The sequence below is a fragment of the Schistocerca serialis genome, chromosome 2 (genome assembly GCF_023864345.2).
Source record: "Schistocerca serialis cubense isolate TAMUIC-IGC-003099 chromosome 2, iqSchSeri2.2, whole genome shotgun sequence".
Classification (NCBI taxonomy): domain Eukaryota; kingdom Metazoa; phylum Arthropoda; class Insecta; order Orthoptera; family Acrididae; genus Schistocerca; species Schistocerca serialis.
In genome coordinates this window covers 444,418,445-444,562,623 of record NC_064639.1, presented here as the reverse complement: position 1 = coordinate 444,562,623, position 144,179 = coordinate 444,418,445, and the positions used below count along the sequence as shown (strand labels likewise).

At 42.2% G+C, this 144,179-nt stretch overlaps 1 protein-coding gene across 1 annotated transcript; it reads left to right on the top strand.

Moving 5' to 3' along the window:
- Nucleotides 1–31,862: 31,862 nt before the first annotated feature.
- Nucleotides 31,863–99,758, top strand: LOC126455594 (esterase FE4-like). Its single transcript, XM_050091349.1, has 9 exons — nucleotides 31,863–32,206; nucleotides 32,384–32,534; nucleotides 34,239–34,424; nucleotides 49,523–49,722; nucleotides 70,788–70,953; nucleotides 74,924–75,102; nucleotides 76,439–76,571; nucleotides 92,372–92,492; nucleotides 99,582–99,758. Exons 2-9 carry the CDS (start codon nucleotides 32,417–32,419, stop codon nucleotides 99,733–99,735), a joined length of 1,257 nt encoding a protein of 418 aa, XP_049947306.1. The 5' UTR covers nucleotides 31,863–32,206; nucleotides 32,384–32,416; the 3' UTR covers nucleotides 99,736–99,758.
- The last annotated feature ends 44,421 nt before the right edge of the window (nucleotides 99,759–144,179 follow it).

Below are 144,179 nucleotides of genomic sequence, written 5' to 3'. Positions count from 1 at the left end.
GTTCTGTTACATCAATATCTATCACACTCAGATTTTCAGTTAATGCAGTAAGTTCCCCAAAAACAAAAAAAACACATTACCTTTTCTGTTCATGATGATTTTCTGAAATGGCGAGGCGGACATCAAAATACGTGTACTAAGATGTATCAGCCTTTTCCAGAAACCTTCAGAAACGCTGATGGTACAGAAATTTCTCTGTCTCTGTCTCTATCTATCTCTCTCTCTCTCTCTCTCTCTCTCTCTCTCTCTCTCTCACACACACACACACACACACACACACACACACTCACTGGCTCTCTCTTTGTGACTGTGTGTTTGTGTGTGTATGTGTTTGTGTATGTTTGTATGTATATGATATGTGCCCGTGCTGTAGCGTGTGTGTGTGTGTGTGTGTGTGTGTGTGTGTGTGTCTTTCCTCCTTTTTATAAACTGGTACTACAACGAAATATTTTAATATCTGGAAACTGAATGATCTGAAAGAAACGGTCCAAAGATAGTTTTGAAAAGCACAACTGCATGCTCTTCTGATACTCATAAAGATATTTGGTATTTCATGATGCCCATGTGAGTCCATACTGTTCACTTATTTAACAATTGCTTCAAATTTCTCCTTAATGCTTCTTGTAGCTGTATGATACATAACTACATTGAAACACTACCATATGACTGTTCAGTACCATCCTTATACCAACGAATCTTTCATTTAGCTTAGTCATATTACCAGGCAATAGTTATCAAATACTTTGTCCACCTCTGTGAAATTAATATCACTTTCACTCTCCTACAGAAAACGCATAATAGGATAGCACCCAACTTATAACCTGATGTATCTTTCATATTTGACCATGTCCTTTTAATTTTGTGCTCATAGTTTCAAGTTCTCTGCAAGCCTATTTATTTGGGGTAACGCGTCGTTTTAGCATGTCTAATGATAATGTTCAGTACTTTACAGTCTGACAGTAAGAAGAGTCGAGAAATGAAAGATGTGCCATTTTACTCATTTTCGTTGACTTTTTCGAATTTTGTTGGGAGAATTATTTGAGAACAGCCGTTCTCCGTGTTAGGATGAGTGGTGCTAAGACAATGTCCCGCACTAGGAGATTTATTCGGTTGTTGCAAACTTGTGTGACAGTTATGTTCAACACATCGGTCCTTCACACTCTAACGAATATATGATACGTCACAACTTCACATTGAGCCAGATGGTAACAGCTATCAGCCTATAGATACAAATCAGAGTGATTTGGCTTCCTATAAATGGCATGTCCCAAAGTACTATCAAGCGTTCTCCTGATCAACACATCACGGAAGGAAAGGCAAACATCCTCTTCCACTTCCATCGTGAAGCGAATATTAGGGTGCACCGAATCCAGATGTTCTAAAAAGCCGTTTAAATTCTCACTTCCACGAGGCCAAATAGCAAAACTACCGTCTACATGTCTGAAAAAACATACAATTTGAATGCCCCCTACTCCTACGCATATTCCTCAGACTCTTCCATAAACAACTCCATCTGTTTTTTCGTGGTACTGGGTACTGAATAAAAAGTAAGTGAAAGTAACAGATCTTGAATAAGTTCGTTAATTCAACATCAGATCTAACCTCAAGCAACCATAACACATAAAACAGAGGAATGTGAGCGCTGAAGAGAAAGACCACATCAAAACTTTCTAAAATATCAGTCTTTCAAACGCAGTCTCTCTGGTCGATTGAAGAAATCCGCCATATTCTTAATAGAATGCACAGACCGACCTGCTAGTGAGCTCAACAGACTGGCAAGATGTCTTGCTACACGGTATGTCGAAGGACGGATGTTACTGACAATAAGCATAATGGGAACACTTTCCATGTGAATCTTTGGTAGATCACACACTCTAGGTGGGACAGCACAATAATAATTACGATTCTTGATAGTCTCCTACGACTAGGAATCTTTCTTCAGGAGATTGTTAGCCTTTCTCTTTTTGTCGAGTCAGCATTGAATAAGATGGTAAAAACTGATCTTTTAAATGTAATCCTGCTTGTCCAACACAACTGTAGCGTTGCCCTTATCCGTGGGTAAGATAGCAATATCAGTATACACTGTGAGTGAAAGCAAAGCAGCCCTCTCAGCTGCTGTTATATTACTCTGTGGCGAAAGTGCCCATGTGTGTTATCTTTGCTCATATACTCGTCATAATGAGTTTTAAAGTTTCTTGCGAAACGATCTCTAGTCGCACTTGCACCTTGGAAATGACCTGGTGTGCACCTGCTGAAATATCAGCGTTATCGTAGACGTCGCATGGCTGCATTCACGTAAGTTACTTGAACATTAACTTATCCGGCATACCTTCTGTTGCTACGCATATGTGTAACTCAATTCATGTGACAGGTAGCTCGGCACATTAGTAATAGCAAAATTACAAGTAATGTAAGAAACGCCTGTTTCCGCAATCGGTTTCAGCTTTATTAAAAGTACTTTTGAGTACAATGCTGTGTAACAGTGTAAAGAATGAAACAAAAAACGTTCGGGTAGCATTACATGGGCTTTATTGAAGGTTACAAACTGGTTTCTGCTGAAGATGTGATTTTTCAGTATATTGTTGATTTCTCAGTATATTGCTCAGTATTTTTCTTCCCAGGGAAGATGGACATAATAATTAACGGCTCCAGACACAACGTAACCAAACTAAACATCCACGTTATTTGTTGCATGTCAATCTGAATTTTGCATCATCCAAACATATTTTCCATTCTAACATAAATTCTTTACCTGAAACGCATCTGTTGATGTTTTCAACGCTAGAGAGATATACTCACTTTAATTTAATTTCACTTTGTTTCGTAGAAACTGCCGTAATTTCTGTGATTTAAATCGACTTATACAATACGTTACAGAGTGTGATTTATCTACTAATTGTCTTGTTGAAATAATGATAGACATCTCGGCAGTATAGCATAGAAGATACTGGAAGTTGCATCATAACGTGTCATTGGCGGCTCAGTTGATTCAAAACGATAAATATCTTATCTGCCTTACTTCTACCTGTATAACGTATGATATTGGCTGAAATATGTTCCTCAGAGTCGTCGGATAAGTGATTTTTGATAACAATGCTTATCTGTGAGGAAATACGAACACACCCTACGTTCAGTGAACAACCAGTAGCAATCTTAAGGAACCACGCAAGATCGACATGAGCTCCACTCGAACAATTCATTTGGTGGCAACGTTGTACTTTTGTCTGGCATCAGCTACGATATTGGTGAGTTTAATCATTTTGCTGAAACGTGCTTTATTTGCTTAACCTTGCATAAATCACCCACATGCACGTAGATTCATAACCGTGTTAGACATGTTGCAAGATAGCGTAACAGTGTCTATACAAAATTTTCTAAAGGACTAGAAGTAGCGTAAAAAGTAATCGTAGCAATGCAAAATACTTGAAAATTCCCTGTGTTCTTAAATAAACAGGTAGATTAAACGCTACTTAAAAAATGCAGATGGACACTCTTTCTGGATACAAGTATTACTTTACTTTGTTAGATCTGAATCTGTTACACACATTTAGTCAGTGAATTAGTGATCGTGTAAAGGAATTGGGTCAAAACGGTGTACGTAAATGAGGTGTTGATCCTTGTAAATGAGAGATGATATGAATCTAATTGTCACTGGTTATGGTTTTGCAGGAAGATCACGCCATCACCCAGAATCGAAATATAATCAATCAATATCTGTAAAATATAAGAGCAGTTTCATCCGATCACAGACGCAGAACATATGTTAACTTTCGTAGGCGATGACCAATAAAAAATTTTCTGAATTTCTTCCGAAACACTTTCTTAAACCTTTATTTTATAACCAGTAACGGTCGCACAATTAGGCTATCGTCAGGCAAATATGTAAAAAAATCGTGTATAATGTGTGCATGTGACTAATATAATGCCGTAATATACAGTAAGAACACACAAAGATTGACATTACCTGTACTCCATATGAAGTCATGAACACAAATCTTAACGACTTTTAAATACTTCTTGTTTTCCATTGTCAGCTTTCTCTCGTTACACTACCACTCATTTCGTGCACTAGCAAAAAGTATTTACTCTCTTTAATAGCCAATAACCTCGTAGTTTTTGAAGATTATGATCGGACAACGTTCATGAGATAATGGAATGGCATAAAATAAGACTCTATGAAAACCCATTTTGTCCGGAAACATACCAGTCAACAGTTAAGGTGCAACTTACTAGTGCCTAAAACTTGAAGGAGAAAAAATGCTAGCATATAGAACCAAATATTGCGCGGCAGGTGAAGATGAGCAACCATAGCATACTTTGATGAGAATCTCATACAATTCTTGACAGACATAGAGAAGCATCCGGAGGTGTTCGATAGAGGAAAAACTATCAGTCTGATTGTATATATATGTTACATCACATGTAAATCATTTGAAACTTCTGCAGTCTTCACGAGCGGCGGTTTATTATCGATGTCTGGAGTAACGCTGTCTCACAAGTGATTTTAATAGACGAAGTCGTCCCGTTTATTAAGGTTCGTTTTATATCGATAGAGATTTGTTAAACAGTAGCAATAATATCAGTGTGTTATAAAGTTATGGCATACGTTTCGGCCTCGAAAATTGTTTGGTACACATACCATGCAGGCTCAGTACGTAAGACGTGCATCTGAAGATTAAAAAGAAATGTGTATGATATTCGGAGCAAATAGTAACTGATGGTATGTCGCAACACATACAACTACATCAATTTGTTAAGAACCAAATGTAGCAAAAATAATCAAAGCTGTTCTGAAATGATGTTGCATCATGATCTTGTGTTTACGGACGACTTCCACTTGGTAAATATTAAGTAAGATGTAGGTTGCAGCTGTAACGCGTGGCATTCCGTGCAGTGAGACAGAAATTCTCCGAGGAAATACGCTCGATTATGTCTGTAGGCTAAATCTCTTTCTTTTTTTTAAAAAAGTCCATAATGATACTATAAGTTGTTGTACATTGTGATACAAGAACTACGGTGATACTGCTGAGAGACTGGTGGATCCGCTCTCTTAGCCTCTTACACAAAGTCGTAGAGGCAGACAGTGGAAGTCTTCGTGGTGCAATGTCTAACGATGTAAACTACCTATCAGTATATTCGTCCACGAGGTACAGAAGACTACAGATAGTGAATTATAACATGATATGGCGTCACTTGGGTCCTGTGAAGTCCTTAGTAGGTTAGCGCACCGCCGAGGGATTAGGTATTCGTGCATTATCAAGCCATCTGTTGGGTTGGATTGTTCTTAGCAAACCGAATCAGTATATCATTCTCACCGGTGATAAGTGTCACAAGTAAAAGCAGTGCAGAACGTCCCTCAAGCGAACAAAACAACCTTCGGTGAAATTAAAAGCAAGAGTGTCCACATTAAGAGTACAAGAGAAATTTCACTGCTGAACATGGATAACAGACCGAATAGACGGAAATGGTACACTGAAGACGTCGGCGATGGAGAGAAACTGTCTGATGACGCGACAGAAAAAAAAAACTGGACATCGATATGGAAGACATGGAGGATGCAGCAGAGTCAGAGTTTAAAAGAGCCTTGGAAGCTTCGTGAGCAAATAAGGCGGAAGGGACAGATAACAATCCTTCAGAATTCCAAGGATCACTGGGGTATCAGTCTATGAAATTGGTCACATACCCTCATACGTTCGAGAAATATCACCCGTACAATTCGAAAGAAAGCAAGGATAGGTAAGTGCGAAATTTATTGCATAATCACCTTTACAACTCATGCAGCAAAGTTGCCGAAAGGAATAATGTACGGAATAATGGAAAAAAAAGTTGAGCCTCTGTTACACGAGAATCACTTTATCCTTAAGAAAGGTAAAGACACTAAGAGGCAGTATCGGTATTGTGCTTCATTATGTAAACAAAGACTTAAGAAAACTCAAAACACGGTTATAGGATTTCTAGATCTGGAAAAGTGTTCTAGAACGTAAGAAGGTGTAAGATGTTCGAAATTCTCAGGTTAATAGGTGTAATCTATACGGAAAGACGGGTAATATACAATATGTACAACAACTACGAGAGAGAACCAAGAATGGAAGACCAAGAACACAATCGCGTAAGACAGGGATGTAGTCTTTCTCCACTACTGCTCAGTCGACACATCGAAGAAGCAAATGATGCAAACAAAATAATCGTTCAGGAGCGGAATCAAGATTCTAAATGAAAGGATATTAATGATACGAATCCTCAGTGAAAATGAGGAAGGATTAAAGGACCTGTTGAATGGAATGAAAAGTCCAATGAGCACACAGTATAGATTGAGAGTAATCCTAAGAAATTTATGAGGAGTGGCAGAAATACACACGCCGGATGAAGGAAGAAAGACAAAAAATGCAGACAAGAATAGGCAAAGAGCATATTCCTAGCCAAAGACGTTTATTGATATCAAACATCGTCCTTAATTTGAGGAAGAAATTTCAGAGAATAAACGTTTTAACCATAGCATTATATGGAAGTGAATCGTGGATAGTGGATCTACTGGGAAAGAAGCTAACCGAGGCGATTGAGATGTTCTTCTACGCAAGGATATTGAAAATTAGGCTTTCATAAGACAAGAAACGAGAATGTTTAACGCAGAATCTGCAAGGAGAACATTTGGAACACACTGAAAAAGGAAGGGGCAAGATGATAGGACAAGATATAAAGGAATAACTGCGAAGGTATTTGAGCAAGCTGTGGAGGAAAAAAAGACAAAACTCTAGGGAAAGTCACAGACTGGAATACAGTCGCTGAAAAATAAGATGTGGACGTTGGTTTCGAGTCCTATTGTGAGATGAAGAGGTAGGACAGGGGAGGAACTTCCAGTTAGGTGAAAGGTATGGCAAGAAAGAAAGAGCTTTTTATGGGTGCATACACTATGCACAAAAGAATAAAATGCTTTAAGTTCCTGGGGCCCTGCGGGAAGAATAGATGTGTTCAAGGAAATTGGTGGTCAGATTGTTACGAAATCAGAAAGACCGGTTGATAATAGAAACTTAGTAGAAATCCTGCAACAGACATTAAACACAACCAAATTTAAAGGACGCAAGTATAAGAAAAGACAAGTTTATCTACAGATAGCTGCTCATATTTGAAATTGATGTTAGTGTAAAATGTGGACTGAGTCAGTTTTGTGTTTCTTACAGCGATAATCCTCCTTTTTTTAAAGGTATTGTGACTGCTTGACAAAGTTCAAACTTCACGGATTGTTAGCAAGATTCAGCACTTCACAGAACTTTGAAGATGTAGGCAGTGTAGAGCACCACACACACACACACACACACACACACACACATTCAATTATTTAAGCCAAATGGATGTTTATATACAAAAACGGTGAATTATGAAGGCAAAAAAGGGACAAAAAATCTGTCTGCCAGAGAAGATACGATATGCAAGTAGAAGTTACAACAGAAAGCTTACACAATTATAATGTTTCAGTACGTCATTTTTCTAAGTCGTATAAAAAAAATTAGTTAATCCTAAGAGTGTCATGGAAATACATATTCTATCAAATATTGCGAAGGATAGAAGCAAAACAAGAATAATTTTTGTAGTTAATAGACGTAAGTATTATGGCAGCATTGGGCCAGATTTCCAGCAATTTGTATTATGGTAGTTATTGTATAGTAATTTACAATCGACAGCTGATGAGATACAGTTTTTCAGCCATGAATATCATATATGTGAATACTAAACTGACTTTGTAATGGCTAGATGAAAGGTTGAATTAACTATTCTACTGATGTACGGAAAGTAATTTGCATGAATTACTAGCCTCTTACATTGTAGTACACTACCTAATGTTTGATTAGCATTTTTAATGATGTCGTGGTAGAACGCGTTGACGGGGTTTTCTATTGGGACAGCATTTAATGAAATTAATAAAAAAATAAATATATAAAATAAAATGAAATGTGAATTGAACTGAAAATGTTGGGGGGATTGAAAATGTTACTTCAAATTGTTTTTTATTATTTGCTCTTTCAGTACGAACTTTGTTGTAGAACCCCTTATTTACGTGTGGTAATAAAAATTCATTTAGACAGAATTAAGCACATTTAAAATTACATGAACTTAGTCAACCCTCTCATGCTGATAAATTCATATTAACTGATTAAGAACATTTAGTTGAAAATTGTATAAATTAAATTTTTTTAAGTATTTCGGCCTTGGCACACATTTTCTAAATGCAGTGGGTTTTTTTAAATATTTACTGAATTCTTTCCCGGCATTAGCTATGGAACACAAGACTGTCTCTGTTAGCGGAAAATGGTTAAATATTGCCAAGCCGACCTGAACGTTTAATTATCATTGATAAAACACACTTCACTATACGTTTAAGTTATTTGCTTTAGAAATTGAAAGAACCAACAGATTGTTAAACATCAACGTTAACTATCCGCCTATGAATGCACAAATGTGAAACCAGTAATAAATTCTGTCAGTCTCAGGATTGCTGTAAAAGAAAAATATTTTCGTAATCCACTGCTAATTTTATCTGCTCCCGATTTACGGGTTTGGTTAATTTTTCTTAGCGGAACAATTTTTCAAATGTGCCGCCGCTGCAAATCGTTCGGTCGCGGCACAGCCCAGCAACACCAACGATAATCGCTAAAAATGCTGAAAATTCAATAAAGAAATATTATAGATGACATGGGCAAGCTAATTTACATTAGTAATACACAATTTTGATAAATTATAATGTATTTAGACCACAACAATAATTCAACTGACATTAGTTAGTAATTTCTCCTCTAATGGCGGTTAAATCTAGATACAGACAAATGAAGTCTACTCATTCATAAAATGCTACGTCATGGGTTCCTCTCTCTCTCAGCTCTCGAGGAAGACGACCAAGAATGCACACTATGTATTCCTATTTATACCACTGAACCGTTAATGTCTCTTTGCAATCTTACAACATTACTCCCCTCTGTGGCTGTATTTTACATTTTTGCTATCGCAGATATTGACATATTTCGTAATTACATTATGAGTATAGAAATATTACAATCATAAATACATCGAGAATATTATTATAGAAAATATTACAATAATAACAAATGTCCTTTATACAAAATTAAATAATATTTTTTGTTAAATAATTACAGTATGTACAAATTCTTCATAGTGGCGTATATAGTACAATTAAATTTTAGTTTATTAATAGTGTGTGTGCTGCCAGGGAACGTTACATTGCCCCCTGGCAGCATTTGGCAAAGAGTTTCTATACTTTGACACAATGGTGCCAGTAACGTTCTTTACAATTCTGTATTTTTTTTATGGAATGGCTCTTTTAATTAGTCCCAGGTTATATACGTTCATGGCTCCCCCATTTGGGCGAAGGCAGACAGGAAACCTGGGCAAAACTGTGCCGGAGCCCAGCCATCCCAGTTGGTTCATGATTAATCTTGTCTCTTTAACAGTCATTCTTTCGGATTGATTTAGCAGTTTGTCATCAACGTTTACAAAATATCACAGTCACATACAGTTCAGCGAAAGTTTGTTGTGTGTGCTTAACAACTCATAATTATCATTTTTGCGATATACTGCAAGGTCACTTGTCCTACGATATATCACTTAGTTTTTTGAAATCATTTAGCACAACGTCACTTTTCATAATGTTCACACTACCTACGTGTTACAAATCCATTTCTACACTTGTTAGTGTTCATTTTCTCTCGTCAATTTACGGGTATACATAATAAGTGTTCAATGTTTGTCAAAAATCGAGTTCATTGACATGTTATGCAGTTTGTGTAAATATTTTGGAATATGTCAATAATGCTGTAGTTGGTGAGCGGTGCGGAGTGATTGTTGAGCGGCGCTTGGCGCGGCGCGTCGGCTCCGTATAGGTCACCACCCCCGGTGTTGACAGCTACGGCACGGAGAGGCGTGTGGCTGTCTGGTCTGCTACGGGCTGCTGCGGCCGCTGCATGGCTGAAGTAGCCGGATGCGCGTTGTATATCAGCTCGCCCGTGTGACATCTTCTTGCAGTGCTCCAGCAAACATGCAACAAGTTCACAACCAATGTACTATCCTTATGGGCATTTTTCCTGCTGTGGGAAAGAACGCACACAGTTATTTGCAGTTATTATTCAGTAGGCCTTCACTAGTCTGGTTTGCACAATGTTTCGTTGTCACAGTAACACGTTTTATGGGCACACAATATTTTTTCACCATGTCATGACTTGTCATTAGTCACACACAAGTTTTCACCTTAGGACAAAATGTATCTCTGTAGTCAATGCGCTTTCCTGGCGTCCCTCGACACACAAAGAGTTATAGTTTGTCACTAGCTTGGTCCACCGTCTGTTATCGGATCACTGTTCGTGTCGTGCTAGTTCCTTGTCAACTGCACACACAGCGATGATACAGTTTCTTATTGCTTGTTCAAAACAACCTCGTGACGTATTGCTGCAGGTTTAACAGTCACTGTCTGTCTCTGCCACACAGTACTGCACTTTTGTTTAAGTTTTTTTTCAGTTACAATGTCCGTTGTGCAATTTTTTTTTGTAACAGCACATTCGTAACTTCTTTGTTCGCTCTTTACCAAGGTGTGTGATAATTGCGTACATGGTAACAAATATTAAAATTTCGTATTAGTTTGCCCAAAAATCATCTATATTTATGTTCGAGTAGATTTTATTTGTGCATTCCAGCCGGATTCAGGCATATTGTTCAATAACTCCTTTGAAATTATGTCTCACTTTACTTGCAAGGTCCTACGTAACTACAGTGTAGTCTGTGTAGGCTAAAATTGACTTGGACTTTTTACTAATTGGATCTGCACATGCTTCAATTGAAGCTTCTTTGTGCGTAACTTTGCGTTACTTAAATTTGCAATAAGTTTGCTTCCCATGGTGCCCTCGGGTCACTACTGTGTGCATTACTCTCTTTGATAATACTGGTTGAAAATAAATTTCTCAGGGTCTCATATTATTGATATTATTCTGGGTTCGAATCTGTCAATCTGACAGCTACACATATATACATATATATGTATATAATAGAAAAGATTTTACCAAGAAATATTTCAAGTTTGACACACATATAGAATATTATGCAGTACACAAACTAAGCACTACTAAAATGTTCCTCCTGACTGATCTCTGTCACAATTTAACACTACAAATAATTGCACTAATCAGGTTATCTGTGCAGACATTTAGAGCATGTTTAAGCTAACACTAATTAAAAGGAAGACATAGCACAGATAATGATAAACAAAAGAGAAAGTCAATCATATTCTTATAACTAAATACTTCTACACTAGTACATTATCTCTACAGATCACACATCATTAATGTTCATTCATTTTCAAAAGAATGGTGTACCTTTTTTACACATAACACATAGGACTATTAGTCATTTACTGTAGGAATATTTTCACATCTTTACGCGGATACAGTCCCCGTACTCTCCCTGAGTGGGGATCTGCTAAGAGATAGCTACTATTTCCTTCTTGGACCAAGGAATGGAGTATGAGGCTCGACAGTAGGTTTTGTGAGGCTTCACCTCGATATTGTATAGATATTCCTTAACAATTCCTGGTCGTTCTGAAAATACATCTGCATAGTTAGATAATAACTGTACCAAATCCTGCTGTTGCATTGAGTTCAAATTCTCGGACTGTGATACTTTGTTCACAAGTGCGTCCACATTTGCTTTTAATTGTACGTCTGGATAATAGAGATTTTGTCCTAGAGAATGATTGTCTAAATGTAGTATCCACTGATTCCTACATTTTATGTTAATAGCATTACAACTAGGCACAGGTACCTCTTCAGATCTGAGCATGGACAATTCTATCCTCCTACCCGTGTTCATCAAACTTAATTTTCCCCGAGAAAGGTCGATTACTGCGTCTCTTTCTCTCAAAAAATCTACCCCCAAAATGCAGGTTACCTTTAAACCCTTTACTACCAGGAACGAGCACGCTATGGCTTCTCCCCCTATATACATCTCTACCCGCCCTTGGAGTTTAATTATTTGTCGCTGTGCACTGATGACTCCAGAGATTTTGCAATTGTTCACAGGAAAAGGCAGCATACGCTTTTCCTTCCCCAGTACTCTGAATAAGTCCATACTCATGACACTGGCAGTAGCACCTGTATCTACGATTGCTTGCACATCAATATTGTTAATTTTGATCTCTATTATCACTTGTACTTCGTCTTTGTGCTCCTTTATGCACGTGGGTGGTTCAGTTATTAATTCATGTCCCATCTGTAACCCGTCATTATACCTGAGGATACAGATTTCCGATGTTTTGTTCTGTGTCGGGCTGCTCTCACTCCAAACCTCAGCCGACGATGGAGAGCGTATCTCGGCTGAATCTAGTTTGTTGGATTATTACTGGTGGATGGGTGTGGCTGCTCTGTGTCGCTGACCTCCACTATGTGTAAGTTGTGTTGTGTCGGCCGCCACGGTTGCGCAATTGGCGCATTTTGTGGTGGCGGTCGGTTATTGTCATATCCTTCACTGTTTTGCCGGTCCGGACTGGGCCTCTGGTTCTGTGGCCAAGTTCGATTTGCATCGTTATAGGTATTAGTGTTCCACGGCCCCCTGGCATTTTTCCATCTACTATTGCTTGGTGGGCCTGTTTCATATCGGTCATCGGACCTCCTTTTCCGGTCATTATTCACCGGCTGACTATTGCCGTTCCGGTCTCTACCTCTATTCCCGTTTTGTACATAATTTTGTCTCCTATTGTTACCTCCGCCGTTTCCATTATTTGGTGGAGGCGTGTTATTTCGACCATTTCTGTAACCGTTCCCGTTACTTCTAGCCTGTTCAGAGGCTGCCTTAACATCCTCCTGAATCAGGTCAATTGAGTCCAGAACAGACAAGAAATGTTCCATGTCGTTCTCCGGTACGTGTATAAGTTTTTCCTTTACGTGTATCGGCAAGTGTGATTTCAAAAGTCTGATCAAATCCCGGGAGGAAATCTGCCCGTCCCAGTAACGGGTCTTATTAATGTATTTCTCAAAATATTTTCGCAAATTGCCTAATCGTGGAGAATACGGCTCTGGATTATATACCTCCTTGCGTAATCTCTCCTGAATGCATGTTGACCAATATTTGGCCAAGAATGCCTTTTCAAATTGCTCATATGTATCGCAAGTGTCAGCTGCTTTGGTTGCCCATAATGCAGCATCTCCTTGTATGTAAGACATAACGAACTGTATTTTCTGTGTATGACTCCAAACGCTAGGCAAAATGTTTCTAAATCCCTTGATAAATACTACAGGGTGAACAGATTTCTTCTCCGTTGTAAAGATCTGAAACTGTCGGTTTTTAATCAGGCTTTCTTCAATCACTATTTTGGAGTGACATTTGTTTGTTTAGCTAACATTAGTTGCCTGTTCTGTCTCGCAGTCGCAATTTTTCACTGCTGTATTTATATGCCTATCATTGTTGGACCTGGCTGACGTGACACACGCCTGTGCGTCGCCGTGCATCAAGCTGTTTTCCAGCTCCGCAAGACGACGTTTGGTATTCCGCTGCCACAGCGGAATGTCGGTGTGCACCGCCTTTTTTAGGTCCTGCACTTCCGCACTGGAGCCCAAGTCTTTGACCTCAATCGCGGCGTGCACCTTCTCCTCTATTGTACTTGTAAATTCGTTTTCAATTTTGTGCACTTGTTCGGACATTTTCTGCTCAATTGCTTGACTTGTGTCAATTTCTAATTGTTCCATCCTGTTAGCCATTACACTGATTTCATCTACGATACTGGCGTTAGCCACCTGGATATTATCTAATCTTTCGCTCAGTTCTTGCACCGCTTTGGGTATGGTTTCATAGTTTTGTCTCAAACTAACAATCTCACTTTGCATAGCTTCCAAAGATTGCATTAACTACAAGTCTCTCTCATGCTGGTATCGATCACGCTCTGCTTGATTAGCATCACGTTCAGTTTCTCGTTCTGCATGCATAGCATCGCGTTCTCTATCGCGTTCTGCTTGCACGCGTGCAAATTCAGCTACCAATCTCTGGTCACGCTCTGCTTGTTCACGCACAAACGTAGCTTGGAAATTGAGCATGCGCTCGAACATAACTCTTAATGATTTCACTTCTGACACCTCACCACTCTCTGGTCCGTGCCTAGTGCTTGTAGGTGGCACAGTATTTCTACTTTCAACTGAATCACTGGCTGGCAGTGGCAACATTTCTTGCCCTTCTGCCCCCAGATTCTCACATTGTACTTCCTGAACTACGCCACTAACATTACTTTGTGCCTCACTTTCTAACTCGATATCACTGCTTGCTAACTGTTGTTCATTATCCATGTTTATATTTTTCTGACTACGCAATCTAACCATAGTCAACAAAAGAAACAAAATCTGAACTAAATATCCTAACACACTCAGGTTTCACTGACATAATCACACAAGAAATGGTGATTTGCTGAAACACACTTATTATATACTACGATGACTAACTACTCAAATGTCCTGTTATTAAAAAAAAGAACATTAACAACAAGCACACCACTAATGATCCGAGAACACCGCACTGAGGCTACTTTACTACTCACAGGACAACTACACTGTAGCTTTACCTTTTGGTGATCTATCTTGGGTGTAGCTGCCCCCTGGTATTGTGGTAGGTAATTAATTTTTTGATATAATGAGCTCTGTTCTTCAGCTTGCCTCTGGGTATATAGTGTTCTCATGCAAGAAATCATATACAGGTATTACCACACAATATTGGTTAGGCAATACATGCAATACATGAAAAAATTATTAATTGTTCTCCAACAAAGTTCGACTACAATAATTCCCTAGTTATCTCGTGGGTATTTTGTGGCCACTGCTTATTCGAGCCCCACGTTGGGAGCCAATTTAATGAAATTAATAAAAAAAATAAATATATAAAATAAAATGAAATGTGAATTGAACTGAAAATGTTGGGGGGATTGAAAATGTTACTTCAAATTGTTTTTTATTATTTGCTCTTTCAGTACGAACTTTGTTGTAGAACCCCTTATTTACGTGTGGTAATAAAAATTCATTTAGACAGAATTAAGCACATTTAAAATTACATGAACTTAGTCAACCCTCTCATGCTGATAAATTCATATTAACTGATTAAGAACATTTAGTTGAAAATTGTATAAATTAAATTTTTTTAAGTATTTCGGCCTTGGCACACATTTTCTAAATGCAGTGGTTTTTTTTAAATATTTACTGAATTCTTTCCCGGCGTTAGCTATGGAACACAAGACTGTCTCTGTTAGCAGAAAATGGTTAAATATTGCCAAGCCGACTTGAACGTTTAATTATCGTTGATAAAACACACTTCACTGTACGTTTAAGTTATTTGCTTTAGAAATTGAAAGAACCAACAGATTGTTAAACATCAACGTTAACTATCCGCCTATGAATGCACAAATGTGAAACCAGTAATAAATTCTGTCAGTCTCAGGATTGCTGTAAAAGAAAAATATTTTCGTAATCCACTGCTAATTTTATCTGCTCCCGATTTACGGGTTTGGTTAATTTTACTTAGCGGAACAATTTTTCAAATGTGCCGCCGCTGCAAATCGTTCGGTCGTGGCACAGCCCAGCAACACCAACGATAATCGCTAAAAATGCTGAAAATTCAATAAAGAAATATTATAGATGACATGGGCAAGCTAATTTACATTAGTAATACACAATTTTGATAAATTATAATGTATTTAGACCACAACAATAATTCAACTGACATTAGTTAGTAATTTCTCCTCTAATGGCGGTTAAATCTAGATACAGACAAATGAAGTCTACTCATTCATAAAATGCTACGTCACGGGTTCCTCTCTCTCTCAGCTCTCGAGGAAGACGACCAAGAATGCACACTATGTATTCCTATTTATACCACTGAACCGTTAATGTCTCTTTGCAATCTTACAACATTACTCCCCTCTGTGGCTGTATTTTACATTTTTGCTATCGCAGATATTGACATATTTCGTAATTACATTATGAGTATAGAAATATTACAATCATAAATACATCGAGAATATTATTATAGAAAATATTACAATAATAACAAATGTCCTTTATACAAAATTAAATAATATTTTTTGTTAAATAATTACAGTATGTACAAATTGCTTCATAGCAGCGTATATAGTACAATTAAATTTTAGTTTATTAATAGTGTGTGTGCTGCCAGGGAACGTTACAAGCTTCAATACAGACTATTCAGGAAAATCAAGAAACAACGTCGGAAGACGGACGAAGGAATAATATTAACTTGCTGGTGAAGATTCGCATCAGACAAGAGAAGGTTACCAATAGATCAAAAATTATTTTATGGCGGACGGCAACTAAATCGAGTTTGAAGAATTCTGAGTTGCTATTTGTACTCTTATTTACAACGAATGAGCGATGGAAGCAAGAGTATAACGGCAAGTGCAGTCAAAAGTGAAATTTTTTTCTCAGCAAAGTAGTAGGTGTATTTGGGTTGCGTTACATAAATGGCTGTGGTGAATTAACGAACCTGAATTAATGGCTACTGTGTGGACTGTAGTATGAAAAGGAGTAGTTATAAGTGTTTAATTATTTGTGGAGGCCTTAAAATATAAAGGTGCACTTCCCACCAGCAAATATAATAATATTGGTGGTGGTCGTTGTGAGAAGATATTGTAAACATATGTATTTTTCACAAAATACCTCATGAAGTTTCTCTGACTTATAAAAAACGTTTAAATTACATCGAACTATTGTTTGAAGTGAAATCTTTGTTGTTTAAATTTTTAAGTAAGTTTTATTAAATAGGAACTGGATTATGCCACTCTTTTTGCAGCCATCTCAGATCAGTTAAGCCAGTACAGTCCAACGAGTCTTGCTACGGCCAACTGTCTTCCGCCAGAAGTAGAAGAACCTCAGATTCACAAGAGTAACGTCAGCCGCACAAAAATAACGCCGCTTGCTTACTACAAACGTCTGTGGTTTTTATGTCGAGCAAGTACAACAAAAAATTATTAAAACACTGTGAAGCACTAGGATTAACTCAATAAGAAAAAGCAATTTCTGGAAGTAAGCCTGTGAACTACTGCATTCTTTTACAGTATTAAGTTTTTTCGAGTGTTTCCTTAAGGACAGTATGTAATTTAGGTTGCAGATAGATTTATATCATTTCAGAATACACGCATCCAGTCAAAATCCTTGTCATTGATCATTATTACCCGATGAACTTCACTTAATACTCGTACACAATGTATTTTTCAGACAGTAATCATTAATGTTTGTTTCTTTTGTGATCACGATACGAATGCGACAGATTCGTTTAAAATGATCTACAGAACAAACTGTAATCTAGCATTACCAACACTCATCACCTGAAGAAAAGAAGCAGGAGAAAATTATATACTATGTATAGCTGGCTGATTAGCTGGACAGGAGTAAAGCAGTAACGGCACTGGACGACAGCAATTTCACTTAGCAGAATAACCGCTGAAATACTAAACCAGTTTGAGTGCAGAGATAAAAGCCTGGTTATGATGACAGTAAAAACCGACCAGAGCAGCAGCTTGGTACCGAATGGGGCTTTATGTTTATTTGATAAGACGGCAGAAATGAGTCTTTTCACATTTTATCACCGTTTTATCCGGCGACCGTGGTGCAGCATGTTGTTATGATCATAACAAACAGCTTTCTTTGAATACGACGTTGCGTTTAAGCGGAAGTTTATGCCTACTGTAGTAGTGGGGTTGTGCAGACACCATTAATGTCAGAATGGTCGTCTCAGGATGGTGTTTGCATGAAGATGGGTTGTGTACTACCAGCTACCTAGTGGTCGTGGAACCAGAAGAGCTCAATTAGCAAAACATTCTTTATTCAACAAGACGATTGTACAGAGGTTGACGACAGCGACTCGGTGGCGTGAGTAGACCTCCAAGCAGTGGTTGGTAACTCAGAACAGTACACAGCGGCGAGCCTGGCAGCGACATTGCGAGGACGCCGGGTTGTAGAGTTGCCTCAGCTGTTCAGCAGCAGCTGTTGGGATCATGCGGACGCGAGGCTGACATCAGGTGGCCAGCAGGCGGCAGGTTTGTGTTGGACAGCTGACTGCTCCGGCCGTCACTCAGGTTCATGCCGCACTAGAGAGCAGACACCAAACCCAGAACCCCTTGAAGATGTCCAGAGATTGAATGAAGACTCCCCAAAGATGCTCCTTGCTTGGTGGCAAGGGCTCAAACTCCCGAATCATCAGGTCTAGCAGCGTCTTGTAGACAAGCATGATGAGGTTAGAAGCAAAACAAGTCTATTGGTCCACATGGGACTGAAGGTGGCATGTAGCATGTCTCGGCGTCAGCGGTAGAAGAAGACATGGTACTGCTATGATCCTAGCAGCGTGTATTTATAGCGGCTCTGTCCAGCTTTGCTGTGGATGCGAAGCAGTGTTGAACTACAGCATGAAGAAACTCAGCTTGACAGTACGGAGACTGGGGTCTTGTACTATGCTGTTTTAGCAATATTATAGACCTGGTGCAAGATTTCATATGCAGTTTTCTTGTCCATGTCTGCATAGAATGTGAAGTCTGGACTGAGGGGTATTGCCACAGGATTCCTCCCTACTGCGGAAAATTTGGTCCACTGCAGCTAAATCAGTGAATCGCTTAAAATAACATAGTATTGCTTATATTTTTTACACCCTTATTTACAGTTTATGCTCTGACCGTCTTTCTCTTCTTTGTTCACTCCGTTACACAGTGTACAGAAATTGGTGCTCATACCTTAGGAAAGACCCATTTGGTCGGCATATAGTGGACTGGAAGTTCAGGAGAATGAATTGTTCTCTGCAGTTGATTTGCATATGCTATGCAAGCATGGACCAGGATGAAGATGGTGTCCAAAAACGAGATTCCTGTTACCATGGCCCTTTGATGATATCATGGCAGTTTGAACTATCACAGCAGGTCATATCAAAATCTGCTCTCTTTGGCATCGCTGGTGACATCAGCAGGTGGGTTTTCCTATCTGGTGTAGCTAGGTAGATATTCTTCATTCTAACATGTAAAAATTTCCCTAAAATGCACCATTTTAGAGGATACAAGTGATTCACGTAACATTTGTAACTGGCATCAGTACCTACTGCTGGTAAACATACTATCATGTGGAGGAGGGTGTGATCAGTGTTGACCTCTACTGATGTGATGTGGTACTGTAACGACAACGTTTTTTTTTTCTCCTTGGGTATAATAAATTGCAGCGTAGCTAGCATTTTATCTCGTGCCTCACTCAGACCAGTCCAAAATTGATTTGGCTGTAGCAGGGTAGAGGTTAGCTGTACATCTGTCAATGGTGTATAGCTTCCTGTACCTCAGCATGATTAACATCTACACGATCGGCAAGAGCGCGTAAGAGCCCTAACATGGCCAACAAGATATCCAATAGGTCCAGCTAGGCACGCAATCTCATAAAATTTCGATTCAGTTAACACGATTTTGTCCTTACATAGGGATTCAAATATATTCTTAACTCCAGAAGAGCCTGATATTATTTAATACCCCATATTAGAGCTTTATCAACTGGGTAGGATGCTGTGGTGCCTTCAGTTTCCCTCTGTACCTGAACAACGTACGACTACAGGTTGCGACCCAGGAACGACAAAATATGGAATTTAGGGTCTGGCCGTGAGTCGTGCATGGATAGCCAAAGCAGACAAGGTGACTGCTCGCGTAAAGCGGGAAATCCGGGCTTGAGTCTCGATCTGGCACAGAATTTCACTGTCGTTATTTCCTTATACAGGTGAAGGTTATTCGTATTTGCAACTGTGAATACATTTCATGTACCCTTCTGCAGCTATAGAGATGCAGCAGCACCAGTAACGCGATGCTCTTCGTGGCCATTTCTGCTGCTGATGTTACCTGAAGCAGTGAAGCATCAATCACTCTACCTTCTTGGATTTTAATGTATAATGCAATGTGCACTATCTGCTCTACCTGCTGTGTTGTCTTTCTCTTCCTACCGCCTACTATCTTTTTTGGGAAGAGCACCAGTAATGACAGATGAGAGTTCAGCACAACCCAAACGTGACAAATACGACGGATGTGGTGGGCTATAGTACGAGTAGGAAGTTTTAGCTTCACATTCATTGGTGAGATCATTTCAGATGCATGATATGGGCCTTGATAATGAGTGAACAATTTCTTTGTCTCTCTGTTTCGCGTCTTGGCTTGTTAACATCATCCATTGACATATGCAATATTCAATTAATTTTACTTTGCATTGGCCATTCGACTCTGACGCTTGAGGGCCCTTGCCTTAACTTTTTGAACTTCCTTTCATTCCTCCTGCAATATTCTTGCAGAATTCTGTGCCTACTCCCCATTGACTCCTACTCTACACTTCACTATCTTGAATAGTGACAGCATTTCCCAGCCACATACTACCTTGCACGATGATAGACCCGTACTTTATCGAAGCATAGTATTACATCCTGTGACTAGGAATGGTAATGGTGTATATAATGAGTATTACATAATGACTTAAAATTTTCCTTATTCTGTGACGTTTTCTTCTCAGTTTCACCTGTGAATGTAAAGCGTTTGTAGTTAACTCATTAATAGGAACAAATGACAAAGTTGTTTCATTAACTTTGAAATGAAATTGGTGCCCAGATCCTTAATTAATGTCTCTGGAACATCAGATTTCGACAACCAATTATTTACCATGGCCTGATGAATTAGGATAGCCACTATTTACACATACTGTAAAAAGTGATCAGTTGTTGTCTGTAGACAGCGATTCCCTGCTGGTGTTTTTGCAAAAGGACCTAGGATGTATTTAACAGTCCTTTTAAATGGTTTACTAGCCTCCAGTGATATTTGTAGTGGAATACGCTTATGGCACAATTCAACTCACCGTGCAAACTGTACACAGTTCTTCACCTATTATGCCATACCCTGCTTATAAGTTTGCCTGCCACTGGTACCGTTCAGCTACATACCATTCTGCGGTTTTACGAACCTCATAGTCCACTAACACATGATCAAGCGACTAACTCAATCCATCCTTCCAGAAAATGGTCGGAACGATAGCATGAGTGCCGAATTCTGCTTTCTATAATAATTCTCTGTCATGCACAATTAACCGTGGCCTCATTGCAAATAGCTTACAGTCCTCATTATCTGATTGCACTTTCTGCCACTCTGTGGCGCTATAACCTACTCTTCATTGCACACCTGCCTTTCTGCTGAGGCCAACTGTATTCCCAGAGCCCTTGCTGAATGGATGGACCGCCTCAGAATCTAACTCGCCAAGCTTCAGTGCCCAAAACTTCAATCTTAATAGCCATTTTAATGCTATGCAATCGATTATTACTTTAAATTTCATACCATATCAATAACATCAGAAGTACTCGTATGTTATTCATTTCTTTCTCTGTCGTAGAAAAATCTGCTTCTGCCTTATTTACATGATGTGAGACATACACCACTGGAATCGATATCCTGTCTACTTCTCGACTCAGTGTATAGCTAAAGTACCAGATTACTTATATTGCCTGCAATGTAAGTTGTTGTACACTGTGATGCAAGAACAGCAGTGGTACTTCTGGAAGACTGATGCTTCCATTCTCTTAGTCTCTTGCATAAAGTTTCCTTATTATTGTGATACCCATCAGAGGAGACAGTGAAAGCTTTCGTGGTGCAAGTGCATTCTTATTAATGTTAGTGAGTATGGTCTATCAACTGTCTAACCGTATAAACTACCTCTCGGTACATTCATTCACGAGGTACAGAAGTTTATTGACGGACAGTAATAGTAAAAAAAAAGAAGTGAGGAAGGAAGATTAGGGTTTAACATCCGGTCGATATTGAGATCATTAAAGATGGAGCAAAGATCTGATTGTTTAAAGGATGAGGGAGGAAACCGGCCAAGCCCTTCCAGTGGAACCATCCCGATATTTACGTTTAGAAAATTATGAAAATCATTGATAACTTAAATGTTGATGACTGGACATGGATCCGAACTGTCGCCCTCCTGAATGCGAGTCCAGTGTGCTAACGATTGCGACATTCACTCGGTGATAATACCAGATTCGTGGTAAAATGCGTTGAATGACCTTTTACCTTTTTTTGTGAGAACACGCACGACATAAATTATTGAAAGACTATCGAAGGGTATGAAAAGAAGCATGCTGGAAGATAGAAGAAGGAGCTATATAAGCTTTCTGGTGAGTATTCGCAAGAGAGAAGAAAGGAACACAAGAGATCAAGAATTGGTTAGTCGTGGACAGCAGCTAAATCGAGTCTGAAGAATTTTTAGTATCGATTTGGACTAGGGTTCAGCCCGGATGACCAAAAGAAGTGAAGGAAGATTATAATGGCGAGAGGAGATACAAGTATTGTTTTATTTGTCAGCAAAGTAAAAGGTGTAGATTGTAGACAGACACTAGCAAATGAGAGAACAATTTATCATCAGAAGTAATTATTGCACTGACTTCAGTATGCAAATTAATATTTAACACTGTTCAGTTATTTGTGAGGGCATGGTAGGTGTTTTGTGAAAGTTGTATAAAAATCTGCACTTTAAATGTGCAAATGTAGTAATAGTGCGATTGCTCATAGTTAGAAAACAAACATTTCTGTTTCTCATAAGATACTTCTTCTGAATCAATTCTGAAGATTTCTCTGACTATTTTAAAACTTTTAAAGCACAGAGAACTATTGTTGGGGAGAATCTTCACCGTGTAAGTTGAGAACTGCATATTATTAAACTGCAACTAGATTAGGCTGCCATTTGACAGCCATCTCAGAACAGCTATAGCAGTGCACTCCAACGAGTTTTGCACAGCACCCTACTACTATCAACTGTCTTTTGTCAGAAGTAGACGAATCTCAGATACCAACGGAAAAATGCTCCCTTAGAAGCACAAAAATTATGCTCGTATTTATTAAAAGGCTCTGACTGAAAACTGGGGTACCAGCTGCCTCATTCTACCCGCCTCAGCCCCTTTAAAAAAATATTCGCGCTTTTTTTAACATGCAGCTCATCTCGTAATCTCACAAGCTGCCCTATCTGTTACTCACTCACACCCGTTAGTCCATCGCTGTAAATCTTTCATGCACATCCACTCGTAATGGCCCATTTTCAATCACTCATTCGGCTGAACTCATTGTCATTATCTCTTTGTGGCTCTCCAACTGTCAGTGCCTCTTGTCTCACAGCCAGAATCTCCTTAGTTCTGTCCTCTACTACTGCGGCTGGGGTTCGGTCCACTAGTGACAACGAAAATATAGTAAAAAACACTTTCTTGGTGTTCTGAATAATAAACTACATTTTCACCCCACGTCGGATTTTACGTGCGTGATTTACATGCAGAAGTAGGGTAAATTTGAACCTCTGTATCTAGGGAACGGATAAAGATATTTGGAAAATTTTCAAGGTTGTTCGAGACCGGAATCTTAGGAGTACACCGAAAAAATTAAAACCATTTTCTGCGTGCAGTCGTCTTGGAATCCGGTACTGCGGATTGGTCCACTGCTGACCGCGAAAAAATGGTGAGGAATGCTTTTTTGGGGGTTTCCTTAGGAACCGTCCATGAATTTATGCAAATGGATCTTCATTCATTCATTCATGCCCGACAGTTAAATTAAATCATGGGTCTGTCGCAGGTGTACTCGTCATCAGTCAATTTATTTAATTTTTACGTCCACATTTTACGTGCACATGAAGGGTAACTTTACACCTCTGTATCTGGGAAAGTGATAAAGATAAGAAGAAAATTTTAAAGGTTGTTTGAGAACTGGATCTTAGAAATATATCACAAAAAGTTCAGCCGTTTGCTGTGCATAGCCGCCTTGGAATCCGCGACTGGCGTCTGGTGCCAATAGATCACGTTTCCAATTTTTGAAAACTACAGGTGATATAATTTTGACGAATTGTACTCGAAAAATTTACGCAAATGCATCATTTATTCGTTCATCACTGGTATACTCATCAGTTAACATCAGGGGATATCACTGATGCAGCCTTCAGGACTAATCATCAGTCAATTTATTTAAAGGTTTTATACACTAAGTTTTCGCTTTACATCGCATTTTACTTGCTTATTTTACGTGCATAAGCAGCGTAACTTTGAACCTCTGTATCTTGGAAACTGGTAAATATATCAAGAAAATTTCCAAGGCACTTCGGGATCGGGATCTTACGTGTATATAGTAAAAATTTCAGCCATATACCGTGCATAGCCGTCTTGGAATCTACAGCTGGGTTTCGGTCCACTAGTGACAACGAAAATATAGTAAAAAACACCTTTTTGGTGTTCGCAAAGGAACCTCACATAAACTGATGGTGCCTCCTCAAGTACCGTCAAGCCCACTGTAGACCATATCAAATGTGAAAGGAACCAACCAATTTGCGCCATTTTCCTAAGCAGGAGGAAGTGTGTAACATTAATACTTTGACCCTGTACTGTAGGATAGTGAGACTAAGACGATCCTTCTGCTAGATAGACAAACCGTCCCTGGCTCAAGGGCTGTATGAAACACTTTTAAACCTACCTTTTTATCACCAATAGAACCTGAGGCATGATCACCGAAAATCCGGTTTTCTGGGGGGGGGGGGGGGGGGTTTGCAACATATGCTGCCGCATGTATACCGATATATGTCTGACGGTAGGCACGAAACAATAACACCGCTTACTAACTACCAACTTATGTCGCCTTCATGTTGAGAAAGTATATCAAATTATTAAAACATTTTGGAGCAATGCGAGCAATTCAATAAAGAACAGCAGTTTACTGAAGTGAGACTGTGAACTATGGATCACTTTCACATTAATAACTATAATGGAGTGTTGCAGCGCGGACAATACGTAATGTATCACAGATTTATATCACTTCTGCGTACAAGTGTCCAGTCAATCTCCATGTAATTGATCACTCTTATTACACTGGTGTCCAAATTTAAAGCAAAAAATCGCTATTTTCCCGACCTGTGTCTAACTAACGAAATTTCAACCAGATGTCCCTACAATCGTCCTCTGCACGGAAGATGACATTTCGGTCAACAGGCAGGGTGCCTATGAAACGAGGAAGTGTTTTCCGGGTATCGGCAATCGCTGTGTTCACAGTCACAGATGGTGCGGTGTGGAACAGAGAAAATGACTACATCTACATCTACATTTATACTCCGCAAGCCACCCAAAGGTGTGTGGCGGAGAGCATTTTACGTGCCACTGTCATTACCTCCCTTTCCTGTTCCAGTCGCGTATGGTTCGCGGGAAGAACGACTGTCTGAAAGCCTCCGTGCGCGCTCTAATTTCTCTAATTTTACATTCGTGATCTCCTCGGGAGGTATAAGTAGGGGGAAGCAATATATTCGATACCTCATCCAGAAACGCACCCTCTCGAAACCTGGCGAGCAATCTACACCGCGATGCAGAGCGCCTCTCTTGCAGAGTCTGCCACTTGAGTTTATTTAACATCTCCGTAACGCTATCACGGTTACCAAATAACCTCCGTCAAACCGATCTGGTACGGATCCCACACTGATGAGCAATACTGAAGTATAGGTCGAACGAGAGTTTTGTAAGCCACCTCCTTTGTTGATGGACTACATTTTCTAAGCACTCTCCCAATGAATCTCAACCTGGTACCCGCCTTACCAACAATTAATTTTATATGATCATTCCACTTCAAATCGTTCCGCACGCATACTCCCAGATATTTTACAGAAGTAACTGCTACCAGTGTTTGTTCCGCTATCATATAATCATACAATAAAGGATCCTTCTTTCTATGTATTCGCAATAAATTACATTTGTCTATGTTAAGGGACAGTTGCCACTCCCTGCAACAAGTGCCTATCCGCTGCAGATCTTCCTGCATTTCGCTACAATTTTCTAATGCTCCAACTTCTCTGTATACTACAGCATCATCCGCGAAAAGCCGCATGGAACTTCCGACACTATCTACTAGGTCATTTATATATATTGTGAAAAGCAATGGTCCCATAACACTCCCCTGCGGCACGCCAGAGGTTACTTTAACGTCTGTAGACGTCTCTCCATTGATAACAACATGCTGTGTTCTGTTTGCTAAAAGCTCTTCAATCCAGCCACACAGCTGGTCTGATAACTGCCAGACTCTCTGCGGTGGCGCAAATTAATGTAGCCCAATGGCTTAATGCGAATCGTTCTGTTGTTTCTTGGACGTGGCGACAGTTTATAGAGGCCGAAACTGTATCCCGAAGACCAGGGCAGGGCCGACCACGTGTGACTTCAGAAGAGAGGATCTTTATTTGGCTGTAAGGGCATAACGGTACCGCCTTAGTACTACACCGCAACTGGCATGTGAGTTCGCAGCATCCAATGGACGTGTTTTATTGAGGCACACGGTGTGCAGAAAGCTTCCTCAGAGTGGCCTTTATTGTCGGAGACCACTGTATATCGCCCTCTGACGCGTCTTCATAGAAGGGAACGTCTACAGTGGAGTCATCAACACGCCACCTGGACGGTCGAACAGTGGGCCATTGTCGTTTTCACAGATGAGTCTCGGTTTAATCTGGAGAGTGATTCTCGATGGATTAGCATCGGGAAGGAACGTGGAGCGCGATTTCCGAAGCCAAACACCGTGGAAAGAGTCGATTATCGAGGAGGATTCCTAATGGTGTGGGCGTGGGCAGAGATTATGTTTACCACTCGAACTCCTCTTCATGAAACTGTGCTGATGAATTGGCAAGGTCTAAATGCTGTCAGGTATCGTGACGAGATCTTCGACCTCACAGAGAACGAGTGGTTAATATTTTCTTGGAAACGGAACATATTGCACGCCTGGCGTGGCCTGCTCTCTCTCCCGGTTTGCATCCCATAGAGCGCGTCTGCGCTGCACCAGGGAGACGACGTCCATCACGTCACCATCCACCAACCACTCTCCAAGACTGCGAGCGGCTCTGCAGGAAGAATGGGTGTGAATGGGCGTTATTGCCTCAATATGAGACTGATGACATCATTCACAGTAGGCCCCGTCGTTGTCAGGCCTGTAGTGCTCCCAGAGGTGATCACACCCCATCACATTAACCAGTTGTCAGAATGTGTGTGCAAATCCGTTAAGTTGTAAAGAACGAAGAACGTTTTTTTAAGCATTATGCGTGTTACAGTTGTTTAGGTTCCGAATTTTTTTACATTGTTTCTACCTTACTATCATTTGTTTGTAATATTTTTTGGCAAAATAAAAGCAACTTTGCAAAATTTGCGTTTGTTGTTTTAATTTTGGACACTAGTTTAGATAAAATTCACTTCCTATAGACAGTAGTCATTAAAGGTTGTTGCTTTTATGATAATAATAGGAATACGTTACATTCATTTAAAATCAGAGGCAGAAGAAACGGTAATCTGACGTTATAAACACTCATGTAATTATTACTAAACTTGTGTACCGATATAATTTAACACATACACCATGAATTATTCAGTTAATTATTATTGTTTTAATCGTTATTGTTTAGTTAAAGTCCCATTTGTTTTGACTGTGTGTGTGAATGTGTGTGTGTGTGTGGGGGGGGGGGGGGCTTCAATATGTGAATGTGTTGTCTATGTCGAATGGGTGATATGGTGCAGCAAACACAGAAATTTGTTTACTACGTACCTGTACATACTGGTCGATTGGCCAGACGGGAGTAAAGAAGTGAGTATGTTGGATAACAGAATTTCCTCCGAGCAAAATAAACATCGAAATGCTAAAACAATTTGGGTATAGAAGTAACAGCCTAGTTAAACTGACACTAAAAATTCTGTAAAGCGGTGGCGTGGTAGTGAGAAAATAAAGATCTGTAATTTTATTTGGTAAGACGGCAGAAACGAGTCGTTCCACGTTTCACACTACCATAAATAAATGAGTACGATCATTATATCAAAGCTTCAGCATCAATTCCATTTCGTCCCTACCCAGCAGGCAGCTCATGGCTGTACAAGGATAACTAGCTATGTTTATGTGGTATACTAGCTGTACGCGGCCAGGCTTTTATAACGTTTCCACTTTATTACATATATATTATATACACATCAGATGACGTTCCAGCAGGAATATAAGGTAAGTGAGTATTCGAATGCAGTGTTGTCTCCAAATTTCAAATCAATCTATGAAGAATTTTCTGAGATGGGATATTCTGAAGGTACGAACATCTACTTTTGTAGTTGTATAGAAATTGAAAACGTTCCTAATCGCAATGCTCCGAAAGGTTTTGACCGAAGGCTTTGAAATTTTGACACAAAGTGCACTGGACTACTATTTGTTAATGTATGTAATATATAAATTTTCTTACTAATTTAATAATAGGGAAACGTTGTTGGAAGAATGTTAAAAAAGTTATAGAAATAGGTGCCTAAAAACACGTCTCATTAAAATGTAACGTTGTATCCAAATTTCAAAGCAATCGGTCAAGAATTTTCGAAGATAAACGATTTTAAACAAAACAACATTTACATTTTTATTTATATAGATGTAGCGTATTGTTTGTCCACAAATGTTAGTTTCCAAGCGGTTTTCAGTTTAGACTTTTTTTCAGCTATTTACACCTTGTTACTTCTTTTACTTAATATGTTTTATTTGGTCACAGGCCCAGGAATATGTAACAGTGGATATAGATGCAGGAACCTTGAGAGGTTCTATCAGAGCAACGTATACGAACAAACCCATGTACAGCTTCGAAGGTATCCCATATGCAGAACCTCCTGTAGATGATCTCCGATTTCAGGCAAGTATTTCGAATGATTTACTCTGCTTACCATTTGACTTCAAGCTATCTTATGTGTGGACAGTATATTTGACAGCTAAATTTTGTGTGTTGAGTAGATAATTTGAGTACAATTATTTATATGTTCCTTTTTCTCAGTGGACTGTTCGCGATGTGATTGATCATTGTATGTTGCGTTAATTAAACAGTATTTTCACGCGTCATGTGCATTGGTCAGATTGCAGTCATGTCTGCTGCACTAATTGCGTAGTCCAGCGTAATCATAATGCCGTGAGAATTTATACTGATGTTGAGAGTGATGGTTTCAAGCGCGCTCATTCGCGCTTCATAGTGTGCACACTGTAGAAAAAATGGTAAAGCTTTTATATGAATCTACTTATTTAGACAGCTAAACATATCAAAACTGTTATGCGAATCCCAGAGTGCCATATCAACGAAAGCTTTAGAAATGAATGTCAGTTTTATGAGACAAAGCATAAAACGCAGGCAGATGGCATGCTTAATCTATCTAACGATTCTGAAAAGGATCAAATTATTTTCGAGTAAACGTCTACCAGAGTTCGACGTAACATGGAGCTGCAGTGATGATATTAATAAGATTAAATGTATGTAGAATTTCCTCGTTCCGAAGTTCTGAATATTGATTCAATACCACGACCCACATGTTGCAATAAAAATGACATGAATATTTCATTTTCGAAGCCTCGATAAAATTACCCAAGCATTGCCCTCCCCATCATCAACACAACGAATTTATTTTGCTTATACCAGACAAGTTAAAACCGAGATCTCGCCTTTCGCTGGAAGTGCGCTATCATGTGCTCCATAACGAGCAACTTCCAGACACATTAAAAGATTCAGTTTGTTACGTGCCCTACACATTTCCTTCCAAACTGTGCAGAGGCCGATGACGGCGGCTTCCAGCTTGCCTACCTGCAATAATGATTTAAGATTTAGAATACAATAATGATTTACTCTTTAGAATGGGGCTGCGACCACGGAACAACTTGCTGAGAAAATAGTATAAATAAATGAAATTGAAAACAGCGAACTGTAGATATGGAAATGCTGAATCCTCTAAAATATTTAATGAACTGCGCACCCTCAGATAAATTTCTCTTTCTAAAACAACGGAGAAGATCGGTATCTACTTTTCGATTCTGTATTTAGCATTATGACCAACCATTACAAGTTTTTTCTGTACCAGGTTTTGATAGAACAAGAAATTCAGATTAGGATAATAGTTGTGTCAAGTAATGAATGCCGTGACAGTTTTCCTAGTAGTATAATTTCATTCTCTAACAATGTGTCGTTTTAGTGAATTTTTTAGAAAAAAATCAGTACTTAAAAGTAACTGAGTCCCAAGAAATCAGTCAATAGTAAAATACATAAACAAACAATAATATCACAATTCATTTTGTGCACAGAGCTCGCGACGCCCTAAATCACTGTTCTCGGTTCTCCCAGCCACTTCTCGCAAACAAGAACGACATACGGGCTTGGTTTCCTAATTGTGACATATATAAATACATTACTGTACACACACACATGCGCACAACGCACCATCATACACATACATGCACTCACGCACGCACACACACACACACACACACACACACACACACACACACACACACACACACACACACACACACATTTCTTGCAGAAATGAATTCCAATTTCCCCTTCTGACCACGGTTTTTGAAAAGTTTGTCGTGGTTATCAGGAAAATATCGGAACTGGAAATCCCATCAAAATTATTAGAGCTTCAGTCTGGAACTGAGTTACCGCTACGGTCGCAGGTTCGAATCCTGCCTGGGGCATGGATGTGTGTGATGTCCTAAGGTTAGTTAGGTTTAATTAGTTATAAGTTATAAGTTCTAGGCGACTGATGACCTCAGCAGTTAAGTCACATAGTGCTCAGAGCCATTTGAACCAAATCATTAGCCATTGGAATCTTTATGCAAGAGTCCGAGATTTCTGGGATATTAGTGTGAAAAGAACAACAACCCGTCTTGGTCTCATGAGGTCCATTTTCTCTTTCTACAACCACACCAGGTTCAGATGAACGATCAAGAAAAGGAATTCACCATTCATTCACACGTCAGGTTATAGTTTCATGTTCTGGAAATATTGTAAGCTCCAGTCATGTCCTGGGACAGGAAACAGACACGAGTTTTCGAAGAATAATATCACTCGTATTTAAGTACAAACTATTTACAAATGCGAACAGCTGTATTCAGTTTGCTCCTTACATACTTTTCATCAAAAATTAATGCCTAAATTTCTTTTAAAATACATTTAAAGTTTCTCATTAACGTAGCTGTCACCTCCATTACTTAGCCACAGCTCATACACCAACTGTCCAAAAAGATCCGAGACATTTTATTCCTGGTGTATTAGCGACTTCAGCGCAATAACTATGGCGAGAGCTTGGAGTAACTTATGTAAGCTGTAGATGTGCATTAGACCAACCAGTTGTCACTATGAACTGTTAAATAATGGACGTGTGGCCATAGTGTGTCAACGTTGTTGTGTAACAAATTACAGTGCAACAACAGGTCAGACGGCTCTGAGCACTATGGGACTTAACATTTGAGGTCATCAGTCCACTAGACTTTGAACTACGTAAACCTAACTAACCTAAGGACATCACACAGATCCATGCCCGAAGCAGGATTCGAAGCTGCTACCCTAGCAGTCGTGAGGTTCCGGACTGAAGCGCCTAGAACCGCTCGGCCACCACGGCCGACAACGATTTAACAGACGCTTAAGCCAATGTAACGTACAAGTTAAACAACATCTCAAACAAAGAATTTCGGACAGTTTCACATGGTTGTACGAACGTTCTGTGCATTGTACTCAGCCGGGGGAAGGAGGAGTAGCGGGAGGGACTGTGTGTAACACATCGAGCATTAAAAGCACCATCTTAACTCTTCTCTATTTTTTATTAATCCATTCTCGAAATTTCCAGACTGACGGGGAATGAACACCATGAGGAAACCATTTTAAGTTGTACAGGATTTTGAATGAAAGTCCATTCGCTCTACTTCATTTTTTCGCCCGGAGTGCTCTGGGCTGGCGTGACGTCTGCAGCAACACCAACGTAGACGCGACACTTAACTAAAGGAGTGAAAATATTACCTGCTTGTGTTATCATATAAATTCTCGTCCTTAAATAAAGATTCTCGAATATCCAGGAAAAGAATAAGATTGCAAATAGCATATGAGTGAATTGGAGATTGAGCTATTGTTTAGACTGTCCTTCAGTCAATTCCAGTTAGTAGCCCATTCTGATTCCAGTGAAAGTCACTACCTCGACAGCCTGTTTTGTGTCACAGGTTCCAGTGAGCAAAAGGGCGTGGAGCGGCGTTCGAGACGCTCTTCAGCCAGGCTCGCCGTGCCCGCAGTTCTACAGCAACGAGGTGATCGGCAACGAGGACTGCCTCTTCCTCAACGTCTACAGCCCAGTAGTACGTTCTCTACAACTAGCATGGATTCTAATTAGGTTAACGAATGTATCTTTGATTTAATAATAACGTGAAAATGAATTTGATGATAAAACTTCTTGTTACTGCATGTTCTTGTTGTTCAACGAAGAGTTACTGCACTCTTGTACTAAACATTGGTTGTTTTCTGCACGTTCACAGCAGGGAACGACCAACGAAACCCTGAAAAATGTAATGGTCTGGATTCACGGAGGCTGCTTCAGGGAAGGAAGAAGCGACACTGCCACACCGCACTACTTTGTTGACAACGACATTGTGTTTGTCGGTATAAACTACCGCCTAGGACTGCTAGGTAACACGTGTAAAATTCTATCTTGTACAGCTAACTATCCTACTTTCATGAACACTCTACATATATGTTTCGTTTCTGATGGAAGTTTCCTTAAAATACTTCAGGCCAATAACATGACAATTTCTTCTGTAGGTCCATGGATAGCTCAGTCCATAATTTTTGTCCGATTAAGCAGCCTTTTCATTCTATAGTTGCTTAAGAAACCGAAACTTCAGTTCGTTTGCAGTGTTATAAGCCTACGGTGATATACTGCGAAGCTGACTTTTTCTTACCTTAGCTACAAGGGCATTATTTAGTTGAGACAGTCATCAGGAATTTCTGATGTCGTCCTTCAACAGATTAACTGCGAACTGATAATACGTTTTAACTCATGTGGCTATCGATCACATCAGTCCGCCTCCGAGCGATCACCGAATCTGACTGCCGTACGGAGGACCAGGGTTCAATTCTTGTTAGTGACAGGGATATTTTACTTGGTTAAAGGAGTGCAACGGCGTACACTCAACCTCGTGATGCCAGTCGAGCAGTAACTCGAGTGAAACTTTGCGGCACCAAGATCTACAATACTGAAACCGGTTCGGAAAGCAGTGTGCTGACACTATACCGTACGTAGTCCATCCAAATGACGCCATTGTTGAAAAATGACACGGGAATCGGTTGGCATCACATGGTTTTCATGGAGAGATGGCAGAGCTTGTAAAAATGAGTGTATCAACTGTCAATACCAATAAGTGGTTGAGGAGGCTTGATAGTTGCATTCATTTGTCTTCTTTGTTTGATAAAAAACATGCATTAGTAGCTCACTGTCCTACTTCTTATCATCCTTTACAATGCGATTTGAATGAATACTGTGGGTATGATCTTACAAGTACTTCCCACATCTCTGACCTTACGCTCGCCCTCCTCTTTCGGTATCTTGCTGAGACGAATAGGCCAGTAATATTCTCCCATTTGACTTCTGGAACACGGGTTTCTGGTGCAGTGACTTTATCTGCTTCCAAACTCTTTCCCGTTCCAAGATTCTGAGAAGAAAGTCATGCAGCAAGAGACAGATTTCAGAAAATGCGCTATACGTGGAATGGTACTTTATTGCTGATGATACATTGGATGGTGTCACTAGAACTTCGTAGCAATAACGGAGTTCGTAAATTCATTTATTTAGAATAATGTAGCCTGAAATTTTTCTTAAAAACACAATAAAAGATATTCTCCTACTTTTTATTTTTGCTATTAGTAATTGCATTTCTTTTTCAAGCGTCGCTGTTTCTATTTTGTGTGTGTATCTGTTCTATTCTCTCGATTCAGTTATTGCAAATTCCATCGAATGGAACAAAATAATGCTATATGTCACTATCCAAAAAAGTGTGGTGGAAGGATGGGTCGAAAGAGTGATTTGTAAGCAGCCATACACGTATTGCAGCAGTAGCTGTAAAAATTATTCTGACATTTTACGTAGTATTCGCATTCACTTCCTTATACGTTCATCTGATCACATTTTTTTCAATATTTGTTTGATTTTTAATCCTATATTCGGCGAACTCGTTATTGCTTTTATCTTTTGCTGCCTGCATGTAACTAACTTACCAGCTGGTAAACAAGCCATTCCTGTGTGTCGTAGTGCAAAATATCATTCGCTTAATTTGCTGTGAGTTTGTGCTACTCATTTGCTTGTCAGTTAATACTGAAAAAACTGAATTTCTGTAGGTTTCCTTAGCACCGGTGACGACGTCGTACCAGGAAACATGGGCCTCAAAGATCAGACAGAGGCCCTTCGTTGGGTCCAGAGGAACATAGCGGCGTTTGGCGGCGACCCAGACAAAGTTACTATCTTCGGCGAAAGTGCTGGAGGCGCATCCATCCACTACCATATCTTATCTCCACTGAGCAAAGGTAGGCATCAACATAACCTTTTAGTCAACTTTTCATCTGATATTTATTCCGTTAACTGCAATATCGAAGTCTCACGTTCTTTGTAAACTACTGGTTGACAAATATGATTATTAAAAGATTATCCGACTATCTGCGTACATACTCTGCAAACCACCGCCAAGTACATGCCACAGGCTACTTAGCGTTTTACAACATGTTAAGAGTTTCTTGCCATTCGAACTGGGTATGGAGCATGGGAAGAATACCTGATTAGATAATGCCGCTGTGGGCTCTGTAATCAATCTAATATCGTCTTCACGTACGCTGCGGGAGAGATAAGTGGAGGGCCGAAGTTGAGTTCCAGATTCTACACTTAACGCTTGTTTTTGAAATTTCTAACCTTTCGTGGGATAATCTGCGTTTGTATTCAAACGCCTCCCAATCCAGGTTTGTCACCATTTCAGCGGCGATCTCTCGCGAGTCAAACAAACGAGTGTCAAATAGTGCTGCTCTTCTCTGAATATGGTTCAACATCCCCTCTTAGCTCTATGTGGTAGGGGTGCCACATACCTGAGCAGTATTCTAGCTTGGATTGAATGAGTGATTTGTAAGCAGTCTCGTTTCAAGACTGACTGCATTTCTCTACTATTCAACAAATAAACCCAAGTCTGTTACCTGCTTTACTCACGACTAAGCCTAAGTATTCGTTCCAATTCCTGTCCATACCAAGTGTTATACTGAGGAATTTGTTTCCCTATTCCAAAAGTGACTCACTGTCAATATACTCATAGGATGTGATTCTTGAGTTTCTCCCGGCGTATTTGATAATAAAAATATCCACGGGTGTATTGCCGGTCTACAGTGTCCAACGGGCACAATATTTCGGCGATCATACATGTCACCATCATCAGGTGAACTGACGGACTGAGCTCCTGTGAACGTGCCGGCACGGAGATCCGTACGCTATGGCTGCCCAGAGGGAACTGGGTTCGGTCGCGGCGGCAGCCGATTTAAATACCCTCCGCCCGCGGCGCGCTCCTCCCGTTTGTTTTATAGGAGGGAGTCGCCATGGATAGCCCACTCTCACCGGTGGTAGTGAATTTGTACATGGAGAACTTCGACGAGGAAGCCCTGTCGTCATCCGAATGGAAACCTACTTGCTTTTTCCGTTACGTGGACGACACATTCGTCATCTGGCCACATGGTATGGATAAACACCTTGACTTCCTTACACATCTAAACTCCATACACCATACAACATCATATTCACTACGGAGACTGAAACGGAGGGTAAATTACCTTTCCTTGACGTCTTGGTCAAGAGAAGGGCTAACGGCACCTTAGGTCATGGGGTGTATCAGAAGACAACGCACACTCATCTGTATTTGCACGCATACAGCTGCCACCACCCTTCACAGAGGAATGGGGTACTTAAAACTCTAGTACATAGGGCGCGCACTATCTCTGACGCAGAGAGATGAAATCACGAGGGAAGAGGTAGGCACTGCGTTTATTCCATATTCAGGCGCACTCTCGGGGAAAATAGCCCACATTTTGAAGAAACACCGGGTCGGAACTGTGTTTTGTCCTCCGAGTAAAACTCGTGCACTGGTGGGGAGCGCCAAAGATGACCTCGGTTTGAGGAAGGCTGGCGTGTACCAGATTCCGTGTCAATGTGGCAAGTCGTATATTGGTCAGACGATGCGTACCGTTGAGGATCGATGCCGTGAACACCAGAGGCACACTCGACTGATGTATCCGAGCAAGTCGGCGGTCGCTGAACATTGTTTGTCGGAAAATCACGCTATGGGGTATGAACGCACGAAGATTCTGGTACAGACGTCGAGATGCTGGGTCAGCGTTGTTAGAGAGGCCATCGAAATTCGCACCAATGACGACCTCATAAACCGTGACTGTGGCTATAATCTTAGCAAGGCTTGGGAACCAGCGATTGGGTTAATCAAGAGTAGATTGAGCAAACGTATAGTTGTGACGACCACAGCGGACAGAGCCATCACACCGACGTCATCTCAGACGCCGTCGCAATCTGTTCCACCGCGCGACAGTGGCGTGGAGTGCGGACAGCGGAGGGAGCGCGCCGCGGGCGGAGGGTATTTAAATCGGCCACCGCCGTGACCGAACCCAGTTCCCTCTGAGCAGCCGTAGCGTACGGATCTCCGTGCCGGCACGTTCACAGGAGTTCAGTCCGTCAGTTCACCTGATGATGGCGACATGTATGATCGCCGAAATATTGTGCCCGTTGGACACTGCAGACCGGCAGTACACCCTTGGATATTTTGATACTCATAGGGTATTGTGTTTTCGTTTTGTAAGGTACACAATTTTACATTTCTGAACATTTAGAGAAAGTTGTCAATTTTGCACCATTTAGAAATCATCACAAGATCTGACTGAATGTTTGTGCAGCTTCGTTCAGACTGTGCTTCACTGTAGATAACTGCATCATCTGCGAAAAGTCTAAGGTTACTATTAATACTATCGGAAAAGTCATTAATATACAACATTAACATCAAGGGACCCAACAACTTCCCTGGGGCACACCCGAAGCTACATACGTCGGTGGTTCTACACCAAAAATAACTTTCTGTGTTCTCCCTATGAAAATATCCTCAATCCAGTCGCGAATTTCGCCAAATATCCAATACGATCGTTATTATGACAATGTTCGTAAGAGTGGTACTGAGTCAAAGGCTTTTCAGAAATCGAGAAATACTGCATCTACCTAATTGCCTCGATCCACGGCTTTCAGGATGTCATGTGAGAAAAGAGCGAGTTGGGTTTCACGTAATGTATTTGGAATCCGTGCTGGTTGCCTTGGAGTACGTCATTCTGTTTGAGATACCTCATAACTTTTGAGCACAGAATGTATTCTGAGATTCTACAACAAAAGGAAAGCAAGGATATTTGTTGGTATTTTGCGAGTGACTTCTGATATTTTTCTTATGAACTGTGCTTTCTTCCAACTACTGGACACGGTTTTTTTTTTTTTTTTTTTTTGTAAGGAATCCACGACATATTATAGTTAACATAGGGCCTAACGCAGCCGATAATTTAATATAAATACAATAGAAATTGCATCGGGCACTGCGGCTTTGTTCAGTTTTAACGTTTTCAGCTGTTTCTCAAGGCCACTGGCACTAACATCTACTTCACTAATCTTTTCGGCAGTCCGAGGATTAAACAGGCAGTATTCGTGAGTTTCCATTTGTGAAGGAAAATTTGAGAACTGAGTTAAGCAATTTCGATTTTGATTCGCTTCTCTCTGTTTCACTACGTGTTTTGTCCCTGAGTGACTGGACAGTAACTTTGGTGCCACTAACAGCCTTTAGACAGGGATTTTCCGTAAGAGCGTGCAAACCTCTAACAGGAATAGAGAATGCTCCACTGGCAATGTGAGACAGGGAACCTGGGGTCGGAGAAGCCAGCTTAAGGAGATACGGAAGTAAACTTGGCTACCACTTTGTCTAGCACTACCGTTTTCCAACTTATTTACAACTAACATGCGTATGAGTATACATGTACTATGCTGTTTATTTACATATACATTATCTATTTCCTGCCAGAAAAAAAGGAGGACGAGCCTGATTACTAGGAAATCGTGATGCACGCTATATTTACTTTAATCGTCCCGTAAGGTGGCTCTGTTGTATCGTATTTACATTTTACTATGACAGAAAGTGCCATGAATCAACGACAGACGCATTCATTACTCAGTGTCAGTGAAATACGTACAGTACAATACGATGAAGCAGTAAATGTCGTGTGACTAGGGCCTCCTGTCGGGTAGACCGTTCGCCGGCTGCAAGTCTTTCGATTTGATGCCACTTCGGTGGCGTGCGCGGCGATGGGGATGAAATGATGATGATTAGGACAACACAACACCCAGTCCCTGAGCGGACAAAGTCTCCGACCCAGCCGGGAATCTAACCCGGCCACTTAGAAATGACATTCTGTTTTTTTTTTTTTTTTTTTTTTTTTTACATTTTGTTCGTTCCTGTCCGTTGTATTTGATCGTACCGGACGTCACATGACATCCGTTGAAGTTAGTTGTTGACCCCTTGACTCAGTTTTTTGGTACAGAGGTCAGCCAACTCTCTGATCGAATATGCTGAGCCATCGTGCCGGCGAAATAATGTTCTACTGGGGCTTAACATCTGAGGTCATCAGTCCCGTAGACTTAGAACTACTTAAACCTGACTTAACCTAAGGACATCACACACATCCATGCCCGAGGGAGGATTCGACCCTGTGACCGTAGCTGCAGCGCCGTTCCGGACTGAAGCGCCTAGAGCCGCTCGGCCACAGCGGCCGGCTTCACTCAGCTACCGGGTGCGGACGATGGAGCAGTACCGTACAGTAGTCACTGACATGCACCTTGGGTATGGGGAAGTACGTTGCAATGCTCTCGCTGCTGAAAATCTGTGCAGGGAACGATTTCCTAACAAGCATTATCACTTTCGACGAGTATTTATTTCTCTCGATCGACGAATGCGGGAGACCGGTTCATTGGAAAAAAGAAACGACGGACCTGGATACATGAGGACCACTCGCTCACCAAATTTTGGAGATGATGGAACGTGTTGCAGCGGACCCCACTACCATTAATCATTGTATTACACGTGAAATGGGAGCTGCACATACTAGCGTGTGGCGAGTACGCCATCAACAACAATTACAGCCATAACGAGTCCATGCAATGCTTGTGACTGACTTTGCACCAAGGATTGCATTGCATGAGTGATTGCTCCAACAATTGATTGACCGACCAGATTTCCTCCAGATTCTGCTGTTTACTGACGTGGCCTCATTTGATCGTGACGGTATTTCGAATAGCAGGAATAGGCATATGTGGGATGAGGATCACCCTCACGCTGTAGTAGAGTCATACCATCAAGTAAGTTTTGCTGTGAATATCTGGACTGGCATTGTAAGCGACAATGTCATTGGGCCATATTTTCTACCCGGCCGTCTGAAGAAACACTTGTACTTGAGTTTCGTGCAGAGAGTTGTACCTGAGTTGCTGGAGAACGTACCCTTGGCTGTTCGTGAGAGAATGTGGATACAACATGACGGTGCACAGCCTCACTTCAGTATGGATGTCCGCTACAGTCTCAATGCTGTATTTCCCCGTCACTGAGTTGGAAGGGGAGGTTCTATTCCATGGCCTGCGAGGTCACCTGATCTGAATCCCCTTGATTATTTCGTATGGGTGTATCTAAAGTCACTTGTCTATGAGACCCCATGGATACGGAGGTGGAATTAGTTGCCAGAATTGTAGATGCGTGTCATGTGACATTTGTCAATGTTCGACTATGTCATACTTGTGATGAGGTTGGGGGCAGTCAGTCTCAGAACATTTTTTAAGACACAGTACAAATGATACGTTCATTGTGTCAGTGATGGTAACTAATGTATCACAGTACACTGCAATTAAATTTTAGTCCTATTATCTTCTTAATCTGGCTTCTCAAATGGTTCAAATGGCTCTAAGCACTTTGGGACTTATCATCTGAGGTCATCAGTCCCCTAGACTTACAACTTCTTAAACCTAACTAACCTAAGGACATCACAGACGTCTATGCCCGAGGCAGGATTCGAACCTGCGACCGCAGCAGCAGCGCGGTTAAGGACTGAAGCGCCTAGAACCGCTCGGCCACAACGGCCGGCTGGCTTCTCCGACCCCAGGTTCCCTACTTCCAATTGTTCAGTGGAGCATCCTCTGTGTCCTGTTAAATTTTTATACTCTCTGGCGAAAACACTGTGTACAAAACCAGAATTTCTTAGCGTTTTGTGAAAGATCTTTCGACAACTTTCTCCTACGACAGTGACTGAACGCTTCACGCATTGCTCTCTTCACTGCGTTTAATTCAGCATCTTCTATTTACAGCTCTATGCTTCGTTGTATCCACGTTATGCAATAGTCTCTCTTTTTTCAGAAGTTTTGACAATAACATTATACCCTGGAGAGTCTTTTCCCTCATGAACTGTTCTACTAACAACGGAACATTCCCCAGTCTCAATAAACGATCTTAATTAAATCTGGCGGGTTTGCAGAGAGGGCAAAATAATCCAATACGTATATTTTGGTTTTTGTCTGTTTTCATTTTTAAGGGATAAAACACACCCTGAAAGATAATTTGACGTGTTAGGTTTAGAGGTAATATCTTCGAAACGCTGGCATATAAAAATGTTTTTCATAAAAATTTGATATGTAATTAACGTTGTTGAAAACTGTATAATCAGTTTTTGTAAAAATTCGAAATTTTGCAGAGCACCCCATCACCATTAAGTAATTCTGAAAAAATGTAAGAAATTTTTGCAGCATAAATTAAAGAATCTTTCAAGCGACATAATCCATGCATAATATAGCTGGTTTCTGATATACAAATTTTGCAATATAAGCTGTGTACGCTCTACTGGTGGAGAATTTTCAACATACTTATTTAAAATATCTAAACATTCATTATTCTTCTAATTATTTATTTTACTTATATTTGTTTTATGTTTTAAATTGTTACTTAACGCATTACTTTCTTTTTAATTTTTGTGTTTTAGTTTACCGTTTCACATCAGTGCAATTTGTTGGTTGGTAAAAATAAGTAACTCATTATGATACACAATCATTTCAATAATAGCAGTCTGTAAAGAAATGCTTAAAACGTAATTCTTTTGACGCCGGACACTTAATTACATGTCAAATTTCATATGAAAATCATTTTTATATATCATTTTTTCGATGATATTGCCTCTAAACTTGAAACGCCAAATTATATTTCGGGATGTATTCTACCCCTTAAAAGTGAAACCGTGCAGAAACAAAAAGAAGGAACCACATTGCATTATTTTGCGCCCTCTACACACCCGCCAGATTTCATAAATATCGCTTATTGACATGTGGAAATGTGCCTTCGTGAGTATATTGGTCCAGTGTGTGGTCAACTATAGTTTTAAACTTGAGCAATTGTTCCTCTACATGTCCCTGTCTTGAGTTAAGAGATTCAAGTTCGTCATTGAGATATGACGCTACTGGTTCTTTGTCTAATTCGATGATCGTACACTGTCCAGTTGCATTAACGTGCCACTTGTGAAAAGCGTGAATAACTACATTTTTCAGCGTGAGACGTGTAGGAAAGAGTCAGTGTGGTTCTGGAAGGTACCGACAGACATGTGGAGCCATGGTGAGTACAAGATGTGGCCAGCTGCGATAGGTTTCTGGGTTGAGAATCTATGACTCGAGCAGACCGATAGAGGTGGTCCCACAGAACTCCGATGTGGTTTAAATCTGGGGAGTTTGGTGGCCAAGCGAGTGCGGTAAACTGATCCTGGTGCTTTTCAAAGCACGTAAGTACACTGTGAGCCGTGTTACACGTTGGATTGCGCTGCTGGTAGATGAAATCGTGCCAAGGTGAAGCACAATGCATGTGAAGGTGGACATGGTCTTCAAGGATAGATATATACTTGTATTGATCCACTGTGCCTTCCAGAATGACGATATCAGTCAGAGAATCCCGTAGAAACATTCTCCAGGCCATACCTCTCTCTCCTGGTTACGGGGTGTTTGCTTTTAGACGTTTCACTCCTTAAAGGTCAACGGCCATGTTTCCGATGGAGCATAAAAGGTGATTCATCTGCAAATGCCATCTGTTTAAGCCCAAAGGACGTCCATTTGCGGTAATGGTGTGCAAATTCCATCCTCCATCGCCGATGAACAGTCGTCAGCGCGGGTGCATGAATCAGGTTTCTGCTGCGAGGGCTCATACGCAGCAATTTTCGCTGAACGGCAGTTGAGGAGACGCTGTTGGTAGCACTTTTGCTTCATCTGGGCGGTCCCAACGGTTCCACGGCTATTCGCCAGTACGCATATTCGCAGCCGTCGTTCACCCCTATCATCTATGGCCCGTGGTGCACCACAGTTACTTCAGCACTGGTTTTGGTAGCGCGTTTTGCCATGCAAGGTACACTTCGATCATGACGGCACATGATCAGTTACAAACTTAGACGTTTTGGAAATGCTCTCACCCTTAGCCCAAAATCCAATGATCATGCCGTCTTGAGAGTCATATAAATCGCTCTGTTTCCGTTTTACGATAGTGACACTGTTTTTCACGTCTCCCGACACGGTCTATGTACCCTCCACTCCTAGCGCTGCCACCTGTTATCCGTGGTGGTTATTGCAGTTTGACGTCAAAGGCAGGTGGTGGTTACCTTAAAGTGACTGGACCACGCATAAAACTTTCTACATGTTTTAATTGCTCTTTGTACTTTATTATTCACTGCTGCTGTAACTGCCTCATAGTCACTGATGCCAGTTTCGTTGTGGACATCCTCTAAGAGGCCAGGTCTGTTTGTTATCATTAGGTCTGACATATTTCCATCATGAGTGGGTTTCCGAACTATCTGTTCTATGTAGCGTTTGGAGAAGACATTAAGCAATATTTCACAGGATATCTTGTAACGAAATTCAGTGCTGGAGGCCCATAAATACACAGAAGGTGTTAATATTTGGTCTTCACAAGTAATTTGGCCTCTAGGTTTAGTATATGTACATCCAAGAAAGAATTTTTGTTTTTCGACGGAAAGTTCACCTTAATCTGTACGTGTATGCTCTTGTCTGCCTCTCACAACGGGTACCTTTTTTTTAAATCTCCACCCCGACTGCAATATTGACCAAACTCTTCTTATTGTTACTTCGTCTCTCGTCCGCTCTCAGTGCAAACACGTCCAGTTGCAAACACGGATCTCTCGGCAGTATTTCGTTCACATTGTGATGAAAAAAGTCATGGGTAGCGATATTCTCATGTACAGACGGTGGTAGTATTGCGTACACAAGGTATAAAAGGTATTGGCGTAGCTGACATTTGCACTCAGATGATTTATGTGTAAGGTGTCAGATGTGTCAGATGCCATTATGTCTGTACGACGGGAATTAACAGACTTTGAACGCGGTATGGTAGTTGGAGCTAGACGCATGGGGCATTCCATTTCGGAAATCGTTTGGGAATTCATTACTCCGAGATCACTTAACTACCGAAAGCAGCGGCGTTTGCAGAGTTTTCAGTGCTAACAGACAAGCAATACAGTGTGAAAAATCGCAGAAATCAATACGGGAAGTACGACGAACGTATCCGTTAGGACAGTGCGGTGAAATTTGACGTTAAGGGGCTATGGCAGTAGACGACCGACGCGAATTCCTTTGCCAACAGAATGACATGGCTCGCAGAGCGTCTCCTGGGCTCGTGACCATATCTGTTGGACTCTAGACGACTGGAAAACCGTGACCTGGTCAAATGAGTCCTGATTTCAGTTGGTAACAGTTGATGATAGGGTTCGAGTGTGACGCATACGTCACGAAGTCATGGACGCAACTTCTCAACAAGGCATTGTCCAAGCTGGTGGTGGCTCCATAATGATTTGGGCTGTGTTTACATAAATTTTACTGCGCACTCTAGTTATGTTCGGCTACCTGGAGACCATTTGTAGCCATTCATGTTCATGTTCCCAAACAACGATGGAATTTTTACGGACAACAATACAACATGTCACCGGGCCACAGTTGTTGTGATTGGCTTGAAGAACATTTTGGACAATTCGAGGGAATGATTTGGCCACTCAGGTCGCCAGACAAGAAAACCATCGAACATTTATGGAACATAATCGAGAGGTCGGTCAGTGGACGTAATTCTGCATCGGCAACACTTTCGCAATTTTCCCGTCATATCACCGAAGTTAATCGTTGTCGGGCTATCAATGATAAGTGACTGTCTGGATCTGCCGAACGCTGTTGGCAGGTGGAGTGGAGTCAGCCCTTGTGAGACCAATGGATAGCAACTTGACTGAGAAATTGCGGGTCCGTTCACGAAGCCTGACAAAGGTCAGGAGAGTGGTATACTGACCACGTTCTTCTCCATATCTGCAGCCTTTGACGCCTATCGGCTGGAAATGACATGGCGGTCCGTCGTTGCCGATGGTCCTCCTAAGACATGTTCGGACTGACAGATACAGGCAATGTGACACAATATTACTGCAGGGGTCTTCCAACGACTTGTTGAGTCCACGCCACGTCGAGTTGCCGAGCAAAAGCATGTCAGACACCATATTAAGAGGTATCTTATGACTTTTTTCGCCTTAGTATATCATTTTAGACAAATAATAAAGTTCTGCTACTAGATCAGTTATTATACTGCAGACTACCCGATTTATGTATATCGATTTCGGTAGGACAAAACTCGTCTTGTACTAACTGTCGACAAAAGTTTTTTTGTACTACTTCGCCTGTGGCAGTAATGGTACAACAGCGTTAATCGTGCTATCGAAGTTCATCCTGTAAGCAATCGAAATGCTTATGTAGTGAAATATCTGGAAAAAACTCAGTCGCTACGATACCGGGCCCAAAAACTGTATTCGAAAGTAAGATGAGTTTGTTGTTAAAGAATCAATGATGAGTGAAGCTACGATCAGTAAAACACTTCTGATATTGTTGTGGCGGCCTTACAGACTAACACGCTGCAGTCCACAGATTGCAAAAAATATATACTCAAGTAAATGAGGAAATTTCATCACCCACATGACACGCTAGGAAGCAGAATTACTAGGCATATGCAGAAGATCGATTAGATGGTTGTTTAAGAGAAAGCATTCCTTTAGCATATTCTCTCTTAACTGTAATCTCTTAAGGGGAAACAGCCCTGCAACTGCCACGATGTAAGTTACTCATTCCGTTCTCGTGGAATGGATTTTTTATTTTTATTTACTTTAAGATAAGATGTCCTGCTACGCCACTTTCTGGAAAGAAAGTAGTATTGTCCCACATAAGTGCAGTGTGCTGGTCCGTTTATAGAATTAACTACGTCTAGCAACAGAAAACTCCAGAAATTATTTTATGCTACACTGCTGTAGTTAATTGGAAGACCTATGAAACAGAAGCAAGCTAAAATCTGGATAACGAAAAATAACTCCTCCCACTAACTTACACTGCATTGCAGTCTAGAATAAAGTACAATTCGAGCTGACAGAATCTCGAAACTTTTTGTCAATTCACAGTCCCTATTCCTTTTATGATCTCGGAAAAAACTTTTTCAGTGTCTATATGCTAAAGTATCTCTCTCCCTTTCTCCCAAACATAGGCCTACCGAAATCTTATAGTAATCCTGTTGTTAGGTAGCTACTGCAGAAAACATTTTTAATGTTGATACAGGTAATGCTGATATTAAATTTTTCATTCACTCGTTGAGCACGTCACCCGTGAGGTCTGTCCTTGATTTTCTAAATAGTTATAATCTTCCGCTAGCAGATGGCACTCGCTTCGTCTCTAATGTAGAGAGCCTATACACAGAAAGTGTTATAGTTTCCCCACTGTCCTGGATTTTGTTAAACATCTTTATCTTTCACAACAAGATGGCCCTTGCCTCGCCTGTCCCCGAGTGTCTCTTTTTCCAGAGCATACAACAAATATTTTTTGTGGCCTGATAACAAAAAGGTTAACCTGCTACCTATTTTTGTGCGTGGTTTGAAATCAATTTATTTAACTTGTAACTTTGTTTGGGTGCTGAGAAGACTACCTGCATTCTTATATGACAAATGCACGCAGATGGCTAACGGAATTAGCTAATCATACCAATATAATCTACATGTAATGGTTTCAAATTAAAACGAGATCTGTTTTCCGCATAAAAGTAAAGAAAGGAAACGCGAGTTTATTAAATAGCATCTTTCGAGATCCGACCCCCCCCCCCCACCAAAAGAAAAAAATCAGCAACAATAAGATAATGGCCACACTGGTTTGGCTTGGAAGGCCGTCCAACTCATCGACTTTACAGCCAGAGAAGGAGCGACCATGAATGAGTGGCTTATTTACAGACCCTTCCTTCATCGATTATGCAGCGCCGTTTAAAACAATTGGCGTGGACTGCTGTCGCGGCAGTGTGCTTCGTCACGATAAGACTCACTTTGCACTGCTTCGTTGACGAAGGATTTGCTTCGGCAGTCTAAGCGAGAAATTCTGAATATTCAGCATAATGACCGGACTTGGCACTGAGTGATTACCATCTCCAAACCTTCTCCAAACTGAAGGATTTTTCGGGCAGAAAGTACCATGGACATGACAACGAACTGAAAGAGCACGTTAGTAACTGGTTGGCAGGTCCCGAAATATGATGTAAAATAAGTTTTCTTTCCACATCTTGAATAAAAATGTAGGGAGAAATAAATATTCTTTACTTTTAGAACGACCATCGCTCTTTGTTATACGAGTATTTTTTGTTGGTGGGCAATGCTTACGAACCAAATAGCGTGCTTGCTGCCAGTTCGGTACATATTTTATGAAAAGAAAACAATGAAAGACATCCTGTACAAGAAGGAAAATATCTTACTGTTAGATGTACTACATTAGTGTTTATTACTGACTCGTAAAATATTATCATAAATACAGATTTCTTCGTGGACGGACTCAGGGCTGTCTGCAGTACGTGCTTTAATTAACGCCGTTGCTTTCACTAATCTCCCCTGTTTCTCGCACTCTTATAGCTTTCTTTTTGTGCGATAATGAGCTATAATGGCTGCAAAATTGTCCTGCTAAATGCAAAATTACGGTTTATCATACTATTTATCACTTGCAGTGAAGAGTATCATTTTTGGTCTTTACTAATGAGCGGAGGAAAAGTACTACGTTTTCTTGCATTAAGAGGTCACTGGAAGCATGTACAAGATGTATGTCAGAATATTAGGCGCGTCTACAGAATGCAAAAAAGGAGATACTAATAGTTCCTAGTGTACATTAACAATACCTCATGCGTACAGTGAAATATTTTCGGAACACGAGCCACTAAAATCGAAGAAAAGAGTATAACTGAGATCTACAATTCCCTTGAATCATGCAGTGCTTATCAGTACCCCGCCGTTCGTATTGCACAGATAACTCGGAATATTGTACGGGAATTATTTGAACACATTCTTCTCTTGTGATTATTACCAAGACCCCTCCTATGTACACTATGTGATCAAAAGTATCCGGATTCCTGGCTCAAAAGACTTACAAGTTCGTGGCGTCCTCTATCGGTAATCCTGGAATTCAATACGGTGTTGGCTCACCCGTAGCCTTGATGACAGCTTCCACTCTCGCAGGCATACGTTCAATAAGGTGCTAAAAGGTTTCTTGGGGAATGGCAGACCATTCTTCACAGAGCGCTGCAATGACGTGAGGTATCTATGTCGATCGGTGAGGCGTGGCACGAAGTCGGCTTTCCAAAACATCCTAAAGGTGTTCTGTAGGATTCAGGTCAGGACTCTGTGCAGGCCAGTCCATTACAGGGATGTTATTTTAGTGTAACCATTCCACCACAGGCCTTGCATTATGAACAGGTGCCCGATGGTGTTGAAAGACGCAATCGCTGTCCCAGAATTGCTCGTCAACAGTCGGAAGCAAAAATGTGCTTAAAACATCGATGTAGGCCTGAGCTGCGATAGTTCCGCACAGAACAACAAAGGTTTCAAGCCCCCTTCATGAAAAACACGACCACACCATTACAACACGACCTCCGAATTTTACTATTGGCACTACCCACGCTGGCAGATGGCGTTCACCGGGCACTCGCCATACCCACACCCTGCCATCGGATCGTCACATTGTGTACCGTGATTCGTCACTCCACACAACGTTTTTCCACTGTTCAATCGTCCAATGTTTTCGTTTCTTACACCAAGCGAGGCATCGTTTGGCTATTACTGGAGTGACGTGTGGCTTATGAGCAGCCGCTCGATCATGAAATCCAAGTTTTCTAACCTCCCACTTAACTGTCATAGTACTTGCAGTGGATCCTGATGGAGTGTGGAATTCCTGTGTGATGGTCACAATAGGTGTCTGCCTATTACACATTGCGACCCTCTTCAACTCTCGGCGGTTTGTGTCAGTCAACAGACGAGGTCGGTCTGTACGCTTTCGTGCTGTAAATGTCCCTTCGCGTTTCCACTTCACTATCACATCGGAAACAGTGGATCTAGCGATGTTTAGGAGTGTGGAAATCTCGCGTAAGTACGTATGACACTTGTGACACCGAATCACCTGACCATGTTCGAAGTCCGTGAGTTCCGCGGAGCGCCCCATTCTGCTCTCTCATGATGTCTAATGAGTACTGAGGTAGCTGATATGGAATACTTGGCAGTAGGTGGCAGCACAATGCACGTAAAATGAAAAACGTATGTTTTTGGTGGTGTCCGGATACTTTTGATCACATAGTTAATATCCCGCGAAAAGACCATGGAAATAAAATTAGAGTGATTTGAGCTCGCACAGGCGCTTACCGGCAATCGTTCTTCCGTTCGTTCTTTCTGGAACAGGAAAAGGGCGAGGTGACAGTGGTACACAAATTCCCCTCCACCCCACACCGAGAGATGGCTTGAGGAGTATAATAGCAGATGTAGAAGGGTCTTGTTCCAGTGTCATAAACATCAGATGAACAGAGTGCTGGCTGTTTCGAAAAATTAGTATCAAGTATGTGTACTGATATAATAACAAGTCTTTCGTCAGTAAGTGCAACATGTCATCGCTCATGACTTCTCTACCTGACTGATTAATAGTGTGCTTGCGGATGTTCTCCCGGAAGCACGGAAGCAGACCATTAATTAAATTCAACATTGTTAGATAGCCACATTAGAAACGTCTCCGCCAGAGACAGAGATCCCAGTTCTACCGTTCACAACACTTACTGCGTTCGTTGCTATTACGAAAGTTCTTCGTCTGGAAGTTCTACAAAGAAGTGATCCATGCAGCTATGTGGAGCAACAGCTGTGCTCGCATAGCTCAGGCAGTATAAGCAGTGTTCATTATCAGCAAGGACTGCGTTACATGCAGCATACAACGATACAACATAATCGAGTCTGGAACTAATGTACACGCCACAAACACGCAAACGAGTCATGCGTATTTGTGGAGAGATAATTAGACACACAAAACAATGACTTCTCTTTGCCGAGTGGCAAAGTTTTTAACATGAGTGTTATACAATGGGCGTTAAAATATATTTTAAACAAAAGAAATGTTTGTTTCTTTAGAACATAATAATCGTAGAAACAGTCATTAACATGCAGCGTTTGTTTCGGAACAGGTCTATACAAAAATGCAGTAGCAATGAGTGGAACGGCGTTAAGCCCATGGGCCTTCTCCAGGAACGCAACAGACAGAACAGTACGCTTCGCAGAGTACCTGGGACACCCTGTCAAGAACTCATCTGATCTTGTAGAATTCTTCAAAACTATTAATTCTAGCACTCTTGTGGTGAACATCAATAACGCTCTTTCGGATGAGGTAAGTGCTAGTAGTAGCAATAGTAGTTTTATGCACCCGTAGATCTCTTTTTACAAGAATATTGGACATGTCTTGGTATTACAATTTTAGAATATATGGGGCGTTCAGAAAGAAATGACCCGAAGTCTGGAATGCGCAAACAGGTGACTGGAGGGTAATATCGTGGCGTGTGTAACGAAGTGTGGTTCCGACCAGAGCGTGGAAGTTCATATCCCGTCGCTAGAGGGTACGCATACACGTCACGTGACTATACAGAGCTAGCAGCAGCATGCATCAATCGTCCAACACTGCCAGTCGCATTGCAAACAGGGGCACGCTGGCGTCAAAAGAAGAGCAAAGAGGTGTTGTTCGTTTTCTGACAGCGCAAGGTGTAGGAGGAACGGACGTTCATCGACGAATGTCACAAGTGTACGGCGAACACTGCATGTCCCTTGCAAGGGTCAGGGCGTGGCACAAGCGCTTCAGGGAAGAACGGGTGTCGTTAGCCAATGATGCGCAACACTGCATTACCGATGACATGGTCCAGCTGGTTATCGGCCACCGTCCATACAGTCCGGATCTCTCTCCCTGTGATTACGCAATTTTTGGTCCCCTTAAAAAGGCTCTGAGGGGCAAACGATTCACCTCGGACGACGACGTCCAGCTGTACGTGCGGAGCTGGTTAACATCGCTGTGTTTTGGTTGTGATAAATGTTTCACTGAAACTTTAGACTTATTTGAGGTATGTGTCATCTCTAGTGTTTTTATCGTGTCTGCTAGGCATGCTCGGAACTAGACATTAGCTAGCCCTCTTGTTCCCAATGGGTAAGGCAGTAAATTCATTTTCTGGTAAACAGGATTCAGATTCCTGTCACGTTACCTTGATTTTGCGGTTTCCCTATGTCGCGGCAGACCAACGACTGTGCGACTCTTACAGAAGGCTTGTGGTCGACTTCGTTTGCCATCTTTCCGGGACTGTGCTTGTGCTCATCTCTACAGTCTACGTGAAGTTAACTCCCAAACGTCTTTTCTTACCTTCGTTGGGAAACTGTAGTGTCTGAAAGCGAAATAATGCTCGTAACAATTTCAAAAAGTAAGTTACACATGTCGCCCCACACTAAGACCGTGGCGCACCAACAGAGGGGTATTTTTAAAAGAGAGTACATCTTTTGGGTTTCCTCCTGATACATTTCTACTGCGGTATGGATGGCAAGTACATGAGCATGTGCAACTGAAATGGCGTGGCAACGGGAAACGCACTGCAAAGCTGATGTACACGGAACAGGACCATTTTTGTGGTCAAAACGTCTAAATTGCATAGAGATTCAGCACGGAAATCTGGCGGTATAATAACCAAACACAATGGCACGGCCGGCCATAACGGAATCGTGCCAACAAACTGACGAAGGCCGCACAGACGTGGCTGATGATAAACAGGAAGGAAGGTCATCGACATCCACTACAGACGAGAATGTGTAGGCAACGGGGGAAGTGCATCTGAAGGCAAAGAGACTTTCCAATAATGGGGACGTACACACAGCGGTTCTCGAATGGCTCCGTGACAAAGGAGCGGGTTTGTATCGTCCAGGATTTGAACGACTGGTAAAAAGTTTCGACTGTTGTTTACAGAGATTTAGTGACTAAGTTGAAAAATATTTCCTATCTTTGTCTCTTTGAAGAGTAATGCGGCATTCAATAAAAGTTACGTGGCCTGCCATAGTGATGTGTATTGTAATAATGAGTGCTTTTGACAAGGGATTTCAAACTGATTCCGTCTATGTAGATCTCCAGACGGCTTTTCACATTATATCATGCAAGCGGCTTGCAGTGAAATTGCGTGCTTATGGAATATCGTCTCAGTTATATTACTGGATTCGTGACTTCTTGTCAGAGAAGTCACAGTTCGTAGCAATTGACACAAAGTCATCGAGTCAAACAGAAGTGATTTCTGGCGTTCCCCAAAATAGTGTTATAGACCCTCTGATGTTCCTTATCTTTATAAACTATTTATCAGATAATCTGAGCAGCCATCTTAGGTTGTTTGCAGATGATGCTGTCGTTTATTTGTTTATTTACACGTCAAGTTCCGTAATACCAAATTGAGGAGAAAATTTCCAAGGTCAAGGAATGTGTCAGTACATGAAATTACAACATAAAAGTAATAACAGATAAAAATAAAATGTTTATGAACCCAAAAAAAGTGAAGCCATAAGTCTAAGTAAACGCAATCAACAATACAACAAGAGTCAGCTTAATTTTTTTAGGAACTCCTCGACAGAATAGAAGGAGTGACCCATGAGGAAATTCTCCAGTTTCAGTTTGAAAGCGCGTAGATTACTGATAAGATTTTAGAATTCTTATGGTAGCTTATTGAAAACGGATGAAGCAGTATACTGCACGCCTTTCTGCACAAGAGTTAATGAAGTCCGATCCAAATGCAGGCTTGATTTCTACCGAGCATGAACTGAGTGAAAGCTGCTTATTCTTGGAAACAAGCTAATATTGTTAACAAGAAATGACAGTAAGGAATATACCAAAGTCAAAATACCCAGACTCGTGAACAGGGGTCGACAAGAGATTCGTGGACTTACACTACTCATTGCCCGAACCGCCCGTTTCTGAGCCAAAAATATCCTTTTATAATGGGAAGAGTTACCACAAAATATAATACCATACGACATAAGCGAATGAAAATAAGCTAAGTAGACTAATTTTCGTGTCGAACGATCAGTTACTTCAGATACCGTTCGAATAATGAAAATGGCATCAGTAAGTCTTTGAACAAGATCCAGAACGTGGGCTTTCCACGGCTTTCTATCTGAACACCTAGAAATTTGAACTGTTCAGTTTCACTAATCATATGCCCATTCTGTGAAGTTAAAAGGTCAGGTTTTGTTGAATTGTGTGTTAGAAACAGTAAACTGAATCTTACTGTGATTTAGCGTTGGTTTATTTTCTACAAGCCATGAACTGAGGTCATTGACTGCAGCATATGAAACCGAGCCAACGTTAATCACACATCCTTTACTACCAAGCTAGTGTCATCAGCAAACAGAAATATTTTGGAGTTATCTGTAATACTATAGGAGATATCGTTTATATAAATAAGGAACGGAAGTGGCGCCAGCATTGATCCATGGGGCACAACCCATTTGAACGTACCCCATTCAGACCCCACATCACAGCCATTCTCAACACACTGAATAGTGACCTTTTCCTGTGTGTTGCTAAAGTAAGAGGTGAACCAGTCGTGAGCTACTCCCTGTATTCCGTAATGGCCTAACTTCTGGAGCAATAATTTGTGATCAATGCAATGCAATGCCTTCACAAAGGAAGACGAAGTAAATATTCTAGAATTCGAGTCGAGAAACGCTGCCAACATGAGTAACGTAGAAGTAAATATCCTCGGAGTAGTGAAGCAACTTAAATCACTTAATAAAAGCAAGTCTTCTGGTCCAAACTGTACACCAATTACATTCCTTTCGGAGTATGCTGATACATTAGCTTTCTACTTAACAATCATATACAACCGTTCGCTAGACGAAAGATACGTACCCAAAGACTGGAAAGTTGCATAGGTCACACCAATATTCAAGAAAGGTAGTAGGAGTATTTCACTAAATTACAGGCCCATACCATTAACGTCGATATGCAGCAGGATTTTGGAACATATATTGTGTTCAAACATTATGAATTACTTCGAAGAAAACTGTCTATTGACACACAGTCAACTTGGGTTTAGAAAACATCGTTCCTGCGAAACACAATTAGCTCTTTATTCACATTAAGTGTTGATTGCTATTGACAAGGGATTTCAGATCGATTCCGTATTTCTAGATTTCCAGAAGGCTTTTGACACTGTAAAACACAAGCGGCTTATAGTGAAATTGCGTGCTTATGGAATATCGTCTCAGTTATATGACTGGATTTGTGATTTCCTGTCAGAGAGGTCAAAGTTCGTAGTAATTGACGGAAAGTCATCGAGTAAAACAGAAGTGATTTCTGGCGTTCTCCTAGGTAGTGTTATAGGCCCTTTGCTGCTCCTTATCTATATAAACGATTTGGGAGACAACCTGAGCAGCCGTCTTAGGTTGTTTGCAGATGACGCTGTAGTTTATCGACTAATAAAGTTATCACAAGATCGAAACAAATTGCAAAACGATTTAGGAAAGAAATGTGAACGGTGCGAAAATTGGCAGTTGAACCTAAATAACGAAAAATCTGAGGTCATCCATATGAGTGCTAAAAAGAATTCGTTAAACTTCGGTTACATGATAAATCATTCTAATCTAAAAGCGGCAAATTCAACTGAATACCTAGGTATTAGAATTACGAACAACTTAAATTGGAAGGAACACACAGAAAATGTTGTGGGGAAGGCTGACCAAAGACTGCGTTTTATTGGGAGGACACTTGGAAAACGTAACAGCTCTACTAAGGAGACTGCCTACATTACGCTTATCCGTGCTCTTTTAGAATACTGCTGCGCGGTGTGGGATCCTTAGCAAATAGAGCTGACGGAGTACATCGAAAACGTTCAAAGAAAGGCAGCACGTTTTGTATTATCGCGAAATATTGGTGTGTTACAGAAATGATACAGGACTTGGGCTGGACATCATTAAAAGAAAGGCGTTTTTCGTTGCGAGGGAATCTTCTCACGAAATTCCAATCACCAACTTCGAATGCGAAAATATTTTGTTGACACCGACCTACATAGGGAGAAACGATCACAACGATAAAATAAGGGAAATTAGAGCTCGTACGGAAATATATACACTCCTGGAAATCGAAAAAAGAACACATTGACACCGGTGTGTCAGACCCACCATACTTGCTCCGGACACTGCGAGAGGGCTGTACAAGCAATGATCACACGCACGGCACAGCGGACACACCAGGAACCGCGGTGTTGGCCGTCGAATGGCGCTAGCTGCGCAGCATTTGTGCACCGCCGCCGTCAGTGTCAGCCAGTTTGCCGTGGCATACGGAGCTCCATCGCAGTCTTTAACACTGGTAGCATGCTGCGACAGCGTGGACGTGAACCGTATGTGCAGTTGACGGACTTTGAGCGAGGGCGTATAGTGGGCATGCGGGAGGCCGGGTGGACGTACCGTCGAATTGCTCAACACGTGGGGCGTGAGGTCTCCACAGTACATCGATGTTGTCGCCAGTGGTCGGCGGAAGGTGCACGTGCCCGTCGACCTGGGACCGGACCGCAGCGACGCACGGATGCAAGCCAAGACCGTAGGATCCTACGCAGTGCCGTAGGGGACCGCACCGCCACTTCCCAGCAAATTAGGGACACTGTTGCTCCTGGGGTATCGGCGAGGACCATTCGCAACCGTCTCCATGAAGCTGGGCTACGGTCCCGCACACCGTTAGGTCGCCTTCCGCTCACGCCCCAACATCGTGCAGCCCGCCTCCAGTGGTGTCGCGACAGGCGTGAATGGAGGGACGAATGGAGACGTGTCGTCTTCAGCGATGAGAGTCGCTTCTGCCTTGGTGCCAATGATGGTCGTATGCGTGTTTGGCGCCGTGCAGGTGAGCGCCACAATCAGGACTGCATACGACCGAGGCACACAGGGCCAACACCCGGCATCATGGTGTGGGGAGCGATCTCCTACACTGGCCGTACACCACTGGTGATCGTCGAGGGGACACTGAATAGTGCACGGTACATCCAAACCGTCATTGAACCCATCGTTCTACCATTCCTAGACCGGCAAGGGAACTTGCTGTTCCAACAGGACAATGCACGTCCGCATGTATCCCGTGCCACCCAACGTGCTCTAGAAGGTGTAAGTCAACTACCCTGGCCAGCAAGATCTCCGGATCTGTCTCCCATTGAGCATGTTTGGGACTGGATGAAGCGTCGTCTCACGCGGTCTGCACGTCCAGCACGAACGCTGGTCCAACTGAGGCGCCAGGTGGAAATGGCATGGCAAGCCGTTCCACAGGACTACATCCAGCATCTGTACGATCGTCTCCATGGGAGAATAGCAGCCTGCATTGCTGCGAAAGGTGGATATACACTGTACTAGTGCCGACATTGTGCATGCTCTGTTGCCTGTGTCTATGTGCCTGTGGTTCTGTCAGTGTGATCATGTGATGTATCTGACCCCAGGAATGTGTCAATAAAGTTTCCCCTTCCTGGGACAATGAATTCACGGTGTTCTTATTTCAATTTCCAGGGGTGTAGGTGTTCGTTCTTTCTGAGCGCTATCCGATATTGAAATAATAGAGAATTGTGAAGGTGGTCCGATGAACCCTCTGCCAGGCACTTAAATGTGATTTGCAGAGATACATGTTGATGTAGATGTAGATGTAGATCACACGCCTTAGTTAAATCAAAAAACATGCCCAGCGTTCGAAAGCTTTTCTTTAACTATTCCAGTACCTCATAGAGAAAAGAGAACACAGCATTTTCAGTTGTTAAGCGACTTCTAAATCTGTACATTTGTAGCAAATCATGTGATATAAAATGATCAAGTATCCTGACATACACAGCCTTATCAAAAACTTCAGCAAACACTCATGGCATAGAAACAGGTCTAAAATTGTCTACATTATCCCTTTCTCCTTTTTTATAAAGCGGCTTTACTACTGAGTGCTTTAATCGTTTAGGAAACTGACCATTCCTAAAGGAAAAATTACAAATACGGCTAAATACAGGGGCAACATGTGCAGCACAGTACTTTAATATTCTGCTAGGCACTCCATCATGTCCATGAGAGTCAATCTCGCCTTTGTCTGTATCACAGAGGAGTATTTCAGACATCAACCTCGGAAACGCATTTTCCAAGAGTGTAATATGATACCCTGCAGAAACTAATTTTTTATGTAATTAGCCAGTAATGCTCACAAAATGATTGTTAAATACTGTACATATATCTGATTTATCAGTAACAGAAATATTTTTACTACGAACTGACTTTATATCGTCGACCTTGTGCTGCTGATGAGACAGTTCCTTCACAACTGAACATATGGTTTTGTTTTAATTTTATCCTGTGAATTAGCTATTCTATTTGCGTACCACATACTATTTGCCTTCCTAATAACATTTTTAAGCACCTTACAGTACCGTTTGTAATGGGCTACTGTAGCTTGATTGTGACCACTTGTAACGTTTTGATATAATACCCGCTTTGTTCTACATGATAGCCTTATCTCACTAGTCAGCCACCCAGGTTGCCTTTTACTGCTAGTGCCCCGTTAAGAACGGTCAAATGGAAAGCAACGCTCAAAGAGCATGAGGAATGTGTTGAAGAAAGCATTATATTTGTCATCTATGTTATCCGCGTTATAAACATCTTGCCACTCTTGTTCCTTGACGAGGTTTAAAAAACTCTTTGTCGCTGTTGGATTAACTTTCCTACACAGTTTGTAATTATATGTGACATCTGCTTGAGTACAAAAGCCTTTTAGTGTTAAAATTTGTGAATAATGGTCTCAAAGGCCATTCACCCTTTTACTAGCACAATGCCCATCTAGTAATGAAGAGTGAATAAAAATATTGTCTATGGCTGTGCTACTGTTCCTGTGCACCATAGTTGGAAAAAACTCAGTCTGCACCAGATCATATGAATTTAGGAGATCTACCAACATCCTTTTTCTTGCACCATCATATACAAAATTAATACTTGATTACCACATGTAACTAATTTCTGGTACTTCCTATAAAGTGAATCAAGAAGCCTCTCCAGCTTGAGCTGAAGTCAGAGTTAGGGGACCTATAAACAACAACAATTAGATGTTTAGTTTGACTAAATTCAACTGCTCCTGCACAACATTCAAACATCTCTTCACTGCAGTGCCGTGATACTTCTATGGACTCAAATCGAATACTGCTGTTTACGTACACGACCACCACCGCCCCCCCCCCCCCTCCCTAAGGAACTCGTTGAAAAGCAGACAGCTGATCTGTATCCTGGTAAAGGAAGCCTCTGAATTGTCAAATTATTTAAGTGATTCTCCAATATACCAATACTTTCAGAGTCAACATCTAGAAGCACTTCAGTAACTTTATCTCTAATACATCTTACATTCTGATGAAATATGCTAGTAAAATCATCAGAAGATCACAAAAAATTGTAAAAGTTTTAGAACAGATATCTGTGTGGTGCGGAAATTGGCAATTGACCCTAAATAATGAAAAATGTGAGGTCATCCACATGAGTGCTAAGAGGAATCCGTTAAACTTCGGTTACACGTCAAATCAGTCAAATCTGAAGGCCATAAATCTAGCTAAATAGCTAGGGATTACAATTACGAACAAATTAAATTGGAAAAACAAATGGAAGATGTTGTGAGAAAGGCAAACCAAAGAGACTACTACTCCACGCTTGCTCGTCCTCTTTTGGAGTACTGCTGCGCGGTGTGGGATCGTTACCAGATACGATTAACGGGGTACATTGAGACAGCTGAAGGAAGAGCAGCATGTTTTGTTTTATATCGAAATAGAGCAGAGAGTGTCACGGGCATGATACAGGATTTGAGGTGGACATGATTAAAGAAAGGGCGGTTTTCGTTGAAGCGGAATCTTGTCATTAAATTACCAATTTTCTCCTCCTAAATCGAAAATATTTCATTGACGCCGACCTACCTTGGGAGAAAGGATCATCAGAATAAAACAAGGGAAATCAGCGCTCGCATGGAAGATAGAGGTGTTTGTTTTATTTCCGCGCGCTGTTCAAGATTGGGGTAATTGAGAACTGAGAACTGTGAAGGTGGTTCGGTGAACCCTCTGCCAGGCACTTCAGAGGAATCTGCAGAGTACCCACGTAGATGCAGATGCAGGTGCAATTTTTTGATGTCCTCGCTTGTTTTTTGGTGATGCAACGATTGATGGTCCTCTCATTTTGCTCTTAACATAAAACGAGTTAGACGTATATAAGCGACTGTTTCCCACATACAGGACTAACTAACCAAGCACATACTAACGGTTCGGGTTTGTCGCTTTGCAGATGTACTGTACGGCGGCACGCAGTGGACATCCGTCCACCTGAAGGTGCAGTTTCGATGCGCAGGCTGTGGTCGTCACCAGCTGCCTGGCAGTTTCCGACCGCCTGTCGAATGTCACTCATTAAATGTCGTTGAATGTTAACCTTTTATCAATGGCGGGTCTGTAATCGTGTGGCAGCAGAGACAGCAAAGCTGTGCGCTACTTCGCTTTGCTGTCTGCTGTCGAGCGACTACAGACGCGCCTTTGATGAACGCTACCATTCGGATACACTAAACGAGCCATTCGACAGGCGCAAGGATACTGCCACGTGGTATCTGTCGCCAGAGTCACTGCACTGCAGCTGCGCTTTTATACTGTATTAATCGCATGGAGCGAGACGCGTGTTCTGAGCAACTTCCTTTCCAATATGAATACTCGTATTTTTTTCACAAAGGTGGATGTCCTGGCAGCATTTATATAGTGAACATTAGACACAGAAACGATTTTTATATTGGGAGCATATCTTTATCTTCCGTTCAAAAAGTGTTTAGCACTGTACAACACGAACCGAAGAATTGAGAGATGTGACAAAGCATTGGTTTTTAATAGCAAGACGAAAGCTTTTCTCCTGGCGCACTCCTTTCACTTCCTGTAAGAATAATTTCGGTCCAGTTAACTGCAAATGGAACGTGTAACTCATGGAAACGAATGAAAGAAATTAAACAATTTTATTTGTTTAATGCTGCTTGACTGTGTTGTTATAAATTCAAGTCGCTGAAGTACAGCAGGAAAGTTTTTCATGTAAAGAGGATACAGCTTTATTTAGCCCAATATTATTACGGTTTTCCGCGCTTTTCCCAAATCTTTCCAGAAGAATGCCAATGTAATTGCCACTATTAGGCCATGGGCGACATCTATCCCATTACGTGGTCACTGTTAAGACATGTAAAGTGAAGTAACTTGTAATATTGCATTTTTATTATTACTAATGTTGATAGAATTCTTATTATTATAATTACTGTCATTACTCTTGCTACTACCGTTACAATAATTATTGTAGTTGGTGCTGCATTTTTGTGGTGGTGTTCATTTCGTTCTGGAATTTCTTTATCCCAGTCTACGTTTTACCACGTTCTTTTGTTTTCTTTCAATAAGTAGTGTGTGTCTCATACTGTGTTCTATGACATTGTGTCACTAAAACAGATGTACAGTTGTAGAACGATCAGATAAATACACTCTGTTTTCTAGCAGCTACAATTTCTTGAAAATTTTCCGGATGCTATTAAAACGAATACTAAATCTGTATAACTAATACCAGATCTGGCGCAAAAGCTAAACAATGGTAAGCGGAAGCTAAAGATCTATTCCCTGTTTGGAATATAAACATGACAGAGTGTCATAGGTTGCGTGGATACTCTGAAAAATGGCCGCTGACGACAGCTAGCTAAAATTCACAGCACGATTTCTCTCTCTCTCCCTCTCCCTCTCTCCCTCTCCCTCTCTCTTTGGTAACGCTATTAGCAACAAAAATAGAGAAAAGAATTACTTAGATCTTTAAAATTCCTGTATTATTTTCAGTTATTGCCACTGACGCCTGGTGTGTAAGAGCACAAGAGCACGTGAACACCCTTATGTTCGACACCTTGCGAATTTATTTCTTATTTTGCTTGGAATGCTGTTAAACGTAAGACATACTGAAGTGCCAAAGAAACTGGTATAGGCATGAGTATTCAAATACACCGATAGATAAACAGGCATAATAGGGCGCTGCGGCCGGCAAGGCCTGTATAAGACAACATGTGTCTGGAGCAGTTGTTAGATCGTTTACTGCTGCTACCACGGCATTGAAGTGGGTTTGAACATGGTGCTATAGTCGGAGAACGAGCGATGGTATACAGCATCTCCGAGGTAGCGATGAAGTGGGGATTTTCCCTTACGACATTTATCAGAACATCAGGAATTCGGCAAAACATCAGATCTCCGACATCGCAGCGGCCGGAAAAAGATCCTGCGAGAAAGGGACCAACGACGACTTAAGAGAATCGTCCAACGTGACAGAACTCCAATCATTCCGCAAATTCCTGCAGACTTCAATGCTGGGCCATTAACAAAGCCTGCGAACCATTCAACAAAACATCGATATGAGTTTTTGGGGCGAAGGCTCACTCTTGTACCGTTGATGACTGCACGACACAAAGCTTTACACATCGCCTGGGCCCGTCAACACCGACATTGGACTGTTGATAACTGGAAACATGTTGCCTGGTCGGACGAGTCTCGTTTCAAATTGTATAGAGCGAATGAACGTGTAGAGGTATGGAGACAACTTCATGAATCCATGGACCTGCATGTCAGGCCCCTGATACGTCTAGATACGACTCTGACATGTTTAGATTAGATTAGAGTAGTTTTTCGTTCCATAGATCCGTGCTGAGGAGATCCTCGTGGATGTGGAACATGTCAATTAAAAAAAAAAGCTGAGGTAACAATACTAGTAGTATGAGTATATATATCATTTTTAAGCTGAAATAACAATACTAATGGTATGAGTATATACAATACATCGTAAGTTTCTATTAAAAAATTCGTAAATTAAGTAGAAGGAGTTGGCCACTAGTAAGTCTTTCAGACTCCTTTTAAACTGATCTTTATTTGTAAATAAATTTTTTTATGTGTGCTGGCAAATTATTGAAGATGAGTGTTCCTGAGTAGTGGACCCATTTTTGAACTAAAGTAAGTCGCTTGCACTGACACCCTTTGTTTCCTGTTAGCGAGGTATGACTTGAACCATTTTTCAGCACTGCCCGTGACACCATAGAATTCTAATTTATTTAAAAGTATGTTGTGGTTCACACAATCAAATGCCTTTGACAAATCACAGAAAATACGTGCTGCTTGTAATTTGTTATTTAATGAATTAAGTATATTTTCACTGTAGGTGTAAATAGCCTTCCCGGTATCAGAACCCTAGAGAAATCCAAACTGTGTTCTTGATAATATGTTATTTGTGATCAGATAGTTGAGAAGCTGCCTGTACATTACATTTTCTAAAATTTTTGAGAATGCTGGCAAAAGTGAAATCGCTGAGCAGTTTGATGGTATCTCTTTATACCCTTTCTTGAATAGAGGCTTAACATCTGCATATTTTAGCCAGTCAGGAAATGTCCCAGTTATAATTGATTGGTCACACAAGTAACTTAGAATTGTACTAAACTCACAAGAACATGCCTTAATTAACTTTGTTGGTATTTCATCGTAGCCATTAGAATGCTTTGTTTTTAAAGATTTTATTATGGAAGTTATTTCTTTTGGTGAAGTGAGTGACATATTCATGTAACTGAAGCTATTTTTAAAGGCTAGTTTCAGATATTCAAGGGCATGTGACGCGTACGTAAGCGACCTGTCTGATCATCTGTATCCATGGGTGTCCATTGTGCATTCCGACGGACTTGGGCAATTCCGGCAGGAAGTGCGATACCCCAGACGTCCAGAATTGCTACAGAGTGGCTCCAGGAACACTCTTCTGCATTTAAACACTTCCACTGGCCACCAAACACTCCAGACATTAACATTATTGGGCATATCAGAGATGCTTTGCAACTTGTTGTTCAGAGGAGATCTCCACCCGCTCGTACCCTTGGGGATTTACGGATAGTCCTGGAGGTTTTATGGTGTCAATTCCCCCTAGCACTACTTCAGACATTAGTCGAGTCCATGCCACGTCGGGTTGCATACTTCTGCGCGCTCGCGGGGGCCCTACACGATATTAGGCAGGTGTACCAGTTTCCTTGGCTCTTCATTGTAGACGCTGCGGTCTGAAACATACGGCACTCGAATCTGCCGTGCCACTGCTCCTGTAGACTCCGTGAAACTTGGAAAGAGGGTCGTGCGCCCTCCTTCAGATGTGTACGTTTGAAGGAGCTTTTGTGCATGGGCGACTCACAAGAACATCCACGGATCACACTGTACACATCTAGTGCTTGCCGCTTAACCAGAAGCTTACGTCAGTGCCACCAGGTGGTAGCACAATGCGGCAGATTTTTATCCCGTTCACTCGGTATAAATCCTGCAATCCTGCTAGATGATAGCACGCTTCTCAGATATGCTACTTCATTCACTATACAGTAACATTAGATCGGAGGTCAGTACACGTTAAAGTTGTACTGACTATAAACATATTTTGTGGGTTTCTGACTGAGTTATAGTATATTAGAGTATAAATTTTGTCGCACAGTAATCCATTTGAGGCGCTGAGAATCGTAAGGGCCTAAAGCACATCAGCGTTACTTATAGGAAGTGCCTGTGGTTGCATAAACTTGTTGATAAGCTCAACTGTTATACAGCAGATGATATTAATTTCACGTTCCCAAATGTATCTGCATGTAAAAATTTGTTAACACCCTGCATGTATACTCAAGAGTGGCGATTGGTTATTTCAGCAAGTGCCACACGGGTCAAGACTCGAGCCGCTCTAGTACAGACTGCAAGACTGTCACATGGAAAGAAATCACACACTGACGGTGACAACTGCATTTCTTCCCTTTCGTGTATAATCCGAAATGACAGTTACGCCTCGGTACGAATAATTAGTGTATAATGTGTGGTTCTGTATTACAACTTCTGCATAGCCTTTTCATACATCACAATTGCAAGTGGTAAACTACATATTGCACGAAGTTCCGCAATAAAAAAGAAATATTATCGGGGAGTGACGCAAACACACAAAGCTTTGTAGAGTTTCCGTCTTGCTCCACTACGGTACGTGGCTCCTCTGGACTCGATGTTCTTTCGAACATAGCCTCATCACTGAACAATAATCGCGAAAGGCAATTCTTTCCTTCTGTCTTCCAGCCCAGAATGAATTCACCAAAATTTACGCCTTATTATTTGATACCATTATGAAGAGTTTTGCAGTAAGTGAATCCTGAATGATTCAAAAAGAGAAGTACCCCGAAACACACCAGGAATTGTCTTAGGAATGGGCATTTCTCAGCTGGCACGACGAGTGCAACTCGGTGGACTACGTGTAAAATTCTGTTGATAACGCTGTACGTGTTGGATGAGCACCCGGGGATGACTTGAGTATGACGCTTTACACAAACAATCAGAAACTGCTGGTGCTAGCGTCGAACTCTTTAAGCTGAAGTAGGGCAGTAGCTAACTCTGGACGAAAACCAAGCTACACAGTTGTAACTGAATCACGCCTGGTGAAACGGAGAAGGTGAAACGCCTGTTGACGCAGTGCTATCGCCATGTGCAACCGACGGGCTTCAGTGTGTTAAAATTTTCCCAAGACATAGGCTTGTCAAATCAAATGAGCCTCTTTCAAACAGCCCGGTAGAATAATTTTCGTAAACATGACTTTTTTTTGGTGCAGAAGAATGCAGTATAATACCGTAATCCCACATTAAAAGTATAAATTCAAGGAAAAAATAACGTACGTCAAAACTTATTCTGTAGTACTAAAATCTGGATAAGAGACCAATTTTTAATATAGTTAAATCGAATTTTTATTTTTATGTCTAACATGTAATATTTTAGTGAGCACTGATTCCTTTGAAAGTTAACCGAAACCACGCTCAGCGCAGACGAAGTTAATGAGTATCGAGTGTGGTATACATGAGCTGTATACTAGTATTATAAGCGAGGTCTCACTTTCACAAATAACAGAAACCACCTCCTACTCTTAATCACACAACTGGCGAAGTCTATATCGTGATTGATATTCTTCCTCTTACGTAACGCCACAGCTATCGGCAAGTTATTTGTTCCATATGAAACAAAGAAACAAAAACTGTCCCAATAGGCCTTAAAGGCCCAACGGTACCGACCGGCCGTCGTGTCATCCTCTGACCTGAGGCGTCACCTGTTGCACATACGAAGAGGCATCTACATCTACATCTACATTTATACTCCGCAAGCCACCAACCGGTGTGTGGCGGAGGGCACTTTACGTGCCACTGTCGTAACCTCCCTTTTCTGTTCCAGTCGCGTATGGTTCGCGGGAAGAACGACTGTCTGAAAGCCTCCGTGCGCGCTCGAATCTCTTTAATTATACATTCGTGATCTCCTCGGGAGGTATAAGTAGGGGGAAGCAATATATTCGATACCTCATCCAGAAACGCATCCTTTCTAAACCCGGACAGAAAGCTACACCGCGATGCAGAGGGCCTCTCTTGCAGAGTCCGCCACCCGAGCCCGCCAAACATCTCCGCAACGCTATCACGGTTACCAAATAACCCTGTGACGAAACGCGCCGCTCTTCTTTGGCTCTTCTCTATCTCCTCCGTCAACCCGATATGGTACAGATCCCACACTGTTGAGCAGTACTCAAGTATAGGTCGAACGAGTGTTTTGTAAGCCACCTCCTTTGTTGATGGACTACTTTTTCTAAGGACTCTCCCAATGAATCTTAACCTGGTACCCGCCTTACCAACAATTAATTTTATATGATCATTCCACTTCAAATCGTTCCGCACGCATACTCCCAGATATTTTACAGAAGTAACTGCTACGTTTGTTCCGCTATCAAATAATCATACAATAAAGGATCCTTCTTTCTATGTATTCGCAATACATTACATTTGTCTATGTTAAGGGTCAGTTGCCACTCCCTCCACCAAGTGCCTATCCGCTGCAGATCTTCCTGCATTTCGCTACAATTTTCTAACGCTGCAACTTCTCTGTGTACTACAGCATCATCCGCGAAAAGCCGCATGGAACTTCCGACACTATCTATTAGGTCATTTATATATATTGTGAAAAGCAATGGTCTCATAACACTCCCCTGTGGCACGCCAGAGGTTACTTTAACGTCTGTAGACGTCTCCCCATTGATAACAACATGCTGTGTTCTGTTTGCTAAAAACTCTTCAATCCAGCCACACAGCTGATTTGATATTCCGTAGGCTCTTACTTTGTTTATCAGGCGACAGTGCGGAACTGTATCGAACGCCTTCTGGAAGTCAAGAAAAATAGCATCTACCTGGGAGCTTGTATCTAATATTTTCTGGGTCTCATGAACAAATAACGCGAGTTGGGTCTCACACGATCGCTGTTTCCGGAATCCATATTGATTCCTACAGAGTAGATTCTGGGTTTCCAAAAACGACATGATACTCGAGCAAAAAACATGTTCTAAAATTCTACAACAGATCGACGTCAGAGATATAGGTCTATAGTTTTGCGCATCTGCTCGACGATCCTTCTTGAAGACTGGGACTACCTGTGCTCTTTTCCAATCATTTGGAACCTTCCTTTCCTCTAGAGACTTGCGGTACACGGTTGTCAGAAGGGGGGCAAGTTCTTTCGCGTACTGTGTGTAGAAACGAATTGGTATCCCGTCAGGTCCAATGGACTTTCCTCTGTTGAGTGATTCCATTTGCTTTTCTATTCCTTGGACACTTATTTCGATGTCAGCCATTTTTTCGTTTGTGCGAGGATTTAGAGAAGGAACTGCAGTGCGGTCTTCCTCTGTGAAACAGCTTTGGAAAAAGGTGTTTAGTATTTCAGCTTTACGCGTGTCATCCTCTGTTTCAATGCCATCATCATCCCGGAGTGTCTGGATATGCTGTTTTGAGCCACTTACTGATTTAACGTAAGACCAGAACTTCCTAGGATTTTCTGTTAAGTCGGTACATAGAATTTTACTTTCGAATTCACTGAACGCTTCACGCATAGCCCTCCTTACGCTAACTTTGACATCGTTTAGGTTCTGTTTGTCTGAGAGGTTTTGCCTGCGTTTAAACTTGGAGTGAAGCTCTCTTTGCTTTCGCAGTAGCTTCCTAACTTTGTTGTTGAACCACGGTGGGTTTTCCCCGTCCCTCACAGTTTTACTCGGCACGTACCTGTCTAAAACGCATTTTACAATTGCCTTAAACTTTTTCCATAAACACTCAACATTGTCAGTGTCGGAACAGAAATTTTCGTTTTGATCTGTTAGGTAGTCTAAAATCTGCCTTCCATTACTCTTGCTAAACAGATAAACCTTCCCCCCTTTTTTTATATTCCTATTAACTTCCATATTCAGGGATGCTGCAACGGCCTTATGATCACTGATTCCCTGTTCTGCACTTACAGAGTCGAAAAGTTCGGGTCTGTTTGTTATCAGTAGGTCCAAGATGTTATCTCCACGATCGGTTCTCTGTTTAATTGCTCGAGGTAATTTTCAGATAGTGCACTCAGTATAATGTCACTCTATGCTCTGTCCCTACCACCCGTCCTAAACATCTGAGTGTACCAGTCTATATCTGGTAAATTGAAATCTCCACCTAAGACTATAATATGCTGAGAAAATTTATGTGCAATGTATTCCAAATTTTCTCTCAGTTGTTCTGCAACTAATGCTGCTGAGTCGGGAGGTCGGTAAAAGGAGCCAATTATTAACCTAGCTCCGTTGTTGAGTGTAACCTCCACCCATAATATTTCACAGAAAGTATCCACTTCTACTACACTACAGGATAAACTACTACTAAAGGTACGTTTACACTGCGATTTGTATCAGCACATGTATGAGATACATGTATATGCGACTTTGCGACATGTATCGCGACTTGTATGAGTTGACAAGTATCAACTTCATACATGTATGAGCGTGCGTTTACACTGTGCGATAGCTTCCGACGACAATTTGGAAGATTTCACATTTTTATGTGCTGATACACTTGCTCTTTTGGAAGATGATAGGAAGAAAAGGCGGAGGAAGCGTAGATGGTGGCACAGAGAGTTTCTCGCGAATTAACGCTAGAGGATGGCGCATATTTTAGAAATTATGTTAGGATGAGTGTGGAGGATTTCCGCGGTTTGTTATCACTTGTGGCTCCTCTTGTGTCCAAAACCAACACAAACTTTCGGGAAGCGATTCCAGCAGAGGATCAGTTGGCAGTAACACTGGGGATTCCTCGTAAAACGAAGATTTCATGACAAAACATTTGCATTGTCGCGCGATTGCTAATGCCAACGTCTCACACACGATTGTCGGCATCCGTTGTCAACATTATCACGCGAGGCCGCCGGAATAATAGCAAAACATTGATATACGTGCCAGATGCATGAAAAAATTATATAATGTATTACATACTCTGATATATATATAAAACTTCTACCTTCACTTCTTGGGATAAAACTTGCACAATGGCCTCGCAAACACGAAGAATAGTGTTGCATATGGCACTTTTTGATATTCTATGCAGATACATTAACGTCGAAACGACAGTCGGCACCTTCAAAACTCAAACAGCCGCCAAAGAGCCTGGTACTACACATGCGCTAATCGTCGAAATAAGCGTCAGTCGACAAGACGACAGGAAATGATAGTACTGCGCATGCGCGAGTTCAAATGTCGCTCATACATGTCGCGTATATGGCCAAAAAGCGATATACAAAATGTATACGCGACATGTATGAGCTCGAGGGTCTGCATACAAGTTCCGTGAATTTTTGTATGAGGTGATGTATCGCGACATGTCAAATTGACATGTCGCTCATACATGTCGCGATACATGTATCCCAGTGTAAACGTACCTTGACAGCGACAAACACGCCACCACCGGTTGCATGCAATCTATCCTTTCCAAACACCGTCTGTGCCTTTGTAAAAATGTCGCAGAATTTATCTCTGGCTTCAACCAGCTTTCTGTACCTATAACGATTTCGGCTTCGGTGCTTTCTATCAGCGCTTGAAGTTCCGGTACTTTACCAACGCAGCTTCGACAGTTTACAATTACAATACCGATTGCTGCTTGGTCCCCGCATGACCTGACTTTGCCCTGCACCCGTTGAGGCTGTTGCCCTTTCTGTACTTGCCCAAGGCCATCTAACCTAAAAAACCACCCAGTCCACGCCACACAACCCCTGATACCCGTGTAGCCGCTTGCTGCGTGTAGTGGACTCCTGACCTTTCCAGCGGAACCCGAAACCCGTGGTCAGTACACCACTCTCCCGGCCGCTGTCAGTTTTCGTGACCGGTGCCCCTACTCCTCAATAAAGTAACTCCTCAACTGGCCCCACTAGGCCTCAGTTATCCTCAAAAGGGCTGAGTGCACGCCAACTGCTAACTGCACTTGGCAGAATAGTACGATGACCCATCCAGGTGCTAGCTAAGGCTAACAGCGCTGAACTTCGGTGACTGGACGGGAACCGGTGTTACCAATGCGTCAGGGCCGTAATTTGTTCCACATGCAAGATTTATGTAATGTTACATGTTTAAGTGCAGATCGTCCAGTGCGTTCATCTATGTTGCGATTCACACAGGACAGACCGAGCACGGCGGCACTGTGATAAGGCACTGGACTGGCATCTAGGAGGAATTATGTTCTGGTCCCAGTCCGGATATAATTGTTTTGTTAAAGTCGATTGAGGTGAATGCTTATATGGTTTATTTGAAAAGGCCCCTGCCGTTTCTCTACCCGATACAATCCCTTTCCCATTATGTTGCCCTTCTTTTATATCTTGTCGTCGTCTGATCATTCCTTCCTCTTTCGCACGAATCAGGATAAAACAGACTTATAAAGATTTTTAATACCTTTAGATATATTATGTTGGTGAGAAATCGTCCGAAACAAATCATATTACAGCGGCTACGAAACTAGTTTTTCCATTTGAATGGAATACTCTCAACACGACTGCCCTACAAAGTGTATGAGTAGATACGTTCGGTAGATCTGTCTGATATTTGAGTTATGTTACTGTGCAACGAAAAATGAAATATTCCATCGACACGGACACCGTTTGTGTCTAACGTCAAGAGATTTTCACCGTGCACTTGGACCGCTCAGTTGACTGGTAAGAGAGCGGAGCAGGAGAAAGTATTTTTTTGTTGTTGCTATATTATAATTACCGACTAATCTCACGTCAAGCGTTCAAAAAGAATAATCTAGTAGGACAGATAAACAGTTTCTTGTTATTTAGCACAAATAATTAGTTGTACAATTGCATATCAGACACAAATATCTATTACAAGTTATTCAAAATACTGTCGAGGGATCGGTACAAAAATTAGACAAACAAAATACCATGACACATCAACGATGATTACAAATACATTTAGTGTTATGCCACGTGAAATAAATTGGAATTTCAACATACATTATGCGTCATCAACAATTGTACAGAGTCAAAAACTGGCTAACCGTGATCCACAAGAAGAGCATTTTGAAATTGTGTAATTATAGGACGTAAAAACGATTTTTGTGTTTTGTGATATTGATACTTACGAAACTGTTAATAAAATGCAGACATTTCCATTATGTCCAATTCTAACTTATTTCTTCGATCTGCATCTACATCTACATTTATACATCGCAAACCACCCAGCGGTGTGTGGCGGAGGGCACTTTACATGCCACTGTCATTACCTCCCTTTCCTGTTCCAGTTGCGTATGGTTCGCGGGAAGAACGACTGTCTGAAAGCCTCCGTGCGCGCTCGAATCTCTCTAATTTTACATTCGTGATCTCCTCGGGAGGTATAAGTAGGCGGAAGCAATATATTCGATACCTCACCCAGAAACGCATCCTCTCGAAACCTGGACAGCAAGCTACACCGCGATGCAGAGTGCCGCTCTTGCAGAGTCTGCCACTTAAGTTTGCTAAACATCTCCGTAACGCTATCACCCTTACCAAATAACCCTGTGACGAAACCCGCCGCTCTTCTTTGGATCTTCTCTATCTCCTCTGTCAACCCGACCTGGTACGGATCCCACACTGATGAGCAATACTCAAGTATAGGTCGAACGAATGTTTTGTAAGCCACCTCCTTTGTTGATGGACTACATTTTCTAAGGACTCTCCCAATGAATCTCAACCTGGCACCCACCTTACCAACAATTAATTTTATATGATCATTCCACTTCAAATCATTCCATACATATACTCCCATATATTTTACAGAAGTAACTGCTTCTAGTGTTTGTTCCGCTATCATATCATCATACAATAAAGAATCCTTCTTTCTATATATTCGCAATACACTACATTTGTCTATGTTAAGGGTCAGTTGTCACTGCCTGCACCAAGTGCCAATCCGCTGCAAATCTTCCTGCATTTCGCCGCGGTTGGCTACAACTTCTTTATGCATTTATAGTTACATTAGTTTGCTACGTATGTGAGTGGAATAGTAACAACGTGCGCTTTGATTCTGTGACAGGACCGACTGAGCTTATTCACGTGTGTTTGGGCGCCCAGCGTCGAACCGGAACACGAGTCGGCCTTCCTGACGGAGGAGCCGTGGAAGCTGGTGGCCGAGGGTCGCTACAACCTCGTCCCCTACATGTCCGGCGTCACCGACCTGGAGCAGCTCGCGCAGACCCAACGTAAGGAACAGCGGAGCAGAAAAATAACGGCTTCGAATGTCTTAAGAGCTAGTGCAAGATACGGCAATTCTAGGTTATCTGTTCTTAAAGTATGTTGTAGATAGTTCGTAACGTAATTAGAAATAACTTCGTACAGACAATCTGCAGCGAATATGCTTTGGTTCAATATGGATTCTCCTATTTTTTAAAAAAAGGACTTCTAATAATATACAGTGACTAGCCAGTCTTGCTATTATAAGCATAGAGACAGCAGGTATGTTTTACACTGAATGAAGCGAAAAATATTTGACTCATGGTTGTTAAACTAGTACTGAAGCGTTATGTGACATTCTCATTAAGAGCTATCAATAGCACACTGCCTGGCTATTGCTAAGAAACAACCTGCACTTGCTAATGAACAACAGCCAATTGCTAAGGAACAGTCGACAAGTGCTACCGAATACCCGACCAATGATAGTAAAAGGATATGTAGAAGGCGTGACGTGTTAACTGCAGTGAAGCCTGTGCAGGAGCTCTCTGTATACGTTCTACCATCCGTGCAGCACGGTGGATCTCGAAGGTTTTTCTGGAACTGTTAGTGTGATATTACGCGGTGATTAAATCAGGCTGGTTTATCTTCTCGGAAGCCTGTTAAGTGTAACCAACTTCAATCATACCATCGTCGAGAAAGAAATAGTTCGTTAGTGCTGGGAGAACGTTGGTTGGGGTTAGCGGTAGTGAATCTCCGACGAATCTCGCTGTACTGTGAGAAGTGATTCTGCTCACCAGTTAGGGCGGAGAGAGAGGGTCACACATTACGCACCACAGAATGTTCATGAATGTCTTGAATATTTGGTCTAGATGTTATGATGTGGGCAGGCATTGTGTACAGTGGCCGAACACCGCTACACATCTTTGCACGAGGTACGGATACAGCACAGCGGTAATGCTAGGGGATTATACTCGATCACGTCCTTCTGTTTACGGGTGTGGTATGTCTCGAATTTCTGTTTATGGACGACAATTCCCGCTCACACAGGGCCACTGAGATGTCGGACTCACTGCAAAGCGAAGATATTGAACGTGTGGAATGGCCTACTTACCCCTCGGACCTAAACCCTGGGGATGCTCTTGGCAGACGCGTTTCTCAACGAACATCTCCTCCCCATACAAGAACTGCAAACCGCCTTGAGAAATGAGTGGGACAGTATCCTCCAAGCACTTCTCAAAAGCTTTGGATCCAGAACTAATAAAAGCTGCAAAAGGTGCAGTAGTGCTCGAGGAGGGCATATTCCTCACCGAGAGTCGGAAATCGACGATTATGTTGGGGTCTGACCTGTGTGAAACATAAAAGTTATTTGTGTCTATTATCCTGCTTTACAAAGTGGTGAAATCTCTACCACTTTTCATCATACGTATACCACTCTACCTCTATTACGTATGTACTGTTTTTCACGTCGTCCATCATTCCGTGTGGTTATTCCTGCCCAACGATGTCTTTGATGCATATCTATTGTCAAGCAGTGGAATAATTTAGTGCGTTACGAGAAGAATTCTTGTAAATGGAGATGTGTTATTTAACTGTTGTTTTTCCGGTGCGCCTGTTCTCAGAACTTCCAGTGATGTATGCAGTACGATAAAATCACATCTCATAAAACTTTGGCCTTTTTTTACTGAAATTTCAAATAATAAGAAGTCTGCAAATATGGCCAGATACAACAGTCTATTAAACGAAGCTTTAAATTAATATGGCGATCCCAATTATATTGATGACAATAGCAACTTAAAACCAAAAGTTTTGGTGCCCTTTATCAAAGAGTGATTTCGAGGAAGATGAAAAGCAAGGGGGCAATGTTGAGAGTGCAGCGGGAATTTCAATGTTAAAAGCAGGGAACAGGTTGATAGGTGGAAAGAATACATGAATACCTCTACCAGGAAGTGGACTTGTTCGATGACATGATGGAAGAAGAAATGGGAATCGATATCGAATGCATGGGCGGTCTAGTATAAGGATAAGAATTTATCCGATCTGTGAAAGACTTAAGAATTTCTAAAATCATTGGGAGAAGTGACAACCAAACGATTATTCAAGATGTTGTGTAGAATCTATGACTCGGATACTTATCATAAGTGTTTCGGAAAAATATCAAATAAGATAGCAAGATCAAATACGTACGAGAACTGTAGCACAGCTTAACAGTTCATGTACCAAAGTTGCTGATAACACTAATACACGGAAGAATGGAAAAGAAGATAGAGGAGCTGTTAAATGACGATCAGTTTGTAATTCAGAACCACGAATGCACTAGAGGCAATTCTGACGTTCCGCTTGATAACGGAAGCAAGACTGAAGAAAAGTCAAGACACGTTCATAGGATTTGACGACCTAGAAAAAGCGTTTCACAATGTAAAATGGCCCAATACGTTCGAAATTCTGAGAAAAAAGGAGTATAATGCGGAGAAAGACAATATGAACAAGAACCAAGAGGCAACAATAAGAATGGAAGACTAAGAACGAAGTGCGTGGATTAAAAACTTCGTAAGATAGTGATGCAGCCTGTCGTCCCTATTGAAGGAAATAAAATAAAGGTTCTAGAAGGGGATTGAAATTCATCGTTAAAGGACATCAGTGGTAAGATTCGTTGATAACATTGCTATCCTCAGCAAAAGTGAAGAAGTATTACAGTACTTGCTGAATGGAATGAACAGGGTGATGGCTACAGAATACTTATTGAGAGTAAACCCAAGAATGACGAAAGTAATTGGAAGTAGCGAAAATGATGAACTTCAACCAAGAGTGAGGACCACGAAGTAGATGAAGAAATTCTGCTATCTCGGAAGCAAAATAACACATGCCGGACAAAACAAGTAGGGCATGAAAAACCGACTAGCGCAGGTAAAGGGTGCTGTTCTGGCAATAAAAATAGGCCTTAATTTGAGGAATAATTACTTAGAATGTACGTTTAGAGCACATCGTTGTGTGGTAGAGAACCATGGACAGAGAGAAAACCGGAAAAAAGAAAATCGCAGTTCCTGAGATCTGGTGCACTAGAAGGATGTTGAAAATTAGGTGGACTTATAAGGAATGAGGAAGCTCTCCGGACAATAGACGAAGGAATGCACCTGTGGAAAACACTAGCAAGAAGACGCGAAAGAATGATAAGACATATGTTAAAATATCGTTGAGTAACTTGAGTGGAACTAGCAGGATCTGTAAAGGGTAAAAACTTTATAGGAGGCTGTATGTCGGAATATATCCAACAAATTCCAGGAATTCGTTGAAGGCCGGAAATGATAAAAAAATAAATAAATATATAAAAATTTGGAAGAAAGCATCTGTCCTGGCTTCGTTGGTGGTGTATGCACATCTCTATTCCGTGGGAAAACCTCCGGTGTTACTGTTCTGAAAACATAAGTGGAACCATGAGTGACAGTAGAAGTTTTAGTCATGCCCGGAGGCGACCTCAGCCAGCCTAACGCTTAAGGCGACCTGTATTATCAGGAAATCCGGGTGCGTTTCCCCGTCTGGCACAAATTTTCAAGTGTCTCAACATATCATAAGAACAGGAATTCGAAACTAGTTAAGCTCTTTCTCTGTCTTCTTTGCTTGATGACTCCGACGTCTGATATTGGAAAGAAACACATTAACAATAAATTTTTTCTATTCGTCCTGATGCTACGTTTCTTCGTGTGTCCCAAAGATCCTTTAATTTTTGAGGTGGAGTGTCATGTAAGGAAACAAAGAGTAACTGTGAGATTCGTTACGAACAAAACCCTGGAGTAAATATGAGGACAAGAAGTTACATCAGTTTTCAACTGATTCTAATCCATTGTTAGAGAATGCACACAATGAAAGCGAGAGAAGGCTTAGAAAAATAAGATTATTTGGGCTCGTGAAGTGGTACAGTATTTGTCATGCATTGCTGTAAGTTTCTGCCAGTTCAGAACTTTGTGCTCTTTCAATAATAAATGCGGCTTTGTTTGACTACAGCGGGCGGAGTGTTGTCCACACAGGAGCAAGTGGACAACCTGAACGCGAACTTTGAGGAGACAGTGGCCTGCGACATCCGCCTGCCGACGAGGCCGGAGCAGCTGGGCGCTGCGAGCCTCGTCAGGCAGTTCTACTTCGACAGCGCCATCACGCTACAGAACAACTACACCACCGCCTTGGTGAGTCACGCCCACTGAGCCCTCCACGCTGCACACAACACTGTCATATCTCATCCTGAAGCACAGTATTCAAAACGCAGCATGCACATCTGCACATATGTTCTGACATGACGAATATTTGAAAAAGCAAGCCAGTTGAATACTCGTTTCGCCACAAAAATGTGTCATTGGCTATAATCAGTCCTAATATCAAACACCAATATTAACTGATATAGACACCTCTAATTGATTATAAAATATGGTAATATACTTTCTCTAGTCAACTTACTTTGAGTCAAGAGGAACAAAAAAGATACGTGAAATACAAAAAAATAACGTAATTGTTTTGACGCTAGTCATCATCATCTTGATTCATCGAATTGTGTGCATTTATCTGCCACAGATGTTACTTTTAAATGCGTATTGGGACTGAAACTTCGTGAAAATGTCCATGACATGCTATACTGGATATTAAAAATGTGTCAAATATTTTGAGATGTGGCAGTAACCATGATGACAAGGGAAAAAGTCCAATAAACATTGGCTCTAAAACGGATACTTTAAAAGCTATGAGCACTTGCTCATCTTTGATGGTGCGAAACACGTATCTTCTACAGCAAGATCTTCGTTTTCCGTGCTTTAGGATGAGGTAGTATGGGTCACAATTAGAATGAAATGTCCAGTAAACATGGGATGCAAAACACATACCTTAAAAACTGTGAGTACTTGATCAATGGAAGATAAGTGCTTCCTGGTAGTGAAAATGAAGGTGTCCATAGCCCTAAGGGAATGCATTTTAGAGCTCATGTTTACTTAAAAAAATTTTCTTGTCATAGTCCATATTATCTCTTTCCAAAATAAGGAAAGCAAAGAGCTTTCATTAGAAGAGATGTGTTTCATAGTACAGAACTTGAATTGCTCATAGTTCTTAAGGTATGCGTTTTAGAACCCATGTTTGTTGGACTTTTTTTCTTGTTTCAATAGTTATTACCACCTCTCAAACTATCGGATACTTTTTTTAATACTCTGTATATCTTAGTACACTGTAAAATCATCAAAAATGTTATGGATCTAGAGTTTAAAATAATAAATTTGCTTTCAGTAGGAAAAATTCAGTAATATTATTATTCCAGGCACACGAAACTGCCAGTTATTGGCTCTTCATCTGTAAAAATGCAGCCGTATTTCAGGAACTGACTTTTTCATAACTTTTATTGTAATGTGATATTTTTCTCCTATTTCAATAAATTTCGGATAATATTAAACTAAATCAGCATTTTCCTCTAAGCTGTAGCCACGTCATTGCCCCAGATATATTTTTTTACGACAATATTAACCCGCTCGTTGTGCTTTCCAGTTTGACTCGCACCTCTTTTTTGTGGAGGGAGTGGACACAGTCATCAGGAGTATGGCTCGCTACTCCCCGCTGCCCGTCTACTACTACCAGTTTGCCTACAATGGACCCATAAGTCAGTTCCCTGGCGGACCAGGTAAATCTCCTGTATTTCATTTACTTGCTTATTTAATGAATAAATATTGTTCATAACATAAATGTCCAAAACTTTCAGTAGGTTAACGTATTGCTTCATCTCATGGATAAAATAGTAATAATAAATAGCCTATTTAATTTCAAATTACATGTACTGCTCTTGCTGGCTAAGGAATACTAGCACTGACTTTTGAGATTTTTGCCCCCCCCCCCCTTTAGTATTTAATTCACTGTAAAAAACCCATGAAATTAAAACAAAAAATATTCTACAAGGGATATGAAGGCGGAAAAGGGAGAAAAGGAAGAGTACAAGATTGTATCGAATTTTTTTGAAGCCAAAGGACAAGAATAGGTCTAAGACCTTTGTACTGACACATGTGGAACGCAGAAACACTTGCGTTGGTTTCTTCAGTCAAAAGTGGCACTCTTTCAAATAGCCTCTTGATAGAACCAAGAAAAGCAATGAAAAAACACTGAAGCCATAGTACAATCAAAATTAAAATAATTATTAAGTAATCGAGGGTAGTATATTGTAAAGAGGTAATTATTCGATCTGCTAGAGAGCATTCAGGCAGACGCCACAAAAGGGTTGTGTTCCGTACAGAATATAGGAAGTTTCGCGTGCGGTACAAACGCTTCCTCTGAAATTGAGTGAGAACCAGAGCATCAGCAGGCAGTCTCCAGTCAGTGCATAACGCCGTGGGTCAGTAACTCAGACACAGCGACGAGTGGCATGTCGATTAACAAGAAGTATTTGTGCCCCATTTACTGCGTGATTAAGTGTACTCTTTTTTTCCTTAGTTCTTGTATGTAGCTTCCGATCATTGTGGTACAGGGGGGTCTTGAATTGCATCGGACAGCAGACTGTATAGGACAAAAGCCGTGTCTACTCTATAGCCCTAGTGGAAGCACCGAAAGCTCCACCGCGGTGTGAATTGCGGATAAGCAACACCGTGCGACCTTTAATCAGGACAACAGTGATTTTTTTCAATACGCAAACCTAACTTTGAAGTGTTGTGTTTTGCTTGCAGGAAAGTAACATTCCATTTTAGTATACCTAAAGATACAACTGATATTATTATCTGTACTGTATGCCGTGACAAATACTAACGGTAGGAACGAGAACTACCGCAGCGGTACGTTCGGGTTGCATCGGAAAAAACAATTTCAGGCTGTACCAGGCAAAATAGATAGCATGAAAACTTGAGCATTACTGTTTTGTTTTTAACAGGCAGACACGGAGAACTCATGACGTAAAAGGGATGAAAATAACACGAAGACAGTCGTAGAAGAAGAAGCAGCCTTACTGAAATGACAATCAGTGAAACGAGTAAGAAATATTCAGGTCCACGAAGTATATTCGTTGATAGATTTAAGGCTATATGGGAAGACAAAGAGGTGACCATAAACTCCGTTTTCCACAAACATTCACTGTACAACGAATGAAATCTTCGAAGTAGACTGAATTCAGTGTCACTTTTGCGAGGGTTGGATCCATGACAATTGTGCCCTTATAGAGCGGAACAGTGTTTACTATACGTGTGATAAAAGTTTCACTAAAGGTTAAACCAATACTCTGAATGTGGCTTGTTCTGTTCAAAATATTACCTTAATCATGTTATCAGCGGTTTGTGTTTATTTGAGTCTACTTACTTTCGATGTGGAAATTTGTACTAATATGTTTTACTTGCACTTCCTTTAGTTTAATGCATATAACAGTTAAGAGACCGATCAAAAATTATTTAAAAGAGAAATTACTTTTTACTTGTTACAATGGCGTGTCAAATGCAAAAAAATGGTTCAAATGGCTCTGAACACTACGGGACTTAACTTCTGAGGTCATCAGTCCCCTAGAACTTAAAACTACCTAAACCTAACTAACCTAAGGACATCACACACATCCATGCCTGAGGCAGGATTCGAACCTGCGACCGTAGCGGCCGCGCGGTTCCAGACTGTAGCGCCTAGAACCGCTCGGCCACACCGGCAGGCTGTCAAATGCAACCCTCCAAAATATCAATGAACCTGTATTGTTATGACATTGAGCTTTATAATTCTATTAAGTGGCTCATCATAGTATTAGTGTGAAGAATGAGTCAGGACAACATATGGAAAAATTCTAAAAACCGTATGTTTGGGTACTATCCAAGATTCCGCGGTCCGAAAATATCAACAATCTTTTCTTGTGATGAAATGTGTAAGAAAGGGGACATACATGGAAATTCTGCCTTCATACAACTATTTCCCGGGGTATGTGATTCTGTTGATTCGACGTTACACAGTTTAGTGAAGAAATTTCATACTTGACCCGGCTACGTCAAAGAAGTTTAGGAAACCTAGACTGAACTAAACGGGTCAGGAGCGGCCTAGGAAAGGGATGTTTTCGCAAAAGTAAAGAAAAAAGTACACATTCATTATCTTGTTGCACTAAAAACGCAATTTCCTCAAAAAAAATGTGTAGTATCATTTCGATACTTCGTCGAAGTTATATAAAAATCATCTTTCTGTTATTCATAAACAATTTTCGCATGTATCGGTAATAACAGGAACCTCTTGCCTTTGATCATGATGAAGAACTTTCTATTGTTTACAAAATGACAACAATAATTATGTGGGACACTACAACCCGGATGAAAAGGGGTTGTGATAAAAGCTGTTCGTCTCCATAGGGGACAGACATCCAGTGACACTAAACTCGACCCTCCTGCCCCATCCTCAGGGGGTGGGAGGGGGTCATCTTTGAAATCTTCAATAGGAGCCGCCAATATCGTGATGGATGGTGCTGTAATCGACACCAGTCAAAATGGGTTACAAACAGTTGAAAAGTGATAGGGAAATATTCTGTATGTTAACATCATCAGTGATACATTTTGTACCATTCAAATAAGTCTGTGATACACGACAGCGAACATACTTCACAGTTACTGGTCAGCCTCTCTCTGTAGGTGCGACACCTCTACGTGCAAAGTTCCATTATGTCGAGCGCGACTGTGGCCTCACCGCGAATGTCGGACAATGTAACGGCGGTGGGGAACTGTCCCGGTTCTCTTCGCTGCAAACATTCGCACCGCAAACATCTCTTCCTAGGTGTGCAACGATGCTGACGACTGCAGAAAGGGTAGATATCATTGTTTTGTACTTTGCTTCAAACGGTCATGTAGGAGAAGCTCGTCGGCGATGTGCGAACTTATTGCCTGAGAGGAATATTCCTTCTGCAACGACATTTCGCAGTATTATCCAACGGTTTACTGCAACTGGAAGTGTTCAACCCACACTAAGAATTTTCCCACGGTCTGCAACAAACGAAAATGCCGCAGTGGATGTTTTAGCTGTAACTGATGCATATCTTCACATTAGTTAGTGGCAAATCACGCAAGGTGCTGAAATTTCACGACGAAGTGTCCTGAGCGTACTGAATGAACACATGGGGGTGACTTCCAAAGGCACTTGCACGTTTGCAATCTGATACAACAAGAACTAGCAACCAATAATGAGTTGATTCAGAGGTACTTCTCTCTAATGAAGTAACGTTTGGGAATCGTGATCACGTGAATCGCCATTATATGCGTTATTGAGCAGTGGAGTATCCCCACTGGTTAAGGAAAGTCGAGCTTCAGCGCCCCAGGAGCGTCAATGCTTGGTGCAGCGCGTTTGGCCCATACTTCACAGATGGCAATGTGAGTGGTCGAATGTACGGCTCCAAATTTTTTCCTGTGCGGGACGCTAAAAGAGAATGTTACATGGGTGTAATAACAGCCGTACAAATGTGTGGCAGTGAGTTATCACCGAATGGGCAAACACTAGCGGAGAGATACTTGAAAGGTATGATTGTCATTCAGATACGTACTGCAACAGACGGGCACAGTTCGGAACATTTGCTTCAGTAAAACATGAAGATTTGTGAGTGGCAAGGGGACACACTGAAAACAAACACTCTAATGGCGAGAATCAGACGGACTCACCTAAAACAAGCACCCCGATAGTGTGAGGCAGAGAGACTCACTTAAAAGAAGCATTACGATAGTGAGAGGCAGAGGGACTCACTTAAAATAAGCGACCCGATGGTGAGAGGCAAGGGGACTCCCCTAAAACAGGCAGCCCAATGGTGAAAGGCAAGGGGACTCACCTGAAACAAGCACCTTGATGGTGGGAGGCATGGGGACTCACATTAAAAAGGCACCCGAGAGGGAACTGAAAACTACTACGTCCACGTCGTTGTTCCTACGTAACGCTAAACGTAGTTGTTACTGCATCGATAAACGCCAATGGACAGTTTTAACCGCTCTTCACTTTAGTACTATCTGCGAAGGTAATTACGCAAATAATGAATTCTTCTCTGCACTTCTGAATACCCACACGGCTGATAATTACCGACCACAAGAATATCCTAACTGGATAACTAACAACCATAGCCGGCCGGAGTGGCCAAGCGGTTCTAGGCGCTACAGTCTGGAACCGCGCGACCGCTACGATCGCAGGTTCGAATCCTGCCTCGGGCATGGATGTGTGTGATGTCCTTAGGTTAGTTAGGTTTAAGTAGTTCTAAGTTCTAGGGGACTAATGACCACAGCAGTTAAGTCCCATAGTGCTCAGAGCCATTTGAACCATTTTGAACAACCATACTTACCATCTAAAACACGTAACAATAAATACGGCAAGAAAAGCAATAATGACAATCTCTTCTGATGCGATAGGCAATGACAGTATCAGTATAACCATGATTAAGAATGTTGCCGATATCTTAGTGCCTGTCTTAACTGACATATTTAATTTCAACGGAATATACTCCACTGCATGGAAAAGAAGCATAATACGACCCATCCCTAAGATCGAAAACCAGCAACTGCCTAGTGATTACCAACCAATTAGCATACTGCCTGATGTTTCCAAATCACTTGAATATATTGTTCATGATCAAATCACTGAACACCTGCATGTATTCAGCCTATACGACAAATTTCAATACGGTTTCCGTAAACATCACAGCAAATACACTGCTCTAATTAAAGTAACCGATGACCTTAAATATGCCATCAACAGCCGAAAGGCAACAATATTGACGCTACTAGACTTCAGAAATGCTTTTGACACTGTAAACTTTGACATATTGCTCAGGAAAATGCTGCAGCTTAATTTCTCAGAGAGTGCGTTGAGATGGTTTGAAAGCTATAGCAATGTGTTGTCTGCATAAATGAAAAATCTTCCTGGAAACATGCCTCCTCGGGAGTGCCACAAGGATCAGTCTTAGGACCACTTTTGTTTTCTTTATATGTCAACGATATTTCGTCGGTTCTGTCCTCCTGTAAATATCATTTCTATGCCGACGACCTCCAGCTCTACCTAAGCGTCAGACCTGAAGATGTAAACACTGCAATCGCTCAGTTGAATGATGATCTGCCTTTAGCAGTGTCATGGGCGAAAAACCTGGAGCTTAAACTAAATGCAAAAAAGACACAAGTAATCTTAATAGCCCATGGATGGTATTCCAATACCATATCAGAAAACAGTTAAGAACTTGGGTGTAACTTTGGATGAGCATCTCAACTGGGCAGAGAATACAGTCGCAGTGTGCCGGAAGACGTCCGTTTGTCTCTATTGTCTCAAAAAATTTCGGAACGTATTTCCACAAGACTTGAAACGTCAGCTCTTGCAAGCACTCCTTCTACCGAACCTCCACTATTGTGATGTAATTCAACAAGGCATGAGTAGTGAAAACAAAAGACGGTTAGAACTAACCATGACTGCCTGTGTGCGTTACACCTGCAGCATTCGCCGATATGATCATGTTAGTGCTTCATACTCCCAGCTAGGGTGGCTGTGGCCAGACAAAGTGCGTGAATACCACACTCTATGTCTACTTCACCGACTCCTCGTTGCGTAAGCACAACAGTATCTTGCTTCAGAGATTAAACACTTTTCATGCCATCATATTCGAAACACGAGGTCACTCTCCTTTTGTATCATAACTGTGCCCACTCACAAAACAAAAACTTTTGCAAACTCCTTCTCAGTTGCCGCTGTCCGCCTCTGGAACAAACTGCCCCTTACCCTGCGCAAAATTCGATCCCCTGCTGATTTTAAGAAGAAGTTGAAACATTTCCTACTATCATCCTGATAACGTTTTCCACAAAGTTAATGTACAAGGTCAATTCTCCCCTCTGTCAAATAGCAAAGCTATTGTCTGCTATCTTGCTTCTTTCTCGTCTTCCTCTTCATCTATCTCTATTAGCCACTCAATCTTCTTTTCCTTTATGATTCCTTAATTATGTTTCATCAAGTCTCTATACTTCTCCTCGCTTCACCATTAGTCTCCCTCACACTCCCAGCTGCTAGCACTCCTATCTAAAATCTACCTCTTTCATAACGTCTAATTATAACAGTACTTATCATCTACGACCTCCCCCCACAACCCATGGACCTTGCCGTTGGTGGGGAGGCTTGCATGCCTCAACGATACAGATAGCCGTACTGTAGGTGCAACTACAGTGGAGGGGTATCTGTTGAGAGGCCAGACAAACGTGTGGTTCCTGAAGAGGGGCAGCAGCCTTTTCAGTAGGGCAACAGTCTGGATGATTGACTGATCTGGCGTTGTAACACTAACCAAAATGGCCTTGCTGTTCTGGTACTGCGAACGGCTGAAAGCAAGGGGAAACTACAGGCGTAATTTTTCCCGAGGGCATGCAGCTGTACTGTATGATTAAATGAGGATGGCGTCCTCTTGGGTAAAATATTCCGGAGGTAAAATAGTCCCCCATTCGGATCTCCGGGCGGGGACACTCAAGAGGACGTTGTTATCAGGAGAAAGAAAACTGGCGTTATACGGATCGGAGCATGGAATGTCAGATCCCTTAATCTGGCAGGTAGGTTAGAAAATTTAAAAAGGGAAATGGATAGGTTAAAGTTAGATATAGTGGGAATTAGTGAAGTTCGGTGGCAGGAGGAATAAGACTTTTGGTCAGGTGAATACAGGATTATAAATGCAAAACCAAATAGGGGTAATGCAGGAGTAGGTTTAATAATGAATGAAAAATAGGAGCAAGGGTAAGCTACTTCAAACAGCATAGTGAACGCATTATTGTGGCCAAGATAGACACGAAGCCCACGCCTACTACAGTAGTACAAGTTTATATGCCAACTAGCTCTGCAGATGATGAAGAAATTGATGAAATGTATGATGAGATAAAAGAAATTATTCAGGTAGTGAAGGGAGACGAAAATTTAATAGTCATGGGTGACTGGAATTCGGTAAAAGGAAAAGGGAGAGAAGGAAACATAGTAGGTGAATATGGATTGGGGCTAAGAAATGAAAGAGGAAGCCACCTGGTAGAATTTTGCGCAGAGCATAACTTAATCATAGCTAACACTTGGTTTAAGAATCATGAAGGAAGGTTGTACACATGGAAGAACCCTGGAGATACTGAAAGGTATCAGATAGATTATATAATGGTAAGACAGAGATTTAGGAACCAGGTTTTAAATTGTAAGACATTTTCAGGGGCAGATGTGAACCCTGACCACAATCTATTGGTTATGAACTGTAGATTAAAACTGAAGAAACTGCAAAAAGGTGGGAATATAAGGAGATGGGACCTGGATAAACTGAAAGAACCAGAGGTTGTACAGAGTTTCAGGGAGGGCATGAGGGAACAATTGACAGGAATGGGGGAAAGAAATACAGTAGAAGAAGTATGGGTAGCTTTGAGGGATGAAATAGTGAAGGCAGCAGCCGATCAAATAGGTAAAAAGACGAGGGCTAGTAGAAACCCTTGGGTAACAGAAGAAATATTGAATTTAACTGATGAAAGGAGAAAATATAAAAATGCAGTACATGAAGCAGGCAAAAAGGAATACAAACGTGTAAAAAATGATATCGACAGAAAGTGCAAAATGGCTAAGCAGGGATGGCTAGAGGACAAATGTAAGGATGTAGAGGCTTATCTCACTAGGGGTAAGATAGATACTGCCTACAGGAAAATTAGAGAGACCTTTGTAGAAAGGAGAACCACTTGCATGAATATCAAGAGCTTTGATGGAAACCCAGTTCTAAGCAAAGAAGGGAAAGCAGAAAGGTGAGAGGAGTATATAGAGGGTCTATACAAGGGCGATGTACTTGAGGACAATATTATTGAAATGGATGAGGATGTAGATGAAGATGAAATGGGAGATGTGATACTGCGTGAAGAGTTTGACAGAGCACTGAAAGACCTGAGTCGAAACAAGGCCCCCGGACTAGACAACATTCCATTAGAACTACTGACAGCCTAGGGAGAGCCAGTCGTGACAAAACTCTACCATCTGGTGAGAAAGATGTATGAGAGACTTCAAGAAGAATATAATAATTCCAGTCTTAAAGAAAGCAGGTGTTGAAAGATGTGAAAATTACCGAACTATCAGTTTAATAAGTCACAGCTGCAAAATACTAAAGCGAATTTTTTACAGACGAATGGAAAAACTAATAGAAGCCGACCTCGGGGAAGATCAGTTTAGATTCCGTAGAAATGTTGGAACACGTGAGGCAATACTGACCCTACGACTTATCTTAGAAGAAAGATTAAGGAAAGGCAAACCTACTTTTCTAGCATTTGTAGACTTAGAGAAAGCTTTTGACAATGTTGATCGGAATACTCTCTTTCAAATTCTGAAGGTGGCAGGGGTAAAATACAGGGAGCGAAAGGCTATTTACAATTTGTACAGAAAGCAGACGGCAGTTATAACAGTAGAGGGTTATGAAAGGGAAGCAGTGGTTGGGAAGGGAGTGAGACGGGTTTGTAGCCTCTCCCCGACGTTATTCAATCTGTAAGCCGAACAAGCAGTAAAGGAAAGAAAACAAAAGTTCGGGGTAGAAAAATTAAAAATGTTGAGCTTTGTCGATCACATTATAATTCTGTCAGAGACAGCAAAGGACCTGGAAGAGCAGTTGAACGGAATGGTCAGTGTCTTGACAGAAGGATATAAGATGAACATCGACCAAAGCAAAACGAGGATAATGGAAGATAGTTGAATTAAATCGGGTTATGGTGAGGGAATTAGATTAGGAAATGAGACACGTAAAGTAGGAGATGAAATTTGCTATTTGGGGAGCAAAATAACTGATGATGGTCGAAGTAGAGATGATATAAAATTAGACTGGCAATGGCAAGGAAAGCGTTTCTGAAGAAGAAAAATTTGTTAACGTCGAGTATAGATTTAAATGTCAGGAAGTCGTTTCTGAAAGTATTTGTGTGGAGTGTAGCCATGTATGGAAGTGAAACGTGGACGGTAAATAGTTTAACAAGAAGAGAATAGAAGCTTTCGAAATGTGGTGCTACAGAAGAATGCTGAAGATTAGATGGGTAGATCACATAACTAATGAGGAGGTATTGAATAGAATTGGGGAGAAGAGGAGGAATCAGTTGGTAGGACATGTTCTGAGACAACGATGGATCACAAATTTAGTATTGGAGGGCAGCGTGGAGGGTAAAAATCGTAGAGGGAGACCAAGAGATGAATACACTAAGCAGATTCAGAAGGATGTAGGCTGCAGTAGGTACTGGGAGATGAGGAAGCTTGCACAGGATAGAGTAGCATGGAGAGCTGCATCAAACCAGTCTCAGAACTGAAGACCACAAGAAACAACATCATCTACGAATATAAACTCTATATGTATGTATCTTCCAAGTGTGCCTTTGTAATTGTTTCTTTCACTTTTTGTACTAGATGTAGTTTAACATGGCTACTAAAACATATGAATGTAAAATAAGTAGAATGACTAGTTAGATGTAAGAGAGGGCCTGTTGGCCCTAATCTTGCCAGGTTAAATAAATAAATAAATAATGTCGACGCTGTAGTGTGTTATGGTCTGCTATAAAACACCAGTGTATTTTGCATTACAGAATGTAAGAACGCCGCCCTTGCACCCACTTGGGATTCCTGATCTGTTGGGTAATTTCGTGAGAGACATTCATGCTTCAACGGATTGTAACCCATTTTGAATTATATCGATTACAGAGCCATCTATCAAACAACGATAAAATTGTTATCTGCAAAACTTCCGTATTTTTCGCAGAGAATCCGAATTTGCAGAAAAAGTTGGGATTTCCTATTGAATATTTAAAATCTGACCCCTCCCAAGTCATTTGGGTGGTGCGCGTGATTGACTGTAATTCACTGGATGTCGCCCTTCGAGACGAACAACTTTTATCACCACTTTTTTTGTAGTCCAATGTGTAGTTTACTCGTCCCGCCCTGTATATTTTTTACGTTTGTGAATGTAAACTGCACTTGCCTTAAAATTAGTTGATTTGGTTACATAAAAGCACAGAATTTACGCGAATAAGTAATTTTTATTACATATAAAATGCAATTTATTTTCTGTAAGGATATAAAATAGACAACACTAGCACTGAATAATTTGCGCTTCAAATTATGTGTAAAACAAACAAAATAACAAACAGAAAAACAAGAGAAGTCGTCAGCTCCCAGTTCTTCTCTTACAAGTTCTTATCTATTTCCTTCCTTACCTATGCTACCAGCACTATCAGTAATGCTACTGCTTACTAAGTCATTTATGTAGTGCACCCAAAGCTATTGACCCGTAGTTTTGGCAGAGCACAACACTAGTTCGAGACGAAAAGTGGGACAAATTTCTTTCCCCGAATGGTAGCCTCTGATAAATATGTGAACAAAATACTACAATTTCCATTCAGAGAAGTAGCTACTTACGAACGTACCAATCGTTATTTAATACAAATCAATGCGAGGGCACGTACCGACAACGCGCCTGAAACATTATTATAAGGTTTATTTGATAGTAAGATACCTGAATGGTATCCCGTTCGCCAGATCTAGATCCATGCGATTTTTATCTTTCAAGTATGTTTAAAAGTAAGATACACGCAAACAAATCTAATGGTCCTGAATAGTTAAAATGCAGTATTCGGCCTTTGATTTTAAAAATTTCAATAAAGTTTCAACGGCCCTTAGACACTGTGTTTAGGAGGTGTAGGTTGCACTTTTGGCAGACGGACATCCCCACCTGCTGTAAATGAAGGGTAGTTTAATTTAATCGCTTTGCGCCTTAGTTTCTGCTCAACTCAGGAAAGGCAGCTGCTGAACTTACCTGTGCACATACAGGTGTCATGCGAGCTGGAGACATGCGTCAATAGCGAAGTGAGACACGCCGTAGTTCAAGTAATAATCTCTAATTTACAATTATCCACAGGATGATAGAATTTTTTTGTTTCCATGTAACACACTCCATTGTCTGCTCAGTTAACTACCCCCTGCGTCTAGACCGGTGGTCGTCAAACTGCGCCCCGCGGGCCGCATGCGGCACGATTTAAGTATTTCTGCTGGCCGCGGTTCTCAGATGTATTGTATAGTAATATGTATCTAGAAACTAACAGCCGATTTCGAAAACATCAACCAAGATTAAGAATTGCTCAGTTACAAACAGAAATGGTTACAGAGAGAATAATATTTTAAGACTTCTCAATTTGATAAACTTTACCAACAGCCGTATACTTTAGGTTCTTTTATTTTATTTTATTTCGAACGCAATCAGTTTCGGCTATTCATTTTGATATATTCAGGCCCCATAAGCTTTTTCCAAATCAACGAGCTTAAGGTATAACGCCATAAAACTGGATACCGTGAATCCCAATCACTGTTGGTGTCACCCTTCCGTATGAATCAGTTGCACAGCGATTGGGATTCACGGTATCCAGTTTTATGGCGCTATACGATAAGCTCGTTGATTCTAAAAATAGCGTATGGGGCCTGAAGATGGAAAAATGTATTGCCGAAACTGGTTGCGTTCGAAATAAAATAAAATAACCTAAAGTATTCGCCTGCTGGTAAAGTTTATTGAATTGAGAAGTACGCACCAGTCGATGTCCCCTGGCTATAATGGACCGACAGAGACTGAATATTTTAAGATGTAGTTAATTTTAATTGACGTTGATGAATTCGGCTGTAAGCTAAGTAAATTTGGCCACTCATCTCAGGGGCGGAGGGGTAGCGAGGCCACTGCATAGTTAGTGGATGTCAGACAGAGAAATGCTTCATATTTTTGTCTTCCCGTACTGAAATCTCAAAGGCGTACACGGCTCATACCGATCAGCTGCTATGGTATAAACTTTTACATGGGAGTAACATGGATTTGTGAACATGTCTTACATCTTCAAATTCAGTACGTATTTGTAGCGATAAATTCGAAATTGAATTAATACTGTCTAGATAGAATGCAATTAATAGAAAAAAATGACATACAAAACATTCAGTAAACAGCTGTGATCGCATCTCATGTTCCATAATGCGTTTAAGTATAAGCGCAGTTATTGCTGTTTATCAATTAATAATCATCTCACACAGAGAGCACAACGACACTGTACGAGGCAATTACAGTTTCGTAGCTTTGGAGTCGCTGGGGGTGGCACCAATCTGAAATAGAGAACAAACGACAGGAAGTTTTCCAAATGGTGACAACTTTTAACCGTCAGTGCTCCGTGGCCAACTAATCGCGCCATTACTACGGCTGGTCTACATACTAATTTATACATGTTACCAACTAATAATACGCTGCTCTGCAAAACTTAATAACGAGATAGGTACAGTAACATAACGTATTAACAATTCACTGGAAATGACTCAACGTGCGGGAGCGTGTTGCCAGAAGTCTCCCAGTCGTGCACAAAAGGCTGGACGTCACATGGCGTGAGGTCACCGTGACCAAATGTGGATGGCTACGAACGGAAAAAGACAGCTTGCTTCTGTCAGCGAGAGGTTACGGTGCACTGTGGTGGTGTCTATCATTATAACACGGCCCGGAGACAAGATCTGGATGACTTCACAAGCGGAAGAATGGTTGAGGAACTGTAGTACGGCCGGCCGGAGTGGCCGTGCGATTCTAGGCGCTGCAGTCTGGAGCCGAGCGACCGCTACGGTCGCAGGTTCGAATCCTGCCTCGAGCATGGATGTGTGTGATGTCCTTAGGTTAGTTAGGTTTAATTAGTTCTAAGTTCTAGGCGACTGATGACCTCAGAAGTTAAGTCGCATAGTGCTCAGAGCAATTTTGAACTGTAGTAAGGACGACGTGTTACGAGAGTGCCCAGGAGTGTGGTATTGGTCACAGCATTGTTTCACGTGCGTGGGGAGCGTTCCGAACCACAGGCACAGCTGTGCGAAGGAGATGAGGTGGTGACCATGGTAAATGCAGCAGCAGGTGACCGCCACATTGCGCAACAGGCAAGAAGGGACCATCGCAAACGCTAGGTGCAATCACAATCACATTTATCAGGACTGTAAGGCACGCTGTCTCAAGCTCCACAGTGGCTTCTTTCCCTTACAAGTAACACGTTGCTTTCCATTAGCACCCGCACATCGTGACACATTTTGGAATGGTGCCTAGACCACAGGAACTGGACCAACGAGCAGTGGGGTCGCTTGCTCTTCTCGGACGAGAGCAGATTCAGTCTGAGGAGTGACTCAGGACGTTCCCTCATATGACATGAGGAAGCAATACGTAATGCACACTGGAATATTGCCGGACATTGGTGGTCCAGGTGGTATGGTGTTGGGAGGCATAACACTGCATGGGAACATTGAACAGCAAATCTTCGAACAAGGTATACTCAGTAGTCAACTTTCCTGTAACACTGTACTACTTCTCGTCTTTTCAGGGGTACATTCGGCCCTGACTTCATTTTTATGAATGACAATGCACAATTGCGTTGAACAGCGCTAGTATAGGAACTCTTGGAAAGTGATGATACTCAGGGAATCGACTGGCCTGCTCATTTCCCCGACTTAAATCCGAACACGTGTGGGATGGTTTGGGTAAACGTATTGGAGCACGTCTACACGCATCAACGACCATCCGCCAAGTGTCAACAGCTCTGGCGGAGGAATGGAACGCCCCACTACAAGAACTCCTTACCAACCTTGTGGCCAACATGGGAACACATCCAGACTGTCTACTGCAGTTCGCGGCTATCACACACCGCTTTGAGAACCACAAATGTCTTTTTAAGTGTCCATGGAACAATCACAAATCTTGGTGACATCGGTGTAATTCTTGTCTTTGACTAAAAGTGTTTCTGTTCGTCTCATTGCGTGTTTCTTTCAGTTACCTGCCTAGTTGGTTCTACTTATAGCCAGAGTTTCATCGAGGTATGTTACTTACAAGGGAACCTCCCCATCGCACCCCCCTCAGATTTAGTTATAAGTTGGCACAGTGGATAGGTCTTGAAAAACTGAACACAGATCAATCAAAAAAACAGGAAGACGTTGTGTGGAACTATGAAAAAATAAGCAAAATAAACTAACTAAGTAGTCCATGCGCAAGATAGGCAACATCAAGGACAGTGTGAGCTCTGGAGGCCATGGTCCCGTGGTTAGCGTGAGCAGCTGCGGAACGAGAGGTCCTTCGTTCAAGTCTTCCCTCGAGTAAAAAGTGTAATTTTTTATTTTCAGTTTATGTGACAAACTCTTATGTTTTCAGCACTTTTTTGGGAGTGATTACCACATCCACAAGAAAACCTAAATGGGGCAAGGTAGAAGAATCTTTTTACCCATTCGACAAGTGTACAAGTTAGGTGGGTCGACAACATATTCCTGTCATGTGACGCACATGCCGTCACCAGTGTCGTGTAGGATATATCAGACGTGTTTTCCTGTGGAGGAATCGGTTGACCTATGACCTTGCGATCAAATGTTTTTGGTTCCCATTGGAGAGGCACATCCTTACGTCTATCCTTTCGTCTACTAATCGCACGGTTTTGCGGTGCGGTCGCAAAACACATACACTAAACTTGTTACAGTGAACAGAGACGTCAATGAACGAACAGACTGATCATAACTTTGCGAAAATAAAGAAAGTAAACTTTTCACTCGGGGGAAGACTTGAACCAAAGACCTCTCGTTCCGCAGCTGCTCACGCTAACAACGGGACCACGGCGCTCCTGAGCTTACACTATCCTTGATGTTGCCTATCTTGCGCATGGACTACTTAGTTTGTATATTTTGCTTATTTTTTTTTTAGTTCCACACAACTTCTTCCTGTTTTCTCGATTGATTTGTGTTCAGTTTTTCAAGGCCTATTCACTGTGCCCATAACTAAATCTGACGGGGGGGGGGGGGGGGCGATTATTCTGAAGTTAGTTAAGTTTTGCACATCAGTACAAGGTTGGCACATATGCAGCCTGAGGTACCGCACAACAGAGTCAGTATTGGCTTTCTACCACAACGTCTGACGATCCCACAAACGAACCTTTTCGAGATAAAGTATTTATCGGCCACTCATTTGCCAAAGTATATAGCATTACATAGTGGAAGCAATATTAATAAAGGTGCAAAAAGGAAATTAGGAATATTAGAGTAATTTGGGGAAGATGCATGATGGAAACGAGCTTTTAAAAGTTTATTTCAAAAAAGGAAGCAAACATTTGTGCTACCTCTGTATCAGGATAAGATCGTCTGACCCCCGCCGGCCACTGTGGCCGAGTAGTTCTAGGCGCTTCAGTCCGGAACCGCGCTACGGTCGTAGGTTCGAATCCTGCCTCGGGCATGGATGTGTGTGATGTCCTTAGGTTAGTCAGGTTTAAGTCGTTCTAATTGTAGGGGACTGATGACCTCAGATGTTAAGTCACATAGTGCTTAGAACCATTTGAACCATTTGAACCTGACACCCAGCCAATCAGATAATATTTATAGATTAAAAGTTAAGTTTTTTTGCTGCAACAGAACGTGATCCATTATGGTTGTAATGTTGCTAACATCTGACACGTTGTATAAACGTTTTACATCTTTAAAATAATTTTTCAGGAGCTGCCCATGCAGATGATATAACATATCTCTTCGCATCATCATCTCTCGATCCTAATGCAGACGGAGCTATCCTAAGGGATCAAATGACAGCCATGTTGGCGAATTTCGCAAAAACGGAGTAAGTTTTTATCTGCAGTTCTTAAAGTAATAACATAGTATAGATAACTTAATTTATTTAAATGTACACTGGCCTTCAAGTGTTCCAGTGGATTATATATGTAGCGTTTCCTTTATTATATGGAGCATTACGTAGTGTAATAGAAGTTGATGTGCACGGAAGACAAGCACTAGCACGTAAGACAATGAAAATGCTTAATGAAGCAGACAGAGAAACAATTCAGGTACAGGGAGAACACTTCCACTAAACGTTGCTTTGGTGCGCGGAAGGGTAAAAAAGAAATGAAGAATTGGAATGTATAGACTCGCAAGGTGTGGGCTATTTATGCATGGAAGAGGTGGTGGATGGAAGGTAAGAAAAGCTACAGCCTGAACTGGATTGTCAATGAACTCCTAAAATACGGTGCAATTCTCTCCATCTAATATTTTTAAATCTATTCAGTATATTTCGAAAAAGAAGTGCCTTACCAAAAGTATGGCAACGAGCAAAAGTTGTATCGCTGTTTAAAAACTGAGATAAAAGTAAACGCAAGAATTATAAAGTGATTAGCTTTCTGGACGCGGCGTACAAAGCTAACGCCAGGATCCTGAGCAGCAGATTAAAAACAATGTCACAGTGGTTATTAAATGGGGAGAAAATGCGTTTCCGTAGCAGAACATTGAAAGCAGATGCAGTATTTGTGACGAAACAGATCAAAGAAAAACGTGCAGAATTCAATCGAGATACCCACTTAGCATTTTTCGATCTGGAAAAGGCATTTCATACAGTTAATGGTGAAAAACTGTAGAGCACATTGGATGCACCCACTCAATTTAACAATACATTAACAAGCCAATAAGGAAATATATTAACCAAGCTGCATATAAATAGAGAGCTGGTAGCACCAGGTCAGACAAGGATGTAGCGTTCTTTAATATATATGTCGTCGGGTGGATTTTTTTCTGGTGTTTCAGCAGATATTTGCAATTTTGTGTTTGAATAGTGTACCTGGGGTCAGCCCAAACACATGAGGCCCATCACTATTTTCCTGCGATGTCTAGTGAAAGCGGGAAATGACAATTTGTTTCACACTGCAAACAAAATAATTTTTAAAGTGCAACCTAATGAGGCCGTTTCGACAGAAGTATCCCGAATTGTCTATTGAGATATTCGGTTTAGCGACATCTATTAATAGGGACAATAAAACATTAAGAATAACCAGTATTCCAACAACGGCTAAGGAGCGCTGCTGCATGGCGATAGCGGACGGCCTGTGTCATGGAAGCGCGAGAGTCACTACTGCAGTATTGGTTATTTTTCGTGTTTTACTATCTCTGTTAATACATTTGCTAAGCCGAATATCACACTAGAGTAATTTGGGACACTTCTGTCGAAAGGTCACAGGAAACCAAACGACGTTTTCCATTAACACTAGACGTCTCAGCAAAGTGGTGATGGGCATGTCCTATCCTACTCATCTGGTTCAAGCCTCATTCACGTGTCTGTGAGAGTTAGAGATAGTATGGAGTGTTGGAGTTGGTATTGATGTAGTTGTTGGTCATCTACAACATACTAGCCGATGAAACTTCCTGGCAGATTAAAACTGTGTGCCCGACCGAGACTCGAACTCGGGACTTTTGCCTTTCTCGGGCAAGAGTCTCGGTCAGGCACACAGTTTTAATCCGCCAGGAAGTTTTATATCAGCGCACACTCCGCTGCGGAGTGAAAATCTCATTCTGGAAACATCCCCCATGCTGTGGCTAAGCCGTGTCTCCGCAGTATCCTTTCTTTCAGGAGTGCTGGTTCTGCAAGGTTCGCAGGGGAGCTTCTGTAAAGTTTGGAAGGTAGGAGACGAGATACTGGCAGAAGTAAAGCTGTGAGGACCGGGCGTGGTCGTGCTTGGGTAGCTCAGATGGTAGAGCACTTGCCCGCGAAAGGCAAAGGTCCCGAGTTCGAGTCTCGGTCGGGCACACAGTTTTAATCTGCCAGGAAGTTTCATATCAGCGCACACTCCGTTGCAGAGTGAAAATCACATTCTGGATACCAGCCGATGCCGGGAGCAACAGCCATAGGACGCGCGATTTCTCGTGTACTCGTTGAGGAGGTGTCTTCAATACGGTACAGTACGGCCTCTTAGAATTCGGAGTGCTGCGTCACCTTGGAGAACCACAGTCACACCTGCTGACGGTGAATGTAACCCCCCCCCCCCCTTTCTAGAAAGCCGTTCGGTAAGTGTGGCGAGAAGAATATGCAATTGTGTCGAAATTTCCGGACATTGGATCCTGTTCAAAATACAGGGTATCCCACTCAAACCTCCCTGATTTCAAAGACCCAGAAAAAAAACACAGTTTATAGGACAATGAAAAATGTACCACATTGTAGAGCATCTCAAAGAATTTATTTATTTATCATCAATACACCTCTACTTGCGTACCATTTGTAGCACGAAGAATATTGAGTCTATATTCAATTTCTTGCCAAGTTCTATGTAACATTTCCTCTGTTATTGTTGCAGTCTTCTTAGTGACACAATCGCGCAACATAGGAATATCGTCCACTTTGGTCGCATACACGCGGTCCTTCACCAATCCCCACATGAAGAAACCAAGGGGCGTAAAGTCGGGTGAAAGTGATGGCCAGTCAATGGGTCCTCCGCGTCCGATCCAACGACTGGGAAATTTCCTATCCAGGAACTTGCGAAAAGCCGTTGACCAATGCGGCGGAGGTCCATCTTGTTGAAAAAAGATGTTGGATTGCAAGTCTTGTATCTGAGAGTACACAAACTGCTCCAACATGTCCAAATACACTGACCCATTCACTGTTTGTTCCGCAAAGAAGAACGGTCCAACAATCCTGTTGTGCATTAGCCCGCACCAGACATTTAGTTTAGGGCTATCACGAACATATTCAATGACAACGTGCGGATTTTGCGAACCTCAGATCCGAACATAGTGCCTATGAACCCTTACTGATAGATGAAAGGTTGCCTCATCTGAGAATAAACATCTTTCCAGGAAGCTGGCATCCATATCAATACGCTGCATCATATCTGCATCCGCAGCAAATTGTTGTCGCCGTGGTTTGTCGTCCGGTGACAGATGTGGCAGAATTCGCACTTTGTAAGCACACATACGAAGACGCTGGTGGACTACACGATGCCATGTTGATCGAGGTACATCAAGTTGCCTAGATGCTTGAAGAATTGACTTAAGTAAGCTTCTGAGAAGCGTTTGTCTGGTGTCCTCCACCGTATCCTCTGAAACACCGTAACGTGCACCGCCAGAATGTTTAAGAACAGTCCCTGTTGCCAGAAACTTCCTATACCATTCCTTAATTGTTTTCACATCAGGTGGATCACATTCAAACACACAACGATAATTTCTTTACCCAGTAATCGGTGATTTTGTTTCTGCAAACCATACTACTGCTTGCGTGCGCTGCTGTGTAGTCACCAGTTTTCACTTCATGCGACCATGATGCACTCTGGCGACGATACTTGGCACTTCTGACGCGGGAATATAAATTCTTTAAGATGCTTTACAATGTGGTGCATTTTTCATTGTCGTATCTACTGTGTTTTTTCTCTCCTGGGTCCTTGAAATCAGGGAGGTTTGAGTGCAACACCCCGTTATTATGTACAAGTCTCAAGTGTCTCAAGTCGTACCTCATGCCAGGCCGAATAATATATATATATATATATATATATATACATAAAACTTCAATGCTGATTAACCCGAAAACGGCCAATATATCAAATTCTTCTTAACAATTATTTCTCAGTAGATCCTATCTTGCAACATCCTTACAAGTTTTTCATACTATTTCTGACCACACTGTATATTACGAATTACTGTGTAAAAGGAAAACCAAGTTTCATGCAGGTATTAGAAAACAAAGAGACAACTACCAATTTTGTATCTTAGGCAGATGATGTCACAATTTCAACAGAGAAAGAAAATGACCTGGGAAAAGGAATTTACCTTCTAAGTAAAATAGTCAAAGACTACAATATATTTTATCTTCGAAAGCAATGCACAATACAATATCTACAACGTCGACAAAGATAAAAAACGTAGTGGCATTTATAGGACTGGATTCCCCAAGATCAAAAATACTGGTAGGCAATACCGTAGTAGAATAGGTAGTCATTTGAATTATTTGGAATATGATCTCAAATACGTCTACGATAAGGACACAGGCAAGAAAGTAGCAAACTTTGGAAACATATGAGGAACAACAAACAAATATTAGATATAAAACACAAAAATATACGAATGAAATTTTATAAAGTAAAGGCTTCCCGACATTACTCAACGGTAGTGAATCTTGTGTATTTACAAACGACAAGAAAAGGAATCGAGCCAAATGAAAAGAGATTTCTTAGGACTCTGGAACGATGTACCAGACTAGACAAATTACGAAACAATGGCATTAGGGAAGAATTGAACATATTTACTGCAAGAATTAAAATTGAATAGAGCAAGACAAAATAGAGGATCATCTAAAAAATGTTCAACTGTGTGTGAAATCTTATGGGACTTAACTGCTAAGGTCGTCAGTCCCTAAACTTACACACTACTTAACCTAAATTATCCTAAGGGCAAACACACACACCCGTGCCCGAGGGAGGACTCGAACCACCGCCGGGACCAGCCACACTGTCCGTGACTGCAGCGCCTCAGACCGCTCGGCTAATCCCGCGCGGCAGGACATCTAGACAGAATGAACAGTACCACACTTCCTTACAAAGTTAGAAACTGTAATCCGCGTGCTGAGGAAGTCTGCAAAGGGCAATGAAGACTTTGGAAGTGCAGAAGACGAAAAATAAGATTTTTTTAATTTTTTCAATTTCATTTTTTTCAATGATTTCTTATTTGGCAGTCGACAGTCTGGTCGACAGTCCGTAGGATCTCTACGTAAAACCAGTTTATGAAGATTTGTAAGCAGGCTTACAAGGGATAATTGGCGTTTTCAAGAGGCTGCCTATTCAGGTTTTTCGACATTTCCGTGGCCCTTTCTCATTACTCCAAGAAAGATGCGACCATTCATGCTGCGTGTCTTTGTATAGGTTCAGTATCCTTTTGTAAGCTGACTGAATTTTCTGAGTATCCTGCCTATAAACCGAACTCTGCCATCTGCTTTATCTACGATTGAGCCTATGTGATCATTTCGTTTCACTTCTCTACAAAGTGTTACACTTAGGTATTTTTAAAAGTTTACTGATTCCAGCTGTGAATCATTATTGCTGTAGCCATAAGCTACTGCTTTTATACTTTTATGAAGTGCACAATCCTGTATTTTCCAATATTTAACCGCTATGAAGTCTTATCAAGGCCTGATTGGCTATTTTTGCAGCTTTTGTATTTGGTAATTTCTCATATGTAACTACAAAATCTGCAAAAAAGTCTGAAGATGCTGTTAATATTGTATAAAATGCATGTTTGATCATCAGCTGTTTTTTTCTTTATTTAAAACCCAAATATAGACGGGTTTTAGTCACAGACCATCTTCACAGATTAGGGTTAAAGCAGTTTAAGCCACAAAATAACATGTGACATTACTTAAATAATGGCCGCGTCTCATATGGAGACCATGCCATGAATCCCAGTATAACACACAGGACTTTCAAATGCAAACATACCAGAAACATGCGTAAACAGAACAGTACTGAAGAGAAGATCAGAGTTATAAGTCTGCTAGATCATTAATACACAATATAAACAGCGAGAGGCCCAACGCACATCCCTGACTCACGCCTGAAGCTATTTCTACTTTAGTCAATAAACGTTGATTTGGTGTCGATTCAAATGCTTTTCGAAAATCAAGAAATACTTCATCCACCTATTTGACTTGATATACGACTTTAAGTATGCCATGTAGGAAAACTGGAAGTATGGTGGTCAACAGAAGGACCAAGTTATAATTTTATGTCGACCCTTGATACGTAGTCTTATCCAAACAACTGTCAAGTAGCTTCAGTTTCTATCTTTTGGGAACCGATTTTTCTTGTCTGCTGCAACAAATGCACCACTTTCGTTTTCCGATAGCCTACCCTTTCCATATAAACTTTTTTTGTAGCTCAAAAATCTCACTGCTTCCAATATCTAGTTTTAGTCGGTTTTCCGTACGTAGTGTTGTATGAGCTCGAAATTCTAGCATTTTGCTAAGTGACAGATGGTGATGTGTACTTCGAGTGTGATGAGAAGCAGCTTTTCTTTACATTTATAGGAGTTATTTGGGATGTGGGTGAATGTAAACAAAATGCATGGGGAAAAAACGTTACGAATGGGAGTTCACGTTGCAGTAGGAACGGTAAGTCACGGTATAAGCATTTTACTCTGACTTAGTCTTTACCGGGCATTAGTTGGGGTTTGTTAAGGTAGGTCAGGTACTGTCTTCGTCATCTGCGCCCTGCCAAGGATTCCTCTCATAGCCCAACCTCTTCACCTCAATAATTTGTTCGATATTTTCCAATCTCTGTCTTTCCGTTCAGTTTTTACCCTCTAAAACTCTCGCTAGTACCACGAAACTTATTCCTTGATACAGTCCTGTCATACCATTCCTTCTTCTTGTCAGTGTTTTCCATATGTTCCTTTCTTCACCGATTCAACGGAGAACCAGCTCATTCCTTATGTCATCAGTGCACTTAATTCTGTTATGATCCTTCTATAGGGATGTATCAGGATTATAGTTCATAAGAGAGGTTCCATTTCTTGTGGTGTGATGGGTAACAAGCATCTTGGTCAGTCGGATGAAATAAATGAGGTGAAATAGTCGAGGCTGATGTTGATGAGGTTGCTGCGCATAATACTAGTGTGGCTGTTGCATCTGCACGCGACATTGGTGCGGTTGTATCTCCTCTACATGGAGTGGATGTTGATAATGTTCCTGTAATTCTAGAATATGCAGGATGTTTGAAAATAGGTGAATGGTGACCTTGGGAGTCGACCACTTTAGTAATCAAGTAAGTGATTTTTTGTTATTTACACTGTTAACAATGCAGAACTTCCCAGGTAAATGCGTATGATTCATTTCCAAGCAATTTCTTCCGTTTCACTATCTGTCTACTCAGTCGTTATGTATCTTTAATGGCAGGTCTTCTTGTTTCAGCAATCCAACCCCAGAAGTGAGTTCACTGCTGACAGAAGAATGGATAGCGTACAACGAAACGTCCCCCTTCTACCTGAGGATGTCCGCTCCACTCAGCTCGGAGATGAACCTCTTTGAGCCGTATATGAGCTTCTGGCATGACTTGCTGCCGTAGACTCAATGCTGTCACACGACACAACTAGTGAAATACACTTGCTCTTGACAGATAGCAATTAGTCTCTAGTTCACAAACACTAAGTAGTGGCATAAACATATATTTACTACAGTATGTGTTGGCTCTTATAAAATCGTTGTTTGTGCTCTTTCTGGAGAAACCGAATACTGTCTGTATATTATTTGCAAATTCGAAATTAAAATAAAGTATTTGTATTGTAGACGTGCCAGAAGTTTCTCGTGTAAATTTTTAACAATACCGCACAAGAGTTTCTTGTGTCGACATATTTCGTTTTTAAGAGGTCTACGTGCTGCAAGAACAAGAATTTGCGGTTATGTTTTTCTGGTGAGTTTTCTTCTAGCTACTAAGATGATGGAGATGATTCAGAAAATATTGATTACGTCAAAGTATCTTGAACGGTACCGGCACACGCATTCCTGGATGGGCAGGATTCGCTCTTTAACGATGAGTGCAGTGGTTTCTCGAAGACGAAAACAGAGCAGGATGGTTAGTTTCTGACGTGCAACCGGCGTCGTTGCTAGCCAGCTCAGAGCACAGGAGAAACCGGACGACGTGGGTAAAATAGACACAGCGTTGTTGTTGAAGCAACCATACTAATTTTCACCTTAAACTATTTATGAAAACTGCTGAATATTTTTACGTCTTTATATGCCGAGAGAGGGATTTATCCAACAAACTTCGGTAATAAGTCCTCGCGACTCATCCACTGCGTCACCTTAATGAAACGGTAAAGCGTTGCATGTATACCAGTGCTGAAACAATGGACAAAACGCGCATACTTAAAGAGTAAACGCAAGATATGTTTCAGTACTGCTAAAGAAGGCAGGAACGTATTTGAGAAATTTACTGCAGCTAAATAATTTCGCTATTTCGCCTGTATACTCAAAATGGAACATCAAAATTCAGAAAATTGAAAAGCAATATCTCCGCTACTAAAAGGTTTGCTCTTCCAGTTATTGATGGTATTGTGAAATGTGAAAGGTATTTTTCACACACGAAACACATAAATTATATTAAATCGAAAATTGGTAATAAAAATTAATAAAAAGACTCATGTCTGTTATCAGGTGTCCACTGTTATTGCCCATAATAAGAATTTGCGGTTATGTTTTTCTGGTGAGTTTTCTTCTAGCTACTAAGATGATGGAGATGATTCAGAAAATATTGATTACGTCAAAGTATCTTGAACGGTACCGGCACACGCATTCCTGGATGGGCAGGATTCGCTCTTTAACGATGAGTGCAGTGGTTTCTCGAAGACGAAAACAGAGCAGGATGGTTAGTTTCTGACGTGCAACCGGCGTCGTTGCTAGCCAGCTCAGAGCACAGGAGAAACCGGACGACGTGGGTAAAATAGACACAGCGTTGTTGTTGAAGCAACCATACTAATTTTCACCTTAAACTATTTATGAAAACTGCTGAATATTTTTACGTCTTTATATGCCGAGAGAGGGATTTATCCAACAAACTTCGGTAATAAGTCCTCGCGACTCATCCACTGCGTCACCTTAATGAAACGGTAAAGCGTTGCATGTATACCAGTGCTGAAACAATGGACAAAACGCGCATACTTAAAGAGTAAACGCAAGATATGTTTCAGTACTGCTAAAGAAGGCAGGAACGTATTTGAGAAATTTACTGCAGCTAAATAATTTCGCTATTTCGCCTGTATACTCAAAATGGAACATCAAAATTCAGAAAATTGAAAAGCAATATCTCCGCTACTAAAAGGTTTGCTCTTCCAGTTATTGATGGTATTGTGAAATGTGAAAGGTATTTTTCACACACGAAACACATAAATTATATTAAATCGAAAATTGGTAATAAAAATTAATAAAAAGACTCATGTCTGTTATCAGGTGTCCACTGTTATTGCCCATAATTTTTTCAAAATTTTCATTTCTGCTGACTAAAGGCCGACATCGGATGCATAAGATTTACTTTTAAAGATATGTTATGCCACACTGGTATCGGATTACTTGTGGACCTGCAGTGAGACACTGTAAGTGTGTTTCGTTACATGAACAGCCTGTAAAATATGTACTATAATCAAAAGTATTTACATGTAAGGTGGTTCATACCTCATTTTGTGACAACCACACTAACATTAACCGAAACTTAGGACTCCATGATCTTCGATACTTTTTCCGCTTCGTCGTTTAAACCTCAATTATTTTCTACTTTAAAATTTCTAGTACCGTCCAAAGGTGTAAGCAGTGTGAATGGTGAAAGACTAATACGTTTGTGTATACAGTGGTAAAGTCGCACTGATTTACCTACTCGCTTGAACCAGGGGGAAGTGGAACGTTCTCTTAGTGGTTCTGGTAAACTCTGTTCTTAGCTCTCTTTTATGTCTATTCACGTTGTCCACCATATTTCTAGTAAGTAGATTCCACCCCTGAATTGTAATCATCCATCGACTGTTGTCATAATCATTTCAACGAACTCAAAACTTTTTTCAAACCAAATTTTTCAAAACGTGGCAGTAGGTCAAATCCCGTGACTAGGATAGATATCCCATCAACTCGTATAGCAAATCTCTTCATTCTGTAGTTGCCAAACCAGATTTTTATTGAAACTTCCTGGCAGATTAAAACTGTGTGCCCGACCGAGACTCGAACTCGGGACCTTCGCCTTGCGCGGGCAGGTGCTTTACAGAAGTTCTTTGGAAGGTAGGAGACGAGATACTGGCAGAAGTAAAACTGTGAGTACCGGGCGTGAGTCGTGCTTCGGTAGCTCAGATGGTAGAGCACCTGCCCGCGAAAGGGAAAGGTCCCGAGTTCGAGACTCGGTCGGGCACACAGTTTTAATCTGCCAGGAAGTTTCATATCAGCGCACACTCCGCTGCAGAGTAAAAATGTCATTCTGCAGATTTTTATTGTCCAGATAAAATGAGATCATTTCATTTTGCAATTTGCGCGCTCTCCATGCATATTTATACTTTTATTTGGTCAGAAAGACTTCAAAAGTATTCGCTTGTTACTTTTACAAAAAGAAAAACATATTTTGCGTCCAAGGAAACATTGGTAGTAACCTTTCTGGCAGATGAAACCGAATTTTCCTTTTTCAGCTGACTATTGCAATTGCTGTTTCGCTCCTGCGCTGACTGATTGGTTCACATTTCATGAACAGTAAGTAAATACCACAAAAAGGTTATTATTTTTTAAGCATTCTGTGTTGCCGAAGAAACAGATTCCATATTTGTTTTCTGACAGCATAGAAGTGATTAGGCAGCCATAATGCACACAGCTACTGTCCATAACAACGGTGATGTCATTAATGACGGTGCCACTAAAGCAGAGATATTAATACGATTTTTCGAAATTCCTTCACCAAAGAAGAGGAAGTAAATATTCCTGAATTCCAAGCAAGAGCAACTGCGAAGATGACAAACATAGAAATAGATATGCCCGAGCGAGGACTCCAACCTCCGACGGGGGGAGCCGTGCGAAACGTTACAAGGCGCCCTAGACCGCACGGCTTCACCGCGCGGCTCGAATTGAAAAGGGACTGAACTGTCACAGGAATGTTGAAAACTGCGAGTGATGATATGAGTGAAACCTTTCAAAAATTTAGGAAAGTGAGATAATTCCGGAGGAATGTGAAACCCCTTTAATACGTTATTTAAACAAGAAAGGAAATAAGGCAGATATTATCATGTTTAGAGAAATCTCCTTATTGACTGTTACGTGTAAAATCCTATCCAACGTCATTCTAAATCATTTGGAATAGAAATTAAACCGTAAATTCGGTGAATACCAACGGGTATTTAGAAAGGGTGTCCCTTGCGAACGACAGATTATGAATCTGAAACTTACCATAAGGAACTATTGCGTATGAAGCATAAACAGATTACCATTCTGTAGAGAGAGAAATACTTTTTAATGAACTAGGAGAACTCAACATACACAAAAAGCTTCGGAAATAATTAAAGAACCATTGACAGAAACAAAGTCCAAAATAAGATTCCGCGAAGATATCTCGAAACTATTTAAAATCAAAAATTGATCTAAGCCGAGGTTATGGCAAGAAGTGTACCATGTAAACTAAGCTGTTACATTTCAGCTGATTTGAAAGATATTTAGAATTACTAATGATATGTTCTGACATGAGTTCGCGTCCAATAAAAGTACAACGCCGACATAACGCGGGTCGGCGGCCCACACGACACTTAATCATTTTGGGTTGCCGTCAACCGTAGGGGTACCTGAGTTATTTGCTTACAACGCTCATACACACATCAAAAAAGAATTTTGCATCACCTCGGATCCTTGAGTTCCGGAACCTGTAAAACAAATGGAATAGAGATCAACATAAACATCACTTCCGCCCTATTTATTGCTCATGAAAACGACACATAGCATGTTGTACCATCCTAGAGCGAGACCTAAAAAGGTGGTGGTCCAGATTGCTGTACACACTGGTACCTCTAATACCCAGTAGCACGTCCTCTTGCATTTATCCGTGCCTGTATTCGTCGTGCCATATTATCCACAAGTTCATCAAGGCGTTAGTCCAGATTGTCCCACTCCTCAACGGCGATTCGGCGTAGATCCCTCAGAGTGGTTGGTGGGTCACGTCGTCCATAAACAGCCCTTTTCATTCTATCCAAGGCATGTTCGAATGGGTTCACGTCTAGAGAACATGCTGGCCACTCTAATCGAGCGATGTCGTTATTCTGAAGGAAGTCATTCAGAAGATGTGCACGATGTGGGCGCGAATTGTCGTCCATGAAGACGAATGCCTCGCCAATATGCTGGCGATATGGTTGTACTATTGGTCGGAGGATGGCATTCACATATCGTACAGTCATATGGCGCCTTTCATGACCACCAGCGGCGAACGTCGGCCCCACATAATGCCACCCCAAAACAGCAGGGAACCTCCACCTTGCTGCGCTCGCTGTACAGGTTGCCTTCAAAACACGTCTCCGACGATTGTCTGGTTGAAGGTTTATTTGATACTCATCGGTGAAGAGAATGTGATACCAACCGTGAGCGGTCCGTTCGACATGTTGTTGGGCCCATCTGTATTGCGCTGCATGGTATCGTGGTTGCAAAGGCGGACCTCGCCATGGACGTCAGGAGTGAAGTTGCGCATCATGCAGCCTATTGCGCACAGTTTGAGTCGTAACACGACGACGTCCTTCGGCTGCAAGAAAAGCATTATTCAACATGGTGCCGATTTAATTATCATTCCACCAGGAAGGAGGTACACGGCTCGTGTTGTCTGTAGGTCGTCCATGCCTAGACGGTCAATACCGCGGTTCGATCGCATCCGCATGTTACTTTGTGCCAGGAAGGGCTCTCAACAAGGGAAGTGTCCAGGGGACTCGGAGTGAACCAAAGCGATATTGTTCGTACATGGAGGAGATACAGAGGGACAGGAACTGCCGATGACATGCCTCGCTCAGGCCGCCCAAGGGCTACTACTGCAGTGGATGACAGCTACCTACGGATTATGGCTCGGAGGAATCCTGATAGCAACGACACCATGTGGAATAATGCTTTTCGTGCAGCCACAGGACGTCGTGTTACGACTCAAACTGTGCGCAACAGACTGCATGATGCGCAACTTCACTCCCGACGTCAATGGCGAGGTCCATCTATGCAACCACGACACCATGCAGCTCGGTACAGATGGGCCCAACAACATGCCGAACGGACCGCTCAGGGTTGGCATCTCGTTCTCTTCGCCGATGAGTATCGCGTACGCCTTCAACCAGACAATCATCGGAGACGTGTTTGGAGGCAACCCGGTCACACTGAACGCCTTAGACACACTGTCCAGCGAGTGAAGCAAGTTGGAGGATCCCTGCTGTTTTGGGGTGGTTTTATGTTGGGCCGACGTACGCCACTGGTGGTCATGGAAGGCGCCATAATGACCGTACGATATGTGAATGCCATCCTCCGACCAATAGTACTACCATATCGCCAGCATATTGGCGAGGCATTCGTCTTCATGGACGACAATTCGAGCCCCTATCGTGCACATCTTGTGAATGACTTCCTTCAGAATAACGACATCGCTCGATTAGAGTGGCCAGCATGTTCTCCAGACATGAACCCTATCGAACATGCCTGGGTAGATTGAAAAGGGCTGTTTATGGACGACGTGACCCACCAACCACTCTGAATTATCTACGCCGAATCGCAGTTGAGTAATGAAACAATCAGGATCAACAGTACTTCGATGAACTTGTGGATAGATGCCACGACAAATGGAGGCATGGAACAAGGCAATAGGATATGTTACTGAGTATTAGAGGTACCAGTGTGTACAGTAATCTGGACCAGCGCCTCTTAAGGTCTCAAGGTTTGGTGGTACAACATGCAATATGTGGTTTTCATGAGCAATAAAAAGGGCGGAAATGATGTTTATGTTGACCTCTATTCCAATTTTCTGAGCAGGTTCCAGAACCCTCGGAACCGAGATGATGCAAAACTACACACCTGGAAATGGAAAAAAAAACACATTGACATCGGTGTGTCAGACCCACCATACTTGCTCCGGACACTGCGAGAGGGCTGTACAAGCAATGATCACACGCACGGCACAGCGGACACACCAGGAACCGCGGTGTTGGCCGTCGAATGGCGCTAGCTGCGCAGCATTTGTGCACCGCCGCCGTCAGTGTCAGCCAGTTTGCCGTGGCATACGGAGCTCCATCGCAGTCTTTAACACTGGTAGCATGCCGCGACAGCGTGGACGTGAACCGTATGTGCAGTTGACGGACTTTGAGCGAGGGCGTATAGTGGGCATGCGGGAGGCCGGGTGGACGTATCGCCGAATTGCTCAACACGTGGGGCGTGAGGTCTCCACAGTACATCGATGTTGTCGCCAGTGGTCGGCGGAAGGTGCACGTGCCCGTCGACCTGGAACCGGACCGCAGTGACGCACGGATGCACGCCAAGACCGTAGGATCCTACGCAGAGCCGTAGGGGACCGCACCGCCACTTCCCAGCAAATTAGGGACACTGTTTCTCCTGGGGTATCGGCGAGGACCATTCGCAACCGTCTCCACGAAGCTGGGCTACGGTCCCGCACACCGTTAGGCCGTCTTCCGCTCACGCCCCAACATCGTGCAGCCCGCCTCCAGTGGTGTCGCGACAGGCGTGAATGGAGGGACGAATGGAGACGTGTCGTCTTCAGCGATGAGAGTCGCTTCTGCCTTGGTGCCAATGATGGTCGTATGCGTGTTTGGCGCCGTGCAGGTGAGCGCCACAATCAGGACTGCATACGACCGAGGCACACAGGGCCAACACCCGGCATCATGGTGTGGGGAGCGATCTCCTACACTGGCCGTACACCACTGGTGATCGTCGAGGGGACACTGAATAGTGCACGGTACATCCAAATCGTCATCGAACCCATCGTTCTACCATTCCTAGACCGGCAAGGGAACTTGCTGTTCCAACAGGACAATGCACGTCCGCATGTATCCCGTGCCACCCAACGTGCTCTAGAAGGTGTAAGTCAACTACCCTGGCCAGCAAGATCTCCGGATCTGTCCCCCATTGAGCATGTTTGGGACTGGATGAAGCGTCGTCTCACGCGGTCTGCACGTCCAGCACGAACGCTGGTCCAACTGAGGCGCCAGGTGGAAATGGCATGGCAAGCCGTTCCACAGGACTACATCCAGCATCTCTACGATCGTCTCCATGGGAGAATAGCAGCCTGCATTGCTGCGAAAGGTGGATATACACTGTACTAGTGCCGACACTGTGCATGCTCTGTTGCCTGTGTCTATGTGCCTGTGGTTCTGTCAGTGTGATCATGTGATGTATCTGACCCCAGGAATGTGTCAATAAAGTTTCCCCTTCCTGGGACAATGAATTCACGGTGTTCTTATTTCAATTTCCAGGAGTGTATTTTGGATGTGTGTATGACCAATGTAAGCAAATTAGACAGGTACGCCTACGGTTGCCGGCAACCCATAATGATTAAATGTTGTGTTGGTTGCCGATCTCGCTATATGTAGGCGTCTTACTTTTTTGTACGCGAACTCATGTCGGAACATATCGTTAGTAATTCTAAACATCTTTCAAATGAGCTAAAATGCAACAGCTTAGTTTACATGATAAATTAGTTTTTAAAAAAATGATAATGAAATACATCTTCCGTGAAGTTGAGATCACGGTGCAGTCTTTGAAACTCATTTGAATACCGTTGTAATACAAGATCTGTCATCAAAGATGTATGCTGAATAATAGAGGCTGTACTGTTGATTATCGATATAGCTCTCGCTGGTTGTAAGGATAAATCGTGTGCAGGATACGCTATTGGTTTGGAGGGGAATTTTTGCACAACACCGTCGGCTTGAGAAGCTTAGCAACCTCCATTGAAATGCTTTATTCCATGGGATTGGTCCCATTACTGAAAATATGTCACGAGCTCTTTTGCATAACGAGAGTCCCCACTTCTGCGCTATTGTGTATACCTACTGTTAATCTACTGAGTCGGTACGATCCTTTGAGTAAGCACCCGATTAAATCTGGTACCAAATCAGCGTCACTCGTTAGAGATGTGAAGGAGTCCCTGCCAGCGGCTATTAAAAGCACTGGTGCAACCGGCTGCAAATAGTGGCTCATGTCGGCTCGAACAACGCTTTCCGCCTGTGTTCTGAGGCTATCCGCGGTTCATTTACACGGATGATGAAGTAATGAAAACAGGTCACCTCGTGCGCAGAGTGGAAGTACGGCTCGCTTTTTTCAGCATCTTTTGGAGTTGCGTAGGCCGTCTAAACAAGAGCTTCAGACGACTGTGCGTCGATCTCAGATGCAAACTAATAAAACTCTGCTATCGGGTGGTGAACGTAGCGCCCCGGCAATATGTGAGATGTGCACCACAGAAAAGAAGAGTCTACTCAAGAGCAGAGTATGTGTGGCGCGCACAGAGCTTTATTTAGGTTATGGGAACCCTTCCTTATGCCGAAAATGAAGAGAGGTCATTCAAAGTACACTCAGAGAAGAATTTTTGTCCTTACAGATCGGAAACGGAAAATATTAACATTGGCAAACGTCTGTAGCATGTTTAGTATGGTCCCAGAATTAGCGTCGCTTATTACAGGTAACAAAGCCCGCATAATATTAGGCACACAAAGCTGACTGCAATATGAAATAAGTGAAAAAGAGATTTTAAATTTCGACTGGAATAGGCCATGGATAGGCCAGATGCCAACAGCGGCGTGGAATTTATAGCCTTAAAGGATTCGATAGTATTGGGTTGCCTCGTAAGTTCGTTCGTTTTGCTCGCGCGTTCCATCTATAGCGCAGCAAATCCTACACCCGCCATACCCCTCTGGGTAACACAGTTGTCTGGCCGCCCCTTATGACGCAGAGGAGCGTGTGTGTTTATGCCTGGCGTTAGATGGAACAGCAGAACGTGTGTTTACAAGCTATGGAAAGCAAGAACGAACATTTCCGACATCTTTTGCTGTTTTTCTATCGTAAGGCGTAAACCACCTCAAAATGCCGGCAGAAGAGTTGTCCTGTCTACGGAGACGATGGAGAAACGTCTAGAGCATGTCAAAAGTGGTTTAGTAGATTTCGAGCTGGAAAATTCACCGCAACAGACAAATCATGATCTGAACAGACAATGGTTTCGGACGTGGAACGGTTTAATGACATGATAGTCAACAATCTAACAATAACAACGCAGGTGTCGGCATTGGAGATCAGTTTCACTCGTGCTACTGTAGCCATCAACTTGAAGAAGTTGGGTTACGTAAATATTCGCGATGTATGGATTCCTCAAGTACTGAGTAAAGCGAATTTGATTCAGCGCGTGTCCTTCTGTGGTTCCTTTCGGCACACAACCAGAATGCACCTTTTCTGGAACGGCTGGTGACTGGAGATGAGAAGTGGGCCGGGTACAACGACGTCCGGAAAAGTAAATCGTGGCGAAAGACAGGGAAGCCACCACTGTCGGTTCCTAACCAGAGCTGCATCTGGTGGGATTGCAAAGGCGTCCTTCATTACGGACTTCGACCGAATGAGTATACTACTTGGGAGAAATACTGTTCGCAATTGGATCGTCTCAGTCAGCTGCTTATGAGAAACGACCGGATTTGGGAGACGATGCCTCTCTTCACCACGACAATGCCGGACCACATACCTCTATGGTGGCCGCATTCTTTTGAGTCTGATGTGTTACCTCAGCCGCCGTATTCGCCAGGCATTGCCCCTTTCGATTTCATCTCTTCCATTCTCTGCAGAATTTCCTGGATGGGAAATGTCTCACCTCATTGGAGATTGAACCTTGAAGAGTTCATCAACCTGATGACCCGCACATTTTGGAAGAATGTCTTTTATCAGCTTCCAGATAACAGGCAATATATTGTCGACAATACAAGAGAAAATAAATAGTTTGTTTACAAAATCGATCTGCCTTACTTAGTTCCATCGCGCACGACCTTATGTGTGAAGCGTGTAAGGAGACAGACAGTCTTGCAACCACTCTGTCGTAGATGCGCTGCGGGGAAGTGTGCTCCAAGGCGATCTTTGTGATTGCACTGCAACGAAATGTAAACTTACATATCATACTGTCGAGTGCGCGATGCCACACAGGACCGGCCGAAGTGTGCGCGGCCGAGGCAGACGCGAAGGCCGCGCTGGAGTTGGCCGATGGCTGTCCGACGGGACTTGCCCCTCCACCGCCAACATCGGTCGCTCCACTAGCAACGATCCTGCCAACGGCGGACGGACAATGGCTTATGACGACCCAGGCAACGGACAATTCACACGAAGGAGCAGCTCGCGCAGAGGACAATGGAAGCGCCAGGGCCCAACTTTAGGAACGTCAGCCCTCGCCCTCTAAAATACAGGTCGCAGTAGGGAATCTAGCAAGCGGAATCAAACAGAATCATTACATCAGAATCACTCGCTCCTGTTTCCCACACGACACCGGATCACTGTACCACCGCCGAGGATGAAAGGGCAAAAGGACTCGCGGCCAGACGTGAAATAAAGCCACATACCACTGGTAACGGAGAGGACATCACACCTAATGCAGCGCAATCGGAAAAAAGGACCCTTATGAGACAATCCAACATTAAGTGAGGTTATTACAGATTCCTAATCTGGAATTCTCTGGGTGAAGTTAAGCGTCTAATGTGATACTCTGATGCTTTTATAGGCCTCCTGCCTCAGGAGCTATAGTGGTAAGTGTTGGTGCTCAGAAAACTTGGAGAATATCACGAACAAGTTCATCGATCGTATCATTATAACCTGGTGAGCCTTCAGTTTTCCAAGTAGTTATTGAATAGAAGAATGGTTCGATTAAAACTGGTATCAGACACAGGGATTGTTGTGAAATTGTTATGAGAATCATATCCGAAATTTACTTCGAGTAGATAAAGAACCGACTCGTGAGGGTTATGTCTTAGACCTCCCAGCAACTAACAGGCAAGAGATTTTCGAATCTGTATAGAGGAGGCCAATTAGGCTGCTGTATTACCGATGTCTACAGGAGGCACAACGAATGTTAACAAGGATCTGAAAATATTTTCGGTTAGTGAGAGTGTTAGGAACACATCACAAAGTACCTGAGTAGTCAACAACATGTTTTCAGCTTTGAGAACGAAGATGTGGAGCAAAATTAGATAACATTCAGGAGCACTGTACAGTATGTTGCAGACATACCAGCTAGGTTGCAGGGGATGGTTAAAAGCCACCAAGGTACATTTAACAATAAAAAAATTTTGACACTGTAGACTAAACGTAAGAAAATTTGGACCCTTTGGAAATAGCAGAAGGAAAACCGGTCCACGACGTGACTGGGAAAAATGTCATTGACTCAAGAAATGTGAGATATCCGACACTCACCCTGTGCCCCGGTTGTAGGAATTGCTTACTTGACAGGCTGGAGAAGGGCGTTCCAGAAAGCTCGCTGGCTATCAGACAGAATATGGATCTAACTGAACATTCGAAAAGCGGGGACAGAAACTGGGTACCAGCATACGTGAGGCAAGACAGCTAAATTTTTTTAAAAATTGTTTTTATGTGGGATTGCTTAGTCTTTCAGGTTTAATTGTTAAATGAAAATATCTAAAAATGAATGTCTCCAATACAGGGGTTGGACAAAAATATGGAAACAACGCGAATAATATATATGCTTGAACTTAGACGTAGATGCTAGACAAGCCACAAGGTTACAGTGTTTTATTTGACCACGAACGACACATATTCAATGTCGTCAATACGTTGCAAGTACCAGTCGCGGACAGAACAGTGCTGTATAGTAGTGGTGAGTGCACTGTGTCAGAAGTCAGTGAATTCGAACGTGAGCAAATTGTTGGTGATCGTATGGTGGGTGCATCCGTAACTAAGATAGCCGAAGTGTTTCATGTTTCAAGAGACATCATATTGAAGATTTATACAACTTACAGGGAAACCTTAAAGACAACAATTGCTAAGTCACAACGCGGACGTAGTACGTGTTGAGTGATTGATATATATAGTCGTTAAAGAGGACATAGCTACAAAAGTTACTGAAGAATTGAACGTCGGACTCGCGAATCCTGTCAGCAGAAAAACAAGGAAGCTTCGTAAGCATATTCCTGCAGGGAGAGGAAGAATTCCAAAACTAATCATAAGTAATGCAAATTCTCGTAAAAGTAAAATTTAGTGCGGACGCCATAAAACCTGGAGTGTGGAGCAATGGGAGAGAGTCCGTAGGTCTGATAAGTCTTGTTTCACGCTGTTACCAACCTCTGTTCAAGTTTAGGTTCCAACAGTGGAGCATGTCTGGGTTCGGTGATGATATGGGCAGCTAAATCGTGGTATTATATGGGTCCAGTGGGTACTTCGCAAGCAAGGTCATAACCCAACAACCGCGTGCATCTGTGATGTGGCGCTATGCCTTTCTCATTGAAACGTAACAACAGTGGGGCCACCTGTCGTGCGGGCTCTGTGTAACGGCGGGTGTTCGGTTTCCATTTGACTGCTCTTTATCCATTGTAGAGCAGTCTGAGGACCACCAGCAGAACTGGACACGAGCAAGAGTGATCCCTGCGATCGCAAACCTAGCGTGCGTTTTCTAAAACGCAGTCAGAGTCTAATCCTATATTTACGCCACACCTCTGGCCTGAATGTAATGAAGCCTAGAACGTGCTGCGACTAAGATGGCTGCTGACTAGCATATCATGTATTCGGCCGATCGTGTTCAGAAGCTGCTATAGAATAGGGCTCCAGAGCGTCCCACTCCTGATTTTACACCTAAATCTACGTGTTTACACTCCACAATTAAGTGCCTGGCAGAGGGTTCAATGAAACACCTTCATGCTGTCTCCTGTGGGTTAGCGAGGGTTTCAATCTCATTGAAGTAAATGGCCGAAAGAGAAAGCCTTCAGGAATTGTGAAACGAACCCTGTCGTCCAGGACCGTGTGCCACAAAGAGCACAGATTCGCCACGAGATGGGGAAATTCACAGGCGTTTATTGTGCTGAATGAGGCCTAAGTGCTGCAGTGTGCGTGTGAGACAGACGAGAACCTACGTCATAGGGAAAGCCCATAGAAGCTGTTTGTGGCCAGGGAGACGCATCAGTGTTAAATATGGCGGACATACGATCTGCCATAAATGGAAAAATTTATGAAAACTATTTAATTCTGTAGTAATTCAGGGAATGGAGCCACAGTAATTTTAATCTACCATCCTTCATAAATTTTCACGGTGATCTCAATAAAATTTGAATATTGATCATATCTATAATAGTTTAGGATTTACTGTTAAAGTGAAATTAACAAGTTTTGTAACAAAGACCTCAATGCTAAAATCTGAACACTGTGGTTGATCTTAACGATCGACATTTCATATAGAAGCGCATCATTAAAATGATAAATGTTGTCAATATCAACTCTGTAACTTTACTTGTTTAAAAGACATAGTAAATTTAAATGATCAGTATTTTCAGCAACGCATCAGATCATCATTTCCTCAACACAAAACACATTGAACGATGGTAGCATGACACCTTATTGAATCATTAGGTAACAGAATATTTGTTGTAAAGTTTAGTGCACAATAGTTACTTTTGTTCTTTATTTATTTATCAGAAAGGACATTGTCGCAAGGCTACTGGCCGTGGCATTCAAAGTTAAGAAAGTAATTGTATTGGTTTTATGTAAAAGAATTTAAAGTTTATTATGTAATGGATGTTACTGTTACTTTATTTAGAACGTGAAAGTGGTGAAGCTTTGATTATTTAAATATGTTACAATGTAAAATGATGTAGAGTGGGCTGTAGCCAATCAGATGGATAGCTTCAGCAAGAGAACTGCCGTAGTCAGATGAGTGAGCATATTCGGCGCGCGGGAAACGCGGCCGGGGACGGTCAGAGGGACAGTGTGGGTGGAGACGCGAAATGGGACGGTCGGTATTTAGTTAGCTACGAAATGAAACGACCTAGAAAAATTCGTGTTGTGTGGTATTGCGTGGTGAGCAGTCGCGTGCCTGGTTTGGACCCTAACTTTTCGCGTAGTTAACGAGTTGGAGTACTGGACTTGTAATTCGCGATGACATTGAGAATGATCGAACTGTGTAAAATGGATATGCGCTCGAGTGTAATAGTAATTCTAAATACCACCACTTCGCTATTATTTTGCTTTCTGAATAAACATTATTCTAACCAAGTCGCTACTGTGTGGCCTACATCATTTATGGGTCGTTAATTTAGCTCCCGATATTATTATTACTGTTTTATATGTTATATTAACGTTGTATGTTTCATACAGTTTAGCAAACTTACCATCAAACAGACAATTTAACCAAAGGGTCACAAGTGTCTAATTTAGGACGTGTAATGCGATATGTGCGGCTTAACCCCTAGACGAGTTTTAGGCAAGACATTTCGACGAAGAGGTTGAGCCTGAATATGTTCGGGATGTTAGCTCGCACTCTCTACCGTTGCACTCTCGAACGGGGTGCAGGAAAAACGAGTACTTAAATTTTTCTGTGTGAGCCCTGATTTCTCTTATTTTATCGTGATGATTTCTCCCTATGTAGGTGGGTGCCAACAGAATGTATTCGCTAACGGAGGAGAAAACTGGTGATTGAAATTTCATGAGAAGACCCCGTCGCAACGAAAAACGCCTTTGTTTTAATAATTGCCACTCCAATTCACGGATCATGTCTATGGCACTATCTCCCCTATTTCGCGATAATACAAAACGAGCTGCCCTTCTTTGAAGTTTTTAGATGTCATCCGTCAGTCCCACATGATGCGTATCCCACACCGCACAGAAATACTCCAGGGTGGGGCGGACAAGCGTAGTGCAAGCAGACTCTTTGGTAGACCTGTTCCACCTTCTAAGTGTTTTGCCAATGAATCGCAGTCTTTGATTAGCTCTACCCACAATATTATCTACGTGATCGTTCCACTTTAGGTTATTTGTAATTGTAATCCCTAAGTTCAGAGTTGAATTTCTAGCCTTCAGAGTTGTGCGACTTATTTCGTAATCGAAATTTAGCGGATTTCTTTTTTAGTACTAATGTGAATAACATCACACTTTTCTTTATTCAAGGTCAACTGCCAGTTTTTGCACCACAGATATCTTATCTAAATCATTTTGCAATTCGCTTTCGTCATCTGATGACTTTACAAGACGGTAAATGTCAGCATCATCTGCATACACTCTAAGAGGGCTACTCAGATTGTTAACAGAGATCAGCATCATCTGCATACACTCTAAGAGGGCTACTGAGATCGTTAATATAGATCAGGAACAACTTCTTTGTGGAACGCCGGTTGTTACTTTTATTTTACTCGATGACTTCTCGTCTGTTATTACGAACTGTGACCTTGCTGACAGGAAATCACGAATCCACTCACACAACTGAGGTGATATTCCCTAGGCACGCAGTTTGGTTAGAAGACGCTCTTGAGGAACGATGTCGAAGCCTTCTTGAAATCTAAAAATGTGGGATAAGTTTGACATTCCCTGTCGATAGCACTCATTACTTCATAAGTTTAAAGATCTAGTTGTGTTTCACAAGAGCGATATATGCTGAATCCGTGCTGACTATGTGTCAATAAATCGTTTTCTTCGAGGTAATTTATAATGTTCGAACACAGTATATGTTCCAAAACCCTACTGCAAATCGGCGTTAGTGATAAGGACCTATAATTCAGAGGATTACTCCTATTTCGCTTTTTAGGTATTGGTGTGACTTGAACAATTTTCCAGTCTTAGGTACGGATCTTTCTATGAGCGAGCGGTTGTACGTAATTGCTTAATAGAGAGCTATTGTATCAGCATACTCTGAAAGGAACCTGACTGGTTACAGTCTAGACCAGAGGCCTCGCCTTTTTAAGTGATATAAGCTGCTTTGCTACACCGAGGATATCTACCTCTATGTTTCTCATCTTGGCAGTCGTTATTGATTGGAATTCAGGAATATTTACTTCGTCCTCTTTGGTGAGGGAGTTTCTTAAAACCGTGTTTTATAACTCTGCTTTAAGGACCCTGTCATCAGTGTTATCGCGCAGTGAAGGTATTGATTATGTCTTACCACTGGTGTGCTTACGTATGACAAGAATCTCTTCGGATTTTCTGCCAGATTCCGAGAGAGAGTTTCGTTGTGGAAATTATTAAAAGCGTCCCGCATTGAAGTACGAGCTATGTTTCGAACTTTGCGAAACTTTGCCAGTTTTGGGAAATTTGCGTTCTTTTAAATTTGGTATTAATTTTTCGTTACTTCTGCAACAGCGATCTGATCCGTTTTGTGTACCCAGGGGGATCAGCACCATCACTTATTAATTTATGTGGTATATATCTCTTAATTACCTTCGATACTAGCTCTTTGAAATCATTCCACATCTTTTGTACGCTTACATGATCAGATCGGAAGGAGTGGACACTGACTTTTGAAAACGCGTTAACAGCATTTTTAACAAATTTTTTAAATAGATCTACTTTGCGTTCCTTTTTGCTGGTTGTGGGTGTTACGGTATTCAGCCTAGCAGCAAATTCCTTGTGGTTGCTAATCAGTGTATCCGACATGATACTCCTTATTTGACCAGGATAATTTGTCGCTAAGAGACCAATTATGCTTTCGCAACCATTTACGCTTCGAGTGGGCTCATGAACTGATTTTTCAAAATAATTTTCTGAGGAAGCATTCAGTACAATTTCGGATGACGTTTTATGCCTGCCGCCGTCTTTAAACGTATAATTTTTCCAGCATACCGAAGGTAGATTGAAGTCACCACCGAGCATAATTGTATGAGCGGGGTGCCTATTTGAAATGAGACTCAAGTTTTCTTTGAACTGGTCAGCAATTATGTCTTCCGAGTCGGGGGTCGATAATGCGGTACAATTAACAGTTCAGTCCGATTGTCAAGTATAACCTCTATCCATACTGTTTCGCAGGAACTATCTACTTCAATTTCACTACATGGTAAAGAACTTCTGACAGCAATAAATACTCCACCACCAACTGCATTTAATCTATCCTTTCTGAACACTCGTAGATCGTTTGAAAGAATTTGGGCTGAACTTATTTCCGGCTTTAGACAGCTTTCCGTACCTATAACTATTTGAGCTTTAGTGGTTTCTGTTAGGGCGTGGAGCTCTGGTTCTTTCCCAACACAGCTACGGCAATTTGCAACTACAATACCGATTGCTGCTGAAACTACCTTACTGTGTTTTACCTGCTCCCTTTTAGACAGGCGCCCTTTCTATGGTTTCCTGAGACCTTCTAACCTAAAAAAACGCCCAGTCCCTCCCATATGACCCCCGCTACCGATGTAGCCGCTTCCTGTGTGTAGTGGCCTCCTGACCTATTAAGTGGAACCCGAAAACCCACCACCCAATGGCGCAAGTAAAGGAATCTGCAGCTTACACGGTCACAGAACCGCCTGAGCCTCAGATTCAGACCCTCCACTCGACTCTGCACCAAAGGACCACAGTCGGTTCTATCGACGATGCTGCAGATGGTGAGCACCGGCTGAATCTAGTAAGCAAGACTAGCAGTCTTTACCATTTCTGTTAGCCATCCGAAACCAGAGAGAATCTCCTTCATTCCAAAGCGGGACACGTCATTGGTACCGACATAAGCCACTACCTGTAGTTGGCTGCACCCTGTACTCTTCATGGCACCTGGAAGCACCCTTTCCACATCTGGAATGACTCCTACCGGTATGCAAAAAGCGTGCACACTGGCTTCCTTCCCCTCCTTGGCAACCATTTTCCTTAGGTACCCCATTACGAGCCTAACCTTGGAGCTCCAAACTACCAGCAAACCCACCCTTTGTGAACTCCCAAACCCTGCGGGCCGACAAGCTTCCTATGGAGCAGAGTGGATGACTGCATCTGGCTTAGAGACTTCGTCAGCCACAGATAACGCCAGAAACCTGTTCTTCAAACAAACCGGGGCGCCATACGTTTGGCCCCTTTGAAAGTCTTTCGCTGCCTTCCAGACTTTGGAATGATCTCCCACTCGACCACAGGTGAGGCATCAACCTTTGTGCAGGCAGTACTCAGGGCTGCCACAGCTGTGGACTGATCGGAGGACAAGTGGAATGTGCTCGACGTCACTCGCATCCCTGTGTCAGATCACCCCACAGTGATGCCCTTGGCAGCAGCCTCAAGCTGTGTGACAGAAGCCAACACTGCCTGGAGCTCTCAGCGGAGGGTCACCAACTCAACTCGCATCTGTACACAGCAATCATAGTTCCGATCTGTTACTGAAGTCGCTCCTGTTTGAAGCTCATAAAAATATAAAACAAACGAACAGTGTACTCACCTTCTTGGCAACAGGAAGTCGAAGTACTCTCTCACTGAGCTATACTAACCAAAGAAAAAAGCCTGTACTATACCATGGTCGATACAACCGTCGATAAAACGGCGGTATTGTAAACTACACTTTATTAAAATAAAAGGTTGTGCCTAGTAAGCACTCAAACACGCATGAAATTACAAAAACAAATATATGGTTCAAATGGCTCTGCACACTATGCGACTTAACTTCTGAGGTCATAAGTCGCCTAGAACTTAGAACTAATTAAACCTAACTAACCTAAGGACATCACACACATACATGCCCGAAGCATGATTCAAACCTGCGACCGTAGCGGTCACACGGTTCCAGACTGAAGCGCCTAGAACCGCACGGCCACACCAGCCGGCTAACAAAAAAAAAAAAAACTAGTAACTACACAGATAACTGAAAATAAGTCGCTCCTGTTTGAAGCTCATAAAAACATGTAACAAACGAACAGTGTACTCGCCTTATTAGCAGCAGTAGCAACTCGTGGTGCTCTCTCACTGACGGTCTAACCGACAGTTGTTGCTCAGGAGAAAAAGTACTTCTTAACTACCATCCTGCGTGGAAAGGCAGTGCTGCCTCTCTCCGGCGAATCAGACGAGTTATTGGGGAGCCCCCTGGAGGTTACATTGGCAGTTCCTAAGAGGCCCCAATCTTGCAGCGCTGAGAAAACAGAGTCTCCCTCCGCGGAAGCGTGACTGCGAACCACGCAATGGCCAAAGTCTGTTTTTTTTCAACAAACCCGCCATCTTCGGACTGAAAGTCTAATTTCGCTTATAGACTCCTGGAAATTGGGCGGAACTTCAACTCCGGTAGTTCTTTATCGAGGGGAGGCGTTGGTCGCTCCAGAAATGCCGGGAAAATTATCTATCAGGGTGAAAAATGTTTATCAGATTTATCAGTTAATTAATTATGCATCCAATCGATCCGTGATTGCCGTAATTTGATTCGTCCTCTTTCTTGTTGTCCGAATCTACACTTAGATTTAAATTACTCAAATACGAGGGTTGGAACTTAAATAGTGGCAACAATTTATTCACAACCAATACAAAAGAGTTACATGTTTGCACCTGTTACGGTCCTTCAAAATATTCACCAGTATTGTGTAGAAACCGTTGACAACGATGTGGAAGGCTTAGTACACCATTAGCAGAGCCTGTTCTGTTGATGGTACGAACAGCCATCAAAGAAAAACAAAACATCCTTCCAAGTCGTCCCCCAGCGTTCTTTACTGTTAACTAACGAGAAGCGAAACACCTCATTCCTTTCCCTCTCCCCGTCGAGGTGGGGGGGGGGGGGTTAATAACGCCTTCGTTGATAACTGCTAATCTTAGTTATGTCTCGAGCAAAATATTCGATTTATCTCGCCTTTTCAGCCAACCTTGCTCAGAGAATATCTTGGATACTGTTGACTGATGAGTTTTCAGTGCTCCAAACGAATTTGTTAGTAACGTGAGGTGACATCGATAATTCCACTTCACTGCTTGTTTATGAACCGTTCTCCTCCAAAAGAACATCTGCAGTGGCATTTTATTAGGAAAAAATTGTTTTTCTAAGTTTCGCCCACACAAAGATGAGTCGAAGCCCCGACGTCTTAACATCTGCAATCTGGACTCGTGTCTCTAGCACCTGTTGTATTCTTCCCTCTCCCCCAGAGACACAGTAACTGTTCACTGTTCAGTCTCCTCCATATCGTGTTCTGGGGGATTTAGAGACTCGCAGTCCATCCACTGTCTGCTGAGATGGATCTCTCCCTATGTGTTTATCCTCCCTGGACACATACAGTGAAGTATACGAAAGGGAGTCGGAAGACAACACCAGGAAAGATAAACTAAATACTGAATCCATCTGTTTTCTTCAAACGTTTCATTGAATTGTGTTTTTTTAATTCATCCACTTTATTGCAGAATCAGCAACTTCACTAAGCAGGCCACCTTAATCTGTAGCTGCAGGACATATCACCGTTGACAGGAATATAGTTAGAAAGTGTTGGAATTGGGTTTGTCAGCTGATGGTGAAATACTGTAAACGAAGTTCTGCATGTATGTGAAGTTATCGCAGTTGTTTTTATACAAGACCGGCAAGTATTTCCAAAATATGATACACTTTCCGGTATGCGGTAGGTTTTCATTAACATTGAGATTGTGAAGATTTTTGCCGTCTACAGAACAGATATGAATCATAACAGCATAGAAAGGCAAACTTAATATCCACACTGGGAAGAAATTGCTGAAAGGAGCTCGTAAAAAAAACATAACTAGAGTAGTGATTCAGTTCTTTTCAATCCATATTACAAAACTGTTGAAATTCGGTAACAACATAGTTGCTAAAGCTGAAAGACGTCATGTCATGCCAGTATTCGACAGAAATTAATGAAATCTGTTGGAAAAGAATCTTAATCCCATCCTTCCTGAATATAAATCTATCTACCTTAACTCCTGCACCCCTCTCCGTGTTATTCGCAGATTCCTCTAAACTTATCGTCCTCCCGACATCAGTCTCTGTCATCTGTATTCTGCATTCCGATTCCTCACATCACGCCGAGATATCTCATCGACGTGATTCCCTCCTGTGGCAGAACATAGAATTTATACACCAACTCATCTGGATTTTTTCATATGCACGCTCTCAGAGTTTTGCAATTTTATACATTATGGCATTCACCGTTAGGTTTCTTTTTGTTACGTGTACTCTTTGTCCAGGATAACGCGCAAAGATTTAATCAGTCAGAATTTATGTGATCCAGTCACACATTTGATATAAAACTATGGTAAGCTGTCGAACGTCTTTATGAAATCTAAGTATACAGAATTTGACTTGTTACCTTGCCTGCTCGATAAACATGGCACCACGCCCTAAGAAGCAGAGATTCGTTTTTCACACGAGTCAAATGTCTAATATTGCGGTCCACTTTTGGGGAATAGCGTATGCTCTAGGAAACGCCACACACAAAAATCTCTTGGACTCCATTTCAGTTGTTGGGACTTCGTTATCTGGGAAGCTGTGGAAATACAGCTGTCTCATGATCTACGTAATTCTGATAAGTGTTTCTACATAGAAAACCCCTTCTCTATTGTTGGTCCCCGTAGACTATCTGCTATTGCACTATGACCGTCTGCAACTCATTGTCTTTTGGAATATACTACATACAGTGCATTCGTATCAAGTTGCTAAGTCTTTTGCTACAGACTGATGCAGGCTTCATGTATTTCACTTGGTTCGTTAACATCTTTGAATATTTAAAATCTGTCTTGGACACGTTTCATGAGGGAATGAGCAAGTGATTGGCTACTGCCAGAAAACTGTTTGCAGGGAAATTGTAGAATTGTGGGAAAGATTCATTAGAGTACAAAACGGCATTGGAGTGAATCAGTCAGATAGTGATAAAGGCACATTGCTCTAATATGCTTGCGTAATCAGCTATTACATTTTCTGGCGAACTACGGTAGAACTGGAAAAACTGTAATTCCCAATACCCACGACTAGCATTTTGAGACTCTTCTGGATATTAACTGACTCAAAACCGCTAGTGTCAACCGGAGGTGAGCTTGTCACGCAGCGACGAACAGTGAGGGAACTGCCGATCATTGTTTCCAGCACAGTCCCTAAGTATTTTTTGTTTGAGTTTCGAACAGAGCTGTAACAATCGTCCACTCCTATTACTGCGCTCGTCGTTCTTCGTAACTAAATCTGTACGAGACAGCGTGGCGCACGTGCGAGTGAGCATCGCTGTCCCTGAGGAGTGCAGTCTCTGCCTATTGTTGTAAGTCACACTCAGCAGTTGCGTCTCCTCGGAAACAGTTAATCGACACAAGATGGAGGACAGGAAGAGAGCACCCGAGGTGCTTATGATGTTGGCCGTCGGTGCGGCCACAGATATGGTTGGTTTTCCACGGGTTACGTATTCCTCGCAGCGCTCAGGTGAGCTAAAGCAAAGCAGGCAATACAAAGCTAAACCTACGGAGAGGATATACTATTCTAAAGCAAATATCCCGTTCAAGTGCACGGTCCGCTTTGATCCATGACGTCCTGTATGATGTTATGAGTTTACATTGTGAAGGATGTAAGGATGTAAGCTGGTTGTTATTAGCTGTTATCTGTGGTTGTCTTAGCAACTCGCGTAAACTATGATGTTTGTAAATTATGTTGTTTATTTTAGTATTTGACACGATTTCCGTGGGTAAGATTAGGCAGCAGCGTAGGAGCAAACTTAAACTGTTGGGGGTGAAAGGATTTGAGATTATAGCTACATTGCTGTTTCTTACAATTATTAGGCTGCTGCTGTAATGTGACACGTTTATTGAGGTTAGGTAGAAACCTAAGTGCATAGCTCAAATGACTACGACTGTAACGAGTACTGATCCCATTTACAGCCTCCGTCCTTATACATATTTAGCATTTGACTGTTTTTTTTATTTTTATTTTTTTTTTTTTTATTTTTCCGAATGTGGCGTCGTGGAGGCGCGGCGTATTTGGGGTTCGTAAATTTGTTTTTACTATCTTTTCATTTATTGTGAGACTATAGTTTGTTTGCGAAAGGGAAATCTTCTTGAAATGAGGGTTTTCGAATTTGTATGTGATTACTTTCATTTCATAGGGAGGGGGCGGGGGGGGGGGGGAAGGGGGGATAGAGAGAGGGGCGGCAGAGGTTTGTATCGACGTCTGCATTTCATATATATAGATCTGGTTACAATTCTGATACTGGTTTTGATGGTTGTGTGTAAGGCTTTTGGTGTCACTATATTCGTTTAAGCTAGCAAGCGACATATTTCATTCTAATTGTGTGTTTCTTGGACGTCTTTTGGCCGTTTATTCTGGTGGAAGTGTGTGTTATTTTTCGATTATAGTGAAATGTTCGACAAGATTCGTTGGCTTTAACTTGTGACGTAGTGGTGCTGTGACGTTGGCAGGTATTTTGAATTGAATTTTCGTGTAACTTACATTCTGTCGATCGTACTCTTGTTGGTTTATAGAAAAAGTAGTTTGTTAATCTTTGATGCTTATTAGAAACGGGAGCCTGTCTTTGAAGTAAGCGTCGTGTGGGATTTGCAGTTGCATCTCAATTACTAGTAATTTTCTATTTCGTGTTTGGTCTGCAGTAACAGGTGTTACCATTTTATGTCGGTATGTGCTGTTGCATACCTTGTGACTAAATTTTTACTTATGTACTAGTTTTGTCCTACCGGGACATGCTGTTCGGTGGTTCCAAGTGTGTGTCCTTGGATTCTTAGTTCCGTTTATTCTGGCAGTTGTTCTGTCTGTTACTTTTTGATTGTGTGGTTTTGAGTGTGCGTGCTTGTGTGTGTGTGTGTGTGTGTGTGTGTGTGTGTGTGTGTGTGTGTGTGCGTGCGTACGAGGGGGTGAGCGATTGAGGTGATTTTGGTGAAAACTCAGAGCATAGCTTAAACTGTCGGTAGAGAAAGAAATAACGATTACATTTTCTTCCTCATAAATATTTGCCTGACTCTTCCTGTATTTGGTAAGAGTTACGAAGGTAAGGTTAGGCAAGGACTTAAAAAAAATAAGTTTATTAGCTGTGAGTGAAACGATTAGTAGGCTAGTAATGCGTTTCAGTTACATATACCTAACAAAAATTTGCGATATTGTTTCTCATGGGTCGGTTTGCGGATTCACTTTGTCACTGTGTTAGTTTTAGCGAAGCGACAAATTCCACTCCAATTGTGCGATGTTGGTATTTTTATGTTTAGTTTATTCTAGTCACAGTCGTGTGTATTTCTCAATTATCTTGTGTGTTCGGCGGGTGGGGGGATTGATATCCAGTACTGTTGTCTTCGTTTGGGCTGTAAGGGTCCAGTGACTTATTCGACTTCTAGTATGTATTTTCTGTCTACTTTCGTTGCGTTTTTTCAGGATGAATTCCATGTCCTAATTTGAGAATGCTTGATTGCTGTGCAATTATCTTAGCTTCATTTAAGTTGTTGTTGTTGTTGTCTTCAGTTCAGAGACTGGTTTGATGCAGCTCTCCATGCTACCTTATCCTGTGCAAGCTTCTTCATTTCCAAGTAACTACTCCACCCTACATCCTTCTGAATCTGCTTAGTGTATTCATCTTTTGGTCTCCCTCTACGATTTTTACCCTCCACACTTCCCTCCAATACTAAATTGGTGATCCCTTGATGCCTCAGAACATGTCATACCAAACGGTCCCTTCTTCTAGACAAGTTGTGCCACAAATTCCTCTTCTCCGCAATTATGTTCAGTACCTCCTCATTAGTTAAATGATCTACCCATCTAAGCTTCAACATTCTTCTGTATCACCACATTTCGAAAATTTCTATTCTCTTCTTGTCTAAACTATTTATCGTCCACGTTTCACATCCATACACGGCTACACTCCATACAAATACACTGAGAAAAGACTTCCTGACGCTTAAATCTACACTCGATGTTAACAAATTTCTCTTTTTCTGAAACTTTTACTTAGCATTGCCAGTCTACATTTGTATCCTCTGTACTTCGAAAATCGTTAGTTATTTTGCTCAACAAATAGCAAAACTGATCTACTTCTTTAAATGTCTCATTTCCTAATCTTATTCCCTCAGAATCACCTGATTTAGTTACATTCCATTCCATTGCCTCGTTTTGCTTTTATTGGCGTTCATCTTATCTCTATCTTCAAGAAACTGTCCATTCCGTTAAACTGCTCTTCCAGATCCTATGATGTCTCTGACAGAATTACAATGTCGTTGACAAACGTCAAAGTTTTTGTTTCTTCCCCAAGGATTTTAATTCCTATTCCAAATTTTTCTTTTGGTTTCTTTACCGCTTGCTCAGTGTATAGATTAAATAACATCGGGGATAGGCTACAACCCTGTCTCGCTCCCTTCCCAACCACTGCTTCCCTTTCATGCCCTCATAACTGCCATCTCGTTTCTGTAAAAATTGTAAATAGCCTTTCGCTCGATGTATTTGACCCCTACCACCTTCAGAATTTGAAAGAGAGTATTCCATTCACCACTGTCAAAAGTTTTCTCTAAGTCTAAAAATGCTAGAAACGAAGGTTTGCCTTTCCTTAAACTGTCTTCTAAGTTAAGTCATAGGGTCAGTATTGTCTCACGTGTTCCAACATTTCTACAGAATCCAAACTGTTCTTCTCCAAGGTCAGCATATACCAGTTTTTCCATTCGTCTGTAAAGAATTCGTGTCAGTATTTTGCAGCCGTGACGTATTACTCTGATAGTTCGGTAATATTCACACCTGTCAACACCTGCTTTCTTTGGGATTGGAATTATTATATTCTTCTTGAAGTCCGAGGGTATTTCGCCTGTCTCATACATCTTGCTCACGAGACGGTAAAGTTTTGTCAGGGCTGGCTCTCCCAAGGCTATCAGTAGTTATAATGGAATGTTGTCTACTCCTGGGGCGTTGTTTCGAGTTAGATCCTTCAGTGCTCTGCCAAATTCTTCAAGAAGTATCATATCTCCCATTTGATGTTCATTTACATGCTCTTCCCTTTCCATAATATTGTCCTCAAGAACATCGCCTTTGTATAGACCCTCTATATACTCCTTCCACCTTTCTGCTTTCTCTTCTTTGGTTAGAACTGGGTTTTCATCTGAGCCCTTGATATTCATGCAAGCGGTTCTCTTTTCTCCAAAGGTCTCTTCAATTTTCCTGTAGGCAGTATCTACCTTACCCCTAGTGATATACGCCTCTACATCCTTACATTTGTCCTCTAGCCATCTATCCTGTGAGATAATAACGTACAATGTTTATTAGTTGAGGATTATGTGCGTGTGTATGTGCGTGTGTATGTGTGTGTGTGTGTGTGTGTATGTGTGTGTGCGCGCCCGCGCTTCCAGTATGTCTACTAAATGCAACATCTCGACACAAGTAATTAAGTAATTAATAAGAAAATGCTTGTACATCAGTGACACTTACAGTATATTACCAACCAAGGTGAAGACGGAGAATCAAGTGACATAAATCTTGTCGTGACAGAAGATGATGATCCGTTGTTTTGAAACAGTGGTAGTCAACGTAATTCCTATCGCGCGCTAGTGGGGGTCCCACTTTTCATTGTGAGCGACAAGCGGTAGGGATTTTAAGATGATTTCCATTAGTTCTTCATAGAATTTTGACATGAAATATTCGGTAAGTAATTATTATTTTACGTTTTAAAGTGCTATAGCTCTGCTCTATAAATTTTATGAAGTAAAGTTACTTCCGTATTTGCCCACCCGGTTAGCCGTGCGATCTAACGCATGCTTTTCCGGGCGGGAAGGCGTGCTGGTCCCCGGCACGAATCCGCCCGGCGGATTAGTGTCGATATCCGGTGAGCCGGCCAGTCTTGTGGATGGTTTTTAACTCGGTTTTCCAGTTACCTCGGCGAATACGGGCTGGTTCCCCTTACTCCGCCTCAGCTAGATTATGCCGGCGACTGCTGGGCAGACAGTGTCCACGTACGTGTACACCGTAATCACTCTACCATGTAAACATTTGGGGTTACACTAGTCTGGTGTGGGACGTTCCCCGGAAGGGTTTGGGGGTCCACTGGGGGCCGAACCGCACAATAACCTGGGTTCGGTATGGGGCGGCGATGGGGTGAGTGGACCACTGAAGCCTGTTGTGGGCAGATGGGAAATGTCACTAATGACCCAAACATAAAAGTGTGTGGGGTTAACAAAGGTCGATTACACCTGTTTAAAAAGATAAATGCTAAAGATATGCAAGCAGCATCTTAAAATGCACAAACTACTCTCTATATTACAATTTATTGATATTACATAGCAGAATAGTACATGGTGAGTTCTCTATACATATTTTTGTGATACTTTAAAGAAATAATTATGTTGTGTTATAATACATTCTTTGAATCTCTTCATATGTGGAGCTAGTTGGCATATAAACGAATATTACTGTGGCGGACGTTGCCTTCGTGTATATCTTGGCCACCGTAAGGCATTCACTGGACTAACTTATATAGAGGCCAGAAGTGTTTGTCAGTGGCACAGTAATTCAGGAGCCTGGGCGAAGTTGCAGTGGAATGGCTGTTAGATGCCTGGTTGTCGTCCGACGTATCTTCATGAAAACAGCATTGTTAAAAATTCATTTTATTGCTCAGAAAATTAGAACACAATTGACAATGCTTGGAGGAAACAACGCCCTGTAGGCATAGGCTGTACTCGGCTGGCGTCGGTAAAACGTTGCTTTTGGCCTGCCTTCCCCACAACATTATAAATGTGATCGTTACGGTATAAGTTTTTCGTAATTGTAATTTCTAGGTATTTAGCAAAATTGACATCCTTTAAATTTGTTTGATTTATCGTGTAAACGGATTTTTTTTTTTTTTTTAATCATGTGAATGATCTCACACTTCTCCTTATTGAAAGGCAATTGGCACTTTTCGCACCACACAGACATCGTGTGTAAGTCATTTTACAATTGGTTCTGTTCTTCTACTGACTTCACTAGACGGTAAATCACAGCATCATCTGCAAATAATCTGAGGGCTACTGAGATTACGTCCTAAAACGTTTATGTAACGTAGGAACAGCAGAGAGGTTATAACACTTCCTTTGGGAAAGCCGCATATCACTTCTTTATTCCGATAATTTCCTGTCGATTTAAACACACATCAATAAAAGTTTTGCACCACTTCGGTTCCGAGAGTTCCGGAACCTGTACAAAAAATTGGAATAGAGATCAACATAAATATCGTTTCCGCTCTTTTTATTGCTCATGAAAACCACACTTTGCATGTTGTACCACCACACAGCGAGACCTTCGGATGTGGTGGTTCAGATTGCTGTACACACCGGTAGCTCTAGTACCCAGTAGCACTTCCTCTTACATTGATGCATGCCTGTACTCGTCGTGGCATACTATCCACAAGTTCATCAAGGCGCTGTTGGTCCATACTGTCCCACTCCCCAAAGGCGATTCGGCGTAGATCCTTCAGAGTGGCTGGTGGGTCACGTCGTCCATAAACAGCATAGATTGAAAAGGGTAGCACGTCAGAAGTTTATAAAATAAATTTCTACAGTACATAAGGCTGTTGGTAAATTATTGCATCATAAATAAACGTTTTAGGACGTAATCTCAGTAGCCCTCAGATTATTTGCAGATGATGCTGTGATTTACCATCTAGTCAAGTCAGTAGAAGAACAGAACCAATTGTAAAATGACTTAGACACGATGTCTGTATGGTGCGAAGAGTGCCAATTGCCTTTCAATAAGGAGAAGTGTGAGATCATTCACATGATTAAAAAAGAAATCCGTGTACACGAGAAATCAAACAAATTTAAAGGATGTCAATTTTGCTAAATACCTAGAAATTACAATTACGAAAAACTTACAACCAACGATCACATTTATAATGTTGTGGGGAAGGCAGTCCAAAAGCAACATTTTACCGACAGAACACTTACAGGATACAACAGGTCTACTCAAGAGACTACCTACACTACGCTTGTTTGTCCTCTGCCAGAGTATTGCTGTATTGTATGGGCTAATTACCAGACAGAATTGATGGACATCGAAAAAGTTCAAAGGGGGGCAGACTTTATGTATTATCGCGAAACAGGGGAGAGAGTGTCACATATGATAAGCGAGTGGGGATGATAATCATTAAAAGAAATGCGTTTTTCGTTGCGGCGGCGAGATCGTTTCACGAAATTTCAGTCATCAATTTTCTCCTCTGAATGTGAAAATATTTCGCTCCAAACTACATAGGTATAAGTGATCATTACAATAAAATAAGAGAAATCATAGCTCGTGCAGAAAGATTTTAGGTGTTTATTTTTCCCACTCGCTGTTAGAGAGTGGAACGGTAGACAAATAATCTGACGGTAGTTTGAAGAACTGTCTGTGAGGCACTTTAATGTGAACTGCAGAGTAGTCATATAGATGCAGATGTTAACTTATATGAAAGAACTTGCTCCTTTTCTAGTGGCAGTTTATCGTAGATCGCTGGAGCAACGAAAGCTACCTAGCGACTGGAAAAAAGCGCAGGTCATTCCCGTTTCAAAGAACGGTAGTAGAACAGATACACATAATTATAGTCCTATATTGTTGACATCAATTTGTTGTAGAATTGTGGAACACATGACGTTATTTTGGGAACAAAAATCTTCTCTGTAACAATCTACATGGATCACGCAAACTGAGATCTTCATAAACTAAGCGCTGTATTGTGGTACAACATGTATTGTATGGTTTTCATGAGCAATAAAGATGGCGGAAACGATGTTTATAAATAACAGTGAAATGAACACCCTTAGCTGCTTACAGGCGTTGACATGCGTCAACGGGGACAGATAAAAACGTGTGCCCCGACCGGGACTCGAACTCGGGATCTCCTGCTTACATGGCAGACGCTCTATCCATCTTTTTTCTTTTCTTTTTTTTTGTTTTTTTTTCTTTTTTTTTTCTACCCCCTTTTTGGACCACTTTTTCCCCTTAAAAAGCCCCTTAGGAAAATGGAACTAAAAAATAAATATTTAAAAAATAAAAAATAAAAAATAAAAAAATAAAAAATAAAAAAAAACTAAGTGCCACCGCCACTTGTCATCCTATAACAAAAAAAATCTGATCCACTTCAGGCGTTGGCTCCTGAGTAAACCCACCCCAGAGAGCTGCCTATAGACCAGGGGAAGTATGGGAATCAAGGTTAGGGCTATTCGTTGCCACTTTTTCTTTTTTTTTATATATGATTACATTTAGGGAGCGTGCACAAATGAGAATTCCAGTAACTAAGTGTTACAAGTAAGTGTTACAACAACAAAGGTGGCATAAAAGAGTAATCAAAAAAATAAAAATATAAACCACCGATGGAATTCTAACTAAAAGGTTCTTCAATAATGTAACTGGTTCCACTTGGAGCCTTGCCATCGTTATCTGAAATCTCCAATAGCGCCTTTGAAGGGCATCTGCAACGGAGGCATTCTGCTTCGCTAGTGCCGCAAGGAAAACAGTATCCTTGCAGCAGCTTGTCTCTTCCTTTGGTCATGGCTGACAAGACAGAACGTTGAGCCGTTAGTGTGATGCGGCACAGCACATTAACCACAGCCTGGCACTCCCCAGCTGAGTGGGGGGTTAACGAAAACGCTGCGTAAATAATTTGCGAAGAGCGTACGGTATTTCGGTGTGCGTTCGAGGGCATTGTGAGCATTTTGTAGGAACCACCAGTAATCAAGCTGCTCTTTCTCTCCGTCGCTAAAGATGTAGGCGACGGTAAGTCCTTTGAACCATGTAAGCGCATGATATTTTGCAGCCGGAAAGTAAGTTTCATCGGGACAGAGTAGGGTCTGCGGGTCAATCATATCAGGTGTGACCCGGAGGTAACAAGCCAGTATCTTCTGTGTTAGTCGCCAAACTCCGGACGATGATGCGCAAGTAAAACGATGTTCATCGGTATCCAAAAGGTGACAATCTGGGCAATAAGGGGAGTCTGCCAGTCCAATAGTGTGGAGTCGCTGGCGTGTGGCATATTTTTTGTTGGCGATCTGATACCACTTCGAACGCACCGTGGATGACAGAAAGTGGTGGTGTATCGTTTTCCACACTCTTGGCCAGTGAACCGTAGGGTACTTGTTTTCCACCACGTTATGGTGAACAGCCCGCAGAAGGTTGGTATAAAAATCTTTCGCCTTCGGTGGACGTGTGGCGGAGAGGTTCAAGCTGACATAGCTGTAATCAAGAATGAAGGTCGACACATGGGAGAGCTGTGGTGCGACGTGCGCAACCGACACCGGCGGGACGTTGGAGGCTGGCATCAGAACCTGTAGTAAACGACCCGTGAGAGAGGCATATTGACTTTTCCATCGTTTCCTCATGTTGCTCATGTAAAGGGCAGCTGCTCTCGCCCTGACGTTGACCAGTCCCAGACCTCCTTTGTGCACTGGGAGGGTAAGAGTGTCGTATCGTACTTTAAAGATATGACCTGCGGAAACGTAGTAACTGAAGGCCGCCTGAAGCCGGCGACCTATCTGCAGCGGTAGTGGGAGGACCTGTGCCACGTGGTTGAGTTTGGAGGCTACGTGGAGGTTCAAGTATTCAACACGTTGTAGCTGATTCAAGTCCCGGAGCAGGTTCTGTCGCACCATTGCGCGTATGATCTGTAATAACCGTCGGTAGTTTGCTGCAGCTGTTTTACGTACATCTTTCTTGAACGTGATGCCCAAATATCGCAGATCAGAAACTGGTGGGAGGGGAGCGAGGGCTTCCGGTCCGAGACCACGCCCAATGTCCAACGCCGCCGACTTGTTGATGTTCAGAAGACTGCCTGCGGCCTGTCCGTATCGCTCAATCCAAGTTAGTACACTTTGAACTTCGTCATTGGAACGAACCATCAGTAGCAGGTCGTCAGCGTATGTCCTATAGCGAAAGGTGACGTCCCGCAGCGTGATACCAGATAGGCGGTGGTTAAGGCCCCCTAGGAGTGGCTCGAGTGCGATTGCATAAAGGTAGGTAGAAAGGGGACAACCCTGTCGTAGAGACCTCTTAATGGGTACTGGTCCTACCGTCCTTCCATTGACCTGGACATGTGAGCTGGCTGCGGTCCAAAGACGCCGTAGGGTGTCGATGAGGCCCGGGGGGAATCCCATACAGTCCATCACTCGTAGGAGGAAGTTTTGGTGCACTCTATCAAAGGCGCGGTTGAAATCGACAGAGACGATCGCCGCTCTCAGACGGCACGCAGAAGCGATCGCTATTAAGTCCCTGCAGTCACCGGTGGCCATGTGTATGTTGGCTTCTCCCCCCTGCGACGTCTGTTCTGGAGCGAGGATCATCGGCAAAGACGTCTTAATACGGCTCGCCATAATCCTGGTGAAAATCTTGTAATCGGCGTTCAACATTGTAAGCGGCCGATAGTCGTTAATCGATAGCCCTCCACCTGGCTTGTGTATTGGTATGAGGAGACCTTCTACAAACGCTGGCGGCACAACACAGTCTGGAGACATAAGTTCGCGGAACATTATAACCCAGCGAGGCATCATGATGTCACGGAAAGTCCGGTAGAATTCGATGGGCAATCCATCAGGTCCAGGAGATTTATTGGCCGCACCTTTGTCCACGGCGTCTGCGACTTCTTCGAGTGAGATTTCCTCTGTTAGTGCATTCACGGTAGCCTCGTCGATAGTACATGTTATCTGCTGTAACACTTCAGTAGTGGCCTCGTCAATGACGGTTCTTTCCTTGTAAAGATGACGAAAATGATCCTCCACCGCCTTTACTATGGTTGCTTGGGTCGTACATAAGCGACCGTCGTGTGTCCTGAGTTGTGTGATTAAATGTTGACGTTGTCGGCGCTTATCCGCCACAACGTGGTGCATAGTGGGTTCCTCTGCAACCGTTCGGTCGTGCCGTCGCGAGCGGACTACTGCACCTTCTAGTCGACGCTTCGTCAATGATAGTATGTGAGCCTTGATTCTGCTTTGGTCATGTTGTCTCTCCGGGGAAGGGGGTAAGGCGTCGAGGTCCCTGAGTGCCGCGTAGTAAAAATCGAGGGTCTGTCGATGCCACGCAGTCACGTCCTTGCCATATCGCATAAGTGTCCTACGGATTGCTGGTTTGGCACAGAGGAGCCACCACTCCAGGGTCGAGGTGTATCGTGGGTGGCGGCGTTCACAGTCAGTCCACGTTGCTGCAACTTGCCGACGGCAATCCAGGTCCTGGAGATGAGTTATGTTGAGCTTCCAAAATCCATTGCTGCGCCAGACTTGTTGGGGGCGTAGGTGTATAGTGCAGATATAGGCACTGTGATCGGAATAGGCTTGAGGCCATAATTCGGCGTCCACCACACCTTGTGTGAGATCTTGTGACACATATATGCGGTCAAGTCGGCTGGCCGAATGACTGGTAAGATGAGTGTGGCCAGAGCGGTTACCGTGGACTTTTTCCCACGTGTCGCACAAGTGAAGTTCTTGGGTCATCGCACCCAGTTCCGGACAAGGCATGTAATGTGGGATTTGGTCCTTGGGGTGAAGTACGCAATTAAAATCGCCGGCGAAGACGCTGTGGTCGTATCGTCCAAGGAAAAGGGGAGCGACATCTGTGGAGTAGAATCTGGCGCGGTCGTGACGTCTTGTGGTCCCCGACGGCGCGTAAACATTAATGAATCGGGTGTTGAGTGCCGTAAATGCTATTCCTCGCGCGGAGGGAGGAAACGTGACGTCGGTAACTTCAATACCTTCACGCACTAATATTGCCACTCCGGAGTCTGCAGGGCTACCGGGCGTCACATGTGTGGCGTAACCGTAAAAGTGCGGGAGTGCAGTCGTTTTCACTTCTTGTAGGAAAGCAAAGTCAACTCCCATGGCTCGTATGGTTTCTTTCAAAAGTTGGATCTTGACAGGAGAACAGATCGTGTTGATATTCATTGTCGCCAGGCGGTAAGCCTGGCAACGCGTTGTTTGGGCGAGGTTATCCATGTTGAAGGTGGAGAGAAGCGAACATCGGAAGTGACGTCACCCCCCGCCAAACGCGGTCCTCCTTGCGCTGCTTATGCTGCATGATCCGGCGGCGCCTCAGCTGGCCGCGGGTCGGGATCTTGTGTCTCGACGTCCTCGGCCCACGAAGCGGGCGCGGATGTCTGTTCATGTTCCATAGCCTCGGAATGGTTGGTAGTAAGGGACCGGGCGACTTCGCTGCCTGCACTGGTACCTTCCCGCTGCTCACTGTTTCTGTCAATGGTCTGATGTTCGAAAGCTGCATGTTTTTCTGTCTGTTCTGCAAGGTTGGAGTCAGTGGAAACAGCCTCAGCTTCGCGGCTGGCTTCTTGAGGGGTCAGTTGTTCTTCCCCGGCCGAATGCGAACCGCTGTTTTCCGACACGGTCCGACGACGGCGTTTTCGGCGTTTCGGTGATCGCTGTTTCCGTACACGGCCTTCGTTGTCAGAAGACGGCACTGACTCACGCTCCGCCGGAACAAACGCTTCGGTCGGTACAATAAGGGAGTCAATTGCCATCTTGCCGGCGTCAATGTCCGTCGCGTTCGGTAGCTCCAGAGTCTTAGTACTATTTTCCACCACTGGCCAGGTCGGCGGATCATCCAGGTTTTTGTCCGTGGAAAGTGATTCTTGTACCGCTGAAGCGGTCGGCCGTGTCTGTTGTGTGGAGAACGTCGTGAGCGCCGCCGCGTAAGTCACGGGTAGAACAGTCTTCGCCGCTGGTGGTGCAACGTCCTTCGGTGGTAGTTGTGTGATCCGACGCTGGAGGCACTCGGAACGAAGGTGTCCTTCTTTGCCGCATCCGGAACACGTCTTCGGCTGGCCGTCATAAATAACTATGGCCCGGCATCCTCCTATCTGTAGATAGGATGGCACGTGTCGTTGGAGATCTATGCGCACTTGGCGTACTCCATTGAGTACTGGATACGTCTTAAACTGGGTCCATTTATCAGCCACGTGTTCGTGTACCGTGCCGTAGGGGCGGAGCGCCGCGACAACTTCTGCCGCCGGGAGTTCGAATGGAAGTTCGAATATGCGGATAGTCCGCAGTCCCATTGCAGCATGGCCGACCTCGACGTTGCCAACATTGCCATCTGCGTGGCAGAAGCGGAGTTCTTGTTTCATCTCACGAAGCACCTTGTCGCATGTAGTTTCGTTTATGAGCTTTACATAGACCGTGCTACTGACGATCGAAAAGTGAATGCCGACAATGTCGGCAGCCGGGATCTTGGCTTCCTCTTTTAAAAAGCGTTCGACTTCGAGCGCCTTTGGTCGGGTAAAGTCGTTCCGAAATGTGAATTTCAAGGTGGATCTTCTGTATTGGTTTGCCATGGTCTTGTAGCGCTACGGCGTCACGTTAGTGTCGGCCGAAGAAGGTAAACAAGGCGCGCGGGCTCTCTCTGACAGCGGAGAGCACGCACCGCACGTCTGCTTCGCTCGGCTGCGAGAGCCGCACTGTCCATCTGAGCCACCGATGACACAGAGGATAGCGCGACTGCAGGGATTTATCTCTGGTACGCCCGCGCGAAACCCACATTCTCGATGTATTGTCCCGGACTACATTCATAGTGCTCCCGCCCATTATACTCATTACTCGCGGCGCGTTGCCGATTCCCGTAAGAGTTCGTGCTCTGTTTGTGCAATCGCACAGAAGAAGATGTTCAAGTGGCCGGTGAGCCTTAACTATATATATACTAAGATGGTATCTGTCAATTCGGACATCTCCGAAAGAACAGATACCATCTTAGTATAACGATGTTTATGTTGATCTCTATTCCAATTGCCGGCCGCGGTGGTCTCGCGGTTCTAGGCGCGCAGTTCGGAACCGCCTCGGGCATAGATGTGTGTGATGTCCTTAGGTTAGTTAGGTTTAAGTAGTTCTAAGTTCTAGGGGACTGATGACCACAGTAGTTAAGTCCCATAGTGCTCAGAGCCATTTGAACCATTTTTTTCTATTCCAATTTTCTGTACAGGTTCCGGAATTCTAGGAACCTAGGCAATGAAAACTTTTTTGATATGTTTATAAGAAGAGACCAGTAGACGTTAGAAGGATTCAGATTCATTATGTAATGATAAGGCATTGATATTAAAACCACATTTTAAACTGTAAAAGATTTTCTATGGTAGGTGTGGACTCTTGATCACAATTTACGAGTTATGAATTGATGAATAACATTTAAGAAATTACAGTAAGATAGGAAACTAAGGAGATGGCGCCTGGATAAATTAAAAGAACCAAAGACTACTGAGAGTTTCCGAGGGACCAGTAGACACCCATTGACTGAAGCTGGGGAAGAGAATACAATCTACATCTACATCTACATGACTACTCTGCAATTCACATTTAAGTGCTTGGCAGAGGGTTCATCGAACCACAATCATACTATCTGTCTACCATTCCACTCCCAAACAGCGCGCGGGAAAAACGAACACCTAAACCTTTATGTTCGAGCTCTGATTTCTCTTATTTTATTTTCATGATCATTCCTACCTATGTAGGTTCGGCGCGACGAAAAACGTCTTTGCTTTAATGACTTCCATCCCAATTCGCATATCATATCTGCCACACTCTCTCCCGTATCACGTGATAATACAAAACGAACTGCCCTTTTTTGCACCCTTTCGATGTCCTCCGTCAATCCCACCTGGTAAGCATCCCACACCGCGCAGCAGTATTCTAACGGAGGACGAACGAGTATAGTGTAAGCTGTCTCTTTAGTGGACTTGTTGCATCTTCTAAGTGTCCTGCCAATGAAACGCAACCTCTGGCTCGTCTTCCCCACAATATTATCTATGTGGTCTTTCCAACTGAAGTTGTTCGTAATTTTAACACCCAGGTACTTAGTTTAATTGACAGCCTTGAGAATTGTATTATTTATCGAGTAATCGAATTCCAACGGATTTCTTTTGGAACTCATGTGGATCACCTCACACTTTTCGTTATTTAGCGTCAACTGCCACCTGCCACACCATACAGCAATCTTTTCTAAATCGCTTTGCAACTGATACTGGTCTTCGGATGACCTTACTAGACGGTAAATTACAGCATCATCTGCGAACAACCTAAGAGAACCGCTCAGATTGGCACCCAGGTCATTTATATAGATCATGAACAGCAGAGGTCCCAGGACGCTTCCCTGGGGAACACATGATATCACTTCAGTTTTACTCGATGATTTGCCGTCTATTACTACGAACTGTGACCTTCCTGACAGGAAATCACGAATCCAGTTGCACAACTGAGACGATACCCCACAGGCCCGTAGCTTGATTAGAAGTCGCTTGTGAGGAACGGTGTCAAAAGCTTTCCGGAAATCTAGAAATACGGAATCAACTTGAGATCCTCTGTCGATAGCGGCCATTACTCAGTGCGAATAAAGAGCTAGCTGCGTTGCACAAGAACGATGTTTTCTGAAACCATGCTGATTACGCATCAATAGATGGTTCCCTTCGAGGTGATTCATAATGTTTGAATACAGTACATGCTCAAAAACCTTACTGCAAACCGACGTCAATGATATAGGTCTGTAGTTCGATGGATTACTCCTAATACCCTTCTTAAACACTGGTGCGACCTGCGCAATTTTCCAGTCTGTAGGTACAGATCTATCGGTGAGCGAGCGGTTGTATGTGATTGCTAAGTAGGGAGCTATTGTATCAGCGTAATCTGAAAGGAACGTAATCGGTATACTATCTGGACCTGAAGACTTGCCCGTATCAAGCGATTTGAGTTGCTTCGCAACCCCTAAGGTATTTACTTCTAAGAAACTCATGCTAGCAGCTGTTCGTGTTTCAAATTCTGGAATATTCCATTCGTCTTCCCTGGTGAAGGAATTTCGGAAAACTGCGTTCAATAACTCCGCTTTAGCGGCACAGTCGGCTAACGGCACTGCGTCTTTCCGCTTGTGTACTTTACATACGACCAGTATTTCTTCAGATTTTCTACCAAATTTCGAGACAGTGTTTCGTTGTGGAACCTGTTAAAGGCATCTCGCATTGAAGTCCGTGCCAAATTTCGCGCGTCTGTAAATTTTAGCCAATCTTCGGGATTTCGCGTTCTTCTGAACTTCACATGCTTTTTCCGTTGCCTCTGCAACAGCGTTCGGACCTGTTTTGTGTACCACGGGGGATCAGTTTTATCTCTTACCAATTTATGAGGTATGAATCTCTCAATTGCTGTTGCTACTATATGTTTGAATTTGAACCACATCTCGTCTACATTTGCATAGTCAGTTCGGAAGGAATGGAGATTGTCTCTTAGGAAGGCTTCTAATGACACTTTATCCGCTTTTTTAAATAAAATTATTTTGCGTTTGTTTCTGATGGATTTGGAAGAAACGGTATTGAGCCTAGCTACAACGACCTTGTGATCACTAATCCCTGTATCAGTCATGATGCTCTCTATCAGCTCTGGATTGTTTGTGGCCAAGCGGTCAAGTGTGTTTTCGCAACCATTTACAATTCGCGTGGGTTCGTGGACTAATTGCTCGAAATAATTTTCGGAGAAAGCATTTAGGACAATCTCGGAAGATGTTTTCTGCCTACCACCGGTTTTGAACAAGTATTTTTGCCAACATATCGAGTGAAGGTTGATGTCCCCACCAAATATAACCGTATGAGTGGGGTATTTATTTGTTACGAGACTCAAATTTTCTCTGAACTGTTCAGCAACTATATCATCGGAGTCTGGGGGTCGGTAAAAGGAGCCAATTATTAACTTAGTTCGACTGTTAAGTATAACCTCCACCCACACCAATTCACACGGAGTATCTACTTCGACTTCACTACAAGATAAACCACTACTGACAGACACAAACACTCCACCACCAATTCTGCCTAATCTATCTTTCCTGAACACCGTCTGAGACTTAGTAAAAATTTCTGCAGAACTTATTTCAGGCTTTAGCCAGCTTTCTGTACCTATAACGATTTCAGCTTCTATGCTTTCCATTAGCGCTTGAAGCTCAGGGACTTTCCCAGCATAACTACAACAATTTACAACTACAATTCCGACTGTTCCTTGATCCAAGCACGTCCTGTATTTGCCATGCCCCCTTTGAGATTGCAGCCCACCCCGTACTTTCCCGAGGCCTTCTAACCTAAAAAAACGCCCAGTCCACGCCACACAGCCTCCGCTACCCGTGTAGCCGCCAGCTGAGTGTAGTGAACTCCTGACCTATTCAGCGGAACCCGAAACCCCACCACTCTATGGCGCAAGTCAAGGAATCTGCAGTCAACACGGTCGCAAAACCGTCTGAGCCTCTGATTCAGACCCTCCACCCGGCTCTGCACCAAAGGTCCGCAGTCGGGTCTGTCAACGATGCTGCAGATGGTGAGCTCTGCCTTCATCTCGTAAGCAAGACCGGCAACCTTCACCAAATCAGATAGCCTCTGGAATCCAGAGAGAATTTCCTCAGATCCAAAGCGACACACGTCATTAGTGCCGACATGTGCCACCACCTGCAGCTGGCTGCACCCTGTGCTCTTCATGGCATCCGGAAGGACCCCTTCCACATCAGGAATGACTCCACCCGAAATGCACACGGAGTGCACACTGGATTTCTTCCCCTCCTTAGCCGCCATGCCCCTAAGGGGCACCATTACGCGCGTAACATTGGAGCTCCCAACTGCCAATAAGCCCACCCTCTGTGATTGCCCGGACCTTGAAGGCTGAGAATCATCCTCTGAAACAGGGCAGGCAGCTGCATCTGGCTCAGCTAGAGACAGTGCCTGAAACCTGTTTGTCAGACGCACCGGGGAGGCTTTCTGATCAGCCTCCGTGGACGTCTTTCGCTGCCTGCCACGACTTGGAACGACCTCCCAATCAACCACAACCACAGGCGAGGGCTCAGCCCCACTGCGGGCAGCAACCGGGGCAACCACAGCGGCAGACCGATCTGGGGACAGACGGGACGAGGTTGACATCCCCGTGATACCCAAGTCCGGCTCCCCACAGTGGTGCCCATTGGCAACAGCCTCAAGCTGCGCGACCGAAGTCAGCGCCGCTTGCAGCTGTGAGCGAAGGGATGCCAACTCAGCCCTCATCCGAACACAGCAATCACAGTCCCTGTCCATTCTAATCGATGTTGAACAACAGTTACTGAAACACGAGACCGTGCTTAGATAACACAAGGGAAACACGCAAAGAATGTATTAACTAACTTGTACAAATGCCTAACGACTGCGCTACAATCTGCCTGGATTTATGATTACAGTAACTGAAACTCGAAATTACACCTCACACGCAATTTAAGTAAGAATCTACGAAGTAAACACTAAAGCGCGATGCTACAACTCTCAAATACTATAATACGCCAGAAAGTTATGAATTAAACAATGCAAGTACCCAAAAACATGCAAAGAAATTAAGAATTAAACTATGTAACAAATAAGTAAGCTAGGGGTATGCGACTTGCTGCTGCAGCTGCTTATCCAACGGCGGCAGGGAGCACACTGGCTGTGACCAACCGACACTGGCCGTTCAAAACAAAAACAGAAGACAGACGACTACGCGAATTTACACTATTCAGGTACTAAAGCGCGATGCTACAACTCTCAAATACTATAATACGCCCGAAATTTATGAATTAAACAATGCAAGTACCCAAAAACACGCAAAGAAATTAAGAATTAAACTATGTAACAAATAAGTAAGCTAGGGGTATACCACTTGCTGCTGCAGCTGCTTATCCAACTGTGGCAGGGAGCACAATAGAAGGCGAATGGGTAGCTTTGAGAGATGAAATGATGAATGCAGCAGACGACCACGCAGGTAAAAAGGCAAGTCCTAATAGAAATCCATGGTTCACTACGGAGATTCTGAGTTGTACCGCCCAACGGAGAAAATTAAAAATGTAGCGAATGAAGCAAGTGAAAGGGAATACAAGCGTCTAAAATATGAAACTGGCACAAAATGCAAAGTGGCTAAGGAGGGATGGCTACAGTAGGAAGGACAAGCTGTAGCACCAAGTATAATTGAAGGAAAGAATGATACTTCCTATAGGAAGAATAAAGAGACCTTTCGGGAAACAGAAAGAACTGTATGAATAACAGGAGCTCAAACTTTCTAGCCAGTGTTAAGCAGGAAAAGCTGAAGATGGGAGAACTGTATAGAGGAGGATTCACAACGAAAATGCACTTGAAGACAATATTGTAGAAAATGGAAACAAAATGGTTGAAGATGAGACGGGAACCATGGTACTGTGAGGAGAATTTGAAAGGGCATAGAAAGATCTAAATCAAACGAAGCCCCTGGAGCAGACGATTTTTCCTCAGAATTATTGAGACCATCAGCAGTGTAACCCATCAGAATATGTTCCATCTGATGTAGAAGATGTACGAATGGGGGAAAATAACCTCAGATATAAGGAAGAACGTAATAACCCCAATCCAAAAAACGTAGGTGCCTACAAATGCAAATCTTGCCTAACTATCAGTTGAATAAGTCGTGGCTGCGAAATACTGACACGAATTATTTACAGAAGAATGGAGAAACGGGTAGAAGCCGTGCGAAGTCAACCGAAGATCAGTTTGGGTTCCGTGGAAATATAGGGGCAATCTTTACTGGAATACTTTCGTTGAAATTTTTAAGTCAGCAGAGCAAAATAAGAAAAAAAAAGTAAAGTAAAGGTATACACAACTTATACAGAAACAAGGCTGTAGTTATGAAATAGAAGCACTACTTGAGAAAGAAGTGAAACAGGATCGTAATATTTCCTCGCTGTTATTCAATCTATGCACTGAGCAGGCACTGAAAGAAACAAAGGATAAAATTTAGAAAAGCAATTACAGTCCAGGCAGAAGCAATACAGACTCTGAGATGTGCCGTTGACACTGCAATGCTTTATAGACGGTAAAAGACCTGTAAGAACAGTGAAACAGAATGCACAGCATTTTGAATATAGATTATAAGATGAGTATCAATAAAAGTGGAATGTAGTCGAATTAAATTAGGTGATGCTAAGCTAATTAGATTGATAAATGAGAAACTAACAGTAGGAGATGCGTTTTGTCGTTTGAGCAGCAAGATAAGCGATATGGCCGAAATAGAGAGGATACAAACTGCAGACAGGCTACAGCAAGGAAAGCATTGATGGAAGAGATGAATTTACCAACATCGGATATAAATTTGTGTGTTAGGAAGGCTTTTCCGTAGGTATTTGTCTGGAGTACAGCTTTATACAGAAGTGATACATGAATGACAAGTAGTTCAGATAAGAGAATATAAGCTTTTGAAACATGGTGCAACAGAAGAATGATGATAATTACATGGGTAGATGTCATAACTAAAGAGGAGTTACTAAAACGAATTAAGGAGAAAATAAACTTACTGCAGAATATGACTAAAAAAGGGGGTGTCAGGGTAGAGAGGGTGAAAATTCTAGAGTGAGAAGCAAATTTATGTGGATATAGGTTGCAGCTGTTACAGAGATGAAAAGACTTGCGCAGTACAGACTAGCGCGAACAGTTGCAGTAAACTATTCTTCGGGCTGATGGCCAAAACAACAACAAGCCGTTAGTCAGCAAAACCAGCTTTTTAAACATGTTTACAGGGCATATGCGCCTTACATTAAATATGTTTCAATAACATTGTGTCATTTAATTCGCTCCACAGATCTCGTGCGTAGAAGACTGAGAACTTGGTTGGTTGGTTTGTGGGATTGAAGGGACCACACTGCGACGGCTATCGGTCCCTTAAGACTGAGAACTGATTGATCTGGAAGGCATAAGTAACTTTCGTGATTAGGCGGCAATAAGAGCTTATGACGATTAGAAGACGATATCATCGAACCATAAACTGCGTTTTGGTAGTTGAAAGTTGTATCAGTTCGATAGATCGCCACTTAAAGGCTCCTGACCTAAGCTATCTGTAACTGGATAAGAGAGAACGACTGCCTACTGACAAATATCCCCACTGAATGACGTGATGTTTCCTTTTATTACATAAATTTTCATTGCCGAGTAAAATGCCACATGTACAAATTCTTTATGAACAGGAAAGAAATTAACAACGAGTAGGAAACTGCTACCACTAACGAGGGGACAGTCAGACCTTTTAATCGTGGTATTTGATTAGTCTTAGGCATCTTAGAAAGGGACTTGTCCTGAGTGCCTGGCTAGTGGCTTTCCTTGCGACGGCCCCAGTTTCCGAGTTAATCGATGTTGAAGTTTTATGCGGTCTCTTCTATTCCTATAACGTTAGTAACGTCCGACCAGCCGAGCAGAGCCAGTGACTAAGGTTCACCACTACCATTCTGACACTACAGATTACATCCTGCATGCTTACCATTTTTCAGTTTCATCGTACAGAATTTCATTAAATAGTACGCAGAAATTATTTCGTCGTAGTAATTTCCATAATGAATCCATCATTAGAGTAAACTAGGATGATAGCAGTACCAATACAAGGACAGGTAGCCATCGAGCAACGCATCACTTCCAGTGTGTCATGTCGCCTCTGACGGACACCGTTTAAAAAACACATTGATAGACATCCAGAGTAGTTTGTTATCAATATGGGCTTGTGATATGATATGCCACAGCTGATAAGCAGTAGAATAGCAGGTCGTTTTCTGGTTATCACATTTGGTTTCATGTTATACATCGAGTGTCTTATCACCCAGCTGAGCCACTTATACTTCAGGCCACCCACCACCTCCACCTCCCCCCCTCCCCCTTACAATAAATCAAAATCAGCCAGAGCAACTCCCATAAACCTTAGGCAACTGTGTGTAAGTTAAATTCAAGGTCATCCAGGGAAACCTACCCTACCCACATACATATGGAAAGTGGACTAGGGATAGTAGTCACGTGGTATAAAACAGGTGGGAAAACCCGGGCCAATGGGACCACAATAAAATGGCGGGAAACTCCATGTACCAATGAGTTAAAGTTATCACTCCACTTCCTACTAATCAGCATTTATAACTAGCACAAGTGTGTGTAGGCCCCTTCATTTGAGGTCTGAGCATTACGGGGAGAGGTTCAGGTTTGTTACATAACCAGTAGTTCTGTAGTGAATGGATTCGGAAATAATTATGATGATACAACAAATTAACTGTACAATATAATTTTTACAATAATTATTTTTTTTTACGTACAAAGCTGTTTGTGTCTGATGACATATCTCGCAGTGGTTTCTTATTATGCGACTACTTCTCACATGTTATAATCTGTATAGCTAATTTTTTAAAACTCTTTTGAGTGGTATTTACACAGCCATTTTTCTTATACACTCCTGGAAATG

Coding starts and splice junctions, on each gene's coding strand:
- LOC126455594 (XM_050091349.1), top strand. CDS start 32,417: ATGGTCTGGATTCACGGAGGCTGCTTCAGGGAAGGAAGAAGCGACACT. Junction 34,425..49,522: donor CTTATCTCCACTGAGCAAAG/GTAGGCATCAAC, acceptor GTTTCGGAACAG/GTCTATACAAAAATGCAGTA. Junction 76,572..92,371: donor TCAGTTCCCTGGCGGACCAG/GTAAATCTCCTG, acceptor ATAATTTTTCAG/GAGCTGCCCATGCAGATGAT.